Genomic DNA, 101,673 nt, shown 5'->3' on the forward strand with positions numbered 1-101,673 from the left:
TATTCTTAATGTGAGTCGTGCAATCAGTCTACTAGTAGATCATAGCCTTTATATGAAATTCGAACCCCCACACTGTGGCTCTCAGATCTTTAAGTCAGGCGACGAATCAACTATGCTAAGCCTCACGTGTCCGACAGAGCATTTGAAAAAATGTAAATATAAATCACGGTAACTTAATGGTTTAACACACATGGCTAAATAACAGTGCGCACAAAAGGATCTACTCACTTTTGACAAAATCCCTACATTACTATTATCTAGGTTCAAACATTAGTTTCTTATCATGTCTACTGAACCAGTGAGGTAAGTCCGACATTAATTGACATCAAAGTGAGATTAGTTAAAAGAGGAGCTGTGTTCCTGCGGCAATCATTGCATGACAGTTGAAATGAGTGCATATTAAATAATTAATATGAATGCTTGGAGTTGAAGAATAATGGCATCAACCTGCTTGTTGGTACAAAAAAATTTAAAAAGGATTCGTGATTGTGTGAGTTCTAAGCCATCAAATGTCAAACTTCATGCTTATATCCTACTTTGAAGCACATTACTTTTTGTAAATAGTTAACCTATCAGCTAATTTTGACTTATTTGATTATTATTAATTATTTGACTTAGTTAAAAAATTAATATAAATATTTAATTAATTAACTTTTATTACTTTAAAATGCTAAAATTCAAAAAGCTACTCAAAGTAACTTTTTCAATTAACTTTTTGAAAAGAAAAAAAAAACTATACAAAATAGCTATCAGTTAACAGTTAATTTACCAAACACATTTCTACAATCAACTAATGCTAACTAGTTATACCCTCTAATTAATCCAATCAGCTAACAATTATCAACTATCAGCTAAGGTTGTCATTATCCCTGCAAACATCTCCCACTCTCAAAAATGGGTCCCACTTCCACATCATCTCATTTGCAAATAATCTACTATTCACACTACATCCATACAAATCTAATCAACTTTCAAAAGTGGACCCAACATATTAAAATAATATTATTAATTATAATAAAATATTAAAAAGTAAAGAAAACAAAATAAAAAATAAATAAAAAGTACAAAGCGGCAGCTTTTTCAGGGGTTTGCCAATTTGCTAAACTTGCAAATTTGCAAACCCCTTTCAATTAAAAAAAAAAAAAAGGAAAATAATGATGTGGCTAAGCCACATCATCTTGCCAATCTAAAATTGGCTGGAATAATCCCAGCCTAACAGTCATTTACCAAACAGGATCTGTGCATTATTATAAATTGAACTTCTACTTTGCGTTACATTATATACGTCATATTCTAACTTGTTATGGCATTATGTCACATTCTAGCATGTTTGAATGCTATTATTGGGTAAATTTTAAAAGAATATCCATTGGTCTTAGTCTTAGTTTCGGTTCAAAGCAACGGCCTAGGTTAGGTCTTTTGGCCATGGCCAATATTAATCAAAAGTCAAGAATCGATTTTTAACTTAAATTTTTAAGTCAACTGTTCGACACTGGAAATTCTGGATACACCCTAAATTTTTGAATGACTTGAAGTGCAAGAATGGTTTGGCCACGATTAAGGAAGTTACGTCTTGGAAGCTTTGTACTTAGGAATGCAATGGAGTAAGCTATGGAAAGTCTAAATTACTTAATTCTATACACAAATCTTTAGGAAATTAGTTTCACCCTACATGTATGACTTGTAAATATATAAACCCATGTAAAAGGAAGGAAAAGTACTAGCAATTCAATATTCTTACAACAATATACACTTTTTGCTTGACCTATTGACTATGAAATCAAAACGTATATCACTCTTAATTTATTAAAGGATCGCGATATTCCTGCAAGTTTAGTTATAAAATTTTCTTATTATCTTTTTAAAATGTATTCATTTGTGTTAAATATGAAGTAGAAATTTATACGTAATATCCCTTTAATTTTTATGAGTAAAAATTTAAAACTTATATGTCAACAAAAATTTGTTACTAATTTTAGAAAATTAAAACGTAAACATTTTAAAATGCCACAACACATGTCACTAAAATGCACTTGGAAGACCATGTCACAAGGTCCATAACTAACAATAGGGTCCAAGCTAGCAAGGGATCGATCATTATTATGTGGACCATGGTCCATACAAATTGTAGACCATATTTTGTATACTGTAAAATAATATACGTTCAGTACAAAAATAATGTATATTATATTCGGCAGATGTATATTATTTTTGTACTGAGTGTACATTATATTGTATAATATATATTCAGTACAAAAATAATATACATTTAGTATATTTAAAATATGCTTTTTGTTATGGTCCACATAACACTGTGTGAACCATGATCCACTAAATAATTTGAAAGCAAGGGATGATATATGAGAAAAGTCTAAAGTGTCGACCAATACATGTTCCTCTTATATCAAGTACGAATTAAACCAAAGGTTTTAACTTGCTCGTACCGTAAAGGCAAGGCAAGGAGAATCTCAAACTCAAAACCTGATATCGGTGTTAAATGATACTTTAGAATTTTCTTATAATAACAATAACAACAATGATGAAAATTGGTAAATAACTGTTAGCTGATTGGGTTAACTAGTTGATAACATTAGCTTATGGTAGGAAAGTGTTTGATAAATTGGTTGAATTTTAACATTTGGAGCAGTAAGGTGTTACAAAAAATTAATTAATCAAACACTCATATTGATTGTCTAACCAAGTCAAACAGTTAATAGTGGTCAAATAAATTAAAATTGGCTGATAAGTTAATTATGTTATAATTTAAAAAAAAAAAAAAAATTGGGTCCCACATTCCCATTTGGCAAGGTGAGACGGTGTCAAAATTGCACAGCCACGGCGGATTGCCAGATGGCCTAATAAGCCGAGGAACCTCCAATAATACAGATCCAACGGTCCAATTACAGAACTATATAAACTAAAATTCGAAGTATAGCCGTTGTACACTTTTCGACCGTTTTCTGTCTTCTTCCCTCATTTTCCCTTCACTCTCTGTACAGCGCTCGTTTCACAATTCTCGGCGACAGATCGCATCACTTCTCTGCTCATTTCAATGGAGGCTAACGGCGAGTCCGGTGGTGTCGTTAACCATGACGCCAGAGCTGAAAATTTTGACCCCAATGTTGCAAATCCAGGTCTGAAGGTATCAGGTTCGCCGTCGATCAGGAAATCGGCGATCAAAACCAAAAGGATGGCTTCGAAAAGCCCTAGAGTTAACCCCGCTCCGGTGGCTTCACCTTCTGCGCAGAAATCGGGTTCGAAATTCCACGCCCTGGTGGCTTCGCCTCCAGCACAAAAATCGGCTTCGAAAAGCTTTAGCCTTAACCTAACTCCGACGGCTTCGCCCTCCCCGCATAAGATGATCCGGCAGAGGAAGTTCGTGGTGGCGAAGCGGAGTTTGAAGAGAGAGATAGCGGCAGTGCCGGTGGCTTGCTGCAAGTGTAACAAGGGTAGTGGTGAGGACAAGTGTTTCTGTGTTGCTTTCGAGAGTCTTAGGAGTTCTCAGGATGAATTTTTGAAGAATCGTCAAGCAATTGTTGATGGAACTGAGATTGAGAGTAAAGAAGAGGAAGAACAGAACAAAAAACTTGTGATTCAAGATGCAAATAGTGATTTGGGAAAGGTTGGATCAGATAATTGTTTTCCGGAAAAACAAGGATCAGATGAAGGGGTGTTGAAAGAGGCAAGAGCGACGAAGGTGGCTGAACCTAATTCTGGGCGAGTTCTACATTTGGTTAAGGCTTTTGAGAAGCTTCTTTCACCTGCAAAAGAGGAAAAAGATGAGAGGACAGTAGTAGTAGTAGGAGATGGTGAGGATGGAATGAAAAGTGCATCACCTGCAAAAGCTCCATTCTCTCCACCAGAGTTTCTCCTCACCTGTGAGAGCTTAGGCTTGGATTCGCGCTGTTCGTCTTCACCTAACAGCAGCCAAGGAAGGTTAGTGATATCTACTTGATTAATTTTGTGCATATAAAGAGCTCTTAATTCTAGTTCTAATGCAATTCGTTTCTTGGATTTTCCATACCATTACTATTCCAAGGAGGGCATCTTCTGCCAGTGATAGAAGGAGCAGACGAAAAGTAAGAGAGTTGTTTTCATCTTTCATTTGAAATGTGCAAGTTTCGGTTCATATATCTCTGGGATGATCTCATATGTTTTATAAATTCTGCAGAGTGTTGAATCAGATGGGGGGACTTTGGCTAGAAGGAAGAGAAGGCAACTGAGAACAACCTCCTCTCGTGAACCTTTCAAGCTCAGAACTGAGGTTTGTGTGTTGGTACTTATGTTGTGGTGATTGTGATTTGCTCTGTGTGCTTATCTGGGGAAATCAAGATCACATAATATGCTCAATCATTTTCATCTCTAACCTTCACTCATCATTTAAAGTCACCTAAATTTGCAGCAAAGGGGAAAGTGTAAGGAGGAAAAACTGTCCATGAAAGTGAAGGAAATGATGGAGGAAGAGGAAAAGCGGCGGATTCCAATTGCACAAGGCCTTCCATGGACGACAGATGAGCCAGAGGTATACACCGACCTATATACTCTTGCACGGGAAAAATGATTGTGTGAAATTGTTTCTATATGCTTTAATACTGGTTTGCAAAGTTAGAGAGAATGGAATTTCATTGATTTCAAACCATGATTTCAGTACAACTAGACAACTTTATTAGACAAGAAGATACAGTGAATTGTTCCACTCACATGTTTGTATTTCTGGTCACCACATAGTGGTCATCTGAACCGCCTTGCTTTCTTTCGTTTTTTCAGCGTTTGGTAAAACCTCCGGTGAGAGAGAGGACACGAGCAGTTGATCTGGTGCTGCACAGTGATGTAAGGGCTGTGGAGCGAGCCGAGTTTGACCATCAGGTACAATTTCTATCTCTCTATGTGAATGCCGTTGGCTATGCTAAACAAACATCAGGTCCTTGTTAATTCTGCAAATTTGGGTGCCAAACAATATTTGTAACAATCCACAGCATCTGTAGAACTGTTGTGAATTGGTTAGTTTTTTTCGTGTGTTATCAATCAGGTGGCAGAAAAATTGAATCTTATTGAACAATACAAGGCTGAAAGAGAGAGACAACAGAAGGTAAACTTCTGACCTGTTGGAATCATCACTTCATATTTTGCAGCTCTTAATAACTTTACATCTCTGCTGTTCATAGTTGGCAGAAGAAGAAGAAATTAGGAGATTGAGAAAGGAACTCGTTCCGAAAGCTCAACCCATGCCCTACTTTGACAAGCCTTTCATTCCTCAAAGGTAATAATATTAGCTTATTTATATCTTACACTCCATATTCTTTCGAGAAACTGCCAAGCCATCATCCTAACTAATATTGTTTGTTTGCCATAGGCCAGAGAAGAACAAGAGGGTCAAATAGGCATTTGAAGAGCCTCCTCCTCCTCCTCCAAGGTTTCATTTTTTCAGTTTGTTTCTGATAATCAGTCATATTCTTTTATGTAGTGTGTAAACAATAAGCATTGTTATTATAGTAACAATCTTGGCAGCAAAAATTGCATTACTTAAAGCAATGATCAGTGCAACAATTTGTGTGGTTCCAAAACTGCAATTTATTCATTTCCCAAAACCTTCAATTGCAAAAGAACAATCTGAATGAGTATAACAAACTAGGCCATCAATATATATATATATATATATATATATATATATATATATATATATATATATATATATATATATATATATATATATATATATATATATATACCTGGCATAACTCGGTAAACCCAATCGTGTGACCCTAGTCGACAAAAGACAGGTAAACCTGTCTAGGTTGCTCATGCTCAAACTTGTGATTTCATCATTCTGAGAATCAGAATTGCAGAGAAAATTACAGACCAAAGCTCTTGCTGTTATGGTATATACATTCAAGTAACATTCCATATAGAAGATCAACATCTGCCTATGATCTTATAGAAAAATTGGGAAGTAAAAACAAATGCAATGAACAAAAAAACATAGAAAGATTGCGCTTTAATTCATTGCATGCTAGAGAGAAACAGGGATGAAGATGAACCTTGCCGGAACGTTTAAGATGAGCGGAGTAAGCCTTCACGAACTCGTGAGGGAAGCCGTCCTTCACAGTTCTCGCCGTCGCCATTGTTTCAGTTGATCGGACCAACCGCAAAGCAGACGGAATGGTTTCGTGCCGTCGCCGGAGATTGAAAAATGTATTTCTCCATAGGGTTTTCAGAGTATAAAGCGCGGGAGAGATGTAGTAGTTTGGCAAATTATTCCAACACAATTCGTAATTATGGATATAAAATTTTAAAAATTATAAACATACAGTTTTATAATTATGAATATAGAGTTATGAACATAAAGTTTTATAATTATGAATATAGAAGAATTCAATAATTGTAAATATGATATTTAAAAATTATGAACATAAAATATAAAATTTAATAATTATGAATATAGAGTTTTGTAATTGTGAATATAGAGTTCAATAATTGTGAACATGAAAGTAAAAAATTATAAACATAGAATTTTATAATTATAAATATAGAGTTCAATAATTATGAACATAGAACAAAGGTTGACACGTTTCCATGCGGCCCGAATGTAATAAGATTTGGGCCCAAAAGCCCATTATTTGAATGAATGGAGAACAGTGAGGTTTGTCTTCACGGCAATTTATATCGTGCATTAGGGCGCGCATTGCATTGTGCATCTTGATGCGAAAAGACGTCATTTTATTTTTTTTTTTTTTGAATTTTCGCTATCCTGTGTTGGCGGTTAATTTTATTTATTTTTTTAAAAATTCATGTTCAAAAATGTACATAGTTTTATATTAGAATACACATAATTGTATACATAAATGTACATAATTGTATAACAAAATACACATACTTTTTTAAAAAGATAACATACATAATTTAACATAATACATAATACACATAAACTTTTAATATAATACACATAAATTCTTAATATAATACACATAAATTTCTTATTTCGGACATACATAATTATATAAAAAAATATACATAATTATATAAAAATATACATAATTATACAAATAAATATACATAATTATATACTATAATGTACCTAATCACGTCACCTACCTACGTAACGTTTTGGAGGCGCGGGATGCGCCATGGTGCAGGTATAACAACTGTGTCTTCTCTCTCTAGTCTCTAGACTCGATTCTTCTTCTCCATTTTCATCCGGCGAGTCTGATCAGAGCAAACCTGGACAGCCTCAGTTTCACGGCCATGGCGATCCGGCATTTTCCATGTCCTGCCGCCGTCGCCAATTCCACGCAATCTCTTACACTCTCTCCGCCGCCACCAACCGCCATGATTTACGAGCGTTTAGCTGAAGGAGTCAAAGAAAAAACGTAACCGCCTTAAGAGCCCCGATCACCGCTTCCTCCAGTACAACTCTCCCCACCCTGGATATTTTATCAGATATTATTCAGCATTCAAAATTTGATCATAATCGTATTGAGCTTGAACGCAGCGTCATCCTCAGGGAGACGGAGGAGGTGAGTTCCTTCACATTGACTGAGAACTTTAGATGGCGTATTTTGGATTCTTCTTCTTTATCATACTTGATCATTGTCTTAGATGTGCATTACTGAACATTGATTGTACATAAAGTAGCAATCTCTATGTATATTTGTTAATATGGTGTGGCACTTACCATTTACCTGGAATCACTGTAATAAACTAGGGTTTCGTAGGCTCTGATCTGTTACGAACACCTAAATCCTAAATAGATTCAATGGAGAAATGCTACATAATACTAGTAAAACTCAATTTTTGTTCCAATGGTAAAGTTGAAGGCCAGACAGAGGAGCTTATTTTTGACCACTTACATAGTTACATGCAACTGTGTTTCAGTATACTCCTCTAGGTAGGAAGATTCTCGGTCCTGCTCAGAATATAAAGTCCACCACCAAAACACATCTACAAGACTACATATCAACTCACTACACTGCTCCAAGAATGGCACATTTATGTATCCTTTCTCTCCCATTTACATGTTTCAAGCTTAACTTGACACTCATTATTTGTTTGATTTTTATTTTTGGATGACGAGGGGAACTAGCAGCCACTACCCTACCCCGGTAAACTCCACCTTGTGTCCCTAGTGGGCAAACAACACAAGGAGGTAAATGGCTCAAACCAAGAAAGCCAATAGGCCACTCCCAATGGGAGTTGGACTTATAACTTTGTAGTTACCAAGTCAGCAGTCTGACCAACTTGACTATGGTTACTATTCTAGGCAAGTAAAATAGCAGTATCAGTAGGTTACTCTTACACTGCTTGTTGTGGTGCCGATGTTTACTATTCTTTTTAGATATGTTTCTATACATGCTGTGTAACATTCTGGGGATGTGTGTTTATGTGGTTGTTGCCTCTGGTCCTGTTAAACATGAAAATTTTGTTAAGTTAAGAAGATGTTAAGGAAGCTGCCGACGGACCCAACTACTGGTTCACAGTTAGTTGCTAGTCTGATTTGAGTATGCCATTTTTCCTCCCATGAGGGCATTGTGATGTTTGTTATGTGGAACTCAGATCAGGATGATGGATGATGACATTCCTGTTGCACAATTGCTGTTGCATTCGAAGGTGTGTCTTGGAGACTTGGACAGCAGATCCAGACTCTATTGCTCTATAATGGTTATGTAGTCAATGTTGGGATCTTGGAATAAGAATGCAGGTGGTGGAAAGCACATGGGGTTAGTATGACTGCATTTTATTGAACTGGTTGAGTTCATTGCTGTGAGGTTGTTTGATTGATTATCTCATTGGTACGTGTTCTGATTGGCCCAAATTGCGCAGTTCCAAGCTTGCACAAAGGATTGGCATCAATGAAATTGCAGAAAGCATGATGGCTTTCAGTACAAACTACAAAGATACTGGTCTCTATGGTGTATGTGCTGTTGCCAAGGTAGGCAGTTAGAGCATCTCCAATAGGGGGAAAAGAGGAAAGATTTGAGGTCTTAACTTAAAAAACCTGTCTCCAAAGTGGGACCCACCCAAAATAAAAGAAATTCGCCCTCCCCTTGTGCACGCCAACTGCGGAGACAGCAACGCCCAATCGGCGCATGCATTACATATGCTTGCTGGGCGCGTTAACATAGCTCTTTCACTTTTTTTTTTAAATACTTCTTTTCCTCCTTCCCCTCCTAAGTGGCATCTTAAAATTTGTGAAAAATTTTGGCTATTGAGGATGCTCTTCGGCACTCTGATCTCTAGTGCATCAAATTGGGCTTGGATTATCTAGTTATGTCCACCAATCAGAACTATTTACCATTATTGCTATATTTTGATCACAGCCTGATTGCTTGGATGATCTGGCCTATTCAATTATGTATGAAATTAGTTCGTTATGCTAGTTCCAGATACTGATGTGACTCGTGCTCCAGATACTGATGTGACTCGTGCTCGTAACCAGGTGTGTAACACACACCTTGTTTCTGCCTTAACCATGTATTAAAAATTTTAATTCATTCTCTTGCCACTTTTGTTTCCTTCTCTCCACTAACGGTTACGGCTTTTCAAGTTGAAATATTCACTGCTGCGTCCAGTTAGATGGAACCAGTCCTGTCGCTGAAGATATTGACTGTCAGGTAAACTTGTGGAATAAAATCAGCGCTATTTTCAATGGACTTTTTAGTTGACTTCCAACCCTATAAATTTCACTTGCATGTATCTGAATGAGAATGAGATGTAGTTTTTTGTCGAATTCTTTGTAATGTAATCCAAATGTTCATTCAGAATCCCTTGTACGTGGAGCCTGAACAGTAGAATATGAATTCACAGCACTATCAGCAGTTTCAATTTTTTATGTATTGAGAGCACATAACAGTTTAGAATTGCAGCTTGTACAATATTTTTACCAGAATAAACAAACATGCCTCTAATTAAAGAAAGTGCATTTCATTTATGGGATCGAGTTCCTAACAGAATAATGTACACACAGATTGACCGAAGAGTTAACCTCCCCCCAAAAAATTTCCCAATTAACCACCCCGTAGACAACATGAAAACATTGGATTAAGGCGTCTAACCCTAAAACCCTAGGTTAAATTGTTACATCTATAGATGCAGCAAATTACCTTAAATGGAACAAAAACTCCTTACCAAAAGCAGCAACTGGCTGACTGGAGTTGCTTTCTGATGTCTGTTTCCTTGTCATGCCTCCATTTTTGTTATGTCCACTATTGCTTTCTGTGTTTCCTACGTACTGTACATGTCAGTTTCGCCTGTAAGTATTTACAAGTGCAGGCTCTGCCTAGTCATTCTTCTGCCCCCGCTGTTATTCAACTTCCGTACCCCACCTGTCCAATCCTCGTCATCGTCTTCGTAATCATCCCCAACCATTCGTCCAGATCTCCCACCTCTTTTTGGTGGTGGTCGTTTCCTTTTTATATTTGCTGTGTAGATTGAATAGTCAACTGTGTCTTCTTTCATTGCATTCTTAAAGTCCTATGAGGTTAAGTGGGGTAAAGAAGCATGTTTAGCTCGAGTTGCAATAAATGCTGTGGGGCATGAAATAAAAAAGACTCAAGTAACTTTCACTATTTCAGTGCACAACTTACCTGGTATCGCCTCGTGAAGTCTTCGTATGTAATTGGGGGATCAATTCTTATGTCACTCACATTGAAGGGAATATTCTGCCTAGAAAGGACTTCGCCAGGTTTCTGAGGTTCATTGGGAGAATATGCCTGTCAAAACAAACAAATAAAGCCATGTATGGGTGACATTGAGATTTTAGCACAAGGATTTCACAACAAAATGTACAGAGTTTTCAAGATATTTAAAAGGAACCAAACCTGGCAACGAGCATCATTTAGTCCATAAATAATCTTCAGGTGCCTCTTAAGCCTCAGAAGCAGTTGTAGTGCACCCGCTTGCAGAAAATCCGCCTGTGTCAGTTTTATGTTTCCAAAAAATAAACTAATCAAGCCTCCATCTAAAACTGTGTTCATGTTGCACTAGCAAATTCTCATATGATAAAATAACACAAACAAATGCACTTCACAGTCAAGTTGTGCTCTGAATGCTGTCGTGGGGTGAATCAAGGCTTTGGGAAAAAAAAAAAAAAACCCATGTTCTAATTTTTCCTCATATGAAAGGGAAGGAGACTCCAACCCAACTCTTCCCACCACACAGGGCACCAAAGAGGAAGGGAGGAGGGGTGTTTTGGCAATTCCAATGTTTAATTAGTGGTAAGCTGAGCACTAAGTATGATGAAGGGGAGAAAATGTCTCTTTCTGGAAACTTTTACATCTACCAAGTGTTTGAATAAAACAGGAAATGGGGGCCTACTTAGGATTGGAAACTCCTTGGTGCACTGATTAAAAAACGCTTGTGCTTATAAATAAAAATACCTGAACTTTCTGCAAAACATCATTCGATAAGTCATGTGGATTTACTGAGGGCATATGATTTGCATTTGAATCCAATGACACACGAAATTCACATCCCTGATAAGCAGTCGACTCATCCGGCGTAACCTCATTGTCAACAACAGCTCTAGTCTGATACATAGCAGACTGAGCTGCCCCATTTCCATTTATGTTCTGTTCACTTCCTTGCAGGAAATGAAGAAAAGCCTTCAGATTTGCCTCCACATTTCCAGCTCTGACTTGGATAACACGGTTTATGGTATAGATCAAATAAAGCGGTTCATCAGGCAATGTAAAAGGTAGCAGTGCCAGGATTTCAGTACAGTATCTGCAATGAGAAAAAAAAAAATGATACCGCAACATGGACAACTTCAAGGTCAGTAATTTCAGATGATAGACAAGTCATTAACTGTTCCGAAAATAGATAGCCACAACTTACATCAAAAAAGGGATAACTGCATCATCCCAGCTTGGTGTATCATATTTGCGCACAACTGATGCCATAAATTTGTTTCTTGAAACACGATTCCCACGGATGAGTTTGTAAATTCGCGAAACACCAAGCCTTGAATATGTAAATGAGCCAGTATCTGATTTTGCTGGTACATTTCCAGGAACTTTAAAATTGGCTTTGGCATATTGACTGTCAGATCCACCTTTACTCATGGCTTGCATGAACTGGAAAGACATTCGAAGCCCATCCCCAAGGCGGTTTTCAAAAAAGGCTGGATATCTGAAACCATGCTAAGACTGATTAACATGTGCACATCAAAGTCAAAAGAGAAGACATTACAGACAACATACTTTTCGTTCATGTTCATCAACAAATGATGCGCTAGCTTTGAATTCTGTTCTTCTGGATCTGTTTCAAGGGCTATAAGGTAAGGAACACAAGTGATGGGATGAACTAGGCCTTGACGCAACACAATCTCTACAATCTGAGAGGGAAAAAAAACACAAGAGTGAGTATTCTTTACACTATAATTGAAAAGGAAAATCTACACAACCAGAAATCCAAATAATGGATGCCATAACTTATTTGACCCATGTTTTAAATGTAAGCAGGCTACATAATAAGAAATTTCAGTGAAGCTTAAATGGCTCGAGAGCTGCAAAACCATGCTCCAGCTCGTTTTAGTTAAACTGGCAAGGCTTGTATAAAGTTTGCACTCAGACCTTCAGATAACAAAATCAGGACTTCACCTTAAGAGCAGACTGCCGTACTTGTTCATTTGCATCTAAAGACCTTCCTAAGATTTTGTCCCAATAGAACTGAACTATGCCTCCACAAATGTTGGTATCACCAGCACCTGCAGCTACAGGGACACAATGACTACTGTCTGTTGAGTTATTAACGTCATTTTCACCAGTCGTATCTGCTGCTCCCATTTGACTTTCTGCGTCAAGAAGATATTCGTACATGTTTTGCAATGCTTGCATCTGTGAGAGAGAAAAACAAGTGAGCATATACTACACGCCAAATAATGAAATAGGCGGCACCAAAATGGTTACCTTGAGACGGGTATCCGTGCTAGCAGAAAGTGTTGCCTCCAAAATTTTCCCCATGTCATCTCTCAGCATAAAATCAGGCCGGGCGATCAAAACATATCCCAGTGCCTGAAGAAATTATATATTTATATAGTCAGGAAAATGGTGTGCACATCACACTGCTAAAAGGATCTGTACAGAAGAGAAGAACTGACCTGTAAAGACCTAACCTTGATCACAAAATCATCAGCGTGTAGATATTTTTTAAATACATCCAGGCTGCTTGCCAAATTTACGCTATTGCTGTGTTGGGATGCACTCAGTAAAGTGCTACCATAGCGTATTAGCAAGCCCAAACAGAAGAGAGATCGACCAACTTGCTGAAAGTCAAAGCAAGCACGCAGCAACAAATTAGATTAGCATAACCAGCGCAAGAGCATATTATGAAAGTAAGAAATTTTTAACCATGAGAATGATTATTACTAGGTGCTACACTTTTGAATGTGCAGCAGACGAGAAATGTGATGTGAGCGCAGCATATTTCCAAAGAGGCATCGGGATTAAAGATAATTCATCTGCTAATAACAAACCTGCTTATTATCAAGACCAAAACCAAGGCTACCCAAACGTCTGAAGAATAACTGAACAAGATATTCAACAACTGTTGCACCTTTTCCTGCTACTTTACTTACAGAGCAGAGGCACCTGTCCATTTAACAATAAAATGTTTCTCATGAAGTGAATTGAAGTAGCAAGAAATATAGACATGATTTACAAAAACAATAACATAAAATTTATTCAGGGATAATAGAAAACTCAAGATATTGAAGAGAAAGCATATTACTTGATGCAAGCATGGACAACAGTTAAGAAAGAATGCCGAACAATCATTTGCTTCAGATCTTGTTCAAGTTCTTCAATAACACTTTGAGGAAGCTTCCGTAGCAAAGGCAAAACAGAATCAATTACAAAGATTATACTCTCCAGAAGTTGGGCAGCTACTCGGTTGTCAGCCTGGATGCAGCCATGCAGGTAAAAGTGAGAAAGGCTAAATACTGGTACTTCGTAAGGAGTATTCATAATTCACTCTCAAACAAGGAGAACACAAGCACTTCCCCAAACAACTAATATCAAACACTACAGAATGACACAAAGGTATCTAAAACACTGAGTACATCAACCCAGCCAGGTATGGACCAAATTACTAAAACAGACAATTAAACTAACAGTGTAAACTCAAAAGGATAAACGTAAAGCATCATGCAACTAAGCTTACAAAAGTACCAGCAAAATGAGTGAATTAAAACAAACACGCATTTTGCAATGAACAAAAATACAAGAGAGACCCCTTTTTTGGTAGAAAAATTCAATTTAATCCTGCACTCCCAGGGCACTGCCAATGAAAAATAGACATATTTCCTTGGGGTTTAAATTCCAAACACCTTTGTCTTATTCTAGCACCTCCCAAAGGGACAGGATCATATGGGAAACCCAACTTGTGAGGTCAATGTTATTTCAGAACTCAATGAAGTGCAAAGGAGCTAGCACAATTTCACATGTTCAACCTTTCTGTTCAGTTCAATCCAAGTTCAAAAGGGGTGGAATCACTAAAATCTATAATTAGATAATTCTCAAAATTCATGCAGCAAAACTTTTCCATACAGAAAATCAAGCTTCTCTGACAACAAAAATAAGGCAACAAATAATACTTTATTAGGATTAACTAATAAATATAGAAAAGGAAAGAAAACAAACCTGACTCTTTAAGTAAGGCTGCAGTGTGACCACAAATCTAGAAGGATCTGAAGATGGTGCACAAAGAGTGGGATCCACAACACAAAAGGCATGCAACAGCAGCATATATGGAAGCATTCGAGCCTCTCCTCCATAATTCATTTCTGCCACCTGAGCATTCGGATATTCATATGCCAACGCATGCAACAAACAAAACAACAAAAAGGAGCAACCAACAAACAACACGCATTAAAACAAAGAACCTGCAGTATTTTCTCCAACAAGCACTTGCACATAAGCTCACAACGCCTACGAACTGAAGCAAGTGATACAGGGTTGATACCAGCAGCTTTAGCTGACTGCGGAAAGAAATCAAGGGCTAAGTTACGTTTAATAACAGTTACAAGAGGTTGATGGGTTGGCATCCTTCTCATCATGTCAACAATTTGCTCAGTTTTCTTAGACACCTCAATTGGAACAGAACTGCCATCTCCAAAAGACTGACTATGTGAACCAGAAGATTCATCAAACCAGAAGTCATAAAATGTCTTGCACACGAGATCCTGTATGAAGAAAGATTATGACATGTAAGATTAACCACAAGGCATATGGTTATTAAATCCATTCTATGATAATTACCTGCACACTCGATTCTTCATCATTAACACGGGAAATAATCTCAATACAAGCAGTAGAAAACTCTGAGAAGTTGGAATTTGAAGTGCACATGTCCCGTATGATTTTAATAGCTCGTTTCCGTACGCTTACTCCCGTATCCTTTACTCTCTCTGCCACTTTCACAAAGTACTATGCAAAGAAAAAGAACATTCAAGTACAATGTTGCATTCAGTGGACATGGAGCTGACAAAACAACAGCAAGGCACAAATCATCCATTTCAATACCTTTAAACCAACATCAGGGTGTGAAGCAATGTATCGACCAACAAGTTCCAAAGCTGCTTCTCTCACAGATATAGCAGAGTCACAAAACCTCCCTTCAACAGCAGTTTGGACAAGCTTATCATACAAAACCTCTGGATCGGCCTCTACAATGATGCTGACCTACTCTCATCACAAAGAAAGCATTAAAGACAAACGGTAAATCACAAGATTAGAAAACTCAAACAGATCCAAGCAATGTTAGTGAGACCCACTTACTGCTCGCAATGCCTTTGCACGGATCACAGGTGAGTTCTCCCGTAAACTGGCCTGAAAGTAATGTACAGTAAAGATAGACATTCTAATTTGGAAGAATTAAATCAGAGAGTGATATTTCACCAACCAAAAGCACTTGAAGAATCTTATCAAATCCTCTAGAGAAAGAATTATTTTGTCCCAATGCCGAGGTTATCTTCTTTACTGAATCCCTTGTCATTAGTGATGCAAAAGAGCCAGAATCACGCAAAATTGCTTTTGAATTCAACTTTGAGATATAGTAGTAGAACTTCTCTTCAGAACCAGGATCGTCTTTGTACCATAGACAAAGATAAAACCTACATAATTATTCCATTTTTCATTATAACAATACTTGGAGGAAATGAAATAACATTAACAGTGTAGATATCATGCTCATAAAGTCACAGACCACCGGGTAAAAATATTTGAATCGTCTCCAGACTCAGCCTCTTGAAGGTAAGTCAGAAGTAGCATCTGAATGGTCTCCAAATTTGTAATTGAATCACTAGCTTGGGAAGGCTTTTTAGACTCGCGTTTACTTTTGCTGCCATCCATGCCCTGGGACTCACAGTGTGATTTCAATGCAAGAAGTTGCTTTTTAGAGAGACACATCTGGCAATGAAAGTTGCGATTAGGAAGTTCATGCTTTCTAACTCCTATGCAGTCAACATGAAATACTCTCTCACAACCACGGCATACAACCAGCGATTTTTCATTCCTGGTGTCCAAACAAACAGAACATGCATCACGGGGTGAGTTGCTATCATTGATGTCCCCAGAAACCAACTCTTTCACTATCCAAAATGTTTCCTCCTGAACACGCACTGCATCTTGTTTCAACCTTGCAGCAATTGTACCAAGAAGATCAATGGCCATTGAGCGAATAGAAATATCTTTAGATTTCAGCCCAGCATTTTGAAGAAGTAAAACACAAAGAACCTGCAAATAGTTCTCTCTTCAATGTACAAATAATCAAATTGTATATAAGAAAGCTAGTGCATAGTCATAAACTTACCTCCAAAAGAGGAGCAGAGGCAGGATATTCTGGTAAGTTCAAAGTAATTAACAGATCCATGACTATATTCTCCATCACCATCTTCAACTCGGATGCTTCTTGACTTTTTGAATTAGTCAAACGCTGAAGCACTCGACTCCAGAAAAGACAGCAAGCGTCAGTAACTGACTCGTAGCATTTTGTAGGGCAACTGGCATCAAGTGGGACTTCTAGGGAAATATTAGATAATGTTCGCTTTAAAACTTCAGGAAGGTTTGAGCTGCTGTGAACTAGCTGAAGCAACAAAGCAGTGACAATCTGAATCTGCTTATGCTCTTCCTCAGGAAGATGATAAGTTCTAGGTATGCGCTTAGAGGATGGTAGCTTCAGAAGAACTTGGAGTGTTTCATCCATCATGTATGCACGATGATTCGAGTACAAGTAAAATATCTGGATGCCCAATGTTGTAGACTCCATAAAATTAGCATGACAGAAGTTATTTATTTAAAATGGAACTGAAGAAGTAGTTTACCAGTCCTTACCCCACTTATCAAACTGATTGCTTTCAATTGCAAAAGATGTATATTATCCACCGAAAATGTCGTGAAGCATGTCTTCACAAGTTGAAGAATGCAACTATCTGATAAGCGCTCTATTGCACACAAATCCTTGACAAATCCAAGAATGACACAAAGCTTCTGAAGTATATTATTCACGGCAGCAGATACCCTAAGAATATAGCAGAACATAATACTAGGGTTAATTTGGAAATACAATGACTCATAACCATAAATCAAGGAAATGAATTTTAGCCATACTTGTTTGATGCTGTCTTCCTTATTTTCACAGTCCTTGCAGGCCGCTTCTTCTTAGATGCTGATCCGAATTCCCCATAAACTTCCTCATCATCTTCACCTACAAAAGTGACAACAAAGAGATAGCGCATACTATTAGAAATAAGTTTTGGCATAATAATTTAATAGCAAAGCAACCACGACGCTCAGCACATTGGACTAAAATAAAACAAAATAAGTTTTGGCATAATAATTTAATAGCAAAGCAACCACGACGCTCAGCACATTGGACTAAAATAAAACTGGAAGAATGATGCAAATAAGGAGAAATTTTTGAAAATGACCGTAAGTGTGAGGATGTAATTTTTTTTTGGTCCAATATTGTAGAATATACTTAATCTATCAAGGTGCTTCTGTATCAAGGTAGATAAAAAGTGAAGAAGAATTGGGGTGGGAAATTGGAAATAATTTTGATGTAAAAAAGTAATAGTTCCAAGAAAGAATGGAAGTGATTTGACTAAACAAATATCATAGGAGAATCAAGAATGTAAACAATGCAGTATTGATTAATGCATTAAACAATGCACTATTTTCTACATTAAGCCCACTTCCAAGGGTGAATAAAACAACTGATATGAATATCCTAATGATGAGCAAGTGAAACGAGAAAGTAAAATTCTAGAACTAATTGATCTTTGAGTTGATAAACTGAACAATTAGTTTAGTGAATGCGGAAATGGCCAGGACACTTGAAACAAGGCAAAAGGGAGCTAAGGCATTCCTGAGGACGAGAAGGGTCAGGTGTGCTCAGTAATATATTTACAAGAACCTCAGTGAGACACGAGGCCTCCAAAAAAATCAGTCCAAGAATCTTAACCACAAATTATTAATTTCCACTTGTAAGGAACCTGAAATTCTACCTTCAACAACCCCATTCTCCATTGGTCTATGCAGTGCACGATATACTGGATCAGAAGCCAGCATCACATCTATGACTTGGTGCCTAGAGAACTCCAGGATTCTCTCAATGATCTGAATGTGGAAAGTACTGATCAGTATAAAATAAAGATTAATGTAAACAGAAACTTAAATGAATAGGTGACAAAACAGAGAAATATTAGTCCAACAAGAGTGTCTGTCAGTGAAGGTTTTAAAGTTCTTGGTATAGAAAGTAATCAGTAGACTGGAAGAAGAGTGCACCTCCTCTTTATAGAGCTGCTTAGGCATCCCATTGTAAGCCATAATTGCCAAAGATGCATGAACAGACTCCAATGCACTATAAATAGTTGAAACAGTCTCTGAATCTGGCTGTAACATAGAGACAGAGAAATTTATAATTAGAAAGGTATCTGGAAAGTATTAAATTGAATGAATAATGGCCTTAGTTGTTCCTTTTTAGGGGCAGGAAAGAGTTGCTTAAGATACAGATGCAAGGTATATTTAAGTAATATTTGCCTAGGATGTACCACCATAAGTGGCATTTCCTAAACCCTTTTGAAGATTAGATTGGTGTCAAAAGACCCCATGCCCTATGGAGATAAATCACAAATAGAGCTAGTATATTTTAAAATGCACTAATATCAACAATAAATTTAAATTTTGTTATTTTGAACATATCAAAAATTATCGTAGCAATGTAACTTCACTTTTTAGAATGTATTACAGATATAAGCAAAATAGATGAAGCAAATAGCCTTTTTTTTTTGTTCTGAGAATTATACCATGACAGTTGCTAGGAAAGAATGAGCATAAAAGGCCGACAGAAATAAGATGAACAATGATTCAGCCATAAGGTTATTGCTAATAGCAACAGTAGGCATTAATTACAAAATAGTACTATCGAGTACAAAATTTGAAGGTTAACGGTCATCAGATGTGTATAACATAAAGCAAGCAACAGGCAAGAATAATTAAGCTATGAAGTATATAATTTCATTTTCCCTTGGAAAATATGAACTAGAATATTCTTTTGTAACAGAATTTACTATTTAAAAGAGGAATTATTTTTTGAAGCAAAAATTAGGAATACGAGCAATCTACAGTTATCATGAACAACAGGAAGCAACTTACATGATTATTGCACCTATGAACCTAGAAGAATATTGATGGTTACCTATAGACACATTGGTGACAGTCAGAGAGTCTAACAGCAGTCTCAATCCCTATCCAGGCCATTGTCTAATCTAGACTAAGGGATCATTTGGTTCATGGGCTTGGGTTGATTAATCATGGTTAGCTTAATGTTGCCTTCCTCTTAGTCTTCGGGGATAGGTTTATCCCAAAGTTCTTAACCATCTAGGCTTGAGCCAATAAAGACTTAAGGCTATAGGAGATGGATTGTAAGAGAACTTACATATTCACATTCATTAACAGATAAACCTTCTGCTCGATGGATCTGTTGATCTAACACCTTTAACACTGCCACAAGAATATCTACTTGAATCAAATGTAGCACTTTCTTAGCTCGTAGGGTCATTATGTCATTTACAAGCCCTCTAAGATCACCAACAGACAATGGTAACCATTCTGTTTCATCCCTCTCATCATCATTTACTTTTGCCTTCATACAAAGGTCTTCCAACATCTTTTGGAAGCTTGTTACTAGAGCATCTGAAAAAGAGAAAATACATACTTTTTATATAAATATATAAGTGTGTGTGAATAAAAGCTAGAAAAAGAAAAAGAAAATTCATTAACCTTGGTGAGCAGAAGCATCACTACTGCTTGCCATCAAAATTTCATCGTTTGCTTTTTTCTTTCCTCTTTGTTTTCTAGAAGGTGTAGTGGCATCCTGCAGTTCATTGGTAAGTATTAGTGAGCATAAAATAACTCTAACCAACTAATGGACCAAAGTAAACTTACATTAGCAACATATTCGTGTTGGTTATAGTGAATTTCTAGGACATCCCTCTGTGGTTGTTCGAAAATAGGTCTGCTCTCAAAAGGTTTTACTTCACTTGATTTGTGCACTCGTACAGGCTCCTTAATAGGACCTGAGAAACTTGAACAATGCACTAAATTATAAAGCCATGAAATGCAAAATCATACCTACAAATTCACTTCCTGTGCCCAAATAAGCAAGCTTCATAGGAATCAATCAAGAATCGAGATAAACATCTTCTCCAAAGCCAGTATCAAGAAAAACCCGTATCATAGTTCTAAGCATTTTGAAAGGAAAATTTTAACTTAACAAAATCAGACTCAAAGAACTAGAAAACAAAATGAATTAGCTGCTTTGAGACCAACTAATCACTTTTCCACAACTATTCCAGCTTTCATGCATCCATAATACAGTTAGTACAAGATCCAACAAAACAACCAAATTCAAGAACTTTATATTAGTCACTGATTCTTAAAGTATCCATCTCAATTACATTAAACGTAGTTTGCAAAAGTAAAGGCAGGGATGGGGGTGACCAAATAAAAGTGTTGAGTAATAGTTAATAGTCTGAATACAATCTTACTTAAGGTCGAAAAATGTAAAGATTTAATGGAAAGAAAATTGGCATAGTAGACCTTGTTTACCTGGAGCTCTGCAATCAAATGCCTCAGAGTTGCATCTAAGAACTTCATCATACAGATCCACATGCCCTATGAAGCCACAAGGTTGAGGAGCCACATCAGCTCGAAGGTTCCTGCAAATGTCAAATGAAGTGAATTGTATGTACAACACAAATTTTGCCTTCTGATTCTTTAATTTCTTTGAAGTGCCCTCTTTCTCTCTCTATTGTGTTCTTTTCTCTATCCGTTCTGTTTTCTGTAATTAGCATTGTTTCAGGGAAACTGAACCTCTAAGTGCTTTAAGCGCATAATAATTGGAAATTGTTCATCAACAAACCATGTAAAATCACTAAATGCTTTGCCTTACTAACCACTAATATGACAAAACCCGATAATCACATAAAACGAGATGGCACTATGCATTTATGCCACTACTAACAATTCACCTTAACAAACCCATTTGATTGTTTGATTTCATAGGACATAATCCTATTTACTTCAACTCTCAAGGCAGCAGCCCCTTGTTCAACACATAACATTGTCCCATCTAACTAATTGTATTATGGTTCTTATATGAAGCTCATCATAGAACAATGAGCACAGCATACGCAAATCATAATTTACCCAGACAGTGAATTCTAGAGCGAAGTAGAAAGTTGTGGAGATGTGGTTTTATTCCTAAGAGCAACAACATTCCAAGAGGGACAGAATGGTGAAAGAAACACCTTATTCAGCCCAATGCATGAAACCTACCAAACCTGCAACCAGAGGTGAACCTATACCTTTGCTCTCTCTTCATCAAACAGCCATTATAATTTTTTATTTCCGAATGCAAGCACAATGCCACTTGCAAAATATATGTATACAATTTTTACATCCAAGCAACCTAGTGTTGCCTCCACAACCCAGTTCCTTTCCAAGGAACTTGCATATTTAAATAGCTAAAAATTTCTGTTCTCAAATAATTAAGTGTAGTAGTATATACAAGATTCTTGAGAAGCTCCAACAGGTTCTGAACTACGGCAGCACTAAAAGCACTTCTTGAATAAAAATAACTAGAATAAAATGTTCTGATGCATTTGAGAGGAATTACACAAAGCCATTCTACTCAAAGAATCTTCAATATACATATTACTCATACACTTTTTACAAAATCAACTCCTATACATTTTTCTTTAAAGAACATGTGGATGCTTGAAAGCAGTTTCAGATATTATTTATTCTCCCAAATACAGCATAATTAAAAGTTTTCAACTTCCTTCTTAGAAAGAAATCTGATTAAATGATAGGAAGTAGGAACAACAGAAACTACTACTAATACTACTACAACAACAATAATGCTTACAAATTATAACACTTGAGTTGGCATTAAGTAGATCAGGCTCTATTTAGGAAAGCTCCAGTTGAAATTTAGATAGTTCTCATGTAGTCAACTATGCATGTTTTCTACCACAATCATTGTTAAAACTTTAAAATTCGTTAAAATTATCTAGTATGAAAATAAAAAGATAAAAGATAAATTATCTGGCAGTAGTAATAGCAGATAAAAATCAAAATAAAATACAGTTTTACAGAGTTTAACTCCATTGTTATAGTTCTTCCACTTAATTAGGAAAACAACAATAACAGCAGTAAAGGCAAAAGGCTTCATTTCTGCTTGAGAACAGAAGCCTAGGCACAACAGCAAAACTATAGCTTTTCATTCACTTTTTCATCTCAATTTAGCCTAAAACACAAAATTGAAAGCAGAAACCATATTTATGTGTTTCAACGTGCAAATTCAAACAATGTTAAAATCTCACTTACTAAAAATCAAAGCCTCAATCCAGGCAAAAAACGATATATAACTCAAAATCGAAGTTAGCAAAACGGTTTATCAAAAACTTACAAATACGAAACGTCAGTGCTCTGGAGCAGATCAGCAATCCTGCTAGCCTGACTGAGTACCTCACCCCGATTCAACGATCTCGGCTCGCTCTGCTCACTGGACAGCCGTAGCTCCTGCTCGACGGCCCCGCAGCACACCGGCATCGACGGCAACGGCAGACACGGCACGACTTCGGAGTGAACAGTGTTGGATAGGGCTATGCCTATTCCGCCACTGGCACTTGAACTCGCCATGGAATCAATCGTGTGCTAGGTGATGAACTGTTTACCGGTGACTATCAGCAGTCATTTAGCTCCAAAATGCTGGGAATTCGAATCGGAAAGTTGGAAATTGGGGAATCTCAATTGACAGTTCGGACTACTATAGAAGAATTTGAACCAAAAAAACCAAAAAAAGCCCTAGAGAGAGAAAGTAGAGAGATAGATATACAACAAATGGCGGGGAAATGTTTATAGAAATAAATTTTGGGGTTTATTTTAGTGAGTGCAAGCTTGAATTTGCATTTAATCTTCGTCAAATGAAAACCAAAAATGAGCTCACCAAGTCGCCAGACCGTCGTGGCAGTCGAATTACGAAGATGCCCTTTTCGAATCTTGTCGGAGAAGCTGTCAACCCTGCACGATTCGAAATTTCGAATAAGCCACGCCGAAACGTGTAACTGATTTTTCGTTTTATTGTTGTTTGGTTTAAATGTTTAATAGAGTTATAATTCAAATGTACTAAAAATAGAGCTTATTACACAAACTTTATATAATTTTATTATATCCTCCATCAAACAATGTTTTATTTATTAAAAAAAATTAATTAATTTTACACATAAAGACTATATGTATGTCACTTGCCTATGTTATTTTAGCAAGCAATTACGATAAAATATGCTCTCAAATTTTATTTGAACAAAGTACAATTAGATTATCGAATTTAACAAACAAAACTTTTAAATAAACATATGAATTTTAAGTATGAGGTTGTGTTCAAACTCATGTGTATGCAACAATGTCATTAAGAAAGTTGTTTTTAATGGAGTCAAATAAAAAACTCGACTGAATTAATCTCTTATCACGTAATACAAATACTAGTGCAATATGCTAATAAAAATTTAACCCCTTTTTACATCTATTATTGAAGACTACCTATTATATTGCATCTATTTATGGATGGAGCTAAAGGCAATCAGCCAAACAGGTAATCTCAAATCAATTATTGCTAGAATTAAGGGGAACACTTTACTTGTATTGATGATCAATTATAGATAGTTTGGATCTATAAACTAGTACTTGCTTTGTATGTTATTATGAATTATGATTCTAAAAATGATGAATTAATGTAATTAATGTGGGTTGCCAATAATAAATAAGAACATTGCTAACCACAATATCCCAAATTCATCTTTCCTTCTTCTTCTTCTCCCAAAAGGTTAAATCTCAAACCCCAAGACCCACACCCCGACCCGACAGAGCATTTTGGAGGATGTAAATCACGGTGACTCAACGGCTCAACAGTCAGGGTCAAATGCCACAAGGGATATGTCAACTTTGGGCATAATTCAACATTGCCATTGCAAATGTTCGAACTTTGGTATCTTATTTCAAATACTATCTACTGAACTAGTGAACTAAACTCGTGCGGGCAACCATAGACAACCTAGGCTATAAAGTGTCTATTAACTTTAGTGGGTTGAGCAGTCGACTATAGACATCATAGACTGGTTTACCCTTTGCTGGCTAAGGGCGGCCTTCACCTAAACCGTACATTCAGGTAATGGATGCGGGTTTCTTCATAAATGAAAAAGAAGATTTGTAATCATTATAAATAAAATAATTATTTGGTGAATGAAATGCAATTGTTGCATGGGTATCGACACCCCAGTGGTAAGGGTGTGAAAACTTCGATTAATATCGATTAACTGACCGAATTACGGTTAATCGTTTTTAACCGATAAAATTCAGTTAACTTAATGATTAATGAATTTACAGCATTTCGGTTATTAATTAATTAAATTCGAGATGGTCAGTTAACCGAATAAACCAAATGATTAATTGAATATACACATATATGTGCGTGTATTTATTTATATTTATAATTTCAAAAGTTAGTTAAAAAATTTAATTTAATTTTAAGGATTTCAAAATTTAGTTTTTAAAAAATTGGTTAACCGACTGAGTAACTGAAAAATAGTTTGGTTCGATTAATCCTGTAACAGAAACTTCAGTTCGGTTAACGGTTAAATATTTAGAAATTTCGATTAATTCAATTATGTTAACCAAATCTACATCTCTACATGTCGCGGGTTATAAGGATTAGCCCACGGGTTACACAGCCTCCCCCATCCCCCTGCCCGTGCCGTGGGTCAGGCCCCTATGGCCTTCTCCAATCCACCGCGTTTCGATAGCTCTAATACACTAGTACCAACACCCCTACAATAAACTAGTCCAATTAAGTCTCGATTATTCTATCTGAACCCATGCTTAAACGACTCAAACCTTTATGCTTGAGCTAACATCTTTTCGTACTCTTATCCATATTCAATACAAAGAACTGAAAAGAGAACTTTAGTTGCCATATGAACACAGAGAGCAGGGAATAGCCAATAGTTGGTGTTAAATAAAGTCAGCTATCAAATACATGAATGCTCCACCAGAACAGCAATATCTAATCACTTATTGTTTTTGCATACATGACTGCAGAATATCCACCACACACTCCCTAGAAACAGATGGTATCAGAGGAGGAACAGACACACTTTACCTAGAGCAAAGAGAGTTGTAACTTGTAAGAGTGGACTGCGCTATCTATAAATCTTCTTTAATTTTACAGTATGATTCCACACAAGTATCTTCGTCTCCTCGAGCAAAATCAGCAATCAGCTTTGCAACCGAGTGTGGTTCTTCAACGTGGGGAAGATGCCCAGAATTTGGAATCTGATGCACTATGGCATTTGGTAGTTCTCTGCATAATCTCTGTATGGAATGCCACAAACATGGTCAGAAATAACGTGATAAAACGACTCCATTACTGAGAGATAAGGGAAGTTTTTGAAACTCACCATTGCAAGCTCATTGCTGACTAACTTATCCCGCATGCCCGTTATGACTAGTGTTCTTTGATTCACCTGTCCATTTGGAACCATTAGCAACAATAAATCGATAGGTATTCTAATTTTCTTGGGAAAAGAAGAAGGAAATATAGTGATTATAAGTATGATAAGTATAGTTACTGCACCATAAAGCGTGGAGACGTAAAGATAACCGAGTACCTTTTTAATTTGATGAACAACATTATAACCCCCACTGAGCATGAAATTGACCATAGCATCTTCCCACCAAGGTAAGAGACAGTGCAGTCGCCCCACCTGACGATTGATAACAGAAAACAGCTTCATTAAACACTTCACATGATCCATGTGGCGGTCCACTTTCTTCGTCAACCATAAACTGAATTACTGAAGAATTTAATAATGATAACAACCACTCTTTCCCGATGGTATCACATGCTTACATTGGTCCAGTCCAAGGTAGTAGATAGAGATAAGCCATCAAAACACTGTAACTTAGCATAGATCCGCAACGGGATGCTCTTCAACAAGGAGACCTGAACAAGATAACTTCTTAGCTAAAAATTCGACGGGATGAATGAACTAGAAGAACCAAAATTTGCAAAATAATTCCGGTTTCCTTGAATTCTAGGTGTCAAGTGTTTTACCCCGCCATATGCCACCATTTTAGGCAGCTTTGTCATAAATCCAGTTCCTTCTCCATAAACGCTTGCATTTATCAGAACCAGTTTATGAACCTGCATAGTAACGGGCTATAGCTCAACTAATTTACAAACAGCTTGATTACCAAAAAGAATCACGAAAAGTTCAAATTTTAGACTGAATGAGCAAATTTTGAGGGTAACCGATCTATCCAACCTTGACTAGATAGAAAGATGGTATGATTGAAGAGGGAAATGGAGAATTCTTACAGCTTCGGGAAAATTGACTGCAAAATCAATCGCGACTGCTGCACCAAGGCTTGGACCGACCAATATCATAGGCCTTTTAATGTAAGACTTCCATAGCTATCATGTGGTCGAGGGATTGGAGAGGGCAAAATTAGTAAAACTCACTATCAGAGTATCAGTGCAGATATGTGCAAACACAAAATGTTGATTAGAGATCCAAGACTTTCAAGAAAGCCACTAGATTGAACAGAACCTGGTAAAGATGGTATCTTTTTGATGCAGCATCACAGGTTGGACGTCTTTCTGTAATGGCAAGAGAAGAACAACATAAAGAACAAAAACAAACAAGACGAACACGTTGACACCAAAGTAAGGCAAGAAAACAAAACCTAAATCGGAGAAACCCCATCCAAGAATGTCGATCGCCCAAGCCTCGACACCAGTATCCTCGAGCAAGGGATACGTGCGCCTCCACTCCAAGCATGAGCTGAGTTCATAGAGTGAAGAAAACAAATAAGACCCACCAATCACTGAAGCCAAGTGTCAATTGAAACATTTTAAAAGAGTATTAGCATATACATACCTGTCAAAACAGTGAAGAAGGACAACTGGTTCCTTGTCACCTTGTATCACAGGCTTAATACAACTGCTCATTATACTACTCTCAGAGAACCCAACCTGCAATATTATCATCAAAATTTCAGTCTCATTGCAAGGGAAAAAGATGTGTCTATGCAAAATTTTAGCCATATCCTATTCCCATTGAGTTAGCACAGTAAAAACAAAATTTCAGAAATATATGAAATGAAGAAGATAAGCAAAACCCAGTGCGACCTAATACTCAAATTTCTCGAATGTTAATTCCAAATACAATGTGGAATTTAGAGAAACCTGAACAGGAAGCCTCTGGATTCTCCGGGCCAAGCTCCGAGCAAAAGGGTCTTTGATTTCGTGAACCTCCTTGGGGAGAAACAGCGGAAAACCACCACCGCCGGCGACACCAACGCCGTCCACATTCCCTCCGGGCAATCTCGAGCCTGGAATCTCCAGATCCATCACGCTTCGGGTGCCCCATTTCCCTCCACCCGGAGCAGAACCCAACATCAAAGATATCATCTTTTCGGCCGACCCTCACCCAACACACAAGTACAGTTCCCGAATCCTCTAACCCCGAAACTTCACACTCAATGCCAAAAAGAACCCTGAAATGTGGAAGCAACTAAGAGGGGGAAGTGACAATAGATAGACAGATTAGGCAGACGCACGTTGCAATGTTGCATGGCCAGAGAGAACTATCAGCTCTCTCTTATAGCACACTTACCTAGGAGAAGTGACAGTGTTAATACCGAACAATTAACGGGCTAATATAGTTATATAATACAGTTAACTACGGAGGAGTAATATGAGGTGGCCGGCGACGGTGATCGGTCTCTGTACGACGGGGCCTTGATTTGGAAAGTTTTGGACAAGGTCATGATGAACCTGAGAACTGAGAGGTACTTAAAATTGATTGATCAAACAGTGACCATTAATAATACCAATGACTCATGGGCACTCAATTCTTTAAATTGACTCGCATTTTAATAATGTTTGCGAGGACTCAATCCTTAAGCTATCAAATTGTACGGCTATGGATATTATTAGGACTCAGATATAGATATTTCTACAAAGTTGTGTCTAACATATTATCGTACATGCAATTCAATACTTTTTTTTTAACATATTTACAATTATAACTTATTTTCAAAATAGAATAATAATAACAACACCAACAACTATATAATACTCTGTGGTAGCTACTTACACCCATTCAAGGGTGCGTTAATCTAACAACATAATTATATAATTGATGAAGATCGAGGAAAAATAGGGAGGGCGGGGTGTTGGGGGAGGGGGGAAGCAAAGAAAAAAAAAAAAACATTAAAGAACGCTCCCAACAACAAATGTTGTTTTCATGCACTAATATAGTTTAGTGTGTGTGTTCACGAAAACTCGTCACTTGCATAAGAATATCTTCAATAATAGAATTTTTTTTCCATGGTTTTTATAAGCTACATGTTATGGTGGTGAGAGAAAGTAAGAAAAAGAAAAAAGAAAAAATTGTTATGGTTAACTAGCCCGTTGGCATCATTCTTCCAAAAGTTTGAACCCCCAACCCTAAGGGCCTCCCACACCTCGACCCAACAGAGCATTTGGGAGGATGTAAATCATAGTAACTCAACTGAACATGAACCATAGAGGCTAGACCTTTACTCGCTGCGCACAAGGAACCCCCTCACTTTGAGAGGTAGCTCCCACACTGCCGCTAGTTAACTAGCCCGTTGGCATCATGATTAGAGGACAAGTTTCTTCTCCTTTTTTTTTTTCTTCTCTTTATAGGCCCACAAAAAATCCAATTTACTGCAAAATCATTTTCATTTTTCTACTCTCTCCGCTAACCTCCATATCATCCCCTATATCATTCATGTCATATACAACACCAAGAGAAAAACATTGATAGCATTGCTCCAATCATCTATTCTTTCTCATATTGTGTCTCTCTGCCACATTGCCAAAAATCACTATTATGGTTGTTATAGGTCAAATATAACTTTATGATATAATAGTATCATATTACACTTTTATAACAACAATAAGTTAAAATATATATATATATATATATATATATATATATATATATATTAAAGTTAGCAATTAACTTTATAACACAATTGAAGGTGATAGATATATTGGAAATACATGGCCCAATAATAGGGAGCCTGGTCTAGGAGTGCATAACTCGAGCAGCCCAAGAATATAATTTGAGCGGTCCAAGAAGGGTTCAGGACTCGAACTCTGCCTCCGGGCCCGAAATGGTACGTGGGCCTTGACTTAGTTTCATGGCCCACTATGTCAACCTTGATTTAGTCTTATGGCCCACCATGTGTCTAGCTATAATGGTTGGGTTTATTTCTTGTATAAGTATTCATTATCTAGCCTAGCCAAAGGATATTCAATACCATTACAACACGTTCTTTGTAATATCTTTATTAATTCATCCAATACTACTACGATTCTATGTGTTTATATCTATTTTATCCATTTACATATTTTAAGCGAGATTATTGATCCCTGTAATTACATATATACCGGGTCAATTTTCTCCATCAGAAGGAATGACTCAAATGATAACATATACTCCGTACAATACAACTCACTAGAAAGAGATTCATATTACTCTAGGTAAGTTCATATAATAACTATTTAAATTTATATTTATTAATTACTTATATATAAATTAATAAATCTCATCGCAATGTATTAAATTTTTTTTGAAAGTCAACCTGGCGGTTGTATTTATAGAAGAGTTAAAATAGAGTCTGGTGGAACATTGTCCCAGTACATAGCAGTATTGAAACTAAGTGCTGAAGTAGCTAATGTATGAGCTAATAAATTCTGTAATCTAGGAATGTAAAGCACTGAACAATAATTAAAGGTAGACATATAGGTTCTGCAACTATCGATAGCATAACCTAAATGCGAGCGTAACGTGGCCGGTGGCCCAGATAAGTAGCACTGAAGCTGTTGATAATCCGTATGAATCTGTATAGATAGTTCATTCCTCCTTTTAAGCCATGATAAAACCTCTTTGCATGCCAAAGTCTCGGCCATGAGCGAATTTTAATATTAATCCATAAACTACTGTAATATTCATACTACTACTTTTTTATTTCAAAATAAACTGATATGAACATATACAACGCAGTATATTATAACTAGGCCGAAAAATACTTGATGTACTCCCATTTTAAACTCTCAACTTGTACTCCTTTTCACATGCTCTTGATGTAGACATTTTTCTATGGACCTACATGATGAAAATAACCAATTCTAGATTACCATCTCAAAAAATATAAATGAGGGAGTAAATTTTGAGAGTCTATGTAGTAGAACTCTAACTAGCCCAGCACTAAAAAAATACTCCGTACAAAATAGACAGAATCACATCTGTTTTTTTAACGGTGTCATCATTATAATTTTGTCAATCACTTTTATATGAAATAAATAGTCTTCAATTTTTTCACTCCCAATCAAATGTCTTCATCAATCAATCAATCATTCATAAAATTACAATCCAAATTCAATCACTCAATCCATATGCTATTGAATTGTAAGGCTATCGATATTTCTACAATGTCTTTGAAGTGAGTTGTGTCTAACATATTATTGTACATACAATTCAATTTTTTTTTTTTAAACATATTTACAATTTTAACTTATTTTCAAAATATTTCTATAAAAAAACTTATTTTCAAAATATAGTAATAATAATAATAATAACAACGACCGCAACTATATAATACTCTGTGGTAGCTATTTACACCCTTTCAAGGGTGTGTTAATCTAAGAACGTAATTATATAATTTTTGTCAGATTTTTTCATACCAAGTAATATAAATAGGGGGTAAGAGAGGGGGGGGGGGGGAGAAAAAAAAAAGCAAAGAAAAAAAAATTAAACAACGCTCCTAGCAACAAACGTTGTTTCATGCACCAACATAGTTGTGTATGTGGGTGCATTGCTCACGAAAACTCACTTGCATAAGAATATCCTTAAAAACATGATATTTTCTTTTCATGATTTTTATAAGCTACATGTTATGGTGGTGAGAGAAAATAAGAAAAAAGAAAAGGGAAAATGTTATGGTTAACTAGCTCCGTTAGACGCGTTCTCTGTGCATCACGGTTAGAGGACAAGTTTTTTTTCTTTTTTCTTTTTTTTTTACTCATAGACTCCACAAAAAATCTGATTTACTGCAAAATAATTTTCATTTCTCTACTCTCTCCTCTAACCTCCATATCATTCATGTCATATACAAAACCAAGAGAAAAACATTGATGACCTTGCTCCAACCATCTATTCTCTCTCATATTGTGTCACTCTGCCACGTTAGTAAAAATTTAACAAAAACTCAACAAAAACCCATATTAATGGTTGTTATAGGTCAAAACCATCAACTATAATGTTATGATTTGAGAGTATTATATTACATTTTTATAACAACAATAAGTTAAAAATTCAATACAAATACCAAAAATATATAATAAAAAAGTTAGTAATTAACTTTATAGCACAATTAAAGGAATGAATCAAATGATAACACACATAATACAACTCACCAGAAAGAGATTCAAATTACTCTAGGTAAGTTCATATAATAACTAATTTAATTTATGTTTATTATTATTATTTTTGGAAAATCATGTTTATTAATTTTTTTTTTTGAAAATTCATGTTTATTAATTACTTATATATAAATTAATAAATCTCATCACAATATCAAAATAGACTGATATAAACATATACTATATCGTAACTTAATCAGTAGCACTAAAAAAATCCAAAATAGACGAAACACATTTATTTGTTTTTAGGGGTGCCATTATAATTTTGTCAATCACTTTTTATGTGAAAAAAATAGTCTTCATTTTTTCACTCCCAAACAAATGTCTTCATCAATCAATCATTCATCAAATTACAATCCAAATTCAATCCTCATTTAAAAAATCGTGAAATGAATCAAAGCAACGCCCAATAATATAGATATTTTGATGTGTTATTATATTGCATCTGTACAATCATTATTGTGTGGACCATAATTCACAAAGTTATAAACCATGATTCAAAAAACATAAAATATACAGAATATTATTCTAACGCGTAAAGTACATTATTCAAACTTATAAAATACACTATCTTACCTTTGAAATTTCATTATTCTAACACATAAAGTACATTATACATTATTCTAACACAAAATATATTATTCTAACTCATAAAATACATTATCTTACCCTAAAAATTTCATTATTCTAACACATATAAAGTACTTTATTCTAGCACAGAAAATACATTATTCTAACTCATAAACATATTATCTTACCCCATAATGTTCATAATTCTAACACGCTTGCAGAGCAAGAATTTTTTTAAACATCAAAACGACGTCGTTTTGGACCGTGGTCCACACAACTATGAGTATTGTTGAAAAAAGCGTTAGGCAATCCTCGGACGCTTGGGGGCGCATAGGCGCCTGTGTATTTTTTTTTTAAATATTTATTTTTTTTTTAATATTTCAAGACTTGATAATTACGGAGTATAAATTATTTAATACTTTATTAGTTAATATTAAAATATTAAATATTAACCTAAAAAACATTTAGAGTTTGAACCATTTAGGGTTATTTCACTAAAAACGATGTCATATTTGAGTAAAATAACTCATTTAAAAAAAAAAAAAAAAAAAAAAAAAAGAGGAAACAATAACTAATCAGTTTAGTCGGTACCTGGGAGGTCTAGGAGGTCACCTAAACCACATATTATGGTGATACGCTAGGCGGTCTTCAAGTGCCTAGCACCTAACCTAGGCGTCGATTAATTGGTGTCTAGACGAGATTTTTGCGACACTGACGATGAGTGTAAGAATATAGTTTCCGTCTTTATTTTTATCCCTTCCCACTTGCTCATCGACCCTACTAAGGAGTATAATTTTTTTTAATCTCCCGTGCACACAGGAAATGTTCAAAGATAGGAAATCGTTGTCTTCAGTTAATTCTATTGTCAAATTAATACTTTAGTACGAGTACTATTTTTAGTATTTAAGTACAAAATTCTTAATTTAAAGTATCAAATTCAAATATTACAGAAAACGAAAGGAATTCCAGTAGCTTTCAGCTTCTCAAAATTCTGCTTCTACTCTCTTCTTTATCAACTAGTGTTCACTGCTTTGTTCTGTTTGCCGGGTTCCTTATTTAGGTGCTTAAACAAGGAATCGTAGCACGTTTTATCCTGGGAAACCTAGGCTACAACGCTCCTAGCACTTGTGGGAGGTAGCAAATAAGGTTTTAAGGAAAAGAACTTTGTGATCGAACTCGTGCTAAACCTATATCCAAACACTCCACCTTTTCCTTCCCATATAATATTAATCTTTTCGTAGGATTATTATTTTTGGGATTTTTCAACCATATTACCCAACATTATGTACATAAGACCACAAATTATGTACCTAAAACATATTTGAAAAATAAGTAAATATATAACATGTGTATTTGTCTTGTGTTGTGATTTTTTGTATCTTGCGTTATGAAATTCTGTACCTTATGAATATAAATTCTGTACATCGTTGTTTCGATTTATCGTCTATAATGCAATATGAACCTTGGTTCATGATATAAATTGCCATGAAGAAACTTTTATAAGCCAAAGTTCACACTTTAACTCAAGTTTTAAATTCTCAAAAAAAAAAAAAAAAAAAAAAAAACTTTTGTTTGAAATTGCGCAAATTCGTAAAGTAGTCGGGCAGTGTAGCAACAAGACGAAGTGGCATGGGCAACTATCGTATTCAGTTTACTACTTTTGACAATTTTAATTAATGTTGTTTGCGGACCACGATTGTCTGGCACGAACCTACAGGTTGGTTCAGTTTTACATATTTGGAGAAGCCGATAAGGTTTGTACACTAAGGTAAACTTCATATTAATTTACACAAGTTTTAATGTTCTTTTTTTTTTTTTTTTTTTTGAGAACAAGTTTTAATGTTCTAGTATATGTATTTCGAAAACAAATCCCTAAGCGATTAAAGCGCGACACGTGTCAATTGACGTGACACGAGCGGCGATCCCTCGCGGCCAACCGTAGGCCCGTAATGCACGCGATCGCTGCGCAATGAATGATTTTTAATTAGCAACTAGCAATGCTCGGACCCCCGAGCTCGATCCACATGACCGGGGCTATATATAGGAGGCTACTTGATAGGGAATACTCATTGGGGGTATGATCGTATATCTGCTCGGTATATACTCTGTATATCGTGAGGGACACTTCTCGATTGTATCCGACCCTATTGGGGTCCGACTCAAACCACGCTAAGGCGTAAATCTATTCCCCTAAGGTTACTAGTCGTTGTACAATGCACCCTAAGCCCGAGAGGAATTCCCGACCTTAACGCTGAAACCAGTTTTCCCGAGCTCAAAACCTTCTACATTTAGTGGATAAACACAACTAATATTGTCGTACCTGATCACATCATAATAAGATATATCAGGAACCTCTTTGCATGTTGATGTATCGTTGACGCCTTCAACATTCTCAGTGCATGCGGGACACTTGGCTAACATGCCGAGCCCCCGACATGTGTCCCCTCCAACCTTCTATATAAGGTGCATTTAATGCTTTAAGGAATGACTTTTGGGTTTTCATTCTTATTCTACCTAAACTCGGGTACGTCTGACTACACATACGACTACCCGAGACCAAATATGGTTTAGTACAATACCCCAGTGTATTTACCACCACATCAACATTGTATCTAAAGTAAATGCTTTATAGGCTTAAGATGCAGAGGGTTTAAACTTGGTGCATCATATTAATGTCTTCAGCCAAATAATCTCAAATATGACCAAGTTTATGTCAATATTGAAGATGAAGAAAAGGCGATGATATTGCTATGTTCACTACTTCTTTCATTTGAACATCTAGTGACTACTCTTACGTACGGAAAAATCACGATAAAATGCAATGAGATCTCTGCAGTCTTGCTGGTCATAATCAACGCAAACAGCATGCAGTGGAGGGCTCTGTTGGTTATAGTTTGTATACTAAAGGGAGTCAAGATCGTGGAAAGAAGCCAGTGAAGGATAATTCTAAGAGAGACTCAAGGTTTATGTTTAAAAATAGCAAGAAAACTAGGTGCTACAAGTGTAAAGAGTTTGAGCACATTGGAAGAGATTGTCTAAAGTTGAAGAAGCAGGAGGCTATGAACGTGGTACATGCTGATGACTCAGATTATAGTGAAGGTGATGTTCTAGCAGTTACTAGTGACAAGATCCAACATTGTTTAGACTTGCTAAATGTTTCCAGATGCTAGATGAGCATGTGAGGGGTGCTGTAGTGATGGGTAGCACGGATGTTGGGTGGGGTGAGAAACCGGGCAAGCCAAAATGAGATTATCTCTCCTCCATGTAAGCCAAAAAAACTCACAAAAATCATTGTTGGCGTTGTTTTTATGAAATTATTTGTAATTGGTTAACTAGTTAAGTTGTGCATCATCAAGACCTAGGGCTTAGTTTACTTCTTCATTAACCATGGTATTTATAGTTATACACTTGTACTAACTTATAAGATTATAAAATCAAGTTAGTCCAAAATGAGTCCCTCTATTTTATTTTATTCTTCTTTTACTCTAGCGTTATCAATTATCAACTAATTATGATATCATTATCGACAAAAACATAATTGTAAGACTATATTATTATTATTATTATTAACCCCCCTTAGTAGACAATGTTACACTGTTGTTTAAATATCATATTCAATCAAAAATTAAAATATAAATGTAACATCAATCTAAAACATTAAACAATGTTACAGTGGCCTCGAAACTTAACTCAATGACTCAAGAGTTATTATGGAAGGCTTGCTCAGCGGTGAGGTGAAGATTCGATTCCCACGAAAGATATAAGGAATCATTAGGAAACGCAAAACCCAAAAAAATTACTAGAAGTGATGAAAATCCCATGTGCAGAAATTAAAGACTGACGCAATTCACAATTTACCTTCTCTAACACGCTTGGATAGAAGTTTTGGGAACTTAGGATTAGTCTAGCATAAATTGAGAAACTTTATATATAATTAATAACAATTATAAAAAGATGTTGCCAAAGACATTGTAGTCAAGCGGCACAACTGTTGCTCAACCTCATTGAAGGTAAGTTGAGAAAGTATGTATGGACAACTTTTGAGTCTGAGCAGTACTGAAGAATGATAAAAAGAGTTGTACTACATGTCTACATGTACTCCCAAATCTTACTCCCTGATATGGCGAGATATGATGAGTTATTTTTTTCATGTTGGCCCCTGTAAAAGTGTCAACATCAATATTTTAAGTGTGGGAGTAAAAACTGAGAGTACATGTAGCATTTTCTTAATATAATCTAATAAAAATATAATAAGTCTCAATCAAAGTTATATCCCTCATTTATGTTCATGTTTTTTATGCTAATCATTTTGTACATTGTGCTTTTAGAGTTGTACTATATAATTTTTTGGACAAAAATACTCATACCATTATAACTTTCATTATCTTTTTTATTATTGTTACCATGCACATGCATTCACCATATATTTTTTTTTTATATTTTTAATAATATTTGTAAATATTATATCTTGAATTATTATAATAAATAAATTTGATTTCATATAATTTTAATTAATATAGATTTGTTAATTATTTTAAATAACAAATATTTAGCATATATTTTTGAGCATATAAAAGACTAGTAAAAATGATAAAAGCGATGTTATAGTGTTGGCAAAACATCACATTCAATCAATCAATTCTTCCAAACTTCTCGTACGACTACCAACCATCATATCATACTTGGGAAGAATAAAATACCATACTCCTTTTTTAATTTTTTTTTTTGAAGAATAAAATATCATACTTTTAAGTTTTTTTTTTTTTTTTTTTTTTTTTTGAAACCACATACTTTTAAGCCTATTACTCCTTATATTTTATTCAATGTGTTGGTACAAGATCATATTCAATCAATCAATCCCCAATACATCATACCAGACCTTATTTTTACATCATTAAATTTATATAATTTTCATCATTTTTTTACATCTCAATAATATTCTCTCACTTTAAAAAATATTCTCACTTTTAATAAAATAAATAAATATGTGTATATAATAATAAGAAAAATAGAAAAAGTAAAAAAAAAAAAAAAAAGAGTATAGGAAAGCTGCCAAATGACAGCTGCAGCTTTCCTTGTCTTTTGCAACAAAAAAATAAAATTATTTTACACCCTTGCAAAGTCAATATTTGATGGTTAAGGAGAACCTAATATTATAGTTTTAAGCCTATTATATTTCATGGAATGTCATTCACACGCCGGGAGAAGTTGAGGCGATTGTTATCCACGAAGCTTTAAAATGATTGAAGGACATTTAATATGATCACATCCAAGTGAAATTCGACTATCTTCAAGTCGTTAATGGGATTCTCACGCTGAGCTTGCAGTCATATTTTGATCTCATTTTAACTGACATTAGAGAAATAGCTAGGGTCTTTCCTAACATATATATGCTTTGTGTTTGCTAAACAATTTGCGAACATAGTTGCCTACTTACTTGCTCGGGACGCCTTGCTCAAATTTGATCATGTTGACTCATTTTATGTTCCTTTTCCTTTCATTGTTCATGCTCTGAACTTGGATCTTAATATATATATATATATATATATATATATATATATATATATATATATATATATATGCTTTTTCCTTAAAAAAAACAACTAATATTTGTTGTCTTTAATCAAAGTATACGAATTATAATTATCATTATTATTGTGGTTTTCTCACTAAACTACTATTATACTTGAAGACATTAATTTCAATTGATTATACATAATAAGGTATTATTTATTTTCTTTAATAAGTCAGCCCTTTAGCATTAGTCAAATAAATTAACTATTTTACCAAAAAAAAAATAAAAATTGTTAGATTAACCAATAAAAAATCGCCCAGTTTCAATTATATCGATAATAACGATTAATCAGTCAAATTTTGATCTGATCAGTTATGAAAATTCAGTTAAAATTTTACTCTGTAATTATTAACTGAAATCGATCGAAACTAACCAATACTCACCCTACATAAAACAATGTACACCCACAGATAGCGACTATAGAATTTTCACGTAACTCAAAAGAAAATTATTCAAGTGATAATATCACTATATTGGAAAAACCATTTCATTAATTTAATCGTATTGCCCAGCGACCACCCGCAGATATGAAATACCTACATGTTAAATAAAAGAAGGCATTCTAGCAAAGAAAGGCAGGCAGGCTCTGCAAGTCTTCAACCCTTCATAATGGCAGAACCAGAGTACGGTGACAATGACACTTTGACAGCGCATAGAAATATTTTGTGGGCGAAGGATATTACTATTGTCTATTCCTATCCATGCACATGCGTCCCTATACTAGGAACCAAATCACACTTCTATAATTCTTAACTTTCTCGTTACTTTTATCAAAATATCTATATTTGATCATAATATTATTGTAGTATGATAATTTTTATCATTCGTCAACAAAATGGTTAAAATATCGTTAAATAGCAAGATATTTTTGTCATTTTTATATAAAGTGAGTTGACCCGTTATATTTTTATGTTTATTTTTTTGAAAAAATTCATAATTGAAGACCGAAATGCATTTGTATTTAACCGTATTAAAATTATTTTATTGATAGAGAATAAAAAATAATCGTGGCACAATAATACTAGGATTAAATGTGAATGTTTCAATAAAAAATGATTAAAAATACTACCACATATAAATTTAAGATAAAAAAATAGAATTATATTATATATGGTGCATCAACATCCACGTATATTAGTGTATACCAATGTACAAATTAAACCACAAATAAGTTTCATGTGGTCATGTTCTCAAAAAAAAAAAAAAAAAAAGTTTCATGTGGTCAGCAGTTTGATTTTTTAAGGAATGCAAAACGTTGAGATTTTTCCCTTCCTAAACGTGGCGCTCTTGTCACAGTAAACCTGTCCCACAAACTTAAATGCAGTAGGTGAACACTATTATCAACTGAAAAGCACTGTTGTGCTAGGCACTCCTAGACCGAGGCGAATTACTCTCTAAGTGACCAGCCGCTCAAGTGCCAACTCATATCAGTCCACATGTTTCTATAAGTCCGTGTGGACATATCCAATCCATTAAAATGTTAAAAAATTAAAATAAAATTTTTTTAAATATCGTATTCCCTGATTTCTCACTATAAATGTTGTGGGATTTTAATTAATTTGCTACCAATTAGAACTGTACGAACATTCTCATCAATTTGGAGCGGGCATTCTCAGCAACTGTGCATCAGAAGCATGGTTAGAACACATACAAATTTATGTGTGCAACTGAGCAAGTACACATCATATCCATGGTATGCACGCGGACAGATTTACAGGTGGAACTAAGCAACCACTCATCAAAATCATGGTGTGCATGCGTATAGCTCTACATGAGCAAATGTACAAGTTTGTTTTAAGCATGCTACAAATTAGAACTATACGGGCATTCTCATAAATTTAGAGCGAACATTCTCAACAACTATGCATCAGAAGCATGGTGTGCATGAGTTTAGTTTTACGTGTGCAAATCAACAACTGTGTATGCGTTTAGTTTTACGTGAGCAACTGTGCATCAAAACCATGGTGTGCACACGTACAAATTTACATGTGCAACTCAGCAATTGCGCATAAGATCCATAGTGTGAACGCATACAAATTTACGTGTGCAATTGAGCAACCGTGGTGTGCCACAAAAACACCCTAAAAAACAATGGTGAATGCGCCAACAAAAAGGAGAGTACCGCAAAACAACCATATACCAATAAGAAAAAAAGCTCTTATAATCCTAGTCATTCAAAATACAAATTCAATGGATATAACTTGTCCACACAGACTCATGGGAACAAGTGAACTCACTTGATCATTGGCATATATATATATATATATATATATATATATATATATATATATATATATATATAATAAAATGAGACAACATCTTCTCGTGAGACTGTGAAACACAACATTAATGCACACAGACTAGAGTTTGTACAATTTACACAACATGAATGCACACAATCTACTGTGTCTGTATTCCTATGGTAAACTGTGTGCATTCATGTTGTGTCACACAATCTCATAGAAAAATGTTGTCTCACCGGAATATTAGCTTATGTATATACATAATATGATATACACCGACACACGTGCACTGTTTTTTTTTTTTTCCTATAATTAGCCGCCTAGGTGCTACTCTACCGCCCGACTAGCGCCTACTGCAACCGTGCTGAAAAGTAAAAATCCATGAATACTACCTACCTCAATTCCGAGTTAGTAGTCTTGTGGTTTTGCTTGGTTACCCCCTCTATGCGGGGAAGTAGGAGTCTGGTTCTTGGAATGTTGCAAATCTGCAAAAATGTTTCCTTTGATTGCGTCAAGGTCTAGCTCGATGCCAGTCTGCCAGAGAATAAATCTAAACAACAAGGTCAATTAAAGTTTTCTTAATTTTTGCACACACTGAAGACTAACATTTATCAAACTTGGTAAAGTGCGCAATGTGCATAGCAACACCAAAAGAAGTGACTTATTATGTTTTGTTCCTAGGCAAGCTCAACACAGTATATCATCTATGAAAGATTTCTTCAGCCGCTTTTGTTGGCATAACCATCTGGCTCGTTGTCGTCATCCCTGTAATTCCCGTCCAATGGGTCATGGGTGAAATCTCCAGCAACAGGCTCGGGTATCTCTTGATTTGTGTTCAGCTGTTGCTGGCCTGCACCATAACCTGCTGTCCTATCAAATCCGGTGTTGGCATAACTGTTACCATTATTGCCAATACCACTATTCCCACCATCAAAGTTTCTCTCTTCAGTGGCATAACTGCTGTTATAGCCGACATTGCTCCCATAGTCACTACCAAACCCACCACTGCCGCCATAGTTACCACCTCCACCATATCCACCCGCAACGCTGTTGTAGTTACCACCACCACTGCTGCCATAGTTACCACCACCACCATATCCACCCGCTCCACTGCCATAGCTACCACCTCCATATCCATCCCCTCTGCCATAGTTCCCACCTCCACTTCCATAACTATTGTTTCCATATCCTCCACCACCAAATCCACCACGAGGCTTCTCAGTTGCATAGTTCACCCTAATCCGTCGGCCATGAAGATCCTGTAAAATAATGCAAGAAGAAGAGTCAAAATAAGCGATATAACTTGAAATTATGCAACATTATTCTAAAATAAATTGTCTCATATGAAGCCCATGTAAAGGACTTATAGGTTGATACATGTAAGACTTGGTTGAGTTGAATTGAAATGGCAAATCTTGCTCTAAAGCAGGACAAAAACAGAAGTGGACAAGTAAAAAAGGGAGGGGATGGCCTTCTCTCAAATCTCAACCAAGTCACCAATCTGTCCAAATCCCTACTGCAAAAAATTTCTAGATTACTACGTCTGTAGTGCATCCAGTCTGCTTGTCATACCCAAATTTAACCATAGCCTATTAATATGCTTGGAGAAGGTGCTAACTACAAAAGGAATAATCAACACATTTATAACAATTAACAAAAATGCATTGGCACCTGTCCATCCATGGCCTGCATGGCACTGGTTGCACAATCAGTTGTTGAAAAACTAACAAAGCCAAAGCCTCTGGATCTTCCAGTATCACGGTCCATAATAATCCGTGCTGCAGATAATTTATTTTATCTTAAGTTATATACACTGAACATTTAATAAGATAATTTGAAAAAATGTACTCCATTCAGTAAACGTAAAACCCCATCAATAGGATATCCAACTCCCAACAAGATTGCATAGTTGCATTCTTTTACTAATTATCTTTTTATTCCAATTTACTAATCCATTATGTTCCCACCAGTTTAAGGAGTTGTAAATGTTACCAGCACAGACATGCAACTCAAAAATCAAATAAAATTGATAAGAGGATAATTTCCAAAAAAAATATGAAGCAATATTCATCCTTGGCCTTTTCAATCGTTATTGAGAAGAATGCTTGGATTTCTTAGAAAAAAACATATCTAGACGGCCCAAATGCCATGCTGCAATCAAACTGTGCAAGATAAGACTCTGAATTGCAAATTTAGACTTGGAATACCTTCAAGCACAGTACCAAACTGGTCAAATGTTTCCTTCAAACTTGTTTCATCAGTCCCATAAGAAAGGCCTGCATTAAGAGAATAAACTCACTCAAAAATGTAAAGGAGAATGAACAATTCATTACTAAAGGAAAGTCCAATCTTTTTACCTCCAACAAAAAGCTTTGAAGACGACATGCTTCTATATGCCTGGTACAGGGATGAGTTTGAGTGAGATAACTCAGGATTCATGTGCCTGCTAACTGCCTGTTTGAGCACATTTCCAATTCTATTTGCAAAAGCCATTCCTGATTCCAAGAAGACAGGTTACTGATTTTCAATATCACAGTAGAAACAAAACTTATACAACACTATGATCAAGATACAAAGCAGGTTGCTAAAGATAAGGTGTCTCATCCAATCACGGTTACTAAGATCATACCTGAATTTATTATTCCTGTACTTATCAATTAGACATTCAAGTTTAGAATAAGCCTTAAAGATTTATTACTTCAAAGTTTCAAACTATGCTCCAAGAATGAAGAAATAAACAGGTTCTCAAGTAAAACCACATACCATACCAATCTTTTATATAGCAAAAAAGTGCAAAGAAAGATGAGTGCTAGATGGCTTAAAGCATAAAGCTAAGTGCTTAGCACAACAGTGTTTTAAACGCTTTGACTACGAATACAAGGTTCACAATAATAATGGTTGATTATACAAATAACATGATTGCGCACACTATTTTTAAGCTCACAATGCCAAAAATCCATATTCCATCAGTTGGACAGGACAGAAGAAGGAAATTGAAAACAAATATAAAAAATAAAAAAAAATAAAAAAAAATAAAAAAACAAAAACAAAACAAAACAAAACAAAAATCAGATAACCAAATCAGCACATTTCAGCTCTGCTAATTTTTAAACATGTTCCGGTTCTCCACCAACTTTTCTAACTTTTAACAGTGTAAAACCAGAGAGCAAATTAAATAAACAGACAATCCGCACTATTCAAACACAGAAATGATGAACAGAAAACTGAGGAAAATGAACTCCTTAAACCCTGACTAATCCCGGATAAACAAAAACACGAAATGCGAGGTTAGATCACAAAAATCAACCTGAAATGATCAGGTTCATAGAAAAACAAAGTTATTCAACAGTGTAAGGGATCATAGAAGAATCAGACCTTCGGCGGATCGATAAACCCTTCTCGTTTAACCACCACAGCTCAGGCTTCTCAGAGCTTCCGAGAGCTAAACGGCCTGCAGAAAACGATAAAATATACATACGCCGTTTTTTTCTGAACAGGCCCTTCGGCCTTCCTACTTATTGGACATCGGTAGGCCCACACAACAGAAGTAGCCCATTATCACTGGCCCATACCACACAGTGGCTTAGGCCTTTAGCATTGGCCCATACCACACAGATCCACAGAGGTAGCCCACTAGCTTATAGTTGTCAAATTATGCTATGGACCCGTGTCCACCATGTGCTTAGTGAACACGCTGTAGATTCATAATTTCTATACTGCACATTCATAATTTCTGTACTGTAGAATCATAATTTCTGTAATGTAGATTCATAATTTTTAAACTGTATAGTTATCAAATTATGAACACATAGTTATCAAATTATGAATCTACAGTACATAAATTATGAATGTGCAATATAGAAATTATGAATCTACAGTATAGAAATTATGAATCTATAGTAGAAATTATGAATCTACAGTATAGAAATTATGAATCTATAGTAGAAATTATGAATCTATAGTACAGAAATTATGAATGTGCAGTATAGAAATTATGAATCTACAGTACAAAAATTATGAATGTGCAGTATAGAAATTATGAATCTACATTATAAATTTTATGAATCTACAATATAGAAATTATGAATCTACAGTATAGAAATTATGAATGTACAACGTGTCCACCATACACATGGTGGACACGGGTCCAGGGCATAACGCTCCCTTATAGTTTTAGACTTTTATATTCGAGCAAATACCAATTTTGATCCCACGAGTATTGTAAAATGACAGTTTTGGTCCACATGTTTAATTTTTACCAATTTTCAACCTCGACTATTATTTTAGTACCAATTTTCATCCCACGACTATTGTTTTAGTACCAATTTTCATCCACAACTATTGTTTTATTGCCAAAATTCATCACGCCGGTCACCCCTCCGTTTAAGACATACCGAAATCTAAAATTTTTAAGAGTATTTTCGTCATTTTTCAACTTAAGATCCCAATTTGAGCATGAATAAGGGAGTTAAGCCCTAAAATCTATCCCAAATCGCAGTCTCCTCCACATCCTACCTTAATTTGAGAATGAGAACTGCGAATTGAGATTAATCTTATAGCTTAAATCTATTTATCCATGTTCAAATTGAGATCTTAATTTGAAAATGATGAAAATACCCTTAATAATTTCATATTTAAGCATGTCTTAAACGAAAGCGTGATCGGCGTGATGAATTTTGGTACTAAAACAATAATTGTGGATGAAAATTGGTACTAAAACAAGTTGTGGATGAAAATTGGTACTAAAATAATAGTCGTGGATGAAAATTGGTAAGAATTAAATATGTGGACCAACACTATCATTTTGTTAATACTCGTAGGATCAAAATTGATATTTACTCTTTTATATTTCTGTGATGATGACGGAGTAAAGAATAAAATTAATTTTTTATTTAAATTATACTCTTATATTTTTGTTGAAAGGAATTATACTCTTCTATACTCCTCCCCATCAAGCGCCTTGTGCTCAATTGACACCTTTCTTAAGGAAAAGTCGCATGATTAAATCGTAGTGATACGATATTCACTCTTTTGGTTGCAATTGATATAGAAAGTATAAAAACATAATAAGTCTCAATTAAAGGTATATTCATAATTTATGTCTTTTTTTTTTTTTTTTTTTTTTTTTTTTTACATTATGCTATAAGAGTTGTATTATACAATTTTTTAGACAAACATGTCTCAGTTAACTTCCATGCACATATATACACAATATATTTTCTTATATATTATTCAAATGGTAATAATATATGTAAACATGCTATCATAATAAATAAGTTTGATTTCATTAGATTTAATTAAATGTTACCATAATTATTGATGGATTTAATTAACTCGGATGACTCAAATTAACAAACCTGATAATTAAAGGATAAATAAGTGGATAAAAGATAACGGTAAAAGACAAGAATATTGATGGAGAAGTCAAAAGACAAGGATATCGTATTCAAGAGCAATGTAATGTTATTGCAAGTGTATTGAGGATGTCTTAACAACTATTGTATTTATCCTAAGTTGTCCCCTTAAAACGCCCTCGAAATTAGGAGAATAAGTTGTAATCACTTTGACTCCATCCGGCCTCGAGCCCGGGCCTGGGCCTAGCTAGGCTGAAGTTGAGGTCGAGACCTCGTGGCCTAGGACGAGCACGGGGTCGGCCCCGGGGTCCCGGGGCCAACTGAATCCGCCTTGTTTCGTTCCATTGGGTCAGTTTGTTCCGAGTCCATCTCTAATATGTCAATCAATTATATTTAGTATTTTATCATAGGAATAAGGGTCAAATAGGCCATCGAACTGCACACGATAATGCAATTAGGTCACTGAACTTTAAAAACCAACAATTAGATCCCTAAACTAACCAATTTCAAACAAATCTTTCAATTTAAAGGTTTCCAACATGTCATCCTCCCAAATTAATTATTTTTTAAAAAATAAATTTTAAAAATTAATTATTTTTAAATTTAAAAAAAAAAAAAAAAAACAAACAAACAAACAGCACTCCGGTCGGAGTCCTGTTTTTTTTTTTTTAATTTAAATAATTAATAATTAATTTTTAAATCTATTTTTTAAAAAAGAGTAAATACCCAAAATGGTCCATCAACTATAGCTAAATTCACAAATTGGTCATCGACTTTTAATTTTAACCAATTAAGTCCTTAACTTTACAATTTTAACACGATTTGGTCCCCTATCTATTTGACCATTTGTTGACCGTGATCTTTGAGGATATATATGTAATTTCATCGCCGCCCGCCCTCATCCGCTGTCGTGACACAGTCTAGGATGACGTTGCACCTATTCGAAAACACGTCGTATTCTTCGCTCTGGTACAAACTCAACTACATTGAATCCAAATAGAGGATGAAAAAAGGCGACAGGATTTGACAGATTACTTTCGGCAATGTAACAGTGCGGTCTGAAAATGCAACCGGAACCTTAAAAAACCGACGATGGACCATGAAATTACACATATATCCTCAAAAATCACAGTCAACAAACAGTCAAATAGACGGAGGACCAAATCGTGTTAAAATTGAAAAGTTAAGGACTTAATTGGTTAAAATTCAAAGTCGAGGACCAATTTGTGAATTTAGCTATAGTCGAGGGACTATTTTGGGTATTTACTCTTTAAAAAATAATTAATTGGGAAGGATGACCTGTTAACCTGTTGGAAACCTTCAAATTGGAATAATTGTTTGAAATTGGTTGGTTTAGGGACCCAATTGTTATTTTTTTAGGTTCAGTGGCCTAATTGAATTATCGTGTGCAGTTCGATGACCTATTTGATCCTTATTCCTTTATCATATATAAAATTTTTATATTAATAATATTAAACATATCGTCATAATTATTACTCAAATTATCAATTATATGTTTTTGAATACTATTGATTTTATTACAATGTAGTATCCTTTCAACATGGGGAGTGCGGTTGAGTGAAAAGGACTCATCTATCCTTAAGTAAAGGTCAGAGCAACCTTAAATCTCAGCAACATATATTTTTGCGCATATAAAATATTAGTTTGTTTAATAAATATAAGAGAGCTTTTAATGTTAATATGTTATGCACTTACCCTAATTTTTTATATTTTAATGAGATCCACAAAAAACTATCCGATCTCAAATTTTTCTTCTTCTTTTCTCTTCCACATCATACTTGACCTCACAAAAAAATTATTAAAAAATTACTAATGAAAATATTCTTTAAAGTAATATAAGTTTAGATTCAAATTTCACCCATTCTAGATTATATGATGTAATAAAACATTTTTTTTTAAAGTCAAATAAAATGGAAGGATGGAGGGTATTGTAAACATTATTTCATCATCAAGATGATCGTTGACGTGATGCTAACATAACTAAAACCATGAATATTGACTTTTTGACTTGTGTCTGCATGCATGAACTTCCCCATCAATCACCGAACCAGAAATAAATGAGTCTTCAAGTTGCATCCCACACGCAAGTTGCTGCTGTATTCTGTGGGGCCATGGTGATCGTCCATTCGTCCCTTTCCTCAAAATTAGTGAATAAGATAAATTGAAATGTGCCCATGACATAAAATGACTCTTTTAAATGGAAGGTCATGAGTTTGAGTTTTAATAAGGGTAATATTAATTCTTTATGTTTTAATATGTTGAGAAAATAGATATGAACAAATACTACATTGTAAAAAAAGTGATTTATAAACTTCTAAATGTCTATACTAGTGCATAAGGTTAAAACTATACCTGTCTTCTGCAACTACATAGTACATACTAACAAAGCAAAATTTATAAACTTATTATGATACGATTGATATGTTAGACTAATTAATATAGGAGGTTTTTGGTTAATAACTATTAACTGATTGGATTAGTGAGTTTGACTAGTTGATAGTATTAGCTGATTGTAGAAAGATATTTGATAAATTAGTTGTTAACTGATAGCTGATTACATGCAAATTGACTTTCTCAAAATGTTTACTTTGAACAATTTTTTGCATTTTAGTGTTTTAGAACAATAAGTTGTAACAAAAAAAACTAATTAATCAAACACTTATATTGGCTGTTTAACTAAGTCAAACAACTAATAGTGGTTAAACAATCAAAATTAAGTGATGTTACCAATCAGGACCATAATGTTTTGTTGTTAGGAACTTATTAGAGAGATGAGTAATAGAAATCAAGCAAGGGCACATGGGATCAAAGGCTTTTTTAATTCATTAAAATTTGTGTGACTGAGGTAGTTGGATTCAATAACAAAAAGGTAGTTGGACATCCCTGGCTTGTCTACCATCACCACCCACTTGTTGAGGACCTATCCGAATTAATGTTGGATAGCAGATATCAATTCCATGTTTATCAAGTTGGCCTGAAAGACTTGTCAAGTTGCCTACAAGAATGAGTTTGAATCTGCAATATACCTGACAACAACTTTTAAAAAAGATTACGCATTGTTCGGTAAATCGTTGTTAGCTGATAGCTGGAGTGTAACTAGTTAATAGCATTAACTGATTGCAGAAAAGTGTTTGGTAAATTAGCTGATAACTGATTACATACAAAACGACTTTCTCAAAAAGCTAATCGAAGAAATTACTTTGAGCAGTTTTTTGAAGTAATAAGCTGTTACAAAGAGCTAATTAATCAAACATTCATATTGACGATGGATAAACTAGAACATGGGAATAACAATGAGTACTACATTCCCAGATTACAAATGGGAATAATGTTGCAGAAACAACAATTTCTAGCTACAAATGTAAAAAAAGGGAGATAGAAAACATGTACAGAAAGGAGTTCAAAATTTCTGCAGCAAATTCCTGGCTGATTATCATCTTCTGTGAGAGCCGTGGAGCGATTTTGGAGACCCTTCGAAAAGATCCAAGAGCAAGCTTTCCAAATCGTCTGCGCCGTACTTGATCTGCCTTTCGCTAATGTTAATTGCGTGCCTCCCCACGAATGTTCGATAGCCCTGGATGACATTCAGGGATGTCTTGATTACGAGATCATCCCGGAGCTGGGGATCCGGGACTGTCCACCCGGTTTGGTTCTTGTAAACCTCTTCAAACGCGAGGTAGAAGCTCTGCAGCCTCTCTTTCAGAAGAGTTCTCGAGATGGAATTCGAGCCGGGGTTCTGCAGCCCTTCGTCCCTCAGTAGGGACAGGATTGAGCTCCACGTAGCTCGTTCGTAGCTCCGGGCGTGCTGCTGGAACTTCCAGTTGCACTTGCGAATCCAGTCGTCGCCCAGCACGGTTCTCAGCTCCGAGCTCTTCACCTTCTTGGCGATATAATGCAGATTGTTCATCAAGAAAAGGTGTCTGAGGGCCTCGTCCTTGTACAGCTTCGACTTGGCCTCGAGGTTGCATTCCAGAACCGAGGTGAAGGATCTGAAGTGCTGAGCCATCGAGGAACTGCTCGGGTTTCTGCTGGCACTATCGTCTTCGCTGCTCGGGCTCATCTCGGGTGAAACCGTGACCGAATCTTCGTCCTTGAGAAGCTCGTTGAGAGTCGTGCTGTAATCCATGAGAGTTTTCATGTAGTTCATAACGTATCTAGTGAGATGATGGATTCCACCCCCCGGGAACGCGTTGGCTGAAAGATTAGATGCAACCGCGTTTTCGAAATCGAGAAAAGTGGCCTTTGCACAATTGCCCAAACTTCTTATAACATCCTCACACTCCACCCTAACAGATGATCCAGCCTCGTCAAAGTAGAAAGCATCGATTTCTGGCATAAGATCTGTGAGCACCTCGAACATGTCGAGTATCCGAATCAGTTTTTCTGGTTGGTTGGGGCCGATTGCCACAGCTTCCCCGAAATTCAGAAGCTGCAACATTGAAGTTTTCGACGATTCTGCAAAGCAAACAGAGCTTACTGATCCAAGCTCGATGAAAATCTGATCACCTAGCCATTTCTCGCTTGCAAGATAGATACGAACGAAAATCTTGAAGGCTCTAACCCACCTCCTGATTTTCGAGTTCAGCGTGTTCCAATCCATCTTCTGAACATCCTCGATGCTCAGTTTCTCGACTTCAAGGATGAAGAGACAATCATCCAAGGCGTCTTTTCGCACGTTGATATATGCTTGGCTACATTCCCGACCATAATTCGAATCAAACATCAAATTGGCAATGCATTTTAGGTCAGGAATCACATCGGGATGCACGAGCTCAATGATGAAATCCTCGGAGCTTCTACTCATGCTATCTCTATTAACCCCATCATCAACCGAGTCATCCCCGAAGGAGACAATCGAGCTCTCATCCACGATATCTTCTTCGCTGGAACGGAAAGACATATGCTCGGGCTCGAAAGGCATCCGGTTGTGAACCAACAAATGCATAAACTCCTCCTCGAGCCTACTCATCGCTGTCTGGACAACATCATGAACCCTCCTCAGAAGCTCGTTCTCTTTGCTATCTTTCTCGACACACAAACACAAACCCTCCAACTTCTCGACTAGCTTTCGAGCCTCATCCACACACCTCAGATACTCATACGCTTCTTCAGCCCCGCAATCCCACAGCATAGACTGCTGCCCCTCCCAGCTCATGATCTTAGTCTGCAAACCGTTCAGCTGCTCCTCGAACTCACTCATCCTCTCCTCCTCCTCACTATGCACTCCCTCATCGCTATTTTCACTAGTTCTAGTTATGGAGGTCAATTGGGTCCCAAGATCTGCCAATTTTTTCCTAGTATCATCTGTCAAATCTGTTTTCGTCTCCAACGCTTTCGCTATACGCTGCAATGCAGCAATCAAGTTCTCTTCCTCATCCAACATAGACACTACTGGTTCACAATCTCCCATACTAACAAAACGAATAGGATCACAAGGTCGGATTTACCCAGAAAACAAAAACCCCAATAACACAATCAAATAGCCCAAAAGCCTAAACTAAACCCTCAAGCTACCAAATCAAGATATATGCACATGCTGCTAAGTTTTGGGTTTCTGCAATTGAAGCAGCAGGCAAAAGTACTAAGAGATGAAATAAAACAGAGGCCAAATCTCACGAAAAGACAATAAAAATAGAAAGAAACAAGACAATATTTGGGATGATCTATAACATAGCAGGTAAACCGTAAATGTGAAAGCAAGTATAAGGTACAGAATATGGAAAGAAGGGGGAAAAAGTTGCAAACTTTACGGTTTAACGAGCTTCACAGATAGAAGAAGATGAAAGCAGACAAATCTTGAAAGAACCCAAATAAATTCTTGATGCATGAAAGAAGAAATCGGGTCAAGTTGAGGTATGTTTATATATGTATGACTGTACCGAAGTATTTGAGCTTATACCCAAAAGAGAGCGGCGGAAACTGACGCTTCTAGACTATGAAGATTTGAAGGTAAGACTGCAAGAAAGAAAGAGTTCCTCTTCCTGGAGCTTTCAGATTCCAAAGATGAAACTTCGTGGGAACGAGGAACGACCCACGTTCCAAACTTTTTGCAATATTTAAAGTGGTCTTGTCCCTGCCTTCTGGTTTCGCAATAGTTTTATATATCCCTGAAACTGTGCTTGGGCAATTGGCGTTGAAATTTGACCAATTGACCTCCCACTCTGCCGGTCACCATTTAACATTGTGGGTTACGCCCTTACGCGAATTAATTGACTAGCGGACCAATTGTCTGTAACATGATTCAAAACGACGTTTTTGAATTTTATGAATTAAAATAATGTATATTACGAGTTATAATAATGTGCTTTATATATTATAACAATGTTTATTGTGTGTTAAAATAATGTACATTATGTGTTAGAATAATAAAACTTCTGAGATAAGATAATATACTTTATGAGTTTGAATAATGTAAATTATAAGTTATAGAAAGTATGTTGCAGTGGGCCGTGTAAAAGAAATACCAAAACGACGTCGTGTTTGGACTGTAGTTCACACAAATGTATGGACCACGGTGCACACAATAACTATTAAAAGTTTAGTTCAGTACTTGATAAAAATTATTTATTAACATTTTTGTCTTTAGTCATCAGGTCAACTTATACTCCGTATTAATTTATAACTAATATCATAAGATGAACTTTTGCTAAAGCTTTCTTTCTTTTATTATTATTATTTTTTGTTGGTGTAAAGGAGGAGCCAAACGGTCCCGGAATTAATAGATTCATCTAGTTGCAACACTATTAGCATCGCACTCCAGAAAACCTCTCACACCTTCCGACGGATGAATAAGCACCGATGTCCCCCAGCTGTTGTTTTACCCCAAATTAGCTAGGAAGTCTGCACATTGATTCCTTTCTCGCAACACGTGCATGATCTCACACTCTTGGAATTGATCCATCAAAGCCTTGCAATCCGTAATTAAATTATCTGCTTCCAGGCTGGTCCCTGTCTCCTAATTTAAGGCTTGAACCAAAGCTTTCGAGACCGTTTTCGCGACAATCTTTATGAGCCCTCAGTTCTTGGCCACGGGAAGACCCTCTCGAAGGCCCTAGAGTTCCGCAATAAAGCTACCCGTAATGCCAATTTTGGTGGTAAACCCCACAATCCATTTGCTAATATGATCGCAGAGAACCTTGCCTGCACTAGTCATGCCCTAGTTAGCTTTTCTAACGCCATCCGTATTAAGTTTGAAGCAACCTTGATGAGGTGGGGACCAACAAATTAAACCAAATTTGTTTCCTCACTGTCAGACTAGAGTGCTTAAGGATACAATGTTGCGCTTCTTCAGTTTCTTTCGACGCACGCCTCCATAACTCCATCGTCGGAACATAAGCCTGCCTGATGATAAATTCATTTCGGACTTTCCACATATTCCATAGCATGTGAATAAAGGTTACTTTTTAATAAAGTTACGGACTTTATAAAAAATCAGAGAAAAATAGTTGACTAGACTGTCTACACAACCTCAATCACTTTCCTCTTATGGAGCATTATTACCATAGTCACATTTATTTTGCTTAGTTATTTGAAATGGATGGTGTTGCTTTAAATGTTAACAAAGACATTGACTTTTGTTAATTGTTACTTGTTAGGTTGGATAAACAATGCCATATGAGTATATGACCATAAATGTCTTTGTAATTTTGTCATGTAAGCTCTTTTTTTTTTTTTTTTTTTTTTTTAATTTAACGAATAGTAATGTGATAATTTAATGATTGAATAATATATTCATATAACTTAGTGATTAAAATTTGTTTAGAGGAGTCTAACTAGATTTAGGTGATTAAACCGAGCAATAAATGCATGTCTCATACCATTGGACTGTGCCAAGTGTTAGAGAGCTTTGGTGTCAACTATAACAGGGCGTTTGGTTGGAAAGGGGGAATTACGTAGGAAAGAAATTGTAATTTAATGGGAGATGAATTATTGTGAATAAAGTGGAAATTTAAATTTCAGTTTGGTTTACAGGAATAAAATTACTGGGAATTTTAATTTCATTGTTTGGTATACATGGGAGTTGAAAGGGAATAAGTAGTATAAAGTCCAAAATGTCTATTGTTATTGTCAGACATTAATTTTAGGTTAAAAAAAGAAGGGGTAATTTTGACTCATCAGTCATCACTATCTTTTTTTCCTCCTAAAATTCCAAGGGGGACATGGGATTTTAATTCCATGAAAATGGGAAAATTGCAATTCATTTCAACCAAACAAGAGAATTTTGTAGCCTTTGGAATTATGTGAGTATTGGGAAGGGAATTTAAATTCCCTTCAACCAAACGCCCTGTAATAGTCTATGTTATATTTTACTGATGATAATATAAATTAAATTGAAAAAAAAATATGCATGAGATAATAAATTACGATATTAAAATGTATTAACTGAAAAAGAGTATAAAGCAATAATCAATTCGAATCCGGATAAAGTAGTCCGATCATATGCAAGATTCAAAATGCTTAATACAAATATACAATGGCATGCTATTTATGCTTAATCCTGGCAAACATATGATAAATTGTAACGAGTGGGTTTAATGTGATGCGCCTTTATTAGTGGATAAGAGTTGATCGTGATGAGGAATTCTCGTTCCTTCTAATTCTCCGTGGGAACGGTGGAGATGGAAACTATTTTTATTTTTTTGTCGAGAATGAGGACGGATTTAGGGAATAATGACGGTGAATATACTCTTCGCTCCCATCTTACCCCGTTGTCATTCCTAATTAAGTGACAATTACATATTTTGTATTATAAAAGTTATTCTGATAAAAAAAATCCATTGATCATAACACAATCTCACACCTAACCGATCAAGCTCAACTTGTTTTCATAATATTGATTTCAAATTATTGTGGCTCAACTTGTCTTCCTAATATATCCACTTGAACGTATCGTTATTTATTCCAACTTTAATGATATTGGCCCAATAGCTTTGAATTTACTACCCAACAATAATAATTACTCCGTAATAAATTTTAAAAATCATATCAAAAGATTTTACAATCAATAAAAATAAAATTATGGTGACGAAAAGTCGCAGTGGGTCCACCGATTTTGAAACGTAGTCCCCAGTTGTACGTGACGGAAAGTAAGATGTGAAAGTCAAGTCAACATAACCATCCTCTATGCTATGTTATTTTATTTTGTTCAATTAATTCACATTATATTACAAAATTTGTTCAATCAACCAGTCCACATTGAAAAAATAAATCCGAAATTTTGAAAAGAAATAGGGGGGGGGGAGGTAACGGCCAAAGAGGCAAAAGCACGTGGACCATGAACAAAAAATCAAACCAAAATTTTAAAAGCACTAATCTAAACTTAAAAAATCAAATTACTAATATAAGATAAAAAAAAAAATCCATGAACCAAACGCATTCTTATTCATTACTAAACTAATACGGAGTATATTGTAGCGTTTGACATACTTAAGAAAATTCTCTGTGTCAATTCACGGCAGACTTAACCAATACTGTGTTGACAATAATCAGATTTGTGACTTTCGCTTAAGCTGATATACTCATGTTACATCAACTTAGTGACTCTTTTCAGAATACAAGTGTCGTTATTTTCAAAATGATGTTATAATTATGCTCTCACGTTTAAATATACATTATATACACAACAATTTGAGTAAACAAAATAAATAAATAAATAAATGCAGTAGTTCTTGTTGTTTAGACTTCAGAATTCAAATACGTTTTAGCCACCTCTTTTGATTAATAGTGCCGTCTAATCATTGACATTACTTACACCGCTTTAGCCTTTAAGTTAGTTTAATGTGATATTATTATTAATTAATTTCAACATCTAGAAAAAAATAATAAAGGACCATATAGTCCATAAATAAGTTAGTTTTCAAATTCTGTAGGGACGATATTGACGCATATAAAATATGGGTGTCCAACTTTGAAACATAACTAACCTGTTTAATTTTTTTTAGATCGAACTAACCTGTTTAATTGATTTCACATTAATGGGTTTATTTTACATATTGGTAAAACTTTCAAAATATTTGTTGCTTAAGTTTGCCGACGCAACATGTCACATTTAATTATTGAGTCTGATTATTTAAATTTTTGCACAAACTTTAATTCCTCTACTTTAGACCTCTCGTATGTTGGTTTGATTTAAAGCATTGTCAGTCGATTGCTATAGGCTTTGGGGACACTGTTGTCCGTCATGTCAAAAGGTCAGCGAACCAGGTAGCTCATGTGCTTGCATGGACAATTATTTCTTCTTCTATCTTTAGTTCGTGGGATTATATCCCTCCCAGTTGTATTGCGATTTTGCTTTGATTAATGAAATTACTTTGGTTATCCAAAAAAAAGTTTGCCGACGCAACACAAAACAAGACATTTATTATACATTTAAACAATAGTTTGGATTTGAGTTTACGTTAAGCAACTTGCATATGCATTTAAGAGTTATAACCTTTTAAAAAATGTGTTGTACTAACGTTCAAGATTTAAGTTTGTCTCTACGTGAGAATTTTTTATTGATATTTTTATTGTGAGTAGATCTGCTATGAGCAATCTAGATTGATTTATCTTCTTAAAATTCTTTGTTAGCTAGGGTTATAAGACAATTTTCACTCAGAGCATGCTTTCAAGTAACGATTGCGAGCATGAGGTCAACCCTAATTATATAGTCAAGTAATTAGTTTAGTGATTTTACAATGTTCCAATTTTAATTATATTTGGGAGATACTTATTAGATGGGCAATAACGGCACAAAACACCCAATTTACGAAATTTTTTGTAAATCAAGAGTTTGATTGGGAGGGGGGCTACAAGTTGTTAAATTGTCGCTTTCGCACGTACCAAACTTTAATTGGAGCAAAGAAACGTTATGACCCACAAATAATTGACAAAAAAAAAAAAAATTAAAAGAAGGAAAAACCCGGCAAGGCTATTGATTATCTTCTCTCAAATGTAGTTTGCATGGACAGTTTAATTGATCACATGGATAAAGTTTAAAAATAATGATTCAGAATAAAATTTCACCAACGATAATATAGGAGTAATCTCTTAAAGTAAGAAAATTCCTTATATGCAATTAATAAAGATCTAATCACCATAATTTACATCTTTTTAAATACTTTGTCGAGCCGAGCTGGACGTGAGTAACCTTGAGGTTGGGAACAATCTTTCTCCCAAATGTATTTGCGGTGAGGCTATTGATTATCTGTCTTGACTGGTTGATCAATGATTTTGACTTTTCCCAATTTTTACATGGGTGTGGGCCACATTGCATGTGTTAGAGTTTTAATTGACGGGCCCATACGGACCATTTAGTCTCCATTTTATTCCCACATGTTTGCTAATCAACATTTAAAAACATACACTTTCCATGTTACCTATTCCCCAATCCAATTAAGAATCACGTTCGTTAACAACAGTTGAAAGACTTTAGACTTTTCCGTAACTCAAAGTACACAAAACATACAACAATTGATAATACTATGATTTGGGAAGAGGTTCCCCTCTCAAGAATGATCTCAGAAGCTGCAATGCTGCTCTGGGCTTAAACAATGGCACTTCATGTCCAGCTCCTCGTACCGTCGCGAACGTTAGCCCTTTGTATACCTCGGACCATCCTCCAACCTTATTTCAAATCAACAAAAACTTTCAAACTTCTGGAACTTTTATTCGAGACAGAATACATATTTTAGAAAAAAACATACATCTAGACGTACTGACCTGATTTTTGACATACCAAGGATACCACGGAGTTGTGACAGACAACTTAAGCTGCGCTAGAGAGTAACGTGTTGCTGTCACTGGCACTACCGAATCTACATCGCCACTGCAATTAAACCATTTAAATGAACATGCGAAGATACAATTGACAGATACATTTTATCTTCTCATTAATATGATATTTAAGGTTACCTGAAAACCCAGATTCTCAGACCGGCGGCGATTAGCTCCCGGTAAATTGGGAGGATTGAATCGTCGGTGTCATTCCAATTCCGGTTTAATGTTTCACTGTAATGAAATGGGCATATGGTTTATATCAGCCATGATAATAATACTAAGATTAAGGTTAGTTACAGGTTTCACTTTTCGTGGAAATGACCTATTTATATTCTTGATTTGAACTGATCACTATAAATAACTTATACTAGCCCGATCCTTTACTGGCTAGGGTTATGAGACCAGATTTACTCAATACACATCAAGTAGTAACTGCGAATTTTCCAAAAAAGAAAAAAGATTATTTGGATGAGAGGTTTGAATGGATTATATTAATGAAGATTACCTGCAGGCTGTCCATTTGTATGGGATTCTTGTGGTGTTAGCGTGCATGGCTTTCTGGACATCGGGTCGGTTGTAGTAAATTTCAGCGTATTTTTCAGTGCAGGGATCGTAGCCGGACAAGGGGCGGAATGCGCGGCGGGGTTGGTGGGGAAGGCGCATGTGGTGGCGGGTGGAGCCGTCGGAGTTGTTACACGGCGGCGCGTAGATGTTGTACTGGTCGATGTTCCCGAACTCCTGGTCCATGGCGTAGTAGTAGAGCGACTCGCACTCGTTGGACTCTTTCTGTTGCCGGAAGTTGCACGTGTTCACCAGCTGCCGGTAAGTCTTGTCGGAGATCATGGCGTGGCTCCACCAGTACGTCACCGTTCCCAGGTTGTCGTGGTAGTTGTCGGTAACTGCGTTCCCCACCTGCCATCATCGTTCGTTCATATCCTTAAATAACATCAATTAAAAACCGGATTTCAAGGAAGGAAATTAAAATCATCGCATTTTGGATTACCATGAACCCTTTAATCTTGATCGGATTCTTGGAATGCGCGTTATAGTGCACAATCTCTCTGGCGAGCTGAGGAACATAATGCCCGGCGTAGCTCTCGCCGGTCAGATACACATCCCGGCCTTTGTACGACGGGAATCGGTCCATCCATCTTATTAGAAACTGCAACGAGTCCTTTGCTGAAACAATTCCATATCCTCATTACACTAAATTTTTTGACATATAACCAACAAAAAAACATTGGATAATAATCATTAAACACGAGATTTAATTAATGTAATGCCAGCTAAATTGGTGGTCTATTAGTTTTTTTTAGTTTATGTCGTGGCTCACCTATGAATAATCTTAGATTGATTTACCTTTTTTTTTGTGGTATTTTGTCGAAAAGAGTGACAATACGAATATTATCCCATAACCCAAATTGGCATAGTTCAAAACTAAAAAAAAGAAAGAAAAGAAAGAAAAAAAAAAAAGAAAGATGCATGAATAAGTGAAACATATTATCTTGTTAGTGCAGTTTATTTTTCGTGATTCATGAATTATGTGACATTAGAGGATAAAAAAAAAAAAACTTACTATTTCTTGTGTATTATAAATTGAATTTTACTACATGGACTCCCAAATCTTAATAACTAAATTTTTTGCTCTGATGTGATGGACACTAATAAGATATGTGTCGTATGTGCAAATATGAGTATATATATAAATAATATTTTGCTTATAAATTATGGATAGGAAGGATAGCCATGATTGATGTAGGAAAGTCAAATCGGGTACCATGCACCGTCCGTTCGATCAAGATTAGGACTTTGGATGGCATCATAAATGGATAGTCATACAAGAACACAAAAAATCTAGGACCTACTAGGATGCTACAAAAATACACAATTCAATTAAAACTTAAACCGTACCAACAATTATAACAAACAGACAAAATATGAAGATAAATAGGGGTTGCGATGGGGTCATGATTACAACTATAATTTGACCAAACATTTTTAATCATTTATTATCAATCATCATATTATATCAAAGCAATATAATTAGGATAATTGAGTTAAGTACCAGTGCGATGATCTCCGGTGTCGAGGAGATCAGAAGATCGGTTAGTATAAGAGAAACCGACACCGGCCGGGGTTTCGAGGAAGAGCAAGTTGACCTCCGTATTCCATGAGAATTTGTTGAGGTAAAGCCCAGAGGCGGTTTTGTTTATCCTAAACGGTCCGATTTCTTCGGATGCACCGTAGGCCACGGAGGAGCAACCCGGACCTGATATTTTTGGTAAAGAACAAAGAAACATCAGTGTAACGTTAAATTATACAATTAGATTCTACACCAAACAAGGTCCCACACAGGAATCTCTGCTCATAATCAGACGGCTGAGATCAGCTCTTGTGGATTGATCTCATCCAAATCTTGACCAATATTCTCATTTCCATTTTATATGCACAATTCCATAATAACCAATACTATACATTAAGTCTAGTACCGTCCTATTTCAATCCATGTTAGTGCAAGCAAATTATGAAATAATATCCGTATCTCCACTACTAGCTTTTCACTTTTGGAGGCAAATTCTTATAAAGATTGTAGGATATAGTTAGCTTGGTAATTACATAATTTTATATTTAACTGTTTACTGAAACTTCTTATTAACTTGGTTTGAGCCCGTTATAGTTATGACAATTTAAACTGGTTTATATCTTATTTGGAGAATAGACTTAACACGATAATTCAAATGCAAATCATTCTATTCAAAAAAAGGTTGAAAGCGAAACTTGTCTAACTTAGGGACTATACCCTATAAAGTTTAGGAGTGAAATGAGACATTATAGTATTGGTTTAGTTTGGTTGGTAAGAGGGGGACTTAAGGTTGTAATGAGGGTGATGAGGCACACAAAATAAATGTGAGAGGTAATGGTTTTTGAAAGTGGGGAGGTAGTTGAATTGGTTTAAAGCATTCATTTTCTCTGGCAATTGCATGTAAAATATAAATGCATAGCGAATGAGAGAGAGAGAAGTAGAAAAAGTGTAATCTTTTTATTATTATTATTATTATTCTTATTATTATATATATATATATATATATATATATATATATATATATTTCTTTTGCAGTTGTAGGCTGGGGTCATGAGAGTTGGAACGTATTCATGAGGTTTGTAATTGGCCCATCGGTAGTTAGGTCAGGACTCAGGACTCATGATTCTGTCTTTCTAGGAAAGGCCAGCTCGTACTGTTGTTAGCACAGCTACACACCCCCCACCCCCCCCCCCCTCCAACTGTTCTTTACCCACTACTCGTCACATAATAATTCCCGATATACAATTCAATTGGCTGATCAATGTAAAATAGCATTGATGATTTACTGACAATAATTATTAATAAATTAAAAGTTTGATTCATAGGAACAGTCTATGTTGATTTTCTTTTTGAATTGATCAACTATTGATAATCTATGCAGATTTATATATTTATGATCAGTGGACTAAAATTAAAAGACAGAATTTATCCAGTATACACTGCACCATTGTGACAGCAAGTATATTAAGAAAATCTCATTATTATATATATATGTATCATGCAGGGCTAAAAAGCTGGGTTGGGAGGTGAGAGATGAATGAACAGTAGAGCTAAATAAGAAGCTTGATTATTATATATATTGATGGTTTAATGGGAAGGAAAAGAAGAGAAACATATAACAGTTTAAAGATCTGATCTGACCTCCATTGAGCCAAACGACGAGCGGTTTGGACAGGGGCTGAGACTGGGCTTCCGTCAGCCAGTAAAACAGCGCGCGGCCGGCGGTTTCGTCGACGGTGACGTACCCGGAGTACTGCCGGAACGCCACCTTGGGCTGTCCGGGGAGCGACACTATCCTGTCCGCTTCGGCGGTGGCGGCGGCAGCTCTGCCGCCGGTAATATGGAGGAGGAGGAGTAGAGCAGTGACGACGGAAAGACGATACATAAGAGACGGCATGGAAGGCGGAGGTGTTGTCCCTACGGCGGCCATGGGTTTCATGGCGAATTAAAGAATTGAAACGCAGTAGTTAGGTTGGTGCAAGCTGGCTGGGGGATACTGTCTTTACTCCCTTGTTGTCTGTGAACTGTGTATATATAGCCGCTAGCTGCCTGGCTTATAAATTATAATGGTCAGCTTGGTTTTAATAGGAGAGAGATAGAGAGAGAGAATATTATAAATAATCTTTGAGTTAATACCCAAAATTGTTCTCGACTATAGTGATTTTTCTTAATTTCATCCTAAACGATTTTGGTGACCTAATATAGTCCCAGACTTTTGTGTTTCGCTCAATTTAGTCTTCCATTTGTTATTTCGTCAAATTGGTGTTAAATAAAGGGATAATTCAATAATATCAATATTGACCTCTCTTTACTTTCAACCTGCGAAGTGAGAAATCTCTCTTTCTTACACGAATTACACCCAGAGTTACTCTTAGACCTACGAATCAAATTTTATATTCGCAACTTTAGAAGTGATTTTGCGAGTAATTCGTAAAAAATGAGAGATTTCGCACTTCACATGTCTATGAATAAAGAGATGCCAATATTAAAATTACTGAACTGTCTATTTATTTAACAACAAATGGACGGAATAACAAATGGGGGACTAAATTGAGCAAAAACACAAAAGTCTAGAACGAAATTGAGTAAAAACACAAAACTCTGGGACTACATTAAGTCACTAAAATCGTTTAGGACAAAATTAAGAAAAATCACTATAATCGAAGACAATTTTGGGTATTAACTCAATAATCTTTGATTTTTTGGGTTTATTGAATATTTATTTCATCAAATTCATCAAAATTTAATGGATTTTTTTTTTAAAATATCCAAAGCAAAGGGACGCACTGATCGAAAAAATAACTAGACTAAGCATTAAGATGCCAATGCAAATTATCCTAAACCAAGAGACACTCATTTCACCATTCATCAATATCCATTGAATAACCTAGTTCGTTTAATTCTTATTAACACTTTTCCGATCGAGTCTATCATACATGACTTTTGTAGTGTGATTTACAGATTATTACACATGAACAGAATTTATTCAGTACACACCTTCGGTTAGTGACACTACATGTGAACTCCATTGTGGGATCACTGCTGGAAATTATGAAATTTTCGACCACCTGAAATTGATCTTAAATCAAGTCGAAAGTCTTGTTCCGACCACTTTTGGTATCCGAAAAAACCTTTGTTGCTATTTCTGACCACTTTTTACTTTCGACTTGATTTAAGATCACTTTCAGGTGGTCAGAAATTCCATAATTTCCAGTAGTGAATGTTGGGAGGATACTAGCACCTAGTCAGTCGACCTTGAGGTGGCCGATCGGTTCAAGCTATGGGAGACCGCTTGGAACACTTGCCCTCAACTTGGACTCGAGGGTGATAGAAGTGTCGCGGAGAATGCGTATAAAAAGAGATGGGTCGTCGAGATTTGGAAGTGCACACCTAAACCGTTTTAGGGAATTTGTTACCTAATTCATGCTATTTTTCTATTGTATTTTCAGAATGTAATTCGACTTAGAAAAGTGGGTTGGGTCAAATTTGTAAGGGATCTTATATTTTGTTTTAAGTTGAGTACTCGTGTATAAATACTCATTCTAATGGGATAAAAAGAGATTCCCGAAATTCAAAGAGCTTTAGGCAATTAATGTCGACATTATTGCTTCGAGTTTTCGTTGCGGTCATGTTGTTCTTTCGTACGATTGTATTGGCCAGCCGTCGATTAGTCTGAAGTCATAACAGGATTAATTCAAATTTTGTTTAAATTGTGCTCCCAAAGTTTGACTATTATTATAAAAAAAAAAACAAAAAAAAAAAAAAAAACAAAAACAAAAAGTGATGCATCGTTTACAAAGTTTGAAGGTTAATAGTTTAATTTGTTTACACACTACCTATGTTTTTGGGTTAAGTAAATTTAATTTGGTTTTATATATTGGCAGGCAATATGTGATATAGATCAGGAAAGAGCACACGACCTGCTCACTAGCTATCTTTTTGTTTTATTTGTTGAGCATTTCAAGGTTGATGTCCATTTGCATGTTTGTTCATGTTAGTGAATTTAACACGTCCAGCTAAACTAATCAAAATTTTAAATATTTCATGATATATGTTGGATTTAATTAACTTGGGATAACCCGTATTATTAAACTCGGATAAGAATGTAAATATAAGATAAATAATAAATGGACGAAACGATATCGTAACGGGCCGTGAAGACCGTATATTACATTAAATGTCGTGAATAGGCTATTACAATGCTTGCTTTAGTACAAAGTATATGAGATAGTGATAAGATAATGATAGAGTGTCCTAAAGAGACAAGCTAAGGTGGGGGATTTTTATACAAACCCCCACCCCTAAGTCGGGGGTGGTTGGATCTGCGTTGACCGGGTCCAGTTGACTGATTCTCGGGTCGGCCCTTTTTATGGCCGACCCCGTTTATGGCTGACCCCATCTATGGTCGACCCCATTTACGGTCGACCCCTTTGGGGTCGGCACCTGCTCCTGGCCGAGGCACCGGATCTTGCTCCACCACTCCGGATCGATTTGCTCCGGTCATAATATATCCATTAATATATTTATATATAAGTTACGTTTTTTAAGTTTATTATTCTATATTATCTTAGATAGATTCAATAAAGTCACTCTCATGCTCATAAAAAAAAAAGTAAATTGATCAATGCATAAGAGGGTCTGTGCAATGAAATTGGGTATGTGCTTTAAACACAACGTATAATTATGAACTTTACCATGTCAAAAAATTAATTATACTTTTTGGAATAGTTTGTTAAAAGATATAACAAAGAGATCGAATTATGATTTCATTAATCACAAAACAGATATCACAATACCTTTATGTACACACAACAAAAAATATATTTTTATATTATTTAATTTAATTTTTAATATAAAGTTATAAAATTTGTCTTTATTACTTTTGATATAACTATTTTCATAGCTATTTTTAGGATGAGGTTAAAAAATTGCGGGAATCTTCCATTATTTCCTGTGTCTCTTGATTGATGATTGGCAGACAATTTCTTTATAAAAATATTATTTGGATTTTCTTATCCCTTGCGGATAAGAACGAAATAGAAGTCAGGGGGAATAGCCTTTTAATTTGTCTTCACTCCTCTCCTCTATTCTGTTTTCTACCATCCATATGACCATATCTGTGTAATAATAATATGTATGTATGTTACATTGCATAAAGAAAACATGCCACCACCTAATAATAATAATAATAACTTATCCCCTAAATTTTAATTTTGTCACCGGCGATTGTTGCTGAAAAATGGTGGAAGGGTGATCAGAACCCTAAGTAGCCTGTAATTACATGTCACTATTTGATTTTTGAGCTTCAATGTTTTAAAATTACATATTTATGGGTTTAATTGTAACGATCGAAAGTTTAAGGCTTAATTGACATTTTGAGTAAAGTTTATATGCTTATTTGACTATTTTCTCGTAAAATAATTAGAGAACAAATTTTAACCAAATTGGTAGGACGATTAATTTAGTAACTGTCTAATTGTCCAGGTTCACAAACCCATCAATAATCAAAGCAATAAAAGGATTATAATACCTGCATGAGCAGCTTAACTGGTCATAGGGGTGAAGTTTGGGAAGAATGACCAGGGATCAAGTACTGTGTTTGATTGACATATTTACCACTCAAGAATGGGTATAAAAGTGATTATTATTGTTTGGTTGAGTGGTTTTTAAAACACTATTATGAGTTTGAAATACCAAAATAAAACTTAGTCCCTTATTTTATAAGGATTTCATTCCAAAAAACCTATTCCCTTATTTTATAAGAGTTTTATCCCCAGATTTTTAGTCCATTACTCATCAAACTGCAATATTGATAATCATTTACATTCCACCCTACTACCAAAGATGTTAAATATTTTCACCAAAACCCATAATTATTAACCAAATATTTAATTCTCATTCCAATTTCGAACCACATGTGCGAACCAAACATACCCTAAATTTCAATTTGTTGACTGCAATTTGGTAGAGGAACAGAGGAGATACTATACATTTGATGATATGATTTGGCGGATCGCTTGGAACTCACGTCTTGTCCAAAAGATTGAATCTCTCTCTCTGACTAATCCCCAGCACGTACATACACTGTATATATCATCCATGCATCCACCCACACGTAACCATTAATGTCAACTGTACGTGTACTGGCCGGGAAATGAGATCAAAGTTTGAGCTCTATACTGCAATGAAGGGGAGGCCCCTCGTGGGGAGTTATTATATTCATCTCTCTCAGCTGCCTCCATTGACTCACTGCTAGCTTCGTAAATTGTTATTAAGCTTTATTTGGCTTTCACTGTTGCATTTCTTGCTTTTATTTTGTACGTACATCACGCATTGGTTTCAGCAGTCCTTTCTAAGTGTATCTGCTTTCTAGTTTTCATCCATGGTCTGTATGTATATATAGTATAGTTGCAAGGGCCATCTTGGTAAATCGTGTTTTTTTTTTTTTTTTTTTTTTTTTTTGTATAGATATAATGGATCAAGAACGTGTTTGACGACTATATAGTATCGGTTTGTCTGTTTTAACCTCGTAAATATATTGATAATATAATTGTCTACCTAGCCCATGTCGTTCAATTCGACTATCCCATTTACCTATAACTGAGCACCTCAAGCCAAGTTGAGCATTGCACACAACCTCAACTACTTGTCATTTGCATTGGCATTTGGCCACACACCTATTTAGTTCTCCCTAGACAATTGTTACATAGCTTAGCTAGACAATTGGCCAAACACCTAGATAAATATCTCCTTGTCTCTATGTCCATTCATGTGTTACATCTAGGCTTTTAATTTGTCCACTGCAAGTTATATCACAATTTACAAACTAAGAGTAATCTTGTTAGAGGTTTTTGTGAAATTTTTGCAAAATCAAAAATTTGAGGAGATGGTGTTTAGCTAATGGAAAAATATGATTTTTGCACAATTTTTCCTTATGCAAGTATTGGTTTTTTTGAGGAAAAATAAAAAAAAATAAAAAGAGAAGAAGGAGAAGAAGATGTGCACTTGTAAGCTTGTAGCACACGCCTCAACCCAATGGTCGCTCTTTTTCTTTCTTTAAAAAAAAAAGTTGTTTATGTTTAAATTTAATTTTGTTGTTAAAATTTTAAAAATTTATGCAATATAAATGTAGTATATACTTTTGATACTATATTATATGAATTGAACTTTTGTAATTATAAATTTATTTTAATTTTGACAATGAGAATCAAACTCATAACCTTTTATTTTTTTTTGAAATTTCATAACCTTTTATTTAAGAGAGCTACTTCGTGCCACTAGACAACAAGATTATATTATTGACTTAACATATTTCATTTAAATATAATAAATATAATAATTTTAATTATAATTTTTATAAAAATAATAAAAAAATAATTAAAATATAATAGAGTAAAAATGATGGGTCCACAAAAAACTAAAAACTAAGACTAAAATTAATGGGGAGAAGGGTTTTTGAAATTGAGTGAAATAGTGAACGTTGGGACATACAAAAATTAGTATAAAAAATCTCACTAATGAGGTTGTTCTAAGATTTACCTTACATTGTGGACCCGCCATAAATGAAATTAAGATTACTACATTATTATGTCTAAAAGGACATAATGCAGGGATTCTTTACTAGGTAAAAATCTTTAACTTCTTTCAAACATTTTCAATCTAAAGAATCTAAGTTTCTCCACTGAGGCTCAATCTCATGACCTCCCATATGAAAAAGCCACTATATGCCATCTGAGCATAAGATGCTTGACAATTAAATGATGAATTTAATTAATCCCAACATATAATCATCTCTAAGCCCAGTTGGAAAGCTTGTACTAAATAAATAAGGCAAATTATGTTGTGCATCGTATGCACCATGCATGGTGCATACAGATGTAAAAACGATGTCGTTTTATTAAAAACGCGCGTCTTACTTAAAAAATATAAATTCAGTTTCGATTCCCAGCAACAACATTATATTGTGCATAATTTGAACTAAAATTTCAGAATCGATGAACTAAAATTCCAGAATCTATGAACTACAATTCTAGAATGAATGAACTAAAAATCCATAATGAATGAACTAAATATCCAGCATGAATGAAAAAAATCAGTTTCGATTCACGTCTAAATATCCATAATCAACGAACTAAAATTCCAGAATCTATGAACATAATGCTGTTGAGTGGAATCGAAACTGATTTTTTTTAAGTACAATGCGCATTTTTAATAAAATAACGTCGTTTTTGCATTCGTATGCACCATGCATGGTGGTGCATACGGATGCACAGCATAACGATCCAATAAATAAACTCTGGATTTGGGTCTGCATTTTGTAAAGAAAATGAATAAAGTAAAAGAGAGTCCATATATAGGCCCACGAACAATTGGACCAATGGGCAAATTATGCACCAAGCATGGTGCATACGGATACAAAAACGACGTCGTTTTTATAAAACGCGCGTCTCCGCTTAAAAAAAAAATTAGGTTCGAAACTATAATTCCATAATCGATGAACTATAATTCCATAATCTAATCTATGAACTAAAATTTTCAGAATGAATGAACTAAAATTCCAGAATCTATGAACTAAAATTTCAGAATCGATGAACTATAATTCCAGAATCGATGAACTATAGTTCCATAATCGATGAACTATAATTCCATAATCCATGAACTAAAATTCCATAATGAATGAACAAAATAATGTTGTTACTATGAATCGAACCTGAATTTTTTTTTTAAAGGGAGACGCGCGTTTTTAATAAAACGACGTCGTTTTTGCATCTGATGGTACATACAGATGCACAGCATAACTATTCGGACCAATGATAACATCTGGCAATCGCCGTCCGATTTAACGGCGTGGCAAGACAGCGACGATCATCTAGACATTTTCCCATTATTTAATTCCACCAACGCCCCATTTAATCGACCGTTGAACCCCCAACGGTCGTCTTTCAAAGATTCTTCCCTCTCCATTATTCACTCTTCAGACTTCTCTGCTATATATAAATCTGCACTAATCTCTCTCCCACATTAACTCTCCCACTGTATTGAAACTGATTACACAATGGAGATGACGCAAGAATCGCCGGTTCAGAAAGAAAACGCCGCCCCTAAGCAGCCGGCACTTCCGCCGGTTCAGAATGAAAACGCCGCTGCGAAGCAGCCGGCACTTCCGCCGGTTCATAATGAAAACACCGCCCAGAAGCAGCAGACATTGCCGCCGCCGCTTACCAAGCCGAGCTTATGCAGCAAAACCACCATTCCTGATCGTCTCAAGGTTCCCAAGGCATTCAAATACCCTGAAAGGTAATAGTAAACTTTAACTAATGTTGCAGAAGGTGCTATAGGCTAGTCGGGCGCTCGAGACTGAGTAATCTAAGTATATCGTCTCTACTTTTTTCAATGACGTTATTATATTGTTATAATTTTCAAACTAGTTAACGGCATATAATAGATGGTTAATTGAGTACATGAAGTAGACTAAAAAAAAAATTAGCTGGACCATGTTAAGCACTCAACTCGTCTTGTGATCTGACAAATCTAGTGAAACCTGTCTATGCTATTCATAACTGACTCATTCAAGGTCAAAAAATAATTATGGCTAGAATTCAAATTTGTAATATAATGATTACTAATCTGATCAACTTGATTGGGTTTGCATCGGGATTTCTTTTAATCCATGGTGTTGGTTGATCTAAGGTTGTTATAAGATGATGTTTGATTGATCTGAGGTTGTATGATAACAGGTACACAAGTCCAACTGATCAAATGATGTCCCCTGTTTCCAAGCGACTCTTCGGCAACGGAAGAACCAGAAAGCCAGCCACCGCCGCCGTCGCCGCTGCCGCCACCGCGCCATTGCCTCCTTCCGGCAACCCTCCGAAGCCCGTCAAGATTCAACCCCAAACGCTGTCGTCTTCTCCAAACTTGATATCGATAGACACTTAGCTTTAACACACACAGTGTATCACTGTGCTCTGAACAAAATATTTCTATTTTTGTTTTCTGAAAAATATATGTATGTCGGAATCAACGGTTGTTATAACGATAACATTTTTGCTTTTCCAAGAATAACTAACACGTTTCCGGTGCAAACAAATGAGCTATGGGCCTAAATAGCCGCTAAGCCATTCTTCAAATGTACCAAAAAAACAAAACCCTAAATCACTTTTTTTTGTTTGTTTTACTTTTTAATTTTTTATGATTAATGACCTAGCTAAAAACAAAAAGCCTAAAATCTCCTAATTTATATTCATAATAATATTAAAAATAATAAGAACAATAATTTCTTCTGCAGATCTTGAATTCTTCACGTTCTACAGCACCCACCCCAATTTTTGATAGAAGATTCAAGGGTTTGGCTATGAATGTTAGGTATGTTAAATTTTCTTGAAATTTCCTGTATATTTCTTGCCTTAAAACAATTTATATTGATTGCCTTATCATGGTGTTTGGTTCCAGTAATGAACACCAATTAAGATGTTGAAGGAATGGATAGTTGTTCCCATGCATGATGATATTGGTTGTTTTGTTATAAACATAGGGGGTGTTTGATAAATAGCTGTTAGCTGATTGAGATAGTGGCTTTAACTAGTTGATATCAATAGGTGATTGTAGAAAAGTGTTTGATAAATTAGTTTCTTAAAAAGCTGATCGAAAAAACTATTTTTCGATACTGCTTGTTTATTCAAGTCAAACAGCTAATAGTGATCAAATAAACTAAAATTAACTGATAAACTAACTATGTTACCAAACAGGACCTTAAACGTAAAGGGGAACATATTTCGTTTTCGTTTTTGTTTATGTCTATGATTATATTTATGTTTGTAATTTATGCATATCTGCAAAATTTAATGGGAACAAAAGGATGTCAAATTGTTGCTATGTTAGTGTTGGTGCTCTGCCTTTATTTCATTTTGCAAGAAGAAAGGAATTTATGCAGATTTAGTTCATTGGAAAGAGATAACAGATGTTCTAAAAGGTTAATTAATCATTTAGGACCTTTCGGTTCACGGAATGTTAGATTATCTTAGAGAATGTTAGATTGCTCGAAATGTTAGATTACCTTAGGGAATGTTAAATTCCTGTGTTTGGTTAAAATTGAGGTATGTAATATAATCATGTTTGGTTTAAGGCCGGTTATCTTTTTTATATATACACTATAATATATCCTCAACATATTTTCATATATTTTTATAAATTTAAAAATTAAAATAAATAAATAAAATAACGGTATCATATATAATTACATAACGTAATAAAAATAAAAAAATATATAATTACAAAAATGATTATATAATAATAATAATAAGTTAACATACAATATATATTTTTAAATAATTAAAATTAAAATGACAATTTATAAAGGAATAAAGTTTAAATTGGTCACTGAACGTAACCTAAAAATGCAATTAGGCACTTGAACGAAAAAAAAAAAAAAAGAAGAAGTGCAATTAGGTCACTGGACACTCCAAATGTATGCAATTTCACCAGATAGCAGGTTACCATCAATTTTAGCAAGTTACCTGCTTATGTGGCAGCTGAGTTGGCATTTTTAATAATTTTTAAATAATATTTAATAATAAAAAATTATTAAAAATGCCAACTCAGCTGCCACGTAAGCAGGTAACCTACTAAAATCGATGGTAACCTGCTATCTGGTGAAATTGCATACATTTGGAGTGTTCAGTGACCTAATTGCACGTTTTTTGAGTGTTCAGTGGCCTAATTGCACCTTTTTTTTTTTTTTTTTCGTTCAGTGGCCTAATTGCATTTTCAGGTTACGTTCAGTGGCTAATTTGAACCTTATTCCATTTATAAATATTCAAGGTTATCTTACATTACCAAAGAAAATGAAGGGAATCACGTTCCCTTCAAAATCCTATGTGGAGGGAATGTTTCATTCCCTGGGAATGTTATATTCCCTCAAATAATATGAACCAAACATATGAATGCAAGCTCTGGAATGTTACAATCCCTTGGTTATGTAATATAACCTGAACCAAACGCCCCCCCTTAAGAATGACAAAGAGAGCTCTGGTTAATTAATCATTTGGTTTGGTTAAAAGTTTGGTAATTATAAGGTTTTAATCAACGACTTATTCTTGTTTCTAGAAAGATATTAGGACCAGCTAACATGTTTGAATTGTAAAAAGAAATAAAATAGGGGACTAAATTTTAATTTAAAATACAGTTTTGACTCATCAAAATCTAATTACATTTTATTCCTAACAAAAAAGTATATATGGAGCCAAAATTAAAAATATGAAAATAATACAATCAAACATAAATACTACACAAATACACAGGCACCTACCCAAATATTAGTAAAACAAATTAACTTTAGGTGGTTATGTATACAAAAATAGTTCCTACATTAATTTCTTTTACATTATTTTGTCAAATTATTCCCAACAACCTAACAGCTCCTCTACCAACATAACATTTTTGCTTTTCCCAGAAAAACTAACACGTTTCCGGTTCATCAAACCGGGTTGGCTTTGAATGTTAGGTATGTTAAATTTTCTTGAAATTTGCAGTATATATTTCATGCATTAAACAATTTATATTGATTGTGTTACCCTGGTGTTTGGTTCCAGAAATGAACACCAATTAAGATGTTGAAGGAATGATTGTTGTTCCATATTGGTTATTTTGTTATGAACATAAACGTAAACGCAGGAACATATTTTGTTTTTTTGTTTTTTTTTTTTGTTTTGTTTATGTCTTTGTATATATTTATGTTTATGTTTGTAATTTATGCATATCTGCAAAATTTCATGGGAAGCAAAGGATGTCAAATTGTTGCACTCTCGGGGTGAGACTAGTTCAATTGAGTCTAGATGGATTTGTTTATTTTTCCTATTGCGTATTGCTGGGAATTATGAAATTTTCCACCACCTGAAAGTGATCTTAAATTAAGTTGAAAGTCTTGTTCCGATCTCTTTTGGTATCCGGAAAAACCTTTGTTGTTATTTCCTGCCACTTTTTGCTTTCGACTTTGATTTAAAATAATTTTAAGTGCTCAGGAATATCATAATTTCCAGCAGTATTGTACTGGTGTGAGACTAATTCAATTGAGTCTCGATTGGATTTGATTATTTTTGTGTTGTAGTGGTGTTTTTCATTTACGGGGGTGGGACTAATTTAATTGAGTTTCGATTGAGTTAGGTTATTTTTCGTGTTTATATTTGTATTTGTAGTTGCGAAATTGACTAATCCAATTGAGTCTCGATGGAATTTTGCAGGAAAGAGCAAGTAATCTAAGACAATTGAGAAGACTTGGGGATAAATGGGGGAAGAGCAACACCCAAAGACTCTAAAGACTGGGAATGGAGATGTTGAGAAACAACCTGAATCTAGGAACAACGAAAACAATGATAATACTGATCCTACGCTGGATCGTACGACGTCGATTTTCTCCGTAGCGACGTCACCGACGCCGTCGCCGAAGTCGCTGTCGGATGTTTTCGGCAACACGCCGCGGTGGAGCATGATGAGTGGATCTCCCCTCTCTGGCGGATTGGGTTCTCAGCTTTCGTTCCCTGAACGCCCCTCGCCGGGGGCCTCCCCGCTGCAATCTCCGACGTCGGGCTACGACCCGAAGCGCATCCCGTCCTCCATCTTCGCCAGGAAGTCCGGCACGGGCGGCGGGGACTGGAGCGGCGGCTCCAATGAATCCTTGTTCAGCATCCACGTCGGAAATGGGAGCATTTCGAACGGCGGGGAACTCAGTGAGAGAAAGAGCGTCTCCTCCCTTTCTCCTCTTGCGGCGGATAGCGAAGAAGTGAAAGTGTCCGATGCGTCTCAGGTGAAAGGCGTCGTTGATACTCCAAAGCCGAGTTCGGGAAACGCCACTCCGAGTTCTCAACCCGTTTCTCCTTCGCCCGCCAACTCCAACGCTCCTCCGATTGCTACTTTCCAGTCCCCCCGCATGTCTACTGGGAGCGTAAATAGCTGCCAGTCCTTCGCTTTCCCGGTGTAAGCTCCCGTGTATCTATTTCAACTAAAAGTTTAAGAGACAGTCGAAAGTTCAAACGTCTTCTTGTATAAAAAATTCAATCTGACCAGTATTTTGCCTTTGACCAGCAGGGTGCAAATGAGAATTAGTTTGAGTATAGTACCAGCAGGGTAAACTAGATGCGAATTGAGATTAGTTGCTTAAAGGTGTCTTTACAATTAGGGTCTGCTCAAGACACACCAGTTTGACTCTCAACAAGGGATATTAATCTTATTGGTTTGATACAGTTAATGAAAAACCTAGGTTGACTTATGTTTTAATGATAGTCTAGTCTAGAGTTAAAAATAAATTTTATTCCGTAGACATAAGAGAGTAGTAGTTGGAGATTTCAATCTGGCCAGCATTTTGCCCTTTAATTGGACCAGCAGGATGCGAATGGGAATTAGTTATAGTACCAGCCTTTTGTCCCTTAATTGGGTAGGCTAGATGCGAATTGAGATTAGTCTGGTACGGGAGGTGTTTCTAGAGTTGGTGCTTGCTCAGGACACTTGGAAAATAATTTGGTTACCAATTTGACTCTCAATAAGGGATATTAACCTTATTGGTTTGAAAGAGTCAATTGAAAAACCTAGGCTGACTTATGTTTTTATGACAGTCTAGAGTTAAAAATGAATTTTATCCTGTAAACATCATAGAGTAGTAGTTGGAGATTTCACTCGTCATTCATAAAAGTGTGGCATGAAATTGAAGGATAACTTGTTATTGATTGCAGATTAGTGAAGGATGTTAGTAAGAAGCCAGGGGTTCAACCCCAACCGGAACCGCAGTCTCAGTCGGTAACAACGCCGCCACAGCCGGAGGAGGCTACACCGCCGGAAACTCCAAAAGAAACGTCTAAAGCAGCAGAGCCGAGTTGCTTTACATGCTTCTGTTGTTGTTGGCCACGCTGCTGTTGATGTATATAGGCTTTTTTTCTTTCTTTCTTTCTTCTTTTTTCATTATTATTTGTGAGATATTCGTTATGAATTATGCAGAGTATGTTCTCTTGATTGTTAATGGAGACTAGAAAAGTTTAGGGCTTTGTAAACTATTGTAATGTTTTCTTTGGGCAATGCAATATCTATGCATGGTAAATTGCAAAATATTTATATCAGCACATCTATCATTATTGGCAAAACTCCCAAAGTTCATTTATTCAGGAAATCGACTTCTACATTGTTGACCTTTATGAGTTTTTCGGTGCCCTGAGTCTGACATGCACGTGAGCGTTGTGGTCAGCTTAACTTGTGATGGTACATATCTAATCAAAATTACATAACACAATCAAATTTTATTTCTATTTACACATTGTAAAAGAATAGTAAAGCACTAATATAAATATAACCATAGTGAGTATCAGTATTTTCCTACCACTTGACAAACGGTAAAAATAGCAAAGAGCATAAATATTTTCCTATCACATGAGAAAGATAAAAATAACAAACAAAGCACTAATATAAATATAATTACTTAATTAGGTAACGAGTATCAGAGTATGAGTACCATACATAATAGTCTCTATAACAAAAAATTTGGTGCAATAAATTCAATCGAAAAATCACAATAATCAAACTCATACTCTTTACATATGAAAATCATGTTATGCTTATTCGCTCATTATTTTCAAGATGAATTTTTCAAAAAATTTTACTACATGTACTCTCAAATCTTACTTTCTTAAATTTAAGGTCATTTTTTTCATGTAAATTCCTATGAAAGTGTCTAAATCAATATTTTAAATATAAAAGTATAGAATGAGAATACATGTAGTATTTTTCTTTTTCAAGGTATATGAACTCGTCACAGTCCTACACATCTTTGATCCGCCACTCTGTCAGCCAGCACATCCGGGTCGGGTCGCAAAAGCCGGTGGTGGCGGGGTTAGACGTTGACGAGTGATGCATTTATTGACCGGCGTGGTCCCACTTGCTCAGCAAAGTATGCATTGCGGACCCCGCCGTCACTTTCTGTTATTTAGACAATTCAAAAATAAAATAAAATACATTATCACAGTACACAAATAAATACATAAATAAATAAATAAATAGATTCCCTCAAATTCTTTAAAATCGTATTTTACTGGAGATCGAATGATGAATGAATTTGGCTCGGGTTGATAAGATCGATTGAACACGTCATTATTACGCAGAAAATTTTAGATAACAAAGTTAATTTGTATTTTTTGAAGAAAAAATATTTATTTATTTATTTTGGTAATGCTTTTAATTTCATTGAATTTTCAAAAATGGCAACTGATAATATTAGAATTCTTCTCCCAATAATATTAGAATTCTTATCCCAATAATATTAGAATTCTAATATTAGAAATGAATGGCTCAAATGCTTGCTCAATACCGCAATCCAAGCTTTTATGAAAGAAAGCTTAGATAATAAAAGAATGAAAAATTTTACGATGAGTATTGATAAGTATAATAAGGGATAACTCTAAAGGTCCGCACGGGCATAGATCAATGGTTCTGTGGGCAGTATTTGGAAGAAAATATTAATATGGAAATTATGTTCAAGGTTGGCAGATTCTTTGTGTGCACCGACATTTGGCTCTATCTGCTGAATCCCATTGAGTTGATTTACATCCTCTCAAATACTTTGTCAGATTGGAGATTCAACCTATTGGGGAAGGGATCACTCTAAAGTGTGTAAATAATAAAATGAATTTTTTTTTTGAAAGTAAATAATAAAATGAATTAATTAGTCTTTATAATAAATCATTATTTTCACATAAAAGTTAATGCCCCATAATTCCGTAAATGTTTATATTAGATGACTAGTAGTCATTCTTGTTGTCTTACTAGTAATTATTATTATTGTCTTATCGAGTGTGTAGTTTTTCATTACGTTTTCATATTGAGCACACATAATTTATAAATTATAAATATGTAACATAACTATCAGTTTATACTCTTAGTTGCAACAAAACACAATTTTAAATTTGGCATTACAACGAACCTATTTGTGAATGCTCTCATGTGTCTTTGATCTCCTTCTTCTTAGCAGGCAACTATGGTTGTACTTTAGCTCAATTGTTTCAATTTGTTGGTATCAAAGATTCAAACTTATGTGAAAAGTTATGACTGACTTGAATTTCTCGTCATTTTAAAGAAAAAAAAAATTATTGTGCACATATTATTTTGAACTTATCGAAAAGCAAATAATTTATACATATAAATTTTTAATGGAGACGGAATACATATTTCAAATCTTTAAAATAGTTTAAGGTTACAATTTTTGGTAATTTGGTTGATATGCAATTGCAATGACGTGTTTGTTTCTTTTTTGTCTTTGTTCATTGTACGGAAACAATATCACAATTTCCTATATTTATACTCATTAATATTTTTACCAATTTAAAATTTTCCAAAAAAAAAAATGGAATTTTCCAAAAGAAATATCAAAATTTTACACGAAGAAGAAAGGAAAATGGGGGAAAGAGAAAAGCAACGCGTTTTTTCGTCAAAGAACAACGCCTACTGTTCTGTCTGTCTGTCTGTCTCCTCTGTCCTCCCACTCTGATCAAAAGAAGCAAACGAAAATTAGGGTTGGGGTTTGTTGTTGTTTTTTTCCCAGCAAAACCTCAAGTTCTGTACTTCTATATCCAAATCAAAGTTGGGAGAGCACGGGCGTTCGGCTTTTTTTCGAGGACCCTTTTTGGGGTTTGGAAATGGGTCATTGTTCTTTTGTGATCAAATGGTTCCAACTTCACAAGCTTCTAACGCTCATTTTGATCTTCTCCTATGCCGCCTTGGGGTTGGGTTCGGACCAGTCGGCTCTCCTGGAGTTCAAGAGCTCAGTTTCGGACGCTTCTGGAGCTTTGTCGAGCTGGAGCTCAAGCAATTCTCATCATTGTTCGTGGGTGGGAGTTTCCTGCGATTCGAATTCCCGGGTCGTGGCTTTGAATATCAGCGGTGGAGGTAATTCGGGTTCTTTTTATTGTGATAATATTGCTAAATTCCCGCTGTATGGGTTTGGGATTAGGAGGGGTTGCTCGAATAGTAGTGTGAAACTTGTTGGTAAACTATCTTCAGCTATAGCGAAACTCACTGAACTTCGAATTTTATCACTGCCTTTCAATGAATTGAGTGGTGAAATACCTGTGGGTGTTTGGGGTATGGAGAAGCTTGAAGTTTTGGATCTGGAAGGGAATATGATTTCTGGGTTTTTGCCTTCTGAGATTAAAGGTTTGAAGAATTTGAGGGTTCTTAACCTGGGTTTCAACAAGATTGTGGGGAGCATTCCAAATTCTCTATCAACTTGTGTGGGTCTGCAAGTCTTAAATTTGGCCAGGAATCAGGTGAACGGGTCGATTCCAGGTTTCGTTGGTGAATTCAGTGATCTGAGGGGGATTTACTTGTCGTTTAATCTGTTTATTGGACCGATTCCTAGTGAGATCGGGATGAACTGTGAGAACCTCGAGCATCTAGAGCTAGCAGGTAATGGATTAACCGATGTGATTCCAAAAAGTTTAGGGAATTGCAGGCGGTTGAAATCGCTCTTGCTGTATTCTAATATATTGGAAGAGGTTATCCCACCCGAACTTGGTCAATTGAATCAGCTTCAGGTTCTTGATGTGTCGAGGAACAGCCTGAGTGGTGCGATACCTTCTGAGTTGGGAAATTGCACCAAGTTGTCGATTCTTGTGTTGTCAAACACGTGGGATGTTCTTCCCAACGCTTCTTCGGCTGTGAAATCGGCCTCGTCTAGTGATGATTTTAACTTCTATGATGGCACGATCCCTGCAGAGGTTACGAATATTTCTAGTTTGCAGATGGTTTGGGCTCCCCGAGCGATTCTCGAAGGAAAGCTGCTTAGCAGTTGGGGTGACTGCGAGAGTCTGGTGATGGTTAACTTGGCCCAGAATTTCTTCATGGGAGAATTCGGGGAAGCATTCAGTAACTGCAAGAAGCTTCGGTTTCTTGATTTGAGCTTCAATAGGCTGACTGGACCACTTCCCGAAAAACTTCAGGTTCCTTGCATGACCATGTTTGATGTGAGTGGGAATCTTCTTTCCGGTTCTATCCCCAGATTTCCGAACAATACTTGTTCTGGCTTTAATGGAGATCGAATTGAGCTCTATGATGCATCATCTGCCTATCTATTGCTTTTTGCTCGCCGAGCTCTTCAGGATGCCACTTCGTCGTTATTCGAAGACGGTTCTGCCCTTGCGGTGGTTCATAATTTCGGTGGCAACAACTTTACGGGCCAGCTACCCTCAATTCCCATAGCTCGTGAAATGTTAGAAGAGCCAACTGTTTATGCATTTCTTGCTGGTGGTAATAGATTCACTGGACCTTTATCTGAAACCATCTTCGAGAAGTGCCATCAAGTGAAAAGTATGATTATTAATGTGAGCAATAACGGGTTGTATGGTCATATTCCAGCCGATATTGGTTCTAGTTGTGTATCGCTTAAACTTTTGGATGCCTCCAAGAATCAGATTGCGGGGACCATTCCTCCCACTGTCGGGAATCTTGTTTCTCTAGTCTCTCTCAATCTAAGTCGGAATATGTTGCAGGGTCCAATCCCAAGCAATTTCGGGTTAATTAAGGATCTCCGGTATCTCTCTTTAGCTGGAAACAATCTTAGTGGCTATATTCCTACAAGCCTGGGCCAGTTGCACTCTTTGGACTCTCTCGATCTTTCTTCGAATTCTTTGACCGGTGAGATCCCGAGAGAGTTTGTAAATCTGAGGAACATGACTACCCTTCTTCTCAACAATAATCGGTTGTCGGGACAGATACCTACTGGCTTTGCAAATGTCACCACGGTTGCAGTGTTTAACGTGTCGTATAATAACTTGTCGGGGCCACTGCCTCGCAATAACGACCTGATGAAATGCAACAGTGTCATCGGGAACCCTCTCCTGCAATCCTGTCGTATCTTTTCTCTTGCTTCTCCATCCCCCGATCAGCCTGAAATATCAGCGGATTCGACTTTCTCTCCATCTAAAGGTTCGACTGAAGGGGGAAGAAGTGCGGGATTAAGTTCGATCGAGATTGCAGCTATAACATCTGCAGCTGCTATTGTCTCGGTCCTCTTTGCTCTGATCATCCTTTTCTTTTACACCCGAAAGTGGAGCCCGAGATCCCGAGTTGCTGGATCCACTAGGAAGGAAGTCACAGTCTTCAATGAAATCGGGGTGCCAGTAACGTTTGAAACCGTTGTTCAGGCCACCGAGAATTTCAACAATGGAACCAATTGCATCGGTTATGGAGGTTTCGGGGCTACATACAAAGCCGAGATTGCTCCGGGAGTTTTAGTTGCAGTAAAACGGCTAGCTGCAGGTCGTTTCCAAGGATTTCTACAATTTGACGCCGAAATTAGAACACTCGGGAGGCTTCGGCATCCGAATCTCGTGACATTGATCGGGTATCATGCCAGTGAATCCGAAATGTTTCTTATTTATAACTACTTGCCGGGAGGGAATTTGGAGAAGTTCATCCAGGAGAGGCCCACGAGGGCCGTGGATTGGAGAATACTTCACAAGATAGCTCTCGACATAGCCCGGGCACTTGCTTATCTACACGATCAATGCGTGCCTCGTGTGCTTCACCGTGATGTAAAACCGAGCAATATACTGTTAGATGAGGCCTACAATGCATATCTATCCGACTTTGGATTGGCCCGACTTCTCGGGACTTCAGAGACACATGCCACCACGGGTCCCGCTGGAACATTTGGATATGTTGCTCCCGAATATGCAATGACTTGCCGTGTCTCTGACAAGGCCGATGTCTACAGCTATGGCATCGTGTTGCTCGAGCTAATCTCCGACAAGAAGGCGCTCGATCCCTCGTTCTCGAGCTATGGGCACGGCTTCAACATCGTCTCGTGGGCCTCCATGCTCTTAAGGCAAGGTCGCGCCAAGGAGTTCTTCACCGCCGGGCTTTGGGATTCGGGCCCTCACGACGACTTGGTGGAGCTGTTACACTTCGCGGTTATATGCACAGTCGAGACCCTCTCCACCAGGCCTTCGATGAAACAAGTTGTGAGAAGATTAAGGCAACTTCAACCCCCTTCTTGTTAGCAGCTCGGGCAACATTGCGAGATTCATAGGAAAGGTATATCGCTAAATCCCACTTGTAATTTATAACCTTTGCAGTTTGTAGGGAAGAGAGTCCGGGTTTGAGTTTTTAGCGATTGTTGTACATTGTAGTATAGCTTTGCCCCCATTCTTTTTCCATGTTCTGTGCCTTGTAGGGGGTTCACCAATGCATCTATAGACTATAGAAGAGTGCAGATAATTATCTCCAGAGTTTTGTTACTTCGTATACATGTACCTCACCTTTACTTGTTGCTTGTTCAATTAAGATGAAAATAGGGAAGCATCTTCTGCAGATTTTCTTGATTTTTCAATCAGGCAGTGCAAGAACAGCTGCAAGTTTCATGATGAAAATTGGGAGAATTTCTGCAGATTTTCTTGATTTTTCTAATAGGCTGTTCAAGAACATAGACAGATAGACTGTTGGTCGAGTCGTTGGCTTAATAACCACAAAGTTACAAGTTCAAGTTCGGCTCATAGATTTTCTTGGTTTGAACTGATCAGCTTTGAACAAATTAAGTTGATTTACTTTTGTGCTGCTTTGTTGGTTAGAGTCACAACGCTAAATTTACTTAATATCGCATTAATTACTAGGACTTTTTGGATTTACTTGCGGCCGCAAAAACTAGGAAGTCAGGAATTTCAAAACACGTTAAGGAATTAACTTATCATGGCTCCGACCTGCTCGTGTGCATGGGCACCACGTGTCATACATGCCGGGAGACGGCATGTACTTCCTGTAACTTTCTATAAATAGTACATTAATTGTCCTATAGAGGAGGCTTTTTTGGATTTATGTGTTTATTTCTTACTTAACTCTTAGGGCTCGTTTGATTCGCAAAAAATATTTTAAAAGAAGAGGAGGCTTTTTTGGTTGGTGGAAAAAGAATTACTGGGAATACTAATTTTATTGTTTGGTTGAATTTGGAATTGTAAGGAATAATGAGTATAAAAATTTATATCCCTGCAAATTAATAAAAGTAATATAATTAAAAAAGAAAGTAAGGGTAAAATAGACAAATCTATTTACTTTTTTCTTCCCATCTTTCATGGACAACAAAATCTTTGGTCCAATTAAAGATTTTGTTTTCCTCAAATTTAAAGAATTCATTTCCAATAGAAAATAAATTTCATGAACTAAGCACTAAAAAACAACGTTTTCCTTCATTTTTAAGGAAAATGTTTTCCAAACATCCACTTAGTAACTCGGGGGGTTTTCTGACCTTACATCATTTCCCCAGCTCTAAGCTTAAGCCGTAAACCAATAAACAGAATAGAGAAGCATCCGTTCACAGTGGTGTATTAAATTCGACATAGACTTATTAACCTTTAATTTAAAGCAACAATCAGTCATAAACAACCTAAATTTCTTTTTCTTTTTTTTTTTTTTTTTTTTTAATAATAATCCCCAATTTATATACTCTCGATAATGGCGGCAGATTTTCATCAATGACTCAGAAAAGAAGAAAAGAGCAGTTCCAACTTTGATGGGATCTGAAATCTGTACAAATGCATAGAGCTTTGAATAGGGTAAAAAAAAATCAAAATCTACTGATAACTGCGTTCTTGCGAGAGCTCTGTTGTTTGCATACAGATAAAAGAGGAAAAACAACATTAATCTCAAATCGCACCCTCCATTTTCGGAGTGGTAACCATTAAAACAGACAAGACGGGGAAACGATGATATGCTTCAACGGGTGCGCCACGTCACCGCCGCCGGCGTGCTTCACGAACTCCGCCGGCGACAGAAAGTTCCCATGGCAGACGCATACTATCCTCACTTCCTCCCCCTTCCGATATCTGTACAAGAACCCCTCTATCTTCTTCCCCTCCGGCCCGTCCCCTCTCGTGGTCACACAAGGCATGTTAAACAAAGCATTCCTCACCACCACTTCCTTTGAATCCTTCCCGGAGTTGCCGGAGTTATTCACTGCGGGCTCGACGAGGGTGGCGGCGGGCCGCTGCTCGAGCTCCCGGGAGTGGACGCTTGACGGGCTTCGGGCTTCAACATTCTTACCACACACTGATACAATCAAGACATAAAACAATTAGAAACATTATGGATTTCAATGATCTGAACATATAAAGTTAAGGGTTTTAAAGCATAAAAGTTAGGCATGTTGTAATCATGAAAGCTTTATTGCTTAATTAATGAACACAAAAGGTAAATCAACTTAGATTATCTATAACTGATCGGCTCATATCAAAACTAATAGGCCATTAATGAACACAAAAGGTAAATCAACTTAGATTATCTATAACTCATCGGCTCATATCAAAACTAATAGGCCATTTCTGGCTCTTGTGAACCTAACCAGTAAAGGACCACAAGAAGCTGATTGTCTATATCTGATTGGCTCAGATCAAGACTAATAGGCAATTTTTGGCCCTTGTGAACCTAATCGGTAAAGGACCACAAGAAGTAAAGTAACTTAGGTTAGCCATGACTGATCGGCTAAAAACCAAGAAGACTAATAGGTCGTTCTTGGATAAAGATTGTAGTCTAAGATATTCATAATTGACGGGCTCAAACCAAACTCTTGAAGATTACAACTTTATTACTGTACAAAAGAGATGAGTACAGAGCTAAGCAGATTGTAAACACAAGATTGAAGAAGGGTTGATACCTTGTAAAGGTTGACTGTCAAAATCGGAAATCCCAGAAGATCCACTGCCTTGAGAAACTGAGGAGCCCTGTGAGGAAGGCAATGCGTTTCCATTACTCAAAACTGGAATCAAACCGTTGCCATTTTCTTCAGAATGAGGAGGATCTTCTTTGTCCAGTTTCTCCCTCACAACCCTCACGTTTTTCAGCTTCTCCATCCGCTTTCTCTTCGCCTCCATGCGCTTCTGCGACTGCGCCTCCTTCCTCCTCCGCCACTCCTCCGTCTCCGCCGCCTCCGCCGGCAGCGAGCACGTCCTACTCAGCGGCGGCGCGTACGGAGAGAATGCACGCGCCCCCCCGTTGAGCGCGAAGCTCGATATTGAAGAACAGCGTTTCAGCTTCTGGGCTCTATTCGGGTCGACCCCGAATTTCCCGTTCAGTGAAAGCCCCAGGCTGAGCTCAATCCCCCCCTCCTCCCCTCCGTCGGCCGCCGCTTCTCTACCGCCGCCGTTTCTCTCCTTCGTCTGTATTCTCCGATCAAAATTCCCCGGAAAGCTGCCGCCGTTAACGCATAAATGCAACGGATCTCTAGAAACACCGCTCGCCAACGAGAAGCACCCCATCCCCCGAAGTTCTTCCGCCTCCGCCATTAACTAACAAACAATCCCTACCGGAAAATTGATCCTTTCAAGTGAAAAAAAAAAAAAAAAAAAAGGAAGGCTTTTTCAGCATAAATTCAAAATCCCACAAATCCCCTACACTAAACGAACACAACAATTATCCCAGACGTTTTGAAGTTTTTTGAGTCGAGAATTCGCCGGAAAAACAAGAATTGCCCAGAGAGGGTAGAAAACCAAAAGATATATAAAACACAGAAAGGCGAAATTTGTAGAGTGATTTTTTTTTTTTTTCCTCAATTGCGGTGGCGCGGCGGAAATGACTATAACGCCCCCGATTGCGAAACGTAAATGCGTGAGCGATTGACACGTGGTGGGACTGCACAGCTCGGGAAGGCCCACGTGGTTTCGACAGCCTGGTTTCGCGGACGACGTCAAACATGTGTCCTCTCGCTTCACAAGTAACGGGTAAAGTTACCGGCAAGACCGACACGTATCGGTCTCTGCCCTCCCCTAGGGCTGCCACGTGGCCAGACATTCTCGGCCTCGTAAAGCCGCGACGCCTCTCCCTTCTCCCTATATCTAACGTTCTCGCTTTCTTCGGTGAGTGTCTAGCTGTCATGCGGTAGATGTCGTGGCGGCTCCTACGTTTGAAACGTGGCAAACAGTCGTTGCTTTTGGATACTGTTGGCGATTGCGTCTCTTCAACCTACGCCTTTCATGACATTATTCGTGATGGTTTTAATTCAGCTAGTCCGATATAAATGCCCAAACGTGTCAATTTAGGTATCATATCATACATTGTTTAATAAATTTACTCGAATAAATACTGCAACTGAGTCTAAAATTTGTAGTTAGGTTCAAGTGTTACTGATAGTATGAATTCGCTGTGTGAAGTACAAATACGTACGAACTGATAGGTCGAGTCGTATTCAGGTCCTGTTATAGTCTATTTGTTGGTTTAAGTCTAGAGTTTGGATGACCACTCCGACCAAAATAGGTCGGGATTGGGCCCAAGACAGCGAAGTACTACTACGACCGTGATTTTAACTCGTCATAGCATTTAGGTCAGGAATATCTAGGTAATGGTCAGTCAAGGTCGAGAATGATTCATCTCAGTGACCTGACCGGATACCGAGCAAGTACACGGTATGTAGAAGGAGGTATACTTTAAGAATATTTCTTATCAGTTACGTGTTTAAAGAGTTATTGATTATTCGAGTAAACATTATTCCAGTATATGAATAGCTGCGTGTGTCTTGTGACGACACTAATTCAATATGTGAACGGTTACTTTTGTCTTAGAAGTTAGAAGTGATGACAGTGAGAACAGCTCACGTGTCACGGCACAATAAATCAATATTTGTACGGTCACTTTTGTCTTAAAAGTTAGAACTGACGACAAGGAGAACAATTTAATTGTCTGTCTCGGAGCAATAAATCAATATCTGTATCGTCACTTTTGTCTTAAAAGTTAAAGGTGATGGCACTGACCAGAGTCATGTTCATCTCATAGGTGTTGATGACAATTATAGACCTCTTCCTATAAAAAACATTTCAAATTTGAATCTTGGTTCGTGACAATTAATTATAATTGTCTTTTTTTTTTCTTTTTCTTTATATCCTTTTACGTACAAAGAGTTTAACCTAACTTGGAGGTGATACCAAATTGGTAGATCTCATATTCAAATTGCCTGTGATGACAGTGAGAACAGTTCACGTGTCTCGGCACAATAAATCAATATTTGTACGGTCACTTTTGTCTTAAAAGTTAGAACTGATGACAAGGAGAACAATTTAATTGTCTGTCTCGGAACAATAAATCAATATCTGCATCGTCACTTTTGTCTTAAAAGTTAGAATTGATGACAAGGAGAACAATTTAATTGTCTGTCTCGGAACAATAAATCAATATCTGCATCGTCACTTTTGTCTTAAAAGTTAAAGGTGATGACACTGGCCAGAGTCATGTTCACCTCATAGGTGTTGATGACAATTATAGACCTCTTCCTATAAAAAAAAATCCAAATTTAAATCTTGGTTCGTGACAATGAATTATAATTGCCTTTTTTTTTTTTTTTTCTTTATATCCTTCTACGTACAAAGAGTTTAACCTAACTCGGAGGTCATACCAAATTGGTATATCACATATTCAAATTGCCTGTGATGACAGAGAACAGTTCACGTATCTCGGCACAATAAATCAATATTTGTACGGTCACTTTTGTCTTAAAAGTTAGAACTGATGACAAGGAGAACAATTTAATTGTCTGTCTCGGAACAATAAATCAATATCTGCATCGTCACTTTTGTCTTAAAAGTTAGAACTGACGACAAGGAGAACAATTTAATTGTCTGTCTCGGAGCAATAAATCAATATCTGTATCGTCACTTTTGTCTTAAAAGTTAAAGGTGATGACACTGGCTAGAGTCATGTTCACCTCATAGGTGTTGATGACAATTATAGACCTCTTCCTATAAAAAAAATTCAAATTTGAATCTTGGTGTTGACAATGAATTATAATTGCCTTTTTTTTTTTCTTTTTCTTTATATCCTTCTACGTACAAAGAGTTTAACCTAACTCGGAGGTCATACCAAATTGGTAGATCTCATATTCAAATTGCCTGTGATGACAGTGAGAACAGTTCACGTGTCTCGGCACAATAAATCAATATTTGTACGGTCACTTTTGTCTTAAAAGTTAGAACTGATGACATGGAGAACAATTTAATTGTTTGTCTCGGAACAATAAATCAATATCTGCATCATCACTTTTGTCTTAAAAGTTAGAATTAATGACAAGGAGAACAATTTAATTGTCTGTCTCGGAACAATAAATCAATATCTGCATCGTCACTTTTGTCTTAAAAGTTAAAGGTGATGACACTGGCCAGAGTCATGTTCACCTCATAGGTGTTGATGACAATTATAGACCTATTCCTATAAAAAAAATTCAAATTTGAATCTTGGTTCGTGACAATGAATTATAATTGCCTTTTTTTTTTCTTTTTCTTTATATCCTTCTACGTACAAAGAGTTTAACCTAACTCGGATGTCATACCAAATTGGTAGATCTCATATTCAAATTGCCTGTGGTGCAGTGGGGTTAATGATTCTGCACTATGCACATTTATTCCTTGAGTTCTTTGGTTATTTGATTGTCATATCATATTTAAAATCAATTAGTGATAAGTATATGGACACCATTTAACCACATCTATGATAAGCTACCGTGCCACATCTCAAATTGAAGTCGTGGCTGAACTTGACCTATACCCAATAGTTCAAACATTCACCTTCCTATTATAAACTAGTTTTGATTGCTCATAAACACTGTCCTATAAATCGTGATGTTCTAAACCTCGTGTTGGATGACTATCCTAGTACTTAACATCCAACCCAAGCAACCTTTATTAATTACTAAATACTCATAATATATTATAAAAACTTTAAGATGAAACCTCAATTCATTTATTTATACAGCTTGGAGGGAATTAGTTTCTATTTATAACTTGCACTTCTTTCCATTTAATTCTTAAGAAATTATTAAAAGTTCGCTTATAAATAATTTTTTTCATGTGTCTATAAATTTCTATAAACGCTCATCAAATCAGGTAGTACATTTGATAGCTAGGTAATATATTTTTCAATCAAAGTGCCCGGAGTGGTATTCAAAATCTCCTCCAAATATTTGTAATATTCTCCATTCGGATTTGAATTAATAGTATTTTACTTGTTCTTAAAAAAAAAAAAAAAAATCATTTCTTTAGACATTCTTGCTTTGGGACCTGTTGCACCTGCAAAAACTTCATAGGGGAGAATTGACCATTCACCCAAGCTTTTTATGGCAAAAAAGAAGCCATTGGAGCAATGTGTTAGTGGATCCAACACAGCACATGACCAAGTGGGCGATTAGACAAATTTCTTTTGTACTTTGGGCAATTAAAAAAAACATTAAAAATAGGGAATATTTAAAAACCGACCTATTCAACATTATATCATTTACCGACCGGACAATGGGACATCAGCACGAGAAAGCATTGTTATGACTTACAAAATAAAGTGATTTAGTCCAAAATGAATGAAATAAACGATGGTGTGAGTAAAACATAATTTTTATATTAAAAAGTTATGAGTTTGATTATTGTGAAAAAGTCTTTGTCGGTCAAGTTAGTAATATAATATATGATAATGTGATTTATTTCTCCTTATTTAGTTACTATCAAGTTATGATTGTGAATTTTCATGTCACTCATAATAATAATAATAATAATAATAATAAGTGATTTAATAGTCAAATATTAATTGTCCATGCAACTTGGCAACTTGCTTAGTGCTTACCATATCCTTAATACTATACTGCAATTTGCAAAAGTTATGATGTCAATTCCCGACAATATATGTTTAGATTATGCTAATGACAATGACAGCAATATAACCTTGCTAGTGCCCAAGTCAAATGCAAAGATTTTCTCTGTTGATTCATGATTTTAAGAATATTACTTAAGTAATTAAACAACAAACTTTATTTTGCACTGCACATCAATGAATAAACACTTGAAATTTATAGGGCAATTAATATTAGATCGTCTTGAGCTTTTAATTCTTTATTTATAATAATGCTTTCATATTTACTTTTCAATAATGAAATGTAAAAGAGAATAATGCTATTTTCCTTTCATAATTTATCGCGTAATGTTTACTTCTTGACAATTTGAAATTATTAATTAAATTTTTAAATGACAAAAAATCAACAATCACAATCTGATAATGGGTAAACTTGCTCTTGGTAATACCTTGCAAGTTATATATGAAAGGTACCTTATTTTCTCACATGTCAACAAACTAAATTTTTGTGATTGAATATATAAATATTATTAGTCTACGGATATAACGTACCATTAATTTCTAAAATAAGGATCAATTAATAGAATCCTTAATCCCAAAAGAACAAGGCTTTATGTGAATTTGTGTGGTCTAATCAACACCATCCAATTAAAAATTTACACGATCTAAATTTGTTTTCTAAAATCATGAAACTTTTTAAAAATTGTCACAAAAATTGCTAAAAAATAATATACTATCCAAAAAAATAAAAAAATAAACACCATCAGATCTCACAAAATCAACGACAAGTTCACACCAAAAGACATATTATTATCACCTTAATATCATTCCAATTAATAGATATGGTAAATTAAATACATTTATGAAATTTATTTAAGAACTAATTTCACTTTTGGTCCCACGGCTTTAGAGGTTCTATCATTTTTGGTGCACAACTTTAAATTTTTTCAATTTTGGTGTCTAATTTTGTTATTTTTATCAATTTTGATCCTTTCGACCAAATTGACTGCGAAATATTGCTGGATTTTACATTTTAGGGGCAAAATCGTCATCCCAAGGAAAGATATTCAATATCCAAACAAAATAAAAATCATGTTAAGAGAAATATAAGAGTTTGGCAATCGTCGATGCTATAAATCTCATAGATCTGTGTCTAGTTTCTGTCCGTCTTCCCAATTATTCTCATCGATCAAACACCTATAGATATGATTTTAGAGTGATTTTGTTTAGATATTGAAGATGTTTCCTTGGGATGACGATTTTACCCCTAAAAATATAAAATCCGGCAATATTTCATCGTCAATTTGGTTGAAAGAACCAAAATTGATAAAAATAACAAAGTTAGGCACCAAAATTGAAAATTTTTAAAGTTGTGCACCAAAAGTGATAGATCCTCTAAGGTCGTGGGACCAAAAGTGAAATTAATTCTTTATTTAAACATAAAGACACGTAGGAATGACATGACATAGGATGGTACAAGTGGTCCATAAAGAATCTGCGAAAATACGCAAAGACAAAAGTGACCGAGAAAGATATGACGGTGGGCCCCCATGGAGCTCCAACTTGTAGTTTGCTATTCTGAGACGCCCGACACGTGGAGGATGGTGAGTTATGGTAGTACGCGTGTCAGCGTACGGTTGCACATTGACAGCTAAAACGGGTTGCAACTTGCTGACACTACGTGGCCAATTGCATTAAAATTATTTAGAATTCTATTACATATAATAAATCTGTACATTTTAATATATACTCCTATATATATATATATATATATATAGAGGTTCATATGAGAACTTATATTAACATGTGAACTTGAGATTTAATCTGGATTCTTTATCTAAGTTAGTAGATGGTGCATGTCATATATAACACAATCCACACACGTAGTACACTGCAAACACAATGCACACACGTTGTGCATCACGTCCTGATTACTGTGAGACTAGTGGAGTAGGTAAATTGTGAAATTTGTCTTAATTGACATATATGTCTCAATTGTTTGTACACTTACGTTTACAACAAAGCTAAATCTTCTTCCAAAAGTTTGAATACCCAACCCCAGTGCCCTCCCCCCCCCCCCCTCCTCCCACCCCCCACACACATCTGACTCGATACACAAGGAATCTGTCTGTTTTGGGCATAATTCTCACACTAGGGCCAATGCAGGTGCACACATGAAATCTGTCCACTTTGAGCAATTAGACATAATCCTACACTGTCGTTATCAAAGTTTGAACTTTAATCTCTTTCCTCAAATATTACATTCTGAATCAATGAGTTTAATCAGTGCGGGTCGTAAAATCTATACACACTATACCACTGCTAAGAAAACAAAACTAATGAAATTTAGTGTAGTTTAACTTTAAAGGATTCATAATTCATGGCTCTCCGAGAAAATTATTAATATTATTCCAAAATTTTTAAAAATGTTAACAATAATGCACTGTATAATTATCATTTTGGGACCCATGCGTCATTCTCCAGAGTGTATGCTAGTCCTAATCCACCGTTTGGTGACGGCGAGTCATTTTCTAACGAATATTGATGGAATTGGTTTTTGACAACTATGTTACACCTAAAGTAAGGTTTAACGACATTCAGCCACCAAACACGCCTTAAAAGTAATATCTTTCAAATGTCGCAATTGAGGACTTAACGATAACAAACCTCACCAAAACAACTTCATCCCCTATGAATCTCAATTGAAAAAGAAATCACTAATATTGAAAGTGTGCCTTGAATCTTGAATGCAAGACGATATTAATGTTTTACTTGATTTTATATTAAGTTATAATCATATCCATTAATTTAGTTATTTATCAATAATAAATAACGAAAATTAAGTGCAGAAAATAAATCAAGTACACAATAAATTGTTACGCAGTTCGGAGCGCTTCTCCTACGTCTGCGGGGCAACCCATGTATGCCCAATCCACTATAGATATTCACCAAGGAGTTTTACAAAAGGTAAGTACAAATGGCTATCAGTCGTTACTATCACAGCTCTTCCTAACATCTACTCAGGACTGAACCGTGCATGCCTTAACAATCTTTAAGTGAAGCTTCAGCTGACCCAAGTACAGATAGTACATCTCAAAATAAAAACCACATAGAACAATGTAATAAAATAGATTAAGAAGATAGCACTGTATAGAATTTCCCCACTCTCAATTTGGCAGTTCTCAATTCGTCAGTTTCCATAATGGGATGCCTTCATTTTATAGTAATAATTACTCCACCAGCTTGATTCATATTAATAGCATGTCATTTGCTTCGAAGAACCACAACCACTCTTTTAAATAGTTTTAATTTTGAAATCCGCATAATAAGCATCCACCAAATACAAGTTCTGCTGACTTTCCTTTCTCATGTAACCAATAATTAATAGTCATTCAAATAAATATCATATGATAGGAAAGGGTCCAAAGAGCTCATCCTAACTTAAATCTATTTAAAATAAAATAAATTAAATTAGCCAACATAAGTTTTAGAGTGTACTAACTTTGTACACTTAGAAATATAATATTTTTTATATACTTAAAAGATCATTTTTAAAATTATATTTTTAATATATTACCTAAAAATAAACTTAAAATACATTAAAAATAAACATTCTGCATATTTTACTTCGTGCCTTGCATTATAATTGAAATGAATTCTGAGTGAAAGTTTGTGAGCAAGGACATATGAGACCCATGAGCAAAATATTAAATTGCCCTCATCATTTACCTATTAATATTTTCCCGCTACTTCTTTTCCGTAATTTGATAGGAAAGATCGAAATTGTTAAAATTCGAATAGCTGTGGAGTCAAATGAATAGTTTTTAAACTTGTGAACCCCAATAGTCATAGGACCAAAAGTGTTATATCTTTTAAATGTTATAATTGATAACTTAACAATAACAAACCTCATCAAAACAACTTCATCCACTATGTAACCAAATTGGAAAATAAATCACTTACATAATGATTCATTTTTAGTACGTATACTAGAAGATTATTTTTTAAAAAATTTATTTTTAATATATTACCTTAAAATGCATAGAAAATAAACATTTGGTATACTAAAAATTAACATTTATTACCCATGGACCATGGTCTATAGTATACTTTGCCTATCTTACTCCATGCATTGAATTCTAGTAGAAATGGAATAAATTGTACAGGCACGACCATCTTAATTGATTTCTGAGTGGAAATTCGTGAACAATGTTGCATTAGACATATGATCGAGTTTTAATTGTCGTAGTGTGAGAATTTCACTTTATTGTCTTTAAGGTCGGTCATGGTCGAGAAATGTCCCTTGTGCGCTACTAAGTACATACCGAGCATGTATAGAACTACACATCCTGGGTGGGTATATTTCCAAACACAACTAATGATGTTTTTATGATGCATTTAATTTCATTTAATTTACATTATAGTTTTAACACAACACAATTAAAGTATCATTTTAGGGTCTGTTTGGAAAGCAGGAAAATGACTTCTGGAAAATGTTTTCTGGAAAATGAGTCATTTTTTGGAAAATATTTTTTTTCCAGTGTTTGGTTGCATTCTGGAAAACTGTTTTTGTGTGTTTGGTTCATTTTCTGGAAAATGAGTAGAATTGTATAATTAAATATTTTAATTATAATATTACAACATGTATAATAATATAATAATAATAATTTTAAATATAATAAAAAAATAACTTATAATATATCAAAAATATTATGGTGGTGGTGGTGGTGTTATTTGTTATAATAATAATAATAATAATAATAATAATAATAATAATAATAATAATAATAATAATAATAACTGGTGGTGGTGGTGATGGTGTGGTGGCGGTGGTGGTATGGTGGTGGTGGCGGCGGCGATGGTGGTTGCGGTGGTATGGTGGTGGTAGTGGTGGCGGCGACGGTGGTTGCGGTGGTATGGTGGTGGTGGTGGTGGCGGTGGCGATGGTGGTTGCGGTGGTATGGTGGTGGTAGTGGTGGCGGCGACGGTGGTTGCGGTGGTATGATGGTGGTGGTGGCAGTGGTGGTATGGTGGTGGTGGCGGTGGCGATGGTGGTTGCAGTGGTATGGTAGTGGTAGTGGTGGCGGCGACGGTGGTTGCGGTGGTATGGTGGTGGTGGTGGCGGTGGTGGTATGGTTGTGGTGGCGGCAGCGTCGGTGGTGGTGGCGATGATTGCGGTGGCGGTGGTGGCGGCGGCGGTATGGTGGTGGCGGTGGCGGCGGCGGCGGTGTGATGGTGGTGGTGTGGCGGTGGTATGGTGGTGGTGGCGGTGTTGCGGTGTATGGTGGTGGTTGCGGTGGTATAGTGGTGGTGGTGGAGACAGTAGTGGTGGTGATGGTGGTAGTGAAGTGGTGGTGGTATGGTGGTGTGATGTTGGTGTAAAAGTTCGAAAATGACTTCCTCCAAAAAAAGGGGAAGTCATTTTCCTCCAAAACAAGCCTATTTTCCAAAGTCAACGGAAAATGATTTCCGTTGACTTGATTTTCCAAGCACATCCAAACAATAGAAACTTGGAAAATGATTTCCAGAACTCATTTTCCAGGTTTCCAAACACACCCTTAATTCAAGTACAATTTTATTTGACAATATACACTCAATATGTAAAACATGTTATTGAATTTTATTTTATACATACTGTAGTTTAATTATAACACTACTAAAGTATTATTTCAATTCAATTACGGTTTCATTGCACAAACACACTCAAATATGTGAGACATTTTATTTAGTTTAATTTTATATACACTGTAGTTTCATTACAGTCCACTAAGGTATCATTCTAATTCAACTACAATTTCATTTAACAAATACACTCAATATGTGAGACATGTTATTTAGTTTCATTTTATATAGACTTTATTTTATCTTGAACATATCATAAATACAGAATTAATTAAAGGTAACGGTTGCCGTTTATTTTTGTTAAAAAAAATGGCAGCGCTTTGGACCATGATTCATAGAGCTGTATAACGAATGTATCAACTGTGTTGCAACTTGCAAATGACCATTTATATCATGCACCAGGGCGTGCATTGCATTGTGCGCCCTGATGCAAAACGACATCGTTTCATATAACTGTATAAATAAATACACATAATTGTACAAATAAACACACATAACTGTATTAAAAAAATACACATAATTGTATAAACAAATATACATAAGCACGTCAACTCCCTATTGCGCCTCCTAAAATGACGTCATTTTGAGAGGCGCTGAGCGCACAGTGATATGTGTGCCGTGGTGCAGGGTATAACGATTGCTTGCAAATAGTCTTTTGCAATACGTGTAGAAAACATTTGAGGAGCCCAATAAAATTTGTAAAGCCCATGGGCTAAAATGGAAGAGAAGGGTATTTGGGCTTAGGAAGAAAATTTTCGAGTATACAAATAGAAACCTTTGGTAATTTCAACTGCCAAAGAGGAGGATAGATCTCGTCAATCACCACCGTCACCGTCGTCGTCGTCGTCGTCGTCGTCGCCATGGCATCGAACGGAAAATCACTATTACAGACCCTAAAGCGCTACATCAAGGCCCCGTGGAACTACACCGGGCCTCAAACGAGCCCGGAGTACTTGTCCGCCGTCCCAAAGGCGACGGAGTATCGTGTTTTCTGCCCCGCCACCGAACCGGCTAAGGCCATCGTGCCTACATCTAATCCCGAAACCGTCTACGACATCAAATACTTCTCTCGAGATCAGCGCCGCAACCGCCCTCCTATCAAACGCACCGTCCTGAAGAAGGCCGATATCCAGAAGATGATGGCGGAGCAAACATTTGATGTCAACGATTTCCCCAAACCTTACTTGACTGCTAAGGTTCAGGAGGACGAAAACGCCATAGGCGGAGGCTATCAAAAATGAGGTATTCAATTTTTCGTTTTTACTTATCTGGAGCTTCATTTTAGCTGTGTTCTCTTGTCATTTTCGGAATTAGGTTCCACAGTTTATTGTTTTGCGGTTGAAAATTATGGTTTGGAATTCGATTCTAAATTGGCGATTTGATTGTTCATGTTTGAATGGATGTAAGGATTGATTGTATTCGTAATTCGCTTCACTGTTTATAAAGAGGAGTGGCTGTTATTAGATAGTTGTTGATTTAGTATTGCAAACGAATCTTGATTATCACCTTTTCTGATTTGTTTAAGGATGAATTCTGAATATGTATTGCCAGTATTGGCATTACTAACTCCTCTAAGGAGAGACAACTTTCCACCTCCCGCTTGTGATTGCAAGTGCAAACCTTTAGTTCATATTTCCGGTCCTTCCGTTCTACATATGCACAATTCAAATATGCACCATGTTGCCAGGTTTCTGAGGAAGCACACCTTTGATCCTAGTCTCTGAGTGTTGTATGTGTCATATTGATTTAGAGCATAACAATCTGCTATTCACAATTAGCAGTAATAGTCCTAAAGGATGTATAGCACTATAACATTAGAATGAAGAGTCTCCAATAAGGAGGAGTGGTGTCAGCTAACATATACTGGGTCACAAGAGTCAGGTGTGGGATATGAAGAGAATAGGTAGTGAAGGAGAATTGATAAGTTGGCGCCAAATTTTGTTCTTCGGTCTGCCATCACACTTTTGAGCCACCTTTATATGCTTGATGAATGGAAAGATTTTCCTTTTACTTGCAATGAGGTGGCCTGAACCATCCCATTTAGGTCTTCAGATCTTCAGCTTCTGAATCCTTTATCTTGCTTTTGCAAAGGTCTTATACTGTTGTACAAAACCAATTTTTTACCATAACCATAAAACATAGATTCTAAAGTAATGCGATAAAAAAAATGTTGCTGCATGTGTGAAGGCTGGATTTTCTAACTTATTCAGTATTGTCTTGAGTTATATTGTATGTACCTTTAGCCATTAACCTACCATATCCCTACAGGAATTTCAATGGGTCAAGATGCTAATTAAATTGTAGATGTTGTACTGTGCTTTCTTTCTTCCCCCTCCAAAGCCCAAAGTTTCATGCCTACCTCTCCTTCCTTTCAAAGAAATACTCAAATACCCCATTTTAAGATGGTAAAATATCTCTGCCTTGGTAATAAATGGAACACCTAGTATATGTCTATTATTTTTGGGAGTTGAATCACTTGCTGCTGTTTTATTTCTCTCACAATAGGAGACACCCATTTAACTTTTGTTTCATTTCCTTTTCTTTGTTTCTTTTAATATAATCTCTCAGTTAATCACTTAATCCCCTGTTGAACCCTTGGCTTCAGTCTGAATTATGATATGTCCTCTTTCTTTTAATTTCTTTGGTTTGGTCCGTAATCAGTGAGTTCTTTTTCTGCAGATTCATCCTTTAGTATTGACCACTTTTCAATTCAGTCTTTTCCCACAAAAATACTCACCTAAAATAAATACAAACAATGCCCCTAAATTCAAAACTTTAAACTTAAGATCAAAAGGGCGTATACATATCAGTTCACAGTTTATGGTTGTATCACTTGTATGTAATCAAATGAAAGTAAGATTAATGAACCATCATTTGATACTAACTTTTACATGATTGGAGTTGTGATAATTCTTTGCTTCTTTCCTAAGCATAGAAACCAGTTAACATGTTTTTTTTTTTTTTTTTTTTTTTCTGTTTTTTTTTTTTGGTTGAAAGTAGTGTGGCTTTACATGAACAAAAATTCCTTTCAAGTTACCATTCCCATAAATGTTAAGACAGGTCTCATCTGGTAGAGGAGAAAGCGAGCATACTTGTAGTTATCTCTTTGACATTGTAATGGATGCTATTGTGTAACTTGGAGATTTAAACAGTTGCTTTTATGCAATGACACACTATATTCTAAAAGTGGCGCATGCTGTTGAACATGGCACCGTGACCTGATTATGCCAGCCTCAAATGTTTTATCATCCCCTGCACGTACCCTCTTCCTCCTATTTTTTAAAGTCACGTTTGAGTAGCGTGGTGATCTGGTAGATTCCACAAATATCTATCTCAAGTTGTATTCAACTTCTTTTTATTTGGGTTAGCAGTCCATAGTACAGAGTCTATATACTCATTTTGTTAATTTCTTATACTAATGAAGCTGTTATACACTCTTTCGTTCCCTTTTATTTGCATAATCAACATGAAAATAACCACTGGTTTCATTGCTTGCCAGGCTTGCAATTTGAAGGCAAAAATTCTTGTTGCTGCTAATAAAGTGGAGGTGTCAGCCTATTTGTCTGCAGTTTATGCCATTGTATCCTGCCTCTTGTTTCAGTTCAACTGTTCTTTCTCATATAATCAAGTTCAAAACATTTGTAATTGGAACCCATTGGTTATAATGGGATGGTAAATGAAGTGTTTCCCTTAGAAATTTTTTGAACAATAATACCTGCAATAGTACAATAGTAATATAATGAGTTTGCATGCATCACCTCTCTCCCAAATTAAAGGGTTTGACCAATATATATTTGTTTTTCTTTCCCATGGTGAAGGCTTATATGGCTAACAATATAGAAAATTCTGAAGTGTTAGATTATATCAGGTATAAGCAGACATGAATGTCAACTTTTATTTAGGATTATATACAAAATAATAAAAAAGAATCTATAACTTGTTAAACAATGAATATTATAGGAGAGGCTTCTACAAAGCGCCTTTTGAAGAATCTTATTGACGAGTGGAAGTAATGGTTAGTTAAAGGGGAGTCTATAAGGCTCAATGCATTGTTATAGAGCAGGATAAAATCACAAATATATTTTATCCAAGGATGTGGTGAGGTACGAGAAAGGTTTAAGGTGGTTCAAGAATCCTCCCGAAATTATTTTAAGAACATTTTAGCTAAGGTTGTGGTGGGATATGAAAAAGACTTAAAAAGATTGTTTAAGAATCCTCCGAAAGTTATTCTAAGAATGTTAAAGAGAAATATGGGCAATTTATATCATGGATCAGAATTTACATAGCCTTAGTTTATAGACCCGGGATCGAAACGATGAGATACAGAATTCATACTTATAAGGTATATAATTTCACAATAAAAGACAAAAAATAACAACACAAGACACATACATACACATGTTATATATTTACTTATTTTCCAAATCTGATTTAGATACATAATTTGTGTTTATAGGCTTTCAAATCTGATTTAGGTACATAATTTGTGTTCATAGGCACAGAATTTCACAACACAAGACAGAAATTCATAGCATAAGACACAATTATTAATTTGTTTCAGGTACAAATCTCATATATTATGGTACAGAATTTCATAAAACAAGACACAAATATAGAGATGTCAATTGTATTGCACCCATCTCCCCGCCTCGCAGGGATCGGGTCGGAGATGGAGATGAGGGGAATTTTTAATTCCTCGCCGGAAACAGGACACTGATTCCCTATCCCCAGATAATTATTATGGGATGAAAATGAGGAGATTTTTCCATTCTCTCGTTGAGACAGGGACAGGAAATAGAGGAGAAAGTCGGGAGTGGGGATTGGATATGTTCCCCATCCCATCCCGCTCCCTTGACATATATCTCTACACAAAAACTAACAACATACATATACACATGTATCATGGTTCATAGTGCATTATGTACTTTAGTCCATGGTATAAGGACAGTGAGAAGATGATATGTGCTTGGTTTGCATGCTGTGCCTCCTCTTGTTACACCAAATAATTATTAAAAAATGAAAAAAAAGAAAAAAGTATATACATTATTGTCGGCGCCTAATCTTAGGTTAGAAGGTCGATCAAGTCCTATTTTGGATAATTGTAAGCATGTGGAGTTTTAATCCTTTTATGTATGGATAATGTTTAGTCATTTTCATTGAAAATAGTGTTGGTACTGCTCAATAGTATTATTTATTAATCATGCATGTGATTTTGACCTTTTTATAGGTTTCATACTAGTATACTACAAAGAACAAATATTATAATTAATGATTGAATCCATAATGTTAGGATTACTTTTACATATTCTATTTTTACTCTCAAATATCATACTTTATCATGATGCATGTGATTTTGACCTTTTTATAGGTTTCATACTAGTATACTACAAAGAACAAATATTATAATTAATGATTGAATCCATAATGTTAGGATTACTTTTACATATTCTATTTTTACTCTCAAATATCATACTTTATCATGAACTGTCTTCACAAGAAAATAAAAAAAAGTCCGCGCGGATAGCTCAACTGATCATAGAGGTAAAATTTTCAAAGAGAGAAGGGCTCTGTGCACAGTGAGCAAAGATCTAGCCTCTGTGGTACATGTTTCCTTAGGGTTGGGGTTCATCCTTTTGGAAAAAAAAATTAAAAGGGGTGAAATTCATGATTTTAAAATCTTAGCTGAAATTATGCTATTTCAGGGAGTATAGCTAGGAGAATAAAATTTTTCGCTCCCTTCAGCATTTTCGCTCTTAACTTGCAGGTTCAAGTGAATATAATAACATAATAATTCTCTAATCCCTTGTATTAGTGACATTATTTATGATTAACGAAGTTTGTTTTTGGTTTTCAAAATAATAATAATAATCTTTTAAAAATGGTAATAACTTCTCAACCAACAAAAATACACGTTTTCTTCTCGATCAACCTTGTCACACATGAGATTTTTTAATACAATTTACTTTTATTGTGTAGTTTACATGTATACTATTATAAAGGAGTAGAGTTTACTACCGGTGCACATCCTCAGATAGTGATTACAAGTTTTTCTGGTAATAAAAAACACATGTTTTACTTTTTATGCTACTTAATTGTGATGAGGCACCCAATAATTAAGGTGGTGTGTAGAAAAGGAATCCAACCAAAAAAGTTGTCTTTCTCTTGAACAATAATAGAACCCTTTTTGTACCCTAAAAAAAATTGAATTTCCAACTCTAAGGGACCTTCACGTTCCGGTCCGACAGAGCATTGGGAGGATGTAATTCATGTAACCTAAATATAGAGATTAGACCTTTGCTCATTTTGAGATGCGGGCTGCTCCACACTGTCATTGGTAAAACTCGATTCTGAATTATTGTTCCCAAATTTCACCCATGTGACCAACTGAGCCTGTCCATGCGGGCAACAATAATAAATCCTGTCAGTAGGTTGCAGTTATATTATTTTGTTCAGTTATTTAGTCTGTGAAAAGGGGAAGCAATAATATAGAAACCCTAATGATGGCGATGGTAATTAAACCAGGCCGGGCGGGCGGGCACAGCAGCAGTCAATAATGCAAAAACAGAAAGGAATTGAATGTGAAGTTCACACATACACATCCTTCAATTCACTGCCAGTAGTCTGCCTTGAAAACCCAACACATATGTCTAATTCAGCGTTATGTTTGAGAGGTTCTTTTCTGCATTTCTCAGTGCTTTCCCTTTGAAACTCTTTTCTTTTACCCTTGGTAAAGCTTGGGGTGAAAAAGGAGGTTGGGATAAAAGATAGGGTTGAGGTAAATACATACAGCTGACTCAGGTTATTGTTAGTTTGGATACGAGACATCTTAGTAGACCCCACTTCCTCACACACGGGCCGGCGGATCCAAAAACTTTTTTCAGTGGGGACGAAACATAAGACTTAAATATTTGGACGATTCTTTGTACTCAGATGACATGTAGTGACTTCTCCTATATGAAAGGTCATGAGATCAAGTTTCAGTTGAGGCATTCTCGACTCTGGGTGCTGAGAAAGTATGTTTAAACAGATACTACAATGTAATAGAGTCAGTATAATTCAAAAAAAAAAAAAAACATATATAAACAATATATATAATTAAGCCCTAATTCAATTTTGGTTGTGTGTAGCTAGAGTTGGGATGAGTAATTATGACATATTGAGAATTGAATTGAAGCATGCGTTTGGATTGGAGGTAGACGGGCCGGAAAAGGACAGGCAGGCAGCCCGCCGTTTTCGTGGATAAAAAAACAGCACGGCAAGTTGCCGGCCAAGCCAAGATCGAGATGGCCCGGCCCCCTCTACGGAGAAAGTCGGTTTGCTATTACATCACAATATATATATATATATATATATATATATATATATATATATATATATATATATATATATTATACATCGGACATGTTTTGCTCATGCAGCCGCATTCCTTTGTGTTATGCACCACATACCTTACTGTACTCTCGTCCCAACTTGCTGCACATTTTCAACCCTTGTATACTCTAGTCTACAACACACTTAATGCATCAACAACAAATATTCAATATATGAATGTTAGATGCCCTTACTATTAATTATAAGACACGCTCTAATGAGAACAAGCGTCCGGGAAAAAAATAAGAATCATTTACAGTTCACGTGTCCAGATCAACGAATTGAACCAGACTTTTTGAACTATATATATAATTAATTTGGTGGAAATTATATGCAATCACGCATCATAACTTATAGCGTATTCTGACCTAGAAATTAAAATCAGAC

General features: G+C 35.9%; 10 protein-coding genes, 1 long non-coding RNA gene and 1 pseudogene across 18 annotated transcripts; 6 read left to right on the forward strand and 6 right to left on the reverse strand.

Annotated features, from left to right (window-relative positions):
• Positions 1 to 2,780: 2,780 nt before the first annotated feature.
• LOC109180444 lies at positions 2,781 to 5,588 on the forward strand. 2 transcript variants are annotated; one of them, XM_019330031.1, is made up of 8 exons: positions 2,781 to 3,936; positions 4,031 to 4,079; positions 4,172 to 4,264; positions 4,403 to 4,522; positions 4,768 to 4,866; positions 5,030 to 5,089; positions 5,166 to 5,260; positions 5,354 to 5,588. In XM_019330031.1, exons 1-8 carry the CDS (start codon positions 3,053 to 3,055, stop codon positions 5,379 to 5,381), a joined length of 1,428 nt encoding a protein of 475 aa, XP_019185576.1. In that variant the 5' UTR covers positions 2,781 to 3,052; the 3' UTR covers positions 5,382 to 5,588. The 2 variants fall into 2 exon arrangements, with proteins under 2 accessions (XP_019185576.1, XP_019185577.1); XM_019330032.1 differs by having other exon boundaries at positions 4,040 to 4,079.
• A 1,654-nt stretch (positions 5,589 to 7,242) lies between these two features.
• Positions 7,243 to 9,786, forward strand: LOC109180222 (annotated as a pseudogene).
• Positions 9,787 to 9,899: 113 nt separating this feature from the next.
• LOC109180443 (nipped-B-like protein) lies at positions 9,900 to 23,428 on the reverse strand. Of its 2 annotated transcripts, XM_019330028.1 has the most exons (28): positions 22,966 to 23,428; positions 21,102 to 21,211; positions 20,439 to 20,569; positions 20,274 to 20,367; positions 19,930 to 20,186; positions 18,777 to 18,884; positions 18,497 to 18,608; positions 17,601 to 17,697; positions 17,325 to 17,511; positions 16,804 to 17,232; positions 16,198 to 16,727; positions 15,895 to 16,105; positions 15,771 to 15,821; positions 15,516 to 15,674; positions 15,252 to 15,419; positions 14,876 to 15,175; positions 14,634 to 14,783; positions 13,723 to 13,892; positions 13,469 to 13,583; positions 13,094 to 13,258; positions 12,903 to 13,007; positions 12,594 to 12,830; positions 12,195 to 12,328; positions 11,830 to 12,123; positions 11,373 to 11,718; positions 10,815 to 10,907; positions 10,581 to 10,706; positions 9,900 to 10,467 (listed from the first exon to the last, which is right to left on the reverse strand). In XM_019330028.1, exons 1-28 carry the CDS (start codon positions 23,196 to 23,198, stop codon positions 10,255 to 10,257), a joined length of 5,325 nt encoding a protein of 1,774 aa, XP_019185573.1. In that variant the 5' UTR covers positions 23,199 to 23,428; the 3' UTR covers positions 9,900 to 10,254. The 2 variants fall into 2 exon arrangements, with proteins under 2 accessions (XP_019185573.1, XP_019185575.1); XM_019330030.1 differs by lacking the exon at positions 22,966 to 23,428 and having other exon boundaries at positions 20,439 to 20,577; positions 21,102 to 21,191.
• Positions 23,429 to 25,507: 2,079 nt separating this feature from the next.
• Positions 25,508 to 28,482, reverse strand: LOC109180445 (uncharacterized hydrolase YugF-like). Of its 2 annotated transcripts, XM_019330034.1 has the most exons (11): positions 28,232 to 28,482; positions 27,802 to 28,112; positions 27,494 to 27,588; positions 27,300 to 27,397; positions 27,164 to 27,213; positions 26,932 to 27,027; positions 26,668 to 26,757; positions 26,464 to 26,556; positions 26,222 to 26,317; positions 26,012 to 26,077; positions 25,566 to 25,925 (listed from the first exon to the last, which is right to left on the reverse strand). In XM_019330034.1, the coding sequence occupies exons 2-11, from the start codon at positions 28,024 to 28,026 to the stop codon at positions 25,758 to 25,760; spliced, it is 1,077 nt and encodes a 358-aa protein (XP_019185579.1). In that variant the 5' UTR covers positions 28,027 to 28,112; positions 28,232 to 28,482; the 3' UTR covers positions 25,566 to 25,757. The 2 variants fall into 2 exon arrangements, with proteins under 2 accessions (XP_019185578.1, XP_019185579.1); XM_019330033.1 differs by having other exon boundaries at positions 25,508 to 25,925; positions 27,802 to 28,248.
• A 12,466-nt stretch (positions 28,483 to 40,948) lies between these two features.
• On the reverse strand, positions 40,949 to 43,942 carry LOC109180446 (glycine-rich RNA-binding protein 2, mitochondrial-like). 3 transcript variants are annotated; one of them, XM_019330037.1, is made up of 6 exons: positions 43,769 to 43,825; positions 42,819 to 42,956; positions 42,669 to 42,737; positions 42,133 to 42,239; positions 41,576 to 41,720; positions 40,949 to 41,533 (listed from the first exon to the last, which is right to left on the reverse strand). In XM_019330037.1, the coding sequence occupies exons 1-6, from the start codon at positions 43,785 to 43,787 to the stop codon at positions 41,181 to 41,183; spliced, it is 831 nt and encodes a 276-aa protein (XP_019185582.1). In that variant the 5' UTR covers positions 43,788 to 43,825; the 3' UTR covers positions 40,949 to 41,180. The 3 variants fall into 3 exon arrangements, with proteins under 3 accessions (XP_019185582.1, XP_019185581.1, XP_019185580.1); XM_019330036.1 differs by lacking the exon at positions 43,769 to 43,825 and adding an exon at positions 43,837 to 43,942 and having other exon boundaries at positions 40,949 to 41,720; XM_019330035.1 differs by having other exon boundaries at positions 40,949 to 41,720.
• A 5,133-nt stretch (positions 43,943 to 49,075) lies between these two features.
• LOC109180557 (exocyst complex component EXO70B1-like) lies at positions 49,076 to 51,916 on the reverse strand. Of its 2 annotated transcripts, XM_019330193.1 has the most exons (3): positions 51,734 to 51,899; positions 51,587 to 51,700; positions 49,076 to 51,247 (listed from the first exon to the last, which is right to left on the reverse strand). In XM_019330193.1, exons 2-3 carry the CDS (start codon positions 51,661 to 51,663, stop codon positions 49,270 to 49,272), a joined length of 2,055 nt encoding a protein of 684 aa, XP_019185738.1. In that variant the 5' UTR covers positions 51,664 to 51,700; positions 51,734 to 51,899; the 3' UTR covers positions 49,076 to 49,269. The 2 variants fall into 2 exon arrangements, with proteins under 2 accessions (XP_019185738.1, XP_019185740.1); XM_019330195.1 differs by lacking the exon at positions 51,587 to 51,700 and having other exon boundaries at positions 51,736 to 51,916.
• A 5,183-nt stretch (positions 51,917 to 57,099) lies between these two features.
• Positions 57,100 to 61,755, reverse strand: LOC109180144 (serine carboxypeptidase-like 25). Its single transcript, XM_019329615.1, has 7 exons — positions 61,318 to 61,755; positions 59,659 to 59,862; positions 58,597 to 58,772; positions 58,099 to 58,505; positions 57,729 to 57,824; positions 57,537 to 57,642; positions 57,100 to 57,440 (listed from the first exon to the last, which is right to left on the reverse strand). The coding sequence occupies exons 1-7, from the start codon at positions 61,613 to 61,615 to the stop codon at positions 57,297 to 57,299; spliced, it is 1,431 nt and encodes a 476-aa protein (XP_019185160.1). The 5' UTR covers positions 61,616 to 61,755; the 3' UTR covers positions 57,100 to 57,296.
• A 6,745-nt stretch (positions 61,756 to 68,500) lies between these two features.
• Positions 68,501 to 69,741, forward strand: LOC109180177 (WAS/WASL-interacting protein family member 1). The gene is made up of 2 exons (XM_019329663.1): positions 68,501 to 68,973; positions 69,414 to 69,741. Exons 1-2 carry the CDS (start codon positions 68,732 to 68,734, stop codon positions 69,613 to 69,615), a joined length of 444 nt encoding a protein of 147 aa, XP_019185208.1. The 5' UTR covers positions 68,501 to 68,731; the 3' UTR covers positions 69,616 to 69,741.
• A 152-nt stretch (positions 69,742 to 69,893) lies between these two features.
• On the forward strand, positions 69,894 to 74,761 carry LOC109180176 (proline-rich protein 12-like). Of its 2 annotated transcripts, XM_019329660.1 has the most exons (4): positions 69,894 to 70,041; positions 72,128 to 72,178; positions 72,915 to 73,647; positions 74,400 to 74,761. In XM_019329660.1, exons 3-4 carry the CDS (start codon positions 72,959 to 72,961, stop codon positions 74,581 to 74,583), a joined length of 873 nt encoding a protein of 290 aa, XP_019185205.1. In that variant the 5' UTR covers positions 69,894 to 70,041; positions 72,128 to 72,178; positions 72,915 to 72,958; the 3' UTR covers positions 74,584 to 74,761. The 2 variants fall into 2 exon arrangements, with proteins under 2 accessions (XP_019185205.1, XP_019185206.1); XM_019329661.1 differs by lacking the exon at positions 72,128 to 72,178.
• Positions 74,762 to 77,097: 2,336 nt separating this feature from the next.
• On the forward strand, positions 77,098 to 81,037 carry LOC109180493 (LRR receptor-like serine/threonine-protein kinase RPK2). Its single transcript, XM_019330114.1, has one exon. It carries the CDS (start codon positions 77,346 to 77,348, stop codon positions 80,706 to 80,708), a length of 3,363 nt encoding a protein of 1,120 aa, XP_019185659.1. The 5' UTR covers positions 77,098 to 77,345; the 3' UTR covers positions 80,709 to 81,037.
• A 1,181-nt stretch (positions 81,038 to 82,218) lies between these two features.
• Positions 82,219 to 84,210, reverse strand: LOC109180143 (ninja-family protein AFP3-like). The gene is made up of 2 exons (XM_019329613.1): positions 83,351 to 84,210; positions 82,219 to 82,746 (listed from the first exon to the last, which is right to left on the reverse strand). The coding sequence occupies exons 1-2, from the start codon at positions 83,976 to 83,978 to the stop codon at positions 82,379 to 82,381; spliced, it is 996 nt and encodes a 331-aa protein (XP_019185158.1). The 5' UTR covers positions 83,979 to 84,210; the 3' UTR covers positions 82,219 to 82,378.
• Positions 84,211 to 94,693: 10,483 nt separating this feature from the next.
• On the forward strand, positions 94,694 to 97,669 carry LOC109180636. Its single transcript, XR_002054092.1, has 2 exons — positions 94,694 to 95,157; positions 97,415 to 97,669. It is a non-coding gene; the product is annotated as an uncharacterized LOC109180636 (long non-coding RNA).
• Positions 97,670 to 101,673: the final 4,004 nt, after the last annotated feature.

Source organism: Ipomoea nil, unplaced genomic scaffold (genome assembly GCF_001879475.1).
Source record: "Ipomoea nil cultivar Tokyo-kokei standard unplaced genomic scaffold, Asagao_1.1 scaffold1026, whole genome shotgun sequence".
NCBI classification, from domain to species: Eukaryota; Viridiplantae; Streptophyta; class Magnoliopsida; order Solanales; family Convolvulaceae; genus Ipomoea; species Ipomoea nil.

Coding starts and splice junctions, on each gene's coding strand:
- LOC109180444 (XM_019330031.1), top strand. CDS start 3,053: ATGGAGGCTAACGGCGAGTCCGGTGGTGTCGTTAACCATGACGCCAGA. Junction 4,080..4,171: donor ATAGAAGGAGCAGACGAAAA/GTAAGAGAGTTG, acceptor TAAATTCTGCAG/AGTGTTGAATCAGATGGGGG. Junction 5,090..5,165: donor AAAGAGAGAGACAACAGAAG/GTAAACTTCTGA, acceptor TGCTGTTCATAG/TTGGCAGAAGAAGAAGAAAT.
- LOC109180443 (XM_019330028.1), bottom strand. CDS start 23,198: ATGGCGAGTTCAAGTGCCAGTGGCGGAATAGGCATAGCCCTATCCAAC. Junction 21,212..22,965: donor AGCACTGACGTTTCGTATTT/GTAAGTTTTTGA, acceptor TGACATTTGCAG/GAACCTTCGAGCTGATGTGG. Junction 13,893..14,633: donor AGCCTTACTTAAAGAGTCAG/GTTTGTTTTCTT, acceptor GGCTGCATCCAG/GCTGACAACCGAGTAGCTGC.
- LOC109180445 (XM_019330033.1), bottom strand. CDS start 28,026: ATGATATCTTTGATGTTGGGTTCTGCTCCGGGTGGAGGGAAATGGGGC. Junction 27,214..27,299: donor ATGGGGTTTCTCCGATTTAG/GTTTTGTTTTCT, acceptor TTGCCATTACAG/AAAGACGTCCAACCTGTGAT. Junction 26,758..26,931: donor CAGTCAATTTTCCCGAAGCT/GTAAGAATTCTC, acceptor GTTACTATGCAG/GTTCATAAACTGGTTCTGAT.
- LOC109180446 (XM_019330035.1), bottom strand. Junction 42,240..42,668: donor GTTTGGTACTGTGCTTGAAG/GTATTCCAAGTC, acceptor AATTATCTGCAG/CACGGATTATTATGGACCGT. Junction 41,721..42,132: donor TGCAGGCCATGGATGGACAG/GTGCCAATGCAT, acceptor ATTATTTTACAG/GATCTTCATGGCCGACGGAT.
- LOC109180557 (XM_019330193.1), bottom strand. CDS start 51,663: ATGCATCAAGAATTTATTTGGGTTCTTTCAAGATTTGTCTGCTTTCAT. Junction 51,248..51,586: donor TCTGTGAAGCTCGTTAAACC/GTAAAGTTTGCA, acceptor TCGTTTTGTTAG/TATGGGAGATTGTGAACCAG.
- LOC109180144 (XM_019329615.1), bottom strand. CDS start 61,615: ATGAAACCCATGGCCGCCGTAGGGACAACACCTCCGCCTTCCATGCCG. Junction 57,825..58,098: donor TACAAATGGACAGCCTGCAG/GTAATCTTCATT, acceptor ATTTCATTACAG/TGAAACATTAAACCGGAATT. Junction 57,441..57,536: donor CTTGGTATGTCAAAAATCAG/GTCAGTACGTCT, acceptor ATTTGAAATAAG/GTTGGAGGATGGTCCGAGGT.
- LOC109180177 (XM_019329663.1), top strand. CDS start 68,732: ATGGAGATGACGCAAGAATCGCCGGTTCAGAAAGAAAACGCCGCCCCT. Junction 68,974..69,413: donor GCATTCAAATACCCTGAAAG/GTAATAGTAAAC, acceptor GTATGATAACAG/GTACACAAGTCCAACTGATC.
- LOC109180176 (XM_019329660.1), top strand. CDS start 72,959: ATGGGGGAAGAGCAACACCCAAAGACTCTAAAGACTGGGAATGGAGAT. Junction 73,648..74,399: donor CAGTCCTTCGCTTTCCCGGT/GTAAGCTCCCGT, acceptor TATTGATTGCAG/ATTAGTGAAGGATGTTAGTA.
- LOC109180493 (XM_019330114.1), top strand. CDS start 77,346: ATGGGTCATTGTTCTTTTGTGATCAAATGGTTCCAACTTCACAAGCTT.
- LOC109180143 (XM_019329613.1), bottom strand. CDS start 83,978: ATGGCGGAGGCGGAAGAACTTCGGGGGATGGGGTGCTTCTCGTTGGCG. Junction 82,747..83,350: donor TGACAGTCAACCTTTACAAG/GTATCAACCCTT, acceptor TGATTGTATCAG/TGTGTGGTAAGAATGTTGAA.